The following is a 144,179-nucleotide window of genomic DNA, read 5'->3' as shown; positions in this document are numbered from 1 at the left end:
TTTCATTTTCAGTGAGGGTGAGCAGTGCTTTCATGATATCACCTCCTGGGTCTCAAAGGGTGGCTACCTCTGAGCTTTATAGAAATACCTGTGTGTCGACTCTTTTAATGTGTTAGAGTTGGTAAAATCTTTAACTGTTATGCCAGGGTTCAAAAGACAAACACATCATGTGACCCGAGCAATTGTCAAGGTCAGTTTGTTTAAGTGCCACGTTTCTCTGAACTCTTTCCTGCGTCAGTAGTGCTCATGTGTCAGCAGCCAGTGTTCATGTTTTTTTTTTTTATTGTTATTTTTTCAGATTGTTTTGTACATTAACCCGACTTAAGCCCCCGTTAAAAATACGACACTCTTTGACCGTAAGCTCTGTCTTTGAAATATTGATTTTGTTTAGTTTTAGTCCAGCTGATATTTTGTTTTTTATATTTGAGGATGCTGTTCCAACAGAAACATATGCGACGGCAAATGTCTGCTCTTATATAATGACCAGTCTTGTTATAATCCACGAATGACCACGTTCAGTAAGATTTAGTGACTTGGAGGGTTTGATTATTCCTTTAAGTGACTTTTAAAGCTGCCAAATAGTGGATATCCAAACACCACAGCTATATGTACTTGTGGAGTATTTAATTTGATGTTCAGTTACTGTACTTCTGACCAAGTAATGCAGTCTTGGTCAAAATGTTCTTCATTTTGATAAGGTGCTTGTAGCTTCATGGTTTATCTCATTTTCAGAATGTATTTGCAGTTTGATTGATTTTCAGCATTAGCTTCTACACTGAAGTGTTCTCTGTTATCGCCACATGACCCTTTTGTGATAAACCTACAACAGGGTCAACTGTCACATTATAAACTGTACACAAACACACACACACTCACATGCCTACCCTGTGTGTTTGCTTTGATAGGCAGGGTTTGGCTATCCAGCATTTGATTGGACACTGCAAATGTTTATATGCTTCACTTTGGATTGAAGCACCCAGAACCTTGGGGACATTTTGAGGAAAAACATGAGTGGATGTCCTTTTTTGGGAAGAAAGCATCAGTGCGTTTTTAATTCCTGTCAAATTAAATAAAATAATTAAATATAATGTAATTGAAATAAAATGCAATGTTTTTTATTTATTTTTTTTACCTGAAAAAAAAAAAATTAAAAAATAAAATATCTATTCTTTATCTCAAAATTTGATTGTTTACCAGTAAGCCCAGTCAGGCAGAGGAAGAGGATGAATCCCAAAAAGGCATCAACAAAGCCACTAAAGGAGGAATTATCTATGGAGAATACCTACAGGTAATGAAGTCACCAGAAAAAGGCATCAACAAAGCCACTAAAGTGACTTAATAACTAAATTTGCTGCAAAATGAAAAGCAAGAAAAGCTGAAATGCATTAAGGTTTTATAACTTCAATCTGTTTGCTTTTAGCTTGACAAGGTGCTGAACGCTCAAGTTTTGCAGAGTCAACAGAAAGGTGACAAAATCCACGATGAGCATCTTTTCATTGTTACCCACCAAGGTAATCAATTTATGTGCGTTCATACCATATGAAGACTTGTCAGCTCTCACATAACATCATCAAAAACATTTTGCACTTCGAGGGTCCATTTCCACAATTCCTGACTGTCATCCTGTGTTTTCTCTTTTAGCTTACGAGTTGTGGTTTAAGCAGATATTATGGGAGCTTGATTCAGTTCGGGACCTATTCATTAAAAACCATGTGAGTTAAACTAACAAAATGAATATTGAGTTGTGGACAGGACACCACCTAAAATAAGTATGCTTTCAAAGAGAAGAGTTGTCCCTCAAGCTTTACAGCTTTTAAAATACAAATTGTTTATAGGCATTGACGGTTCCTTGAAGAATCTTTAACATCAATGGAACTTCTCCATTCCACAGAAGGTTCTTTATAGTGAAATAGGGTTCTTTAGATTTTTAAATTTATTATTCACAATGTAAAAAAAAAAAAAAAAAAAAGTTCCACTATTTACTGAAAGGTTCTTCGGGGAACCCAAAATGCTTCTTCTATGGCATCGCTTTTTTTTTTTCTTTTTTTAAATTTTTTTAATGATTAAATGTGTACTTGTCCACAGGTCCGGGATGAGAGAAACATGCTGAAGGTGGTGAGCAGGATCCACAGGATCACCATGATCTTCAAACTGCTGGTGGAGCAGTTTGCTGTCCTGGAGACCATGACTGCCCTGGACTTCTTTGATTTCAGGTAACATTCTTAGTCAACACAGTCATGTCAATTCATAGCTATTTTACGTTTTGGCAAATTGCTGCCTATTTTAAATGAATTCATACGATCATATTCATATGTTTGTATATGATCTACTCACTCCCCACACTCACTCAGGTTAATGGTGGACCTTCATGTTTTTGTGTTTTTCTATATGAATCACCACAAAATCACCACATCATAAAATACATACTTTTTCTCATGAGATTTGGATGGCCTAAGCTCAAACATCCCTGAACATCAGGCCTCAATTTAAAAAAAAAAAAAAGCAAAAAAGCAAAAAAAGGAAAAACGTCAAGTTAATTTTTATTTATATAGTGATTTCCAAAATATTTTGTTTCAAAGCAGCTTCAAAAAGAAAAAAGAGAAAAATCATTATGTCAGTGTTTATAATATCCTAATGTCTTTATGCCTTATAGTCACTGGGCGATGATATACTGCACTGACATAAAAAAAAAAAAAAATCAAGTAGATCAATATTCAGTGAATCAGTTAATCCAGACAAAATGGTTTGAGGGATTCGTTCGATAGTTAAAGATGTTGTTCATGGGCTGTAGGGAGTATCTGTCCCCAGCCTCTGGGTTCCAGAGTCTTCAGTTCCGTCTTCTGGAGGCTAAGATTGGTGTGGCGGATCATTTGAGAGTCCCCTACAACCGACGACACTACAAAGATAACTTCCATGGACAAGAGAGCGAGACGCTGCTGAGTTCAGAACAGGAAGCCACTCTCCTTCAGCTGGTGGAGGTAAAACCTCTCATCTTCAGGCTCAAAATACACACACTTTCAAGACCCATCCAGGATATTATGAATAAAAAAAAAAAAGAATTTCATTGATTAATTAATGTGCTACTTCAGTTATATGTTATTATGTATATTGTAGAAATGGCTGGAGAGGACTCCTGGACTGGAAAATGATGGATTTAATTTCTGGGGAAAACTGCAAGCCAACATCGAAGAGGGTCTCAAGATGGAGAAGCACAAACTGGAAGTTCGTTCTGCTTTCTTTTTCCCCATTCCTTTTTCTCATTAATATTAGTTATCAAGGTTAACTCGTTGCTTTGACTTACAGAAAATGGAAGATTCTGAAGTGAAGGAGGACCTTCTGGCTGAACTAAACAAACAGACTGAGGTCTTTACCGCCCTGTTTGACCCAAAACGACATGAGCATCTTTTAAGCAAAGGTGAAGATTGGCCCACAATGCTTAGCTAGTACTAGTGTAGTGTAGATTATAAGCAGGGCTGTTGTTTTTAACTAAAACTAAAACTATTAATACATTTTTGTAAATTGAGCAATTTTAAAAACATAAAAATATTGCAGTTAGTTGCCAAGGCTGTGGAACCAAACTGGAACTAAATGAAAAGGATGTAAATCTGAATTTTTACTTACCGGAAATAAATAAAAACTAAAACGTAAAATGTGTATATTAAAAAAAAAAAAATTAACTAAATTTAAAATGAAAGGTAGTTCAATGCTATTTTGGTCTGGGCTAATAGGGACCCATTCACCTATACAAAGGTAAAATGATGGTAATACCGTGGTTTTGGACACTACCAAGACCTTATAGTATCCATTTCAATACTACACTGAAAAAAAATGGTGTAGGATTTACTTTTGAACTATTTTCACTCAGAAGCTTTTAGTAAATTTTACAAATAATGGGAAGTAAAACATTAAATTAAACATGAAACTTTATAGTAGAGACTGAAAAACTATTTTCCAAGAATCTGTTTTATTTGCTACTTTGAAAGTATTTTTTTTACTGTCTATGGTGCGTGAAAATAAAAGTTTCGATCTTTTTCCAAAGGTGAACGGCGACTTTCTTACAAGGCCCTTCAGGGAGCTCTAATGATTAATTTCTATAGGTATGTACGGTTACATTTCATCCCATATCCACTATATTCATAGAACTATTTTTGTGCATTATAGAGTAGGGTATTTTTACAGTGGAGATCTTCATCCTTACTTTTTCCTCTTCCAGGGAAGAGCCGCGATTCCAGGTGCCCTTCCAGCTGCTGACTGCACTGATGGAGATCGATATGCTCATGACCAAGTGGAGATGTAAGCCTTTGATTCTGAGCCACATATACTGCAGCCATATCCCATGCTAACATCACAAACCTTTCCCTCCAGATAACCATGTCTGTATGGTGCACAGAATGATTGGGAGTAAGGCAGGGACAGGTGGATCATCAGGCTACCATTATCTGCGCTCCACTGTCAGGTTTGTGTCTCACTAATGACCTGAGAAAGATGCATTCTTTTTTGGTCAGTCTGAAATACTAAACTACTCTTGGGTTTTGTGTTGTTTCGACAGCTCATTTACAGTACTCATAATTATCTCAGGTTATGATCCGCAATGCTTTAAAAGTGTTTGACTCTGATAAAAGGCTTTTATTCCCATTTTTAAGGTGTTTATGGGAGTTTCACACCGTGATAAAAATCTGTCATAAACAGTAACACTTTACCCCCAGAAAAGTGCTAATAAAATGAAGTTTTTGAAATAAATCAGTGACGCCTCGTTCTCTCATCTTTCAGTGACCGTTACAAAGTGTTTGTGGATTTGTTCAACCTCGCGACATTCCTGGTACCTCGTGCCTGGGTGCCCAAACTGAACCCAAGCATCCATAAGTTTCCCTACATGGCTGAGTGTTATGACAGCTCATACAATTCATGCAGTGAGGATTCTGATTAGAAAGATCAGACGATAAAATGAAAGGATGTCCTTAAACTCGGGAACAATGCCAAGTACTTTGTATTGATCAGCCAAACTTTGTGCTTTTTGTTCCACTTACATGTTTGATTGCTTTACTGAGATACTGAAGAACTGGAAGCTTCTCTCAAGATGATGTAGATGTAAAGAAGTTTAATGATAAATTAATTGTGTATATATGTAAAAAAAAAAAAAATCAAGAAATCTTGTACATGCTATTTATATTTTAAGCATTTATGTAAAAAAGAAATGTCTGTTTTGTACCACTAAACAAATATTTTTGAATGAAGCACATAGATTTGACTGATCATTTGTAAATATATGAAATATATTTTTGTTAGATGAAAGATGGTGTGTAAAATGTGATTTAGGCTATACAGTTGAAATGCTCATTTTTAAGTGAAGATACTGTGCACCACACTGTTACAAAAAGCTATATTTTTCTCTTTATGCTACTTGTAAAATAAATACAAAATTCTTTCCAGAATTTTCTCCAACCCAGTTCCCCGGCTTCTGTTGGTAAATATTTGTTTGACCGCGGTCACTCTCAGATGTTCGTTTTGAATGAAGGGTCACCCTGCCATTTTTTTGTTTAAGTAATCAAATGAACTGCTCCAAATCAGTGAAACTAGGGAAGAGGTATTTTGTTTCATCATTTAAAAAAGATATTACGCTAATATCTTATAGCAAACCCTAAGACTTTTTGATAACACAATCATTTTTTATTTGTTAACATCTATATTAGGAATATGGACTAATACTGAACAATACTTTGACATAATCTATTTATTTTAAAGTTAATATCAATATTTACTAATACATCATTTTAAATCAAAAGTTGTATCTGTTAACAGTAGTTACTTCACTGTGAAATAACATAAAAACATTAACAAATGGTATAAAAATATGTATTAACTACTCTATACTTACATCAAAAAATAAGTACAATATACTTATTGTGTTCATATTGTATTGCAAAACACTTTTGCTGCTATTGAGGTGGGATACGGTTAAGGTTAGGGACAGGTTTGGTGGTATGGGTAGGTTTAAGTGTGGGTTAAGGTGTAAGGGATGGGTCAACGGTGTACTTACATATGTAATTACAGAAATGAATTACAGATGTAATTACATGTAGGTATTTTTAAAATATAAGTACAATGTAAAAGCATGCATTTACACAATAAGTGCATTGTACCAAATGATTAATTTAAACGTTAGTACAAAGTAGTTAAGGCCACTTAATATAAAGTGGGACCAAATATGTTCCTCAATGTTCATGTTATATAATCCATTAACTAATGTTAACAATTGAGGACTTTTGTCATCCTTTTTTTCATAAAAAAGAAACTGGTTTATAGTAAATAAATTCAACAAATCCTTTGTAACTTGTTCCATTTAAATAAAATAAATTGTGAAGTGTTTATAAAACTGGACCCACCTCACTTTTCTCTCTCACACAAACACTATGACCCTGACCTGCTGCTCTGCATACTGCTCTCATACATGTCTAGTTTGTCATCTAAGACAAAAACATGTCTGTAAATCCCCTAAAAGATACTTTACGCAACAACATTGCAAAACCTTCATTGGACACAATATCTTAAAAATAGCACATGCTATCTGTTTTGACAGCTATTTTCATGCAAGACGTTTTATTAATGCTTCATTTTATTATTGCATTTGTACGAGTTTATGAATGTTGTGAATTTTTTTTCTAAAATCAACTCAAAGTTATGACCAGATTGATATTTCTATTCAGCTCTTTAGGTTTAACCTGTAGTACACTTTGTCTCTACACATAAAGCTTGTGTGAGTTGTGTGGTGAGTACGGTGATTTGTGTAATGTGTAGGGAAACAACATGAGTTCTGTTAAAAAATTAACTGTACTGTCCACAATCAGACATACAGAGGCCATGAACCTGCTGAGGCAGTGTTTGCATAGAAAATAACAGAAGTGCACAGTCACTGGGTCTGACAGAAAGAGTAGTTTGCACAGAAAGACAGACAGACAGACAGACAGACAGACAGACAGATAGATAGATAGATAGATAGATAGATAGATAGATAGATAGATAGATAGATAGATAGATAGATAGATAGATAGATAGATAGAGCTGTACTTGTCCACTAGAGGGCAGATTTTATCCAATAGTAAAAGAAAAGGTAGAAAAAAATAGTTTAATAGCATACTTTCATCTTCTGTTGTAAGCACTGGTGGAAGAAATAAGCATTTTAAATCATGTTAAATGTCTGACTGGCTATTATTAGTAAGCTACGATGTAAAACGTTTTTGAAGCATGTCATTCTACAGAAATGTCCATTTTTCTGTCCCTAGCCTTTACAGAAATATTACAATTGAAAAACACATAAGCGTTACAATTTTTATGTATATTTAAAAATAAAACAATGTGTTTTTTGAACAATTAGACCTTCTTGTGCCATCAGTGTGGCAATATTTGTTTTTAATTAATTATAAAGAATTCCAAGCACCACAAAACTGCTCGTCCCCACAGACATGTACAGAGGGAAAGTGCTTTATTTTGCAGTCACAAACTGTTTTTTAACATAAATATAAATAAAAATTTAAAATACAATAATGTATTCATAACTATCAAATATATGATATAAATGTCATAATAAAACAAAATGCTGAATAAATATTATAAAATATATAATGGAAACAGTGGTCCCCTGAAGTTGTGTCACTGGTGTTACCGTTTGACAAAAATCTGTTATTTTGAAATACAAATTTGACTTCCTCCTTCCTATTTTCTAAAGATCTATGAAAAAAGGCCCATGTTGAGTCCACTGTTTCTTTTCAGTTATCAGAAATTTTCTCATTTAATTCAGGATTTTATATCAAGCTTATAGTTGACGTCACTGGTATGACCTATTTATTATTAGGGAATTGTCGAAATAACTATAATACTAATGGATTAAACTGCTTAATTTAGTGGGTATACCATGATTGGCAACATATGGTTTGATACCTTACAGCAGACATTTTTATAAAATGCATTTTTCATGAAAATTGTCACTGGTGTTACTGTCACTGGTGTTACTGTCACAGTGAGAGATCTAATAAGTCTCCTTAGTATCACAATTGATTTCCCCTTCCTCCAAGCATTTCTTGCAGTTACCTCTAATAACCTGTCGACGCAGTCAGGAACAAAAACATACAGACAGAGCGACGTGTTACGAAAACCTAATCATTGCCAATGTAATTCATCATGAACTAGCTTATACTCTTTTTTTTCGTAAAATATGTTTCAGTGGAATTCGTGAAGGTCATAATAATGTGCTAACATGTGGTATTTTCTTTTTCTTTCTTTTCTTTTTTTTGTGGATATTGGCAGTCCAGTTTCTTTCTCTGGAAGTGATTCGGCTCCGCAACTGTGTTTCTGTGGAAGTCTCAATTGTTTTATAGTCAGTGCAGCCCCTCTTGGATTGAGATTTTCGGTAAACATCGACACAGTGTCCTAAAGTTACTCCACCAGCTTTCTCCATCTGGTTGGCAGACTTCACTTTAAGATTAATGAAAGTGTCACTGCGCTTGCAGCCGTTTGAGTGCAGCTCTGTAATGTATCAGCTGCGGCCTTTAAGCATGAAGCCTTGATGTCTGATCCAAATTGATCTTCTCGGAGGTATTTATAGAGTGTTTGTTTTTTCCTTCTTTCTTTTATTGAGATAACAATAATGGGAATACAAAGACATTTGAATCTGTAAAACAATAAAACCAAAATTCTGCATCCTATATCACATATCAATCATGTGTCTAATAGCCTACATCAAATATCCTTTTCAGCAGCTTAGATGTCTTTACAGCTTTTCAATTGTTCTGTAGGAGTTAAAGAAATCTTCAGATCAGTGGAAAATAGTCTACCATTTGGTACAGTCGATATACGTTTTGCTTTATGTATATGATATTTCCCTAATAGAATAAGAAGTTTAATTATATTATCCATTTCCAATAAACCAGTATCACATCCCATAAACAAGACCATTACATCAGTTATAGTGACTTGTAAAATAACTGAAAAAGAAACAAAGAAACTTGGGACCAAAATAATTTGGTATAATTACAACTGAAAAATCAGTGTACAATTGTTTCAGTTTCTTCTTTACAAAAACTGCATAATGGCGAAAACCCTTCTTTAAACTTACTAATAAAATCATTACATGCAGTATCTGATTATTATTTTAAAGTGAGTTACTTTGACTTTATTAGGAATTACATATTTATTTATATCTGACCACAAATTCTTAAAAACAAGGAAGTGGTAATCCTGTTTCCACTTCACCATTGCCTTACGTGAAGATTTTTTTCTTTGGTTAATATTCTTCTGATATATACATTTTTCACTAATGAAAAGGCCCCCAACAGTCAGATTAGGAAGAGAACCAATTACAGGATTATACATCTTTTCATTTTTTTTATAAGATACAATGAATGAGTTTAAAATATTCTTAGAAGATACATTTGTCCCAAGATAATTAACAAATTCATTATAATTATATAGGTCACCTGACTGATTTATCAATTCTGTAACAAAAATTAAACCTTTGTTAAACCAATCGTTCCAAAAATGGTTTTGTTTTTGTATAATATATATTGATTATTCCAAATAAAACAGGAATGGGGAGAGAAATTGTGTTTGTAGACTAATTTCCACACATTCAAAGCTTGTTTGTGAAAATTAGAGAACTTAATTGGGAGTTTAGTGCATTTAAAATCACAAGCAAGTATAAAATTAAGACCACCACATTCTTTGAAGATTAGATTGGGAATAGAGAACCATGGAAGGTTATTTTCACAAACACAGTGCTTAATCCAATTAATTTTAAATATATATTATTGATAGTGTCAAAGTCATATTTATAGAGTGGTTAACCCTTATGGGCAGAATGTCGTTTTCTTCAGTATTTTACTCTCGCTGTCTCTTAGTCTGATCTCAATACACCCTCAGGAGGTGATTTAATTTAGTGCAGCTTCTGCTAAGCAGTGTTCATATTTCCATGACACACTTGTGAAAGCATCATACCTTACCATGCTGAGTGAACACTCACAGACTGGGCACTGAAAAACAGCTGCTATCCAAGATCACGTTCACAATGTTAACATGTACCAAATCGACAATGCTTATGGTTTATTTCCTCCTTACTCACTAAAACTCTCACAAGGAAACAAAAGAAATGATAAGATTCAATTGTACAAGTGAAGTGAATTCTGATATAGTTGTACTGAAATTCAGCAAGGATTAAATGTGTGCATTCCACTATTTTGATGTACAGTATTGTACTGCATCACATTTTATGTAGGCCTATTTTACATTTTTTAAATGTTTACGCATATGACAGGATAATAACTAGAAATATAAAAAAATATATATGTGCATTATTTTTAAATATACAGATACATTTTTATATAGGCAAGTAAAATTAATTTATGTAGTGCTTTTCATAAACATTGTGCTAAAAAATAATAGTTTATATATAATACACTACTGTTCAAAGGTTCAGGGTAAGTAACATTATTTAATCGTTTTTTTTTATTAAGAAATTATTATGGTAACACTTTAGAATAAGGTTCCATTAGTTAATGTTAGTTAACTACTTTAGTTAACATGAACTAAGCAAGAACCATCCTTCTACAGCATTTATTAATCTTAGTTAATGTTAATTTTCAAATCAAAAGTTGTGCTTGTTAACATTAGTTAATGCACTCTGAATTAGCATGAACTAACAATGAATAACTGTATTTTCATTAACTAACATTAACAAAGGTTAATAAATACAGTAATAAATGTATTGTTCATTGTTTGTTCATGTTCATGGTGAGGTGTGATATCATGGTTTGCACAAAAATATTGAGCAGCACAACTGTTTTCAATATTGATATATAGTAAGAAATGTTTCTTGATCATCAAACAGCATATTAGAATGATTTCTGAAGGATCATGTAACACAGTAATGACTTCTAGAAATTCAGCTTTTCCATGCAGGAATATATTACATTTTAAAATATATTAAACTAGAAAACAGTTCTTTTACATTGTAATAATAATCATTGTATAGCCTTGGTTTCTTTCAAAAACATTAAATCTTCCCGACCCCAAACTTTTGAATGGTTGTGTAAATAGTATATCTGAATTTTTCAAAATATTTTTTTTTCTTTCTTTCTTTTCCTATACAGCTGCCATAATGATGCTACGGTTTTACTATACTTTTTGCTATACAAGTGTTTTTAACTTGTTCTGTGGTTGCTAGGATGTTCTGGGTGGTTGCTAGGTCATTGCGTCCAAGTCACCACAATATTCTGATCTCTAGAAATTGCTCCAGTCCCTTCTATAAAGTAAGTCTATTTCCGCACCTATTTTATTTTCCACCAGACCAAGTATGACTGATTAGTAATAGCACACCTCCTCGTCCTCATCAAGATTTGAGCTGTCATCCAGAGCACAAACAAAAGTTGTTCTCTCTGTAATGACTGTAGGCTTTGCTTCTCCTCTCCTAACAGGTGTTTTTGTACTAATGTGTTTTCCAGGCTTTACAGTGCTGTAATATGTAATGTAATGTAATGTGGCTGCTTCGACCTGTCACATGATCACATGATTTGGAAAAGCTAAGTGAGGTTTCATCATGGTTTTGCTGAAGCATAAATCAGGAGATGACACTAATGTGCATCTGTGCAGTCTGGGATCAGTTTGTTTTCTCATTAACACAGCCACATATCACCTGATTTAAACTCTCCATGTTCCTACAACATGTGTAGGTGATCTAACATCTGCAAAACCGCGTGAAAACATCTGTTCACCATCACAAAGTTGCTTAAATCGCTAGAGGAAATGGGACAGAATTATTCCTAATGATCTTATCCACATAGATTACTATGGATTCTATTGTATAACGTAACTCCTTCATCATTCGGTTTGATGCACATGCTATAGAAGTTTTCATGATTCTAGTAAAACTGGCATCTGTATTCAAATGTGCTTGGAGCTTTTGATCTCATCCCATGGAAATCTCACAGGCTTTCCTATTTGGATCCAGATCTGGTACGGAAGGCCAGGGTATTCATCTGGTGAAAAGTTGGTATTTTTCCCAATGCTCGAACAAAATATATGACTGATGAATTATTCACAAGAAGAAAATGACAAAAAAACAAACAAAAAAAAAAAACACATGGATTATTGGTATTCGCAGATCAATGCTGTCCCCTGTCTGTCCCTTACTTTAGAGGAAACCTCCCAGAATTCCAGAGTCCATCTCACCACAGCTATAGAGCTGGAAAAATGAAGTCATATACATAAATAACAAAGTGCAATAGAAATTATTTTTTACATTTTATTAATCAGACTTTTATAATGTTTCAAAAAATTAATATTTTAAATTAATTGCTGTTCTTTTGAACTTTAAACTCAACAACAACAACAACTAAAAAGTATCACGCTTTCCACAAAAATATTAACTGTTTTCAAAAGAAGAAGGAATGTTTCTTGAGCAGCAAATCATCACATTAGAATGATTTCTGAAGGATCATGTGACACTGAAGACTGGAGCAATCATGCTGAAAATTCAGCTTTGCCATCTCTGGAAAAATTATATTTCAAAATATAATAAAATAGAAAACAATTATTTTTAATTATACTAATATTTTGCAATATTACCTTTTTACTGTGTTTTTGAGCAAATAAATGCAGCCTTAGTTAGCACTTTTTTCAAAAACATAAAAAAATTTTTACTGACCCCAAACTTTGAATGCTATGTATCTGGACAGTGTTTGGAGTTTCGGAGTTTATGTTACCTGCTGTTTTGTGATTGTAATCTAAACCTTTGAGGCTCCCTAGACAGCCAGAGGTCAAGCTTAACCCCTCCCTCACCACCCATTTAACATGTCAGAATAACATTAATTTTTCAAGTTTATTCAATTCAATTCAAGTTTATTTGTATAGCGCTTTTCACAATACAAATTGTTGCAAAGCAACTTTACAGAAAATTAAGTTTCTACAATATATTTAGTAGTAGTTTATCAGTGGTGACTATCTCAAGTTGATGTCCATATGGCAGAAATGTACGGAAAAAAAACAAAGACATAGTCATTTAGACGATGAACACTATTAACAGCAGTTATTACATGTTGCAATCACTTATAGCAAAGTTTGCTAGTTCTGTATGTTGTTTAAGGGTTGGCATCATCTGAGGTCCTTTGAGGGGTGGGCATCATCTCTTCTCAGGTGTTCTGGATCCAGACTGAAGCTTGTGTTGGCAAAAACAGATAAACAAATAGAGATATAATTAGCGTAGTTGCTGTTCCAACCAAGCAAAATTGATTTGTTTAACCAAAGCTAAAGAATAATAATGGGCATTTGATCAGATATAACTGCAGTACACGATTATGAGATGCATTATTTGAATGCTTGGCCAAAGAGATGTGTCATTAATCTAGATTTAAACAGAGATAGTGTGTCTGAACCCCGAACGTTATCAGGAAGACTATTCCAATTTTAAAGGCTCTCACACTTTGACCTGTCAGTCTTCCTCTTGTCCAGGCCAAACAAACCAGTGCAGTTTCAGATCAGATTTACAGTAAGCCTCCACTATTAAATCCTGATTATTACCAGATGATCCCCCCACCTTTCCTCCCAGTCTTGGGGTACAAAATTATTTTTCTTTTCTTTCTTCCTTCCATGGAAGCAAAGAGATTGAGTTCAGTGGAAAAATCTTCCTGAGCTCTGGCCAAACTTTGGACTCCTGCAACAGAATATTCAAGAAGAAATAAATTCTTTCTTGAGTTGGAAAACATACCCATTTCCTTTCAGTTGCATCTATTTTGATCCAAAACATACAGTTAACATCACATTAAAGGGGTCATATGATGTTGCTAAAAAGATCATTATGTTGTTTATTTGGTGTAATGCAATGTGTTTAAGGTTAAAAAAAACACATTATTTTCTACATACTGTACATTATTGTTGCTCCTCTATGTCTCGCCTTTCTGAAACACGTCAATTTTTACAAAGCTCATCGTTCTGAAAAGTGAGGTGGATGCTGATTGGCCAGCTATCAGCTATATGACCCCTTTAACACTTTAACCCTCCCTCTCTGAAGCACAATCCTGATATTACCTCATTTTTTGCACATAGTACCTTTATAAACATCATTTAGTACCATGGTACCACCACATGGTACTCTTTTTTTTTTTTTTTTTAAAGTTCCAGCTAATTGCAGTGTTCATTACGGACCGAGAGAGGAAAAAAAAAATTCCTCTATTGGTGAACCAGACTGCTTTTTTCCCTCCTCTATTTTATGCAACACTGCTAGATGTACAGCGTGGCTAAAAGTTTTTAGAATGACACAAATATTAATTTTCACAAAGTCTGCTGCTACAGTGTTTTTAAATCTTTTCGTTAGATGTTACAATGGTATACTGAAGTATAATTACAAGAATTTCATAAGTGTCAAAGGCTTTTATTGACAGTTACAATAAGTTTATGCAAAGACCTCTGCAATTCACCCTGGCATGCTGTCAATCAACTTCTGGGCCATATCCTGACTGATGGCAGCCCATTTTTGCATAATCAATGCTTGGAGTTTGTCTGAATTTGTGGGTTTTTGCTTGTCCACCCGCCTCTTGAGGACTGATCACAAGTTCTCAATGGGATTAAGGTCTGGGGTATTTCCTGGCCATGGACCCAAAATTTTGATGTTTTGTTCCCTGAGCCACTTAGTTATCACTTTTGCCTTATGGCAAGGTGCTCTATCAGGCTGGAAAAGGCATTGTCCATCACCAAACTGTTCTTGGATGGTTGGGTGAAGTTGCTCTCGGAGGATGTTTTTGTACCTTTCTTTATTCATGGCTGTGTTCTTTGGCAAAATTGTGATTGAGCCCATTCCCTTGGCTGAGAAGCAATGGTTTCAGGGTGCTTTACTGTTGGCATGACACAGGACTGATGGAAGCACTCAACCTTTCTTCTCCGGACAAGCTTTATTCCGGGTGCCCCAAAAAATCAGAAAGGGGATTCATCAGAGAAAATGGCTATACCCCAGTCCTCAGCAATCCAATTCCTGTACCTTTTGGAGAATATCAGTCTGTCCGTGATGTTTTTCCTGGAGAGAAGTGGCTTCTTTGCTGCCCCTCTTGACACCAGGCCATCCTCCAAAAGTCTTGGCCTCACTGTGCGGTGAGGGACTTTGCAATTAATTGCAATTCATCTTATCACTCTTCATAACATTGTGGAGTATATGCAAATTTCCATCATAAAAACTGAGGCAGCAGACTTTGTGAAAATTCATATATGTGTCATTCTCAAAACTTTTGGCCACGGCTGTACAATTAATGTAGTGTCTTCACTTTACCGATTTTGCTGACACTTTTTCCCAGTTTTAAAACGTAGGCGCTCTTGCTTGGACTCTCTCAAAGCAGTTAGATGTTTTCCCATCCTTTCACATGCGTGTATGTGAGTCTGTTGTTGTGTACGTGAATGAATGATGATGTCTTTCTTCACTAACAATGTTGTAATTATAGTATTCTAGAGTGTCATCCTGAATTTACTGTAGTGTTTATGAGAGACATTAACCCAGACACAAAGTGTCATTCATAAACTTCAGATATTCACATTGCCAGGCCAAGTGAAATACTGTCCCACTGTGATCCTGCCATCGTTCTAGAAAAATGTATGAACACAAAGGTATAGATCATCATTTATCTCAATCGATGACAACATCTGGTGTGTTGATTTACAGCAGCTTCACATGAAGATCTCAAACCAGAGGCATTATGCCTGTAACCACTATGATGAACCCGTCCCATGCAATATTCAGATTAGTGGTCGACAAATATGTTTTTTAATTGTTTAAGTAATACATATGTAACCAGCCTTGTTCATTTCATTTTTAGCCCTCAAAATGACAGAAGAAATTATAGGTGAATAATTCATGTTGCTTTTTCTCATTTGAAATGGTGATTGACATTTAACACATTATAATGTTAATATACATTTACACATTACAGTTACCACATTAAAATATGAATATTTTATGACAAACACACATTAAACATTTGTAAACAGTATACCATTGCTCAGCCTTTTCAAACTTCTTTTTGCCCCCAAACGAATAATGAAAATGAACTTTGTTTAAAGTATATCGAGGACTTTAGTGACTGCATTTTTTTTATTATTTATTTATGAATTTATTTATTTATTTATTTTTTCGCTAAATGTCAGTGGAAAATTGGGTACAGATGCATGAGTGTTGGAATTTTTCGATTTTGATTAAATTAAGCAATCCAAGTGTCAAAACAACAACAAAAATTATTTTAAAGACACATCTCTATATGGGATTAATTATGTTTTCACTTGTATATTTGATAAAACAAACAGGGTCCCTTGTGTAGCCCATTTTATCCCATGCTCACTCTGTACCCCTGTAGCCCATGTGTAACCCATGTGGGCCCCACATGAACGTGTTTGCTGGGCAGTTTCTTTCTCTGGAAGTGATTCGGCTCCGCAGCCGTGTTTCTGTGGAAGTCTCAACTGTTTTATAGTCAGTGCAGCCCCTCTTGGATCGAGATTTTCGGTAAACATCGACACAGTGTCCTAAAGTTACTCCACCAGCTTTCTCCATCTGGTTGGCAGACTTCACTTTAAGATTAATGAAAGTGTCACTGTGCTCGCATCCGTTTGAGTGCAGCTCAGATCTGTATTGCATCAGCTGCGGCTCTTAAACGCGAAGCCTTGATGACTGATCCAAATTGATCTTCTCGTGTGGGCAGAATGCTGCTTTCTTCAGTATTTTACTCTCGCTGTCTCTTAGTCTGATCTCATTACACCCTCAGGAGGTGATTTAATTTAGTGCAGCTTCAGCTAAGCGGTGTTCATATTTCTATGACACACTTGTGAAAGCATCATACCTTACCATGCTGAGTGAACACTCACAGACTGGGCACTGAAAAACAGCTGCTATCCAAGATCACGTTCACAATGTTAACATGTACCAAATCGACAATGCTTATGGTTTATTTCCTCCTAACTCACTAAAACTCTCACAAGAAAACAAAAGAAATGATAAGATTCAATTGTACAAGTGAAGTGAATTCTGATATAGTTCTACTGAAATTCATCAAGCATTAAATGTGTGCATTCCACTATTTTGATGTACAGTATTGTACTGCATCACATTTTATGTAGGCCTATTTTACATTTTTAAAATTTTTACACAAATGACAGGATATGTGCTTTATTTTTGAATACACAGATAACTTTTTATATAGGCAAGCCAAATTCATTTATGTAGAACTTTTCATAATAAACACTGTGCAAAAAAAGTTTATATATAATACATTTATAATAATACATTGATTATCATAGTTTGCACAAAGATATTGAGCAGCACAACTGTTTTCAGTATTGATATATAGTAAGAAATGTTTCTTGATCATCAAACAGCATATTAGAATGATTTCTGAAGGATCAGGTGACACAGTCATGACTTCTAAAAATTCAGCTTTTCCATGCAGGAATAAATTACATTTTAAAATATATTAAACTAGAAAGCAGTTGTTTTACGTTTTCATAATATTTCATTGTATGCAGCCTTGGTTTCTTTCAAAAACATTAAATCTTTCCGACCCCAAACTTTTGAATGGTCGTTTAAATAGTATATCTGAATTTTTTCACTGGATTTTTACATTTTCAAAAGAAGATGTAAGTGTTTTTTTTTTTTTTTTTCTCTATACAGCTGCCATAATGCTGCTATGGTTTTACTATACATTTTGCTATTCAAGTGTTTTTAACTTGTTCTGTGGTTGCTAGGATGTTCTGGGTGGTTGCTAGGGCATTGTTACTGTCCAAAGGAATGAAGGCTCGTCCTCCAAGTCACCACAATATTCTGATCTCTAGAAATTGCTCCAGTCCCTTCTATAGAGTAAGTCTGTTTCCCCACCTATTTTGTTGTCCACCAGACCAAGTATGACTGATTAGTAATAGCACACCTCCTCGTCCTCATCAAGATTTGAGCTGTCATCCAGAGCACAAACAAAAGTTGTTCTCTCTGTAATGACTGTAGGCTTTGCTTCTCCTCTCCTAACAGGTGTTTTTGTACTAATGTGTTTTCCAGGCTTTACAGTGCTGTAATATGTAATGTAATGTAATGTGCCTGCTTTGACCTGTCACATGATCACATGATTTGGAAAAGTTGAGTGAGGTTTCATCATGGTTTTGCTGAAGCATAAAACAGGAGATGACACTAATGTGCATCTGTGCAGTCTGGGATCAGTTTCTTTTTTTATACTTTTCTTCTCCGGACAAGCTTTATTCCAGATGCCTCAAACAATCAGAAAAGGGAGTAGTCAGAGAAAATGGCTATACCCCAGTCCTCTGCAATCCAATCCCTGTACCTTCTGGAGAATATCAGTCTGTCCCTGATGTTTTTCTTGGAGAGAAGTGGCTTCTTTGCTGCCCTTCTTGACACCAGGCCATCCTCCAAAAGTCTTGGCCTCACTGTGCCTGCAGATGCTCTCAGACCTACCTGCTGCCATTCCTGAGCAAGCTCTGCACTGGTGGTGCCCCAATCCCCCAGATGAATCAACTTTAGGAGATGGTCCTGGTGCTTGCTTTCTTGGGTACCCTGAAGCCTTCTTCACAGCAATTGATCCTTTCCTCTTGAAGTTCTTGATGATCCGATAAATGGTTGATTTAGGTGCAGTCTTACTAGCAGCATTATCCTTGCCTGTGAATCCCTTTTTGTGCAAGGCAATGATAACTGCACATGTTTCCTTGCAGGTAACCTTAGTTAACAGAGGAAGAACAATAATTTCAAGCACCACCCTCTTTTTAAAGCTTCCTGTCTGTTATTCTAACTCAGAGTGATCTCTAGCCTTGTCCTCATCAACACTCTCACCTGTGTTAATGAGAGAATCACTGACATGATGTCAGCTGGTCCTTTTGCGGCAAGGTTGTAATACAGTGGAAATGTTTTTGGGATTAAGTTAATTTTCAAGACAAAGAGGGACTTTGCAATTAATCTGATCACTCTCCATAACATTCTGGAGTATATGCAATTTCCCTAATAAAAACTGAGGCAGTAGACTTTGTGAAAATTAATATTTGTGTCATTCTCAAAACTTTTGGCCACGGATGTACAATGAAGTGTCCTCACTTTACCGACTTTGCTGTCACTCTTTCCCAGTTTTAAAATGGAGCCGCTCTTGCTTGGACTCTCTCAAAGCAGTAAGATGTTTTCCCATCCTTTCACATGCGTGTATGTGAGTCTGTTGTTGTGTACGTGAATGAATGATGATGTCTTTCTTCACTAACAATTTTGTAATTATAGTATTCCAGAGTGTCATCCTGAATTTACTGTAGTGTTAATGAGAGACATTAACCCAGACACAAAGTGTCATTCATAAACTTCAGATATTCACATTGCCAGGCCAAGTGAAATACTGTCCCACTGTGATCCTGCCATCGTTCTAGAAAAATGTATGAACATAAAGGTTTAGATCATCATTTATCTCAATCGATGACAACATCTGGTGTGTTGATTTATAGCAGCTTCACATGAAGATCTCAAACCAGAGGCATTATGCCTGTAACCACTATGATGAAACCGTCCCATGCAATATTCAGATTAGTGGTCGACAAATATGTTTTTTAATTGTTTAAGAATATGTAATCAGCCTTGTTCATTTCATTTTTAGCCCTCAAAATGACTTGCTTTTTCTCATTTGAAATGGTGATTGACATTTAAAACACATTATTACAAACCCTATTCCAAAAAAGTAGGGACACTGTACAAATTGTGAATAAAAGCAGAATGCAATGATGTGGAAGTTTCAAACTTCAATATTTTATTCAGAGTACAACATAGATGACAAATAAAATGTTTAAACTGAGAAAATGTATCATTTTAAGGGAAAAATAAGTTGATTTTAAATTTCATGGCATCAGCAAATCTCAAAAAAGTTGGGACAAGGCCATGTTTACCACTGTGAGGCATCCCCTCTCCTTTTTATAACAGTCTGCAAACGTCTGGGACTGAGGAGACAAGTTGCTCAAGTTTAGGAATAGGAATGTTGTCTCATTCTTTGTCTAATACAGGCTTCTAGTTGCTCAACTGTCTTAGGTCTTCTTTGTCGCATCTTCCTCTTTATGATGCTGCCAAATGTTTTCTATGGGTGAAAGATCTGGACTGCAGGCTGGCCATTTCAGTACCCGGATCCTTCTTCTACGCAGCCATGATGTTGTAATTGATGCAGTATGTGGTCTGGCATTGTCATGTTGGAAAATGCAAGGTCTTCCCTGAAAGAGACGACGTCAAAATGGTAGACATTTCAAAAATGTCTCACTTTCAACATTTGATATGTTATCTATATTCTATTGTGAATAAAATATACGTTTATGAGATTTGTAAATTATTTCATTCCTTTTTTTACTCACAATTTGTACAGTGTTCCAACTTTTTGGAATCGCGTTTGTATGTTAATATACATTTACACATTACAATTACCACATTATAATATTAATATTTTGTGGCACACACACACATAACACAAATACACACCTTCACTTCATTTTGTAGAAGAAAGGAAATGCAAACATTCAATTATAGAGAAGTATGAAAACTCACGATAAGGTTCTCAGTGAGCCAAAATTAAGCAAAGTTTGGTCTCAAGTGTATGTACAGTGTGAAATATTAAAATCCGCACATGGGTGGCGCTGTTTCTCTTTCAAAAACAAACGAGGCACGTGCACGAGGGAGTGGCGTTATTTTTTGCCGTTCATATGTTCCTCTTTATTCTTTCATCAGTTGGTCTACATGTAGACGAGATGCAGATGTGAAAAGACCTTTACCCTCCCCCTCTGGAAGAAAAAAGACATTGTTAGATGTCTCGTTTATTCGTTATTGTCTTAAACTATTCACCTTTCAGCTCTTATCAGCTGTGTATCTTTGAGTGCACCCCTCTTTCACAACCTTATCAGGATGTCTTATTCTATCCAGTACAACTCCACACAGAGCATCTTTCTGCTTCTGCCCATCCAAAAACTGCAGAGCTCCATGTTACATGCACATTCAAACACGCCAAAATGTTACCCATTTAGTTTCAAAGATAATCAAACATTCTGCAATAATAATAATAATAAATAAATAAAGAAAGAAAGAAACCTACATTTATGGAATAAAACTTGGTATTACAGTCTGTATCACTGAAAAAAGAAAGAAACAAAAATCTTCGTAAAAAAAATTTTTTTTTCTCCGAAATTGAATTTATTATGATTTTATAATAGTATCAATATATAATAGAAGAAAAAAGTTGTATTTTGGTCATTTGCGTTCATAAACAATATTATCAATATTTCATATACATTCAAGTATGAATATATATGAAGACCCATTAAAGTTTCGTGATATTTCAAATTACTGGACTGTTTTACAGTATGAAATGCCGTGTTACAATGTATTAATGGAAGTAAAATAATACAATTATAGATTAAAACATAAAATTAATAAATGTAAATAGAAATTATATATATATTGTTATTATTAAGAATGCAATGCATCTTTTTGCTGTTTTTTTTTTTTTTTTTTTTTTTTTGTATAATGGTGGCGTCATTGTGCAGAAGAGCGTCTTCAAACATCAGAAATAGTTTGCATTAGGCACATTTAACATAATAATCACTAATTGTTTCAGGGCCTAACATCGGTGTACAGCAGCACAGATGAAGCCCTGAAGTAGACCTGAGTGAAGCGAACTCCTCCTCCTCCCCCCTCCTGCTGTAAGGCGTTTCATTCTGCTTTGCGCTTTGAGCGGACGCACCACCGTGTCACTGTCCGCTACTTCATCTCAGCCGAACCGGTTTTCATATTTCATCTTCAGTCATATCATTGTACTCCTTCTATTCTGCGTGTCCCTCAACATTAGTTTGCACGGTTAACGTGCGTTAACATCAGGATCTATGGCGCTTAATGGATATATATTGACCGCGCTGTGCGCACTTTGGGCAGGGATCTTCGCTCAGGATAACAAAATACCGTCTGCCAGAGGTACCTATGAATAGTTTCCGTTCATGTTGCATTGATTGTCTTATTTGTAATGGGAAAATGTGTTTTGCATGTTCGGTGTTACTGATGTCCCTGTGCGTAAAAGTCGAATATAAGTTATATTAAATGCAACTGGAAATAAACGATCGACATACAACATTCTTCACTATATGGGGGTTTTATTGCATTTAACGTTTCCTCTTTTGTTATCATAAACATAGACACGTTATAAGAAGCTGTATAGAGGTATTTCGAATCATAGTACTTGGTAATGTGTACTGAAGTAGCGAGTTATGTCATGGAATCATAGAAAGGTTTGTCCAATGCAAACTGACATCCATCCATCCATCCATCCATCAGGAGATACCTGATGATGATGTGATGCTGCTTGTTTCAACGTGTATGCAGGATATTATTATGCTTTGATGCATCACAAATAAACAAAATTATGCTTCAATGCAAAGGAAATCAGGATAGTGATGCAATTTATGATTTTGGATAACCTTGTATTTCTTTGCAAGAAAGGCCTTTTTTTATAGATTCTTCTTATATAATATGAGCTTTGTAAGAAAAAAAAATGTTTATATATATATATATATATATATATATATATATATATATATATATATATATATATATTAATTGGGTAAATCTTATCTAACTATTCCAAAGAGATGGATTTTGAGCTTTTTTATGATTAGGTAAACATTTTATGACATTTGATGCTGTTTCTTTTATATTTTACACCTGGATTCATCTGCCATCTGTACATACCTGTATATAGTATCTCAAACACTTTAATGCTGTATTCGAATGACCTGTGATGTCACATGACTGCAGGGTTTGGGTCAGATCATGCTAATTTCTCAGGTTGATAGTGGAGCAACAACTTTCTTAGCAACCAATAGGGGGAGCTCATTAGTTTCCTAACTAACCGTGATTATCATGATTAGGAAGTGATAAATGAAAGTCAGTAAACCTTGAAAATTAATATTTATATAGCATCATGAACATGAGAAGGCATTGCTACTGTTTACAAAACTATTTTCATGCAAACTTACATTTGAAGCTTTTTAGCTGATGTTTTTACCTTAATTACGTAAACCTGATAGACTAGACTCAAAAAGAACTAATCATTTCGTGATTCTGCTCCTGTCTTCCTGCAGAGTGTCCTGTGGACTTGTTCTTCGTGTTGGACACATCTGAAAGTGTGGCCCTCAGATCCAAACCACCAGAGTTTTACATCAGCCAGATCAAGTCCTTCACTAAGCTGTTCATCGATCAGCTGGAAGACCAGTATGCTATCATTAAATTACATATTCTGATTGAGATATTGTAAATCCTTTGACCAAGAAATTCTGTATTTATCAATTTTTATAATATCTAGAATATGCTTTAAAAGTTTCACAATGTATATCCTAGAAAATGCGATTCATTGAATGGAGCCTCCCTTGGGTGGCTGCCATATTGAGATCACGTGACCTGGCCAAACAATATTATTCGCTTTCTTCTAATTGTGTGATCCTTCTATACTGTCAAGAAATGAAGGTACCTGTGTTATTTAGCTTTTTTTTTTTTTTTAAATATATATATATATATATATATATATATATATATTATATATATATATATAGATATATATATATATATATAATATATATATATTTAATCAGCTTTATATTTTCAGTTTGTATTTTAATTTGACTTTTTAGTAATTTTGTCACGTGTTTTGTCATTTTTATTATTACTATTTAGGTTTCATTTATTATTATTATTATTATTTTAGTTTTAGTTCTGGTTTAGTTTTAATTTATATTCACTTAGTAATTTTACTGCTTCATCTTAAACTCATTTCAGTTACTAACCAAGGCATTTAATCTTTATAATTTATTTAGGCTTTATTCAGTGTTTCATTTTAGTTAGTTAATGATAATAACTTTGGTCAGTACTGTTGTATCAGCCAGCAAACAAATGTTTTTTTAGTGCACCTTTAGTAATGAGTACATTTTTACTTTATTGCTTTGCTACAAATTTAATTTGATCATATCTGTTGTGTTGTTGCCAGACCACAACCATGTAGTCGCGATTTGACTTGGAACTCTGGAGCGCTGCACTACAGTGACGACATCGAGCTGGTTAGTGGGTTAGTTGACCTGAAAGAAAAACGTTCTGAGCTGAAGGCTGCTATAGACAGAATCAGTTACATCGGCAAAGGAACGTACACTGACTGTGCCATCAAGGAGGGTATCGCTGAGCTAATCAAAGCGTATGTACATTTTTTGGCATTACTTAAAACTGCATATGCATTTTAAAATGTAATATTTTACAAATAGCCATTGCATGTCACATTGTGTGTAAATAGCCACATGCATCTGCCTGCAGGGGTTCCCATTATCATGAGAATAAGTACATTGTGGTTGTCACGGATGGTCACCCTTTGACTGGCTACAAGGAGCCATGTGGTGGGATCCAGGAGGCTACCAATGAGGCACGACAACACGCTATCAAAGTGTTCGCTGTGGCCATCTCACCTGACCAGGAGGTACCGTGCAAATAACAGATGCTGCTTGGATTTGAAGTGCGTTGCATGACACTTTCTGACATGTATACATATACGATAGAAGCATACAATGGTTTTTTAGGTAGATACTGTGTGGCTTTACTTAAAGACCATTTTGCATAAAAAGTAAGCTCAGTCTCTAGACCACCAGATGCAGTTCAATTAAACCAAAATGAAAGGTATTCTTGGTATATTATTATTATTATTATTATTATTATTATTATTATTATTATTATTATTATTAAGGTTTTTTTTTTTTTTTTAGAAAAATCATGTAAAAAAAATCAAATGTGATCTATCAGGCTTTAGAGGAACATTTATTTATCCATTTCTTGATTATCATTGTATTGCATTGCATTATATGTGTTTTGCCCCCCACAATACTACAGAGCTTTGATCATAAAACTAAGCATTTAAATATCATTTTACTAAGACATACAGTCAAACCAAAAATTATTCAGACACCAGATATACTTTTTGATATTTTTTTTTACTAGTGGGTGCAGGACACTTTTGTTCATTTATGTAGGTGAGGACAGCAAATTAAAGTAAACTGTGACATATTATACCCAAAAATTCTTCATACAGTGGACCAAAAATGAGTCAGACACTTTGACCTGACCAGGTTTTGCTTACTTGTTATCTGACATTATCAAGATGAATTTGTTCTGACACAGCTTAATTCTCTTGTCAAGTTCTTGACATATTTTATAACCATTCTCTGAACTATAGCAAATAAACTGTGATAATGTGCGAAATTTTGAAGGTGTCTGAATAAATTTTGGTTTGACTGTATTATTGGGAGATACAGTGGGAGATACAATGGGAGTTATTGGGAGTGACAATCACAATTAAAAAATATATCAGTAACTGAACCAAACTGCATATTTTTACTCTGTTTGGGCTCTGAATGAAACTGATTTGAGCTCCATGTTCTCCTCTGTCATATCATATGAGCCATTAAAGAAGCCTGATGCATCAATTATGATACTCACACATTATATATATAAACAATATAAGAAAACTGCAACTTAGCAATAAATCAGACATATTTTTTTCTACGTAAGTGGGAGACTATAATAAGCAGCAGTGTGGAGTAGACAAACCGGTGGTCAAAAGTCTGGCCACACAAGAATATACATGTGATGTTTTTGGTGAGAAAGAGATTTTTTTTGTCTCATGCAAATGTATTTGGACAAGCAGTAATGTTTCCCTTTTCTTTCAATTGTTTTCTCAGGACACCAGACTCTCTATCATTGCCACAGATATAAACTACAGACAGAACTTCACTGCTGCAGACAGCACCCGCTCCTCTCACTCGACCACTATAGACACCATCATCGGCATGATTGTGAGTGTCGTAACACAAACTCACCACAACAAGGATGTTCACATGATTGTCCTGTGGATTTATGGGTCGGACTGACCCAAACACATTTAGAATTGCCTGAAGAAAAAGAATTAAGAAACTTTGCTTGAAGTTGCATGATTAAATGTTTATTTGAGAAAAGATTACACTGGCATAAACATGAAGTGTACCTTGAACTATTTACACTACCAATCAATGTTTTGCGGGGTTAGTAAATTTTTTTCTAATACAATTTCTTACAATTTCTTTCTTTAAATACAATCATTTAACGAAAGATTTCCTTTTCAAATTAATGATGTTATTTTGAACTTTCTATTCATTAAAGAATCCTAAATAATACTGTTTTTAAGCAGCACAACTGTTTTCAATTTTGATAATATTGACATGCCCCCCCCCCCCCCCCCTTTTTTTTGAATGGTAGTGTATATTGCTAAATGTGAATGAGGATTTATTAATTTTTTTAAATCCACATTTCACTGAACACATGAGCTTAGTGTGCCCCCCCCTATGATTTTTTTTAGTCAACATTTATTTATAAAGCACTTAAAAAAAAAGTGTTTACCATCCTCAATTTAAAACAGTTAACACACAAAAACAAACATAAGACCAAAAACAATCATAAAACCTGCTCTCATACTGTGTTAAATGCCAAAGAGTAGAAATTAGTTTTGAGACGAGATTTAAAAGCAGAAAGTGTTTGGGCCTGCCTAACATGGAGAGGCAAATTAATCCAAAGTTTTGGGGCTGTCACTACAAAAGCACAGTCCGCCCTAGTTTTCAGCCTTGTTCGAGGAACAACCAAAAGTAAATGCTCAGCACAAGGTGGAGTACGTAACTGTATTAAATCAGAAAGATGTCTTTGTGCTAGTCCATTTAGCGATTCAAATACTAAAACCAAAATCTTAAAATCAATTCTAAAATGAACAGGAGGCCACTATTGGCACACTATGTTCTTGCTTGCACGTTGCTGTTAACAAACAAGTGGCAGAATTCTGTACCATCTGCAAACCTACTGGGGAGGCCTGGCTAATACCCACATAAAGGGCATTACAGTAATCCAGGCGAGTCTAAATAAAAATATGTATAACTCTTTTGAAGTCATTAAAAGACAGAAAAGAGGCGAGTCTAAATAAAAATATGTATAACTCTTTTGAAGTTTTTTTAAGTTGGGTTAGACTTTTTAAAGCACCAAGATCCAGATAAGAAGAATCACGAGCATGCCCGGACCCAAATACCACAACGTCTGTCTTTTCTTCATTGAACTTTTAAGGTTTAAGGGGTTTAATGTTTAATATATAGTAGAAAGTTAGTGATTAGTGCTTTGGATTTTTCATTTTTAAGTTTAGATGGAGGTTTGTGTTGTGTGCATAACAATGACATGAGATGCCATACTTCCTACAAATTGACCCTAAGGGAAGCAAATATAAAGAGAACAGGATAGGCCCAAGAATAGAACCTTGAGGAACCTCAGCAAGAGAGGGATCCCGAAGAAGACACAAAATCCTCAAGGCGGACAGAAAAACTTCTGTCAAATAAGTACAAATAAAATCTAAACCACTCCAAACAGTACCCTTAATCCCAACACAATGATCTAAGCAGGAAATCAAGATCTTAAGGCCTACCGTGTCAAATACAGGCGTAAGTTCTCAAAGCAAGAGAACAGCATAATCACTTGAGTCAGTGGCTCAATATTTTTTTATATTTGGTCCAATGGTTTCAAAAGCACTTTTTAAAAAATGTGGAGGGACAATGTCCATGCAGCAAGCAGATGGTTTCATTTTACCAATAATATCTCTCAAAAAAGAAAGCGACACAGGCTCAAACTGGTTAAAACCGGCAGAGCATATGCTAGTGATAGATGGATCAACAAAGGGAATTGAGATATGTGATCTAACAGTGGCAATCTTATCAAAATAAAAAATAATATGTAAAAATAACAATTCTGTGTGTACATTTTATCTAATGTTGTCCTCTCCCCTTTTTTTGATTTTCATTCTAGACAAATGAAACAAAGGATGTGGTATGTGGCTTTTCCATTGCTTTTGCACATTTAATGCAATACTCATTTTTATTTTGTACATTAGGATATTAATCATGTCGTCTTAATCTTTTCTTTCAGTGCTGCTCCTTTGAGTGCCACGTAAGTAACATCACTTGTCTAATCCATTCAAACAGATCTTGTATGAATATTTTCTGTTTCTCAATGTTTTATGCAATATTTTCACAGGCCCCTGATGGCGTTCCGGGACCACCTGGTGACCCAGGACAAAGAGTGAGTATTAAAAAGAATTAGATCTTTATGTTGCTTCTTCATCTATATGCATAGAAAGCACCTGTTTATTCCTATGAAATGTTACAAGTATTCATGTTTAATTCACTCTCAGCATGCACAGATAACTGTGGCCTAACCTTTTCTTTTTCTGCAGGGAGAGGCTGGAAGACCAGGCATGCCAGGAGAGAAAGGAGATTATGGACCTCCGGTAAGCATCTGCTTTTAGATATGCTCCTGTTCAGAAGTGATAGTGGGTGTTTGTAGGAGTAAATCTGAAATTTCTGAGCTCCTCCACTTTCTTTCTGATCCAGAAAACACTCGGGATCAATTGTAATGCTGAACTTGCTCATATTTAGATGTAAGGTTTTTTTTTAAAAACTCTTAAGCTTAAGTATTAAACTTCGGCACAGAACTTTTCGACCTATGATTTTCAGCTGGTAGACGATTAGATACCAAAAAAAATCACAATTTTCTAAAGAATCTAGTTTATGTTTTACAGATTTAATAGAAGTGAGGTGTCATTACTCACATCTAAAAGCCCATTTACAAGTCAAAGTTTTAAAAACACAGAGAAACAGTATCATTGTAATCACTTTCAGAACAATTTTACAAAACACTGACAGCCAATCAGAATCCTTAAGATCTTTAAAAAGCTCAATCATTTAAAGGGCAGATGGCAAAACTGCACGGCACACTTATAATAAACGGAATAAAATCATGCCTTGAAGTGGATGCTAATATAGTTATCGTTATAGATGTCATTATAGTTATTGTTGGTGTGAATGGGCTTTACACTGTGTACTAAAGGTGCAGTCACATTAGCATTAGTAAAAAAGGTCCATTGTCTATTGTCGATAGTGTAGAGATGGACTGTATGAAGCACCGCTCACACAAAATCACTTTCAAACCAAGAAGCTTTCTGTTGGTCAATGTAGCAAATATGTGACCCTGGACCACAAAACCAGTCATAAGGGTAAATTTTTCGAAATTGAGATTTATACATCATCTAAAAGAGGAATAAATAAGCTTTCCATTGATGTATGGTTTGTTAGAATAAGAAAATATTTGGCCGAAATACACCTATTTAAATATTTGGAATCTGAGGGTGCAAAAAAAAAAATAATTTTTTGAGAAAATCGCAATGCATATTAGCAATGCATATTACTAATCAAAAATTAAGTTTAAATATATTTACAGTAGGAAATTTACAAAATATCTTCATGGAACATGATCTTTATTTAATATCCTAATGATTTTTGGCATAAAAGAAAAACCAATAATTTTGACCCATACAATGTATTTTTGGCTATTGCTACAAATATACCCCAGCGCCTTAAGACTGGTTTTGGGGTCCAGGGTCACATATGCATGATCAACACCAATTCGCTGCAAAATCTGCATGAGGAAATCTTTCACCCTAATAAAAATTCCTGATTGTGTACAGGTAGATTCGGTAAATATGCAATTTCAGAATGAAGAATGAATCTGAATGAGCTTTATTGCCAGGTATGTTTACACATACGAGGAATTTGTTTTTGTGACAGAAGCTTCCGCAGTGCAACAGAATGACAGTGACAGAACAAAAACCCAGATAATAAAAGAATAAAAAATAGAACAAGTAAGTAAGGAATAACAATATACAAATTGACAGTGGTATGTGCAGTTATATTACAATAGACAGTTTTGTTAGTATAGGTATATTATGTGCAAATTTGAAGTGTAGACTAAGTATGTGTGTTAGATAAATAAGTGTATAAATAGTGTTGTGTGTTCCACAGTTATTGTCAAGTGTTCATGAAATGGATTGCCTGAGGGAAGAAACTGTTCCTGTGTCTGGTCGACCAGATGGCGACAGTTCAAAGAGGGAGTGTGCTGGATGTGAGGGGTCCAGAGTGATTTTGCCAGCCCTTTTGCTCACTCTGGATGAGAACAGTTCTTGAATAGAAGGGAGGGTTGTACCAATGATTCGCTCAGCAGTTCGGACTACCCTATGTAGTCTTCTGAGGTCAGATTTGGTAGCCAAGCTGAACCAGACAGATATTGAAGTGCAGAGGACGGATTCAGTGATGGCGGAGTAGAACTGTTTCAGCAGCTCCTGTGGCAGGTTGATCTTCCTCAGCTGGCGAAGGAAGTAGAATAATTCCTCTTTGCCATTCTGATCTCCTTTTCCAGTGTGTATTTGGCCTGTTTATACAAGACATTGTCCCCCTTCCTGTAAGCATCTTCTTTGGCCTGACGTTGCTGTCTGAGTTTTGCAGTGAACCATGGTTTTTCGTTGTTGTAAGTTAGATGAGTCCTGGTAGGAATGCACATATCTTCACAGAAACTGATATATGGTGTTAAATTCTATGTGAGCTCGTCCAGATCGGTGGCAGCAGCATCAAAAACACTCCAATCAGTGAGGTCAAAACAAGCTTGTAAATCCTGCTCTGCTTCATTAGTCCATCTTTTTACAGTCCTTAACACAGGTTTAGCTGATTTTATTTTTTGCCTGTAGGTCGGTATAAGATGAACCAAATAGTGATCAGAGAGTCCTAAAGCTGCCCGTGGAACAGAGTGATATGCATACTTTATTGTGGTGTAACAGTGATCCAATATATATTACTGTCTCTGGTGGGACATGTGATGTGCTGTCTGTATTTTGGCAGTTCACAGGAGAGATTTGCTTTATTAAAGTCCCCAAGAATGATTAAAACAGAGTCCGGGTGTTGTTGTTCTGTCTCTGTGATCTGATCAGCGAGTTTCTGTAAAGCTGAGCTCACTAACACTAACGAGAATGAACGAGTGAAACTCCCAACGGGAAACAGAACGGCTTGTAATTAATAAAGAGCGCTTTCAGATCTGAACAATGAATGGATTTTGCCCACAAAAATTTGTTGAAGAATAGTAAATATGTCCGCACCTTCAGAATAAAGTAAAAATATACAGCTTTCAGGTAAAAAGTCAATTGTATGTGCCTATTATTGTGCTGATTAATACTTTTCATATGGCTATGAGATCATTGTGTCAAATAAATGTTCCATGTGTCCCTGGATTTCTTTGTTGATAATCCAATCACAGCAAAACTCTCAACTGACTCCGAGGTCTTTCATCTTCTGCAGCTGTTACGATTTCAACGATCTGTTAAAATGTGTTTTTTCTCTGAAATTGCTGGTGGACTTCCAGTCTAAAAACATGCATACAGTTTTACTATGTTTGTAAGGATGTCTTCCGAAATGTAGTCCTTGGAAGTGTCATAAAAGAAGCACACTGGGAAGCATCCAGCTATGCTATTAAACAGCAAATGGTGACTGAGCCAGCTATTCTATTATTTGACAGCAAACGCTGATTGTGTAGATATACTGTAACAATAATCACAGCATACAGTTGACCCCATAAAGCCATGTAGGAATATTTTGGTTAAAGATACAATCTCAGACTTTAATCTGGCTTTATCCTTATTTATCCTCACTTAAGGCCTGTTGATATTGTCAATGTAGGTTTCAGGGCAGCCATATTAGCAAATATCTCTGCATTAGTTACTTATAGAACTACCATATCCAGCAAAATTATTTTTGGCATTCTCTCTGATGTTTCTTTCCTTCACCTATTAGGGACGTACTGGTGATCCCGGTCCAGTCGGTTACCGAGGAATGAAGGTCTGTCTTCCACTCTCTCTCACAAATGTTTACGTTCTGTCGATATTACAGTTGATTTGTGCACTCTTGCTGAAACGATAATCCATACTTTTTTCCTTTCCTTCCAGGGAGACCAAGGAATAAAAGGTTATAAGGTAAAAGAGACAGAGATTCCTTGCTGATTCGACAGACATTTTTTTTTATCAAAAGCACATTCTAAGAGTCTCCAGTTGATTATTTTATCTCATAATTCATTCTGGAACTGCGAAACGTCACAAATACACTTGTGTTTTATCTGTAGGGAGATAGAGGTCATAAAGGTTTCAAGGTGAGCTTATCTATTAGCATTCTCTTTAAATATTTAGTTTTGCCAGTTGTTTATCATGCTGAATTGAATCCCATTCCTACTTTTAGGGAGACAAAGGTCATCATGGTCTTGATGGTGTCGATGGACGTAAAGTAAGTGCTTATGTCCTCTTCCTATATGATACAAAAATACCATTTTAAAGGGATAGTGCACCTAAAAATTTATCAAACCTGTATAAATTTTCTTCTTCAATGAACCAAAAATGAGAAATTTTGCATAATAGTTGCTGCTATTTCCCATATATTAAGAGTGATTGGAGTCAGGGATCATCAAGGTCTAAGGATGACTTCAAAAGATCATAAGTGTGAATGAAATGGCTTATATGACTATATTTTAAAGAGACTGAAAACTAGACTATTTAAATCAGAAAATCTTCTGATAGTTTTCAGACCTTCCATATTTTTCAGTTTCATGGACAGTCACTCGCCAAGTGGGATGACAGTGGAGATTGGTGTAAAATTAACAAATAATAGTTCAAGGATTTTTAGTAATGCTTTACATTTAGGCTTTTCCTTCATGCAAAGCTATCAGATAGCCTTTGGAAAATTTGGAATATATAGTGCACAAATTTCACTTTCACTGTGCAGAAAAAAGCAGTGTCAATGTTCTGCAAAATAACTCATTTTATGTTAAACAAGAGTTTCAAGCCGATGTGAAATTACATGAGGATGACAAATAATACACTGCTGATCATTATTTCTCTCTCATCTTCCTGTGCTGCTTTCTCTGGCATCCTGTGTCAGATTTCAGGTTAACAGTATGTGAATAATAGATACCGAAAACATTGCATGGCCATCTTTCTTGTTTTCTTGACACTTCTGCTTTTATTTCTGTCTCTTCTAAATTGTTTCTGCCCTTTGGGAAAACATCCTAGTCTTGTGTCTCTGACCCTTGACTTCACCACTTCTTCATCCTTGAGTCGATTTGCTCCTCAATTAGCTCTCAACATTGTACTTTAACTCTTTCCAAGGTATTTTCCACTCAAGAAGTCACTGTCCCTTGACTCACTACTTCATCTGTTTATGATACATCTGAGTTCACAGTAAAACTCAGTGTGATTTACAATATGTTTCTTTTTTTTCTGTTGTTATTTTCGGTATCCATTGCATGCAATCTTGATTTGTAATGTCTTTCCTTAGTACTTTATTTCTTCACTCTTTCTTTGCATGGTGTCACCTTTGAGGTAATTGAGGAAGAAGAGTGTTTATGTTTTGTGTGTTTGTATTATATTTCATAGGGTGAGCCGGGATTCCCAGGCTTTCCAGGCTGCAAAGGGTCACCAGGGCCAAATGTGAGTACTATTATCTGTCAAAAATATGTCATTTTAAGGGGATTGCACTTTTTTAACCATGGACAAGCCATAATTAAATCAGAGGTAGTCATGATCAAGCTATATATTCATTTTAATATTCTAAATATTATATTATATTATTAAAAACTTAATTGCATTTAATTTGTATTAAGGAAAGTATTTAAGGAAAGCATTTAAAGTTACAGTATTTTGTTTAAAGGATGTTTAGGTATTTTTACTAAGGGAAAAAAGACCAAATATACAGTGTATGAAGAAAATAATTTTTAGCAAAACAGCATTTACAATCCATATTATCTCCTATATTTCTAGTTTCTTGTACCATTAAATGCATTAGTATCACATGTGTGGATGACAACATGCAAGTGGAGATTATATGCAGATGAGGTCATGCATGATTAAACAATTTTAACTCCATATATGTTTATTATAGGCAAAGACACTGGGTAGCTGATTAGACATGTGCATGTATGTTTATAAATCTGCTAACTGGGGTTTAAAAAAGAAATTTGCAAAGATTAGAGTGTAAAAATATCTTTTTATAAATCTTATTTGTTCACCAGATGTTCCTTTTGTGCATACATATACTTATAGGATGAAAAAATTCTATATATATATATATATATATATATGTATATATGTGTGTGTGTGGTGTGTGTGTGTATATATATATGTATATATATATATATGTATATAGGATGAAATTTGTAGCAGGTTTTATACTTGTACTCATTTAAAGTAAGTGTGTACAGGGCTTTTGCGTGTTCATGACTGACTATCAGATGATTTGCATGTTTGCATGTTTACATTATATTACTTTGATCCAGATGCATTTGAGCTTCTGTTGATCCAGATGGATTTGAGATTTATAGATTAAGTTATAGATCTACAAGTTTAGATATCAGAATCTAATTGGCTGAGAAGTTGTCTCTCATTCGCCTATAAAACATCACCTCACTAGGTCTGTAGATGTTCCCGGCTGTAGATGTTCCCGGCCCTTTAAGCAATGCTCATAGGCTGAGCAGTTTGTCAGTCAGTTTAATGAGCAGCTGTTTTTACTCAGCCTGCATCTGGAGACCAGGACATGGGATGTTTGCCTCATGAACAGCCAAACATTTACTAAATTTGACATCCAAGCTGCTCTCACAACTCTGCACAGTGTTTGTACTTTGTTTACATTCTGTAGTAAAGAATATACTAAAAGAAAAGTAGGATATTTGGTTGTATGTTCTTCTCCTTTATTCATAAAGATTTTTTTATTTCATCTGGTAGGGCTTGCAAGGAGATCCAGGTCCTAAAGGAGATCCCGGGCAATATGGACCCAAAGGACAAAGAGTAAGGGATAAGAATGAAAGGCTGATGTTTAATTTAGATTAAGTTATCAAGATCAGACATCAACAAGAGCTCTTAGTCTCTTATTCTCATCAAGGCTGCATTTATTTGATCAAAGTAAAAAAAAAAAATACAGAAAATATTGTGAAATATTATTGCAATTTAAAATATAATTGTTTTCTATTTTAATATGTTTTCAAATGTAATTTATTCCTGTGATGGTATGCTGACTTGGTGCTCAGGAAAAATTTCTTAGCATTATCAGCGTTGAAAACAGTTGTGCTGCTTAATATTTTTGTGGAAACTGTGATAGATTTTTTTCAAGACTCTTTAATAAATATAAGATTCAAAAGAACAGCTTTTATTTTATATTACAGTCAATTTTGATCAATTTTATGCATCCTTGCTGAAGCGCAAAAAAAAAAAAAAAAAATTCCATCCTTGGGGAAATTTGTTGATAATTACAAGTTTTACTAAGATCTCTGATTTTGGTCTGCCAACGTTATTTTGGCAAATCTGAGCACAATTTGAGACATAGACATTTTCTCAGGAAAACATCTGAGACGCTAAAGACTCGACGGTTTTCTTAAAGAGATATAATTTGTGATAACCTTAACCATAACCTTATAATGAGTAATTTCAAGCAGTAAAACATCTTTAGAAACATATCTTCTGGGTTTGATTTCAGGGAGATCCTGGCAGAGACGGTGAACCCGGAAGACCTGGAAACTATGGGGTTTCAGGGGTGAAGGTACAGAGGATTTTGATCTTGCATTAAATATAGTTTTATGTCATGACTTTTATTTGGCTGGTAAATGTAACATAACCTTTGACATAGGTTAGTTATGATTTACTTGCGCTGTTATTTGACTTTATGGGTTTTTACATTATAACTCGTTTTAAAGGACATTGGCTTATCTGCAATCCCATTGTTTGTTGTTTCAGGGAGAAAGGGGTCCTCGTGGTCCCAATGGCGATAAAGGGGAGAGAGGAGATGACGTAAGCGTTCTTACTCTCTTTTTTTCACTTTTTTTAAGACTTGGATTCTAAACATGCAATGTAGTAATGTGTGACAGACCTGCTCTTACTATTATCTAATAGTTTCTTTGATCTTTTTAGGGTCTACCAGGACCAGATGGCCCAAGAGGAGAAAGAGTATTCAAGCATTTATATTTACTTCTATCTCAGTAGCTTGACGTGTGAATGGGTGTATTTCATGCTGTTTGCAGATGTAGGTCTTTTTTGCAATTTTTATATATGCAGGCGATCTGAACGGATGTGTTTTTCTATTACAGGGTACACCTGGTGAGAAAGGTGAACAAGGTTCCCGTGGTAACAGAGGGCCCAGAGGCGACCCTGTGAGTATATGTCACATTTAGAAAATATCCCACAATACATCCCTTCCAAACACAATGGTAAAAAAAATATTATTTTTTTTTCTCATTGAAATAACACACAAATGAAATGCTCACAGGAAAGTAAATTGGTTTCATTTTGATTTCATGTTGACTTAAGTATTCTAACTAATAAGTGAAATTGCTCTAATGACTCTCTTGTTAAACAAATTCACATTTTCATAAATGAAACATATCTGACACATATGCACAGATATACATAATGTCCGTTTTTAAACAAATTTATAAGGTATTAATTATGCATGTTCTGTTCGATAAATTGCTATGACAGTTTAAAGGTGGGGTAAGTGATTTCTGGTAGTCAATGTTGATATTTCAAATCACCAAAACAAACACGCCCCTACCCCAAAAGAGTCTCGCCCCTATTTTGATAGCTCCGCCCCACACATACGTACGAAACCCAGGCAACGATTAAGCCGGAATCTGCTGTATTAAACATATTATCTTACATTTCGGACACACTTTGGGAGCTGATGCTTGAAACAGAGGAGGAGGTTTAGATGCTCCAGGCTTATAGGGTGTGGAAATCAATGTATTTTTTATCATAGCTGAAGGGAATGACAATACAGTTGTAAATAAACAAACAAGCGAACATGACACAAGAGCATATTAAAGCAAAAGCCAGCATATATTAGTTCTGTAAAAACAAAGCAAAACCAGTGTTACTCAACTATCGAGAGGAAACAAAGCAACCTCAGCGTCCGATCGCAGGCCTTCCCGCTCCTTGAGTTCTCTCCAGCACTGAAAAGCTGATCCGATATTTACACGGATCCTACTTCTTGCCTTATTGTGAGCCCTATTTTGTTCTCTATCTTTCTGTCGTTGCTCGGCTCGGCTAATGTCCATCCTGTGCACTCACTGAGCGCTCTCTCCTCCACATCATGAGTAGACACGCCCCTTAAGGCTGATTGGCTACATTTATTTACATTTACATTTATGCATTTAGCAGACGCTTTTATCCAAAGCTATTTTATTTTCGTTAAGGTTTTATTTTTTTCCCTAACATGTGTTTCCCTGGGAATCGAATAAATAAATCCCACAACCTTTTGTGCTGTTATCTAAATGTTATACAAATGAACAGGCTACAAGTCTGTTTTGGTACTCGGCCCGACTCGGTTTTCTAAAGTGTTTTTGAAAAAATACATACCCCAGCTTTAAGCCTTAGGTGTTTATGCACCCAAGAAAAAAATGATGTTTACAAATGATGTGAATTGAATGTGGACTTTTATCTCTGGCAGGGTGAACCTGGGCCCCGGGGTGAACAAGGACGTGAGGGATCAGCAGGGCCAAATGGAGAGCCGGTGAGTGAGTAACGAAAACCATTATGAGTCAAGTGGAGTCAAGTCACCTTTATTTATATAGCGCTTTATATAAAACTGACTGTGTCAAAGCAGCTTTGCAGTGTCAAACAGGAAAATAATTTGTCAATAATGCAAGAGGACAAAAACAAAGAGTCGTTTTTCCAGCTAAAGTCAGTTCATTGATGATTCAGTGATGTCATCATCCAGTTCACTCTTAAATAACTTAAAGCGTCCCCAACTAAGCAAGCCAAAGGCGACAATGGCAAGGAACCAAAACTTCATCGGTTAAAGAAATGGAGAAAAAACATTGTTTTCGTTGACTGAGTGTCTGAAACTCATTTAGGCTGTAAGTTCTTCCACCACTGGTGATTGATTTAGATTGTTTAATATGTAAGTACTTATAGTTCTGTCATGACAGCTCTCAGCAGAGCAAATACCTGAACTTACTGCTGTGAGCATGCAGCACATATAACATATATGAGAGTACCCTGCACATATAATATATGTAAAATTATGCATAGCAGATCTATACAGGTAGAGCTGGGGAAGGTAGAGGCTTTCTGAAGCGTGCTGCAAACTGCTATGGCAGACACTGGCCAAGTATTTGAATGTTGAGCAGCAAGCTCATTGGCTGCTGATGCAAAAAAATACCAGTCTGCTGCGTCGTGTGTATAATGACGTGATTATATCAGATTGAGTCAGGACCAATCGGCCTGCACCATCTAGAGTTTCATGACACCATCTAGAGTTTTTTTTTTTTTTTTTTTTTAGCAGTGACCACATGTGCATAATGTGTTTAAAAATTCTTGTCTCAATCAACGGGTTTGGCTAGTTTTAGGCGTTGAGTAACATTGATTAGAATATTTCAGCTTTAGGAAGGACATTGAGAGTGATTATACATGTCAGACCTGAAACAAACTAACCTATTGAGATTTTGACCTTGGATTCTTGAGGCTTACAACATCACCAGCTGCATCACAGAACTCCATGTATGTTAGTTCTGTCGGCACTTGACTTCTTTCTACAGCTCTTGTAATCTGCCAGCCCAACTGCAAACAGACCAACAAATTTCCGTTGCCTCTCAGGCCTCTAAATTTCCTGTGTAGCTTACGTGAGGGTATTTTGAGCATGTGCGTGCCCTCAGTTTCATGGTTTTCTCAGTCATCTGTTGTTTCTCAAAAACAGCCATTTTGCAGCCCAGCTGCACTTAAGGCTCTTTCATAATCTTTATTAGTGACTACTGAGGACTGCTGTTATCCCAAATGCTCACTTTTGTGCTTGACATTGCCAGCGAATCATGAGTTTTAATTTTCACTATGAGTAACTCTAAGTGAGCTCGCATTTTTCTATTGGTTTTGTCATGGCGGAGGTATTTCCCAGTAGAGTTTGAGTGGGTGGGATGGGAAAGAAGTATATTTTTAGGCACTGACACAGATTTTTAAGGCGAGCAAAAAGCTAAACGTTAGATAACTGTATGATTCCAATATGTGGTCATGTTGTTATGAATGGCTCTGTCTTGAGTGTCCACGCCCTTGACTCTTGATTGACTTTTATCCTCCACCTTTACACTACAGTTTATTGTAAAATATTGTTACATTAAATTAATAAAATAAATATTACACAATAATATAATAATAATATATTGTAATATTTATTAGTATATACATGTTAATTGTATCAATATATATATAATATTAGAATATAATATAATATCATAATATATATATATATTAATTAATAAATAAAAAATACATTTAAAAATAGTTATAAATGTTACGTATGTGACCCTGGACCACAAGAGCAGTCTTAAGTCACTGGGGTATATTTGTAGCAATAGCCAAAATACATATGGGTCAAAATGATTGATTTTTCTTTTATGCAAAAAATCATTAGGATATTGAGTAAAGATCATGTTCCACAAAGATATTTTGTAAATTTAATTTCATGAATTTAAATTTAAATTCATTTAAAAAAAATGGTGAGGTCAGACTGGCCTGTTGGCTTCTTTTAAAAGGGTTTTGGGTCTTTTTAAGATTGGGAGACTAGCTGGCTGGCTTAAGAGTGTTTTTTAACCCCAAAAGAGGGATCCTAATATATTTGAATACCTTCAGGAATATAATTATTCCCCATTTCTCACAGGGCGAGATAGGAAGGACAGGGGCACCAGGTTACCGTGGCGATGAAGGTCCTACTGGGCCAGAGGTGGGTAAGGTTAACTACTCTAGAATACCTTTCGACCTGATCTATTGCTGCATCTTTGACTGATCTACATTTCCCATGTTGCATGTCTGTGCTTTAGGGAGGAAAAGGGCCCAGAGGAATCAAAGGGGCCCCAGGAGACAGAGGCCTGATGGGAGAGAGGGTGAGTTAATCCTGTTGATCTTCAGAACTGGTTTTAACTAACCAAAGGCAGTTGTCCATTGCTGTAACCAATTTATTTTTTCTTTTACCTGCTAAGGGTGAAGATGGACCACCAGGAAATGGAACCGTGGGTTGCCATGGCTTCCAGGTACTGTAGAAGACCTCCCAATTTATTAAACATATTCAGTGCAGAATCTGTATTGTTTAAGTGTGTGTGTTTGTGTCGTTTTAGGGTTATCCTGGGCCCAGGGGAGATCCAGGATCACCTGTAAGTATCCTGAACCCTACAGAAGATCCCATTTTGAATACAACCCAATAGTGTTCAAGAAGTAAAAATCCCATTCATTGCTTCCACTGAGAAACTGATTTTGATTGAAAATGAGTAACATATTTAATTTGCTAGGTAATGATATATGCTAATTTCAATTATTTATTTTTTAAATATTTACAGTCAAGTGCCAAATCAATCTGCAGAGAGCCATTAATCACAGTTGCTGTTGCTGAAAAACCTCATAAATCACTGAGAATGATGTAATCAAATCTCCCACTCTCAAACAGTTATATATTTTCATGTTTGAATATTTTGCATGAAACTTTAAACTTATAATCAGTCACTTAATATTTTATTAATTATAATTAATAACATAGTTAAATAGTTTGAGCGTGAATAAGTAAATTTTTTCCTTCATCAGATACATATACTCTTGTGATTTATTTATGTATTTACTTTTTTTATGTCAATTATCTTGGAGCTGTTTTTTAATCCCTGTGGAGAAACTGAATCGGAAAATATCCTCATGCCTGTACTCCACAACTGAGCGTATAATTCACGTCTGTGGTTATCATGAAATTCAAAATTATTTACAATTTAAACGATGGCCTCCATATGGAAGATGATGTTAATATTGAGAATGATTAATGTGATTTATTAGTGGTTTTTATTAGCATGCCTAACTGTTGATTCACAAATGTCTTGATTCATCAGGGGTTAGTGCATTGTGTGTCTCACGGCAGGGATTGTGTATCGCAATAGAAACACAACAGATTATTCCTAGCAGATGTAAATTGTCCAGACTGAGGCTGTGAGTCCAGATGTCAAGAGGAGATGGTTGATGAGTTGACACAGCAAAGATATTTCCTCTTATCTAATCTCCCTTCTTCTCTCTTGCACTTTCTTGAACTTCTCACTTTCAAGGGTGGAAAAGGAACCCCTGGACCCAAGGGAGATGATGGAGAGCCAGGTGAACCTGGATCAGATGTGAGTCGTTTTAGATGCACTTGTGCTCATGACTGTTTCACTCTCTTTTCTTTCTTTTCTCCTTACATTCTTTATCATTTTATCTCTTCGTCTCGTAGTCCAAGTTTTCCGTATCTTGCATATCACTTTTCTCCTGTTTTTCTTCCCTTTCGACCTGTTTTTCATACATCTCTTCTAAAGGAATGTTCTGGGTTCAATACAAATTAAGCAATATCCATAGCACTATAATCAAGGGAGCTTCTCTCAGAGTTTTGGTTGCCGTCTTCAGTGTTGAGTTCAGGCAGCTGTGTATTTCTTGTCATGGATTCGAGGAAGCAAAGTTTAATTGTCTAATCCAGGGGTGCCCAAACTCGGTCCTGGAGGGCCTCCTCCAGAGTTTAGCTCCAACTTGCCTCAACACACCTGCCTGGATGTTTCTAGTATGACTAGTAAGAGCTTGATTAGCTGCTTCAGGTGTGTCTAATTGGGGTTGGAGCTAAACTCTTCAGGACTCCGGCCCTCCAGGACCGAGTTTGGGCACCCCTGGTCTAGTCTCTTTTAAGAAGGCTGTATTTTTATTCACCTTAGTTTCAAACAGCTTGAAATGAAGTCTTAAGGAACTTTGTTTTACCTTTTTTTATTTTTTGTGAGAAAATCACATCAGAGCCAAGTTTTTTTCCTTTTTCCCAAGTAAACTTACACAGGGTAAATTCATTGGAAGTCCATGTTTAAAACTTTTTTTTTTTTTAAAGCCAGATTCCTCAGTTGGTTTACATTTTGTAACAGCCCCCACACACTTCAGTCCAACAGATGGGTCTCCAGCACGCTCACAAAACTATGTGTGCTGCAAAAGAGTCACAAGTTTGGACACAGGGCTCTTTTTTTTTTGCAGATGATTGATTTAAGATGGTGGAAGTTGTGGTAAAGAGTTTTATATTTGGTCTATTAAATGAAGACTCCTGCTATCCGGTTAGTTTCAATATGTTGTTTTAGAACAGCTTATAGGACATTTGTTGTAGTGGAGGCATTATTGGTAAAAATCTTGCATGTTCAAGATGCTTTATTTATCTCTTCCTTTTGAGAGAATGCAATTTCCATTTAGTACATTTTTAGGTTTATTAGTGGTGCTTCCTAGTACATAGTATATGATTTAACTCTTAAGTAACATTTTTGGCACTTCAAATGTGCTACATACATGAATAATGCCTTAAATCATAATACTTTTCTAAGCAGTCAGACTTAATTTTGTTTTCTTGACAGATAATAAAACGGATGAGAAAAAGGCCATAAAGTTGCATTGTCCTTGAGCTTTTTCTATGGCTGTTTTTTTCCCACACATAAGAACAAACATCTCAAAGATGCAATCATTCTCAAGTGGAAATAAACTTCCCCATCCATCTGGGGTGGTCAGAAAAACCACCAGTAGCCTGAAAACAAAGAGTTTAATCCTGTGTATTCATCATTCAGGCTTATTCCCATCAGGAGATGGAAGTCTGTGGGGATTTGACAGGGAACTGACTGAAGATATGACGTGTGTTATTGTTGTTTATGTTGTCTAGCTCTGCACTTCTGCAGTGCAAATTTTTGAGAAAACGGCCCACATGTTCTTCAGAATTAAGATAAAAGTGTTTTCATCTTAGACGTCGCTTTAGTGGTTTACATTTGATCTAATCAGCAGGTAGATGTTGAGCTGTTTGTTTTGTAATCCAAGACCCCAAACTTGGATCCCAATGGAATAAATTGTACAACAGGACAAAAGCATGAACTTCATGTCCATGTAATGGAGTAATGTCACACCATACTGTTCATTATGTCACTTCCTTACATCTGGAACATACTGTATGTATTATGGGACTGGGCAGTATGACGCTATACTGTGGATGATAGAAATATGTCAGTAGTTAAAATGTAATTAATGTTGACTTTATATGTTTATATTGTTTTTATTATATTTTCTTTGAATTTCCAACTAAAAAAGAATGACATCATGATATATCCTGTAATATAAGATGACCTTGAGTGGCGAGGTGAATGTCAGCTGTAAACATGCTTATATCAAACGCTGAGCTCTTGTTTAATTTTTACATCGCTTCATTGTGGTTGTACAAGCCGACACAATGGCAATTAATGCATATGCTCGCAGTCTTTCATCTTCGGGCATCTGGAGTCGATTTTTGGTGATCTGACGCCCAGACTGCTTTGCTGTTCATCACTGTGTTTGTCTGTGTCCATGCTTAACCAAAAACTCCAAGGAAGTGGTGGAGACATGCATATGTGGAAGAATTGTTTTGCAGCTGTTGGCTTTTCATGGTTTCATGGCTTTCTTTAGAAATGATGTTCTAATTTTAAAGTGATTGCTTTCTTACATGAAAAGAGAGATAGTGAGAGAGTTAGTTTTTTGATTGTTTGTTGAGCAGTGATAGAATGCACACTCCAGATGTTTGGGCTCCAGAAAGGCCTTTATGTTTACATGCCACACACATTTTGCAGCAGATGTGTGTAAACCGTTTACACATGGTGATCTTTCTATTAAAGACATAGAGTATACCCTTCCTGCAGATTTCTGATATTGGCTGTGTTTACTAAGGCTGTTGCTGTTTCTTATGTTTAGCAAATTTAAATTAAGGATTAAACTTGTGCTTTTGGACTTGGACAACTGGCCCATCCAAAGGAAACAATGTGTTCTTTTGAACTTTTGTTGAAAGAATCCTTGCAAACATGTATCACGGATTCCACAAAAATTTTATCGCCATATGAGAATGATTTCTGAAGGATCATATGACACTTAAGACTGGAGTAATGATGCTGAAAATTCAGCTTTGCCATCACAGGAGCAGTGGTGGACAGTAACAAAGTTTTACTTCGTGACTGTAGGCTACTTAAGTAAATTTTTCAAGTATCTGTACTTACTGGAGTAGTTTTATTTTGAGTAACTTTTACTTTTACTTCACTGCATTCCAAAGCATAAAATCGTACCTTTTACTTCACTACATTTCATAAAACGTATTGTTACTCTTTATAATATATCACATGCTCCGAGACGCAGAAGCGATGTCTGATTCATGAACGAACTGATTCTTTTCAATGAACCTGTTAAATTGGTTTACAAATCGCACCAACGATTCATTCACGAATTGGAATGATCCGATTGCAGCTGTTCTCGAGTCGACAACTCACTGATTCAGATGAACCGTTTAGTGCGAGTCTCCAGTGAACTAAATTCACAAGAAAGAACCGGGAGATCTTGTGAGTGTGCGCGCGTCTGATGCTGTAAGTTACTAATGTCGAATTTTAGGATTAATTATTGTAACTGAAAATCAGATTTAGGTCAAAGCTGTCAGATGTTTGTGAACTAAATCTGTTGTAAAGGGTGATCTGTTTAAGCCCACTGAAATGCTTGAATGCAGACAAATTAACATCAGAAGTCTCTAAGTTTAAGGTAAAAAAAAAAAACATTAAAATAACACAGATTAAATAAAATAACTCATGCATGTTCATCTTCCCTGCTGCTGAAACGGTAGCAGTTTCACTAAAATTCTACACATTTAGCCCTATGATATTTCTGTTTTCATATTGTTTGTCAGCACCATAGACTGTATAAAAACATGGACGTAGTGTCCGTGACGTCACCCATAGATTTCCAAAGAGCGTTTTTGAAGTTCAAAGTGGGCGGAGCAGGCCATCGCCATCTTGGCAGCGCGTCACCGTGCTTCACTCACGGATAATCGACAACGCCCACCTAGCTCGACGGTGGTGACAGCAGCGGCGATCCACCTGTCACTCATGTGGCCACTCCCTTAATTATGCAGAACTTTAAGGCTTAATATAATTTAAATGGATGAGTTATAAAAAAAATTCACCCCCTCACAGTTTTCATGATGGGCAAAATTAGCTATATAGACCAAAACCACTTTTTGTACCAGGCTGTAAATATTTTTCTGCTGTAAATTTGGGCATTTTAACTTTTAAAACTTTTGGAGCTAGCCTCTAGCGGCCAGTCGAAGAATTGCAGTTTTAGTCACTTCCATGTTGGTTTCACTAGAGAGACCGGAAGGTTGCCGCTCAGTCAGCACACATAGCCTATGTTATTATGCATCTGGATCAACTAGCCGAGTAGACAAATATAATTGCTTATTCATAACCATGCTGAAAATAATGTTAATAATGTTAGCTGATGCTAACTGTCTAGCTAACGAGCTCGCTGGTGCCAAATTGAGATAATTTTTAAAAATAAAGTCCAAATATTTTTATTCAACCACCTAGAATAGATAATTACATCTGAGGGAAAAAGGTTTGAGAAGAAAAAAATCATTATGAAAATCTAATTATATTTTCCTTAATATATTAATTATTTCCTTTCCTATTTTGGGAAAATCCCAGGTATTTTAAGCAGTAGGATTATAAAAAACATACGCTAATATAAAATTAAATGATATAAGTAGCCTATATAAATCTGCAAAATAGACATTAATCTATCGGTACTTTTTACTTAAGTACATAAAAAATCAAGTACTTTCACTCGAGTAAAATTGAAAACTGAGTACTTTTACTGGAGTAATATTTTATTATATAGATGCGCTCAAAGTTCAACCACACACACAGACACACTTTACAGTAATTAGAAATGTACCCTTGTATTTATCACCTCTCTGTAACTCTCTTCAACTGCTCACGAGATCCTGGGCTAGTGCTCATTTTGGAGGGTTTAATTTTACTGACTAAAGTTTTCAGTAGTTTACCATACTAAGATTCATTTAAACAATGGAAACATGCATTCGGTTGTGCAAAGATCAAAAAGAAGCAAACTGACTATAATTCCAAAAGTAATCATTAGAACCATTGCAGAGGCCATAAATTAAAATGTTAACCTCATGTTTTACAACTGAATCTTAAAAGACTGGCCAGAGTCTCTTCATAATAAACATCAGATTTGGAGGGAATAACATCCACAATAATGCAGAAGGAAAAAGAATCTAACATGCTGATGAACAATGATTTAGAGTTCGGTTAAACTGCTGATTGAATGTTTGGGCTACAGAAAGACCTTTATTAATCAAATGCAATATTTACATGTTATCTAAACATTTTGCAGCATATGTGACTCAGATGTTTAAACTTTACACACTGCTGATCTCTCTGTTTATGAAGACATCTGTTATGAGTAGTTTTTGCTAAGGCGATCACTATTACTGCTTCTCATACTTAGGGTGCAACTCATCAAACATTGTTTTTTAAATACTTTTATAATCAATTGAACATGATATCAACATGCAGCCGAATAGCTATGACATGCTATGATCAACTCAGAACACCTATAGCATATAGTAGCATGCTAGTTTGTATGTTCGTTTTGTTGATAAATAGAGCCAAACTGAACTGTGTCCGAAACAACAGATTGTTAGAAACCAGATTGTTTGATATGGAATCTCATTTGCAAGATATAAACTTGAAATTCAGAGGAAAAAAGTCAGAATTGTGAGATAAACAGTTGCAGTTACCTTTTTTAAATTCTGTGCCAGAAATAAGCAATTATTTTCCTTGTTTTTCAGAACTGTGAGAAATAAACTCAGGAGAAAAAAGTCAGAATTGCAAGTTTATAATTTGGAGTTTATAAATCACAATTGCGAGATATACCGTAAACTCAGAATTAAAGAAAAATAAATTATTTTGAAATATAAACTTATAAATGTGTAAAAAATTGTGAAATTGTGAAATAAAAAGTCATGATTTTATGAGACAAATTCAGAGCTATTAACTTGTTAAGAAAAAAGGTCTGAAATGCAAGACTAACAGTTGTGAGAAGAAAAGTCTTATTGTATTTATAACTGACTTATTTATTATTTATTCTGACTTTATATTTCATAATTTAGACTTTTTTCTTGCACAACAGAATTGAAAGATTTACAGAACTGAGATATAAACTCAGAAGTGCAAATGTAAACTCGCAATTCTGAGAAAAAAGTCTTATTGCGAGTTTATAACTGACTTATTTATTACTGTATATTCTGACTTTGTCAAAATGTCACATTTCACAATTCGGACTTTTCTGTTTATTTACTTTTTCTAAGATTCCTCTAGTATAGCTGTCAGGTGATTTGGTCACTTTATCTGTGTTTGTTTGAAACGTAAACATAAACATTGCATACATACACTGCATTGATTATGCAAATTAACAGTGATATAGGTTTATTTTTCTAGGTGAATGTGTTATTACTTGGCAAAATTGATGTATTTATTATGTTTGTGCTAATGCAAAGTGTTTCATTTAATGGTGTGTACATTATTTTTGTATACATTGATATTCATATACATTGATATCTGTTCCGAGCCATGAAAGTGCTTTGCCCTTCCTTATGTTTGGCTCTGTCTTTCTGCTTTCCAAGACTGTTTGGAAATGTTTTTGTCCTTGTAAACAATTGATTGGCCTCTCCTAAACCTGAGGAGTCCACACTTGGTCTCATATCTGTCAAGGTTATCACAATGAGCCAAAAGAATATTGGCGTGACGGCATCGTTTAACCTTGTCCCTACTGTGAGCTAGCTAGGAAAACGTCTGTGACAGTTGTGGACTTTGAAGTGAGGAATTTGAAGGTAATTGAAGCAGCATGGGAGAAACATCTTGAAATGGGGACAGGTGGTGACCATCTAAATTGTTTGATGGTGCAAGATAGCTGTCTGGGAGAGTTTGAAACAGCTGATTGCGATGCTTATAGTATAATATAATATAATAGTGATGTCCAAAAATCTGGAATTAAATGTCTAATTTAAACCTGGAAATAAGCAGATGAAATTATGCCATTACATGTAAAGGAATGTTGACATAACTGTTATATTTTAACTTTTAAAATTTAAAATAGTTTAAATGTTACACTGATAATATAATTTTAATGTAAACAATAATATTACAAAAAGGCAAATAGTGAACACACAGAAAATGTGAACTAAGTACAGATTATACACTTATTTTACTTAATATTTATTAAATCTATAAATGTTTCTAAATTCACAAAATATTCAATTTTAATATAAATATTTTTTTATTTACAATGTAAATGACAGATATCCACCATATTAAAATAGTACAGCTACTAATAACAACATTGTATTTTCCAGCCTAAATGTTTATATTTTGTGTTCCACAGAATAACAGACCAGGACCAGATGGGCCTAGAGGACCCAAAGGTCACAGAGGACCGGAAGGAAGACTTGTAAGTGATCCATTTAATATATTTAGCTTTTGTTTACTGAATATTTCCTTACCAGTGTATATAATGTAAGGGTTAATTATAAAAGTTGACATATTTGTTCACATCATGATTCATGTTCTCCAATGAACTTTCATATGAGCACAATATGCTGCACCATTTATATTGTTTATGTCAGTATCCTGGCATACTTTAAACTCTGCATCTATATTCTGGATCAATGAAACAAACATACTGATCTGCTGTTAGATTTGAGTCTTGGATCTTTTGAGATCTGTATCAAATATCTGACGTCCAAAGGCACAAGAAAGTTCAGTTTGACCTTTTTCGAGAAATTCAATGGAATGTGATCAACATAACTATCCCCAAAATTTTAGCCAAATAAAAGTTAGAAAAACAAGTTTTATTTTTAGCTTGATATAGTATCAAAAACACCACTGGTCACATCTGACATGCTCACTTAACCTAAAATATGTCAAAAACCTGGACCTGGACCTGAACCTGGTTAAAGATAATAAAAATAATAATCCAAATCAGATACATTTACAAGATGATTGATGTTATTATATTTTCAGGAGTAATCAACCCGCCTTTATATTGTCCAGATGAGCTAAGACAGGTTCTTAAGTGTACAGATCTTCAGTTATGTTGAACAGTTCTGAACAACAATGAGTTATGGGAGTGTGGAAGGGAAATTTTTCTCAGCCTGCAATTTTGTGATGTTCCTCTTGGCCACTGGATGACATCCAGAGATGAAAAGACTTGACGGTCTCAAAAATGCTCTTATTTGGAAAGAAATTAAGAATTGCATCTGTGTAGCACGTAACAAAGCAGACAGTGACCTTTGCAAAGACCTCTTTTTGTCGCTCAATATTACAGAAGGAGTCATAATTGCATTTGGTGTGGGACTTCATGTGCACACTGTACATTTCATACGTCTTGTTTTCATGCACAGGGACCAAAAGGAGAACCTGGGCCTCCAGGAACTGATGTGAGTGAGTTTACTTTACACAAACTGTGTTTAACTGAATGCACAAATCTAAGAAAAGCACACATTATTGGATGTAGTCTAATGCAAATGTTCTAGCACAGTTCCTGTATGAAGAGACAAAGAGCAGTGCAAATGGTGACAGTGCTCTTGATAAAAAATGATTCTGGGCATTCCACAATTCACTTTACGCTATTTTTGTGAATTCCACATCGCTGACAGTTAGTAGCGATGTAAATATCTAGCCAATACATACTAGATTACACCCTTTGTGAAATAAATGCATCTTTGTTAGCACACAAATGTTGGCTTGTTCCAATTGCATATGCAAAGAAATTAATGCATTACACTATAGATGAGCTGTCTTTAAGAGTGACATTTAGATTTTGTACATTTAAAAAAACAATTACATTTCTATAATGCATTGTTTTTTTTTATCCCTCAAAACATTACATTTTGACCAATATAAAATTAAACAGGCTGTTCTACTGTTCACTACTGTGCCTTTAAGACATCTGTTTAAACAAATATTTTCACATATGTCTTTAACATTCCATTGTGACAAGTTTACTAAGCAATCTGTGCTAAAATGTGCTGCATAAACTCTTAAAATCACACTGACAAAGGACCTTAAACTTCAGCTGCTCATTTCTACTCGTTCTTCAGAAGGATCTGCAGAGTTGTAGGTGCTACACCACCAGAAACATTTTACATTTATTATTAGTTATTCTGGTGTTTAGGAATATTATAATCTCTCTCTTAGTACTGTGAAAAGTTTTTTTTAGTGGAGAGAAAGTTTTTTTTTTTTTTTTTTTTTTAGTAACAACTTTTTTTATCAAAAGATCTGGAAATCTAATTCTTCATTACCTCTTTCATCCTTCAGCACAAGAGGAAATGCACTTTTAAAAAGTGTATTAGAAGTAATTGTGAGTCTTTGGGGTGTGTTGTGCAGAAAGTGCAGCAGAATTTCCTGTAATTAAAACAACATGGATTTGTGGCTCCATTTTGTGATACAAAATGGCAACAGAGAAAATCAGTTGCAGAGGCAGCAGTCTTCTCTATTACTCTTTCTCTCTGTCTCTCTCTTTGTAGGAATGTGAGATTCTGGATATCATCAGGAAGATGTGCTGTGAGTAGACCTGTTTTTTGTATTTTTACCCATGACTATTTCATTTCACTACCTCCATAAATGGCATACTGCCTGTCACCCACATTGATTTAACAGTGTAATGTTGATTTGTGCCATGAAGTGATGATACAGCAATCCACCTTGCCAGCTCATTGTTCACAAGAACTCATTCAGTGTGTTCATTCAGTGTTCACAACTCAGTTTTCAAAAACTCGACCAATAGAGAGAATTGGGTAAGGCGTGAAGAAATGAGAAAAATACTTAAAGACACTAAGTAATACCACCATTTTTATATAAATGTGCTTTTCTCCCAAAACACTGTGGAAGAAATCATGCATTCATATAATATGTCATATGTAAATAATTATCCAGATTATTAAGTCACAGAATCATCTCTCAATTGTTTTTGAAAGGATATTCATTATTTGGTTTTATAACTCTTGTTGGAGCCGTAGCCTTTAACCCAGAATGGATTCATTTAAATGCGCATATTGTGCACGTTTATCATAAACGTTAGTTTTGGAAGTTTAACTTAGATATTTAATATCACCATCTAGGCATGTGAAAGCAGGACTAATCCAGCTGGAGAGAAAACAAAGGTTCAGTGTGAAAGCACACGCCAGTTTGAAGGAAGGGGATTCAACAGTGTGGGCTGCTGTTTTACTTAATATGGCCCATATTTTTGGGAAATTAAGTTTTTCCCCATACGACCCTTGGGCTTTAGCCCTGTCCATTGATCTTGAGTTGCTGTTGTAATAATAATAATAATAATAATAATAATAATAAACTAAAAAAAAAACTCTGACACTTGTTTATAAGTTACATTAGTCATGTATGATTAAACGCTATGAGTCATAAATATAAATCAGTGTTCAAAAATGTATTATGAATGAAACCTGAGGGGCCAGAAAAAAACTGACAAAATTGTCCAAAATAAATATCTGTTTCAGCCAACAAGACAAATAGGCCATAGATTTGAGATTAGGCTGCTTTGTGTCTGTTAGAGTTTTATCATTTATTTTTTACTCCCAAACATATTACTTTTGTGTTATTCTGTCCAGACTTTCACAGATTGGTTTATTTTATATCTGTTTATTTGAGGCTTATGTAAGTCATTGTTCTGTTCATTATTGCCACCAAAGATTAAACACAGATTATGCTCTTTTTGAAATTCTGCTTTTGGATTGTAAATTCAAACATGAGATAATAAAACTCAGTTATTTAGGTCAGTGCATTAACTGTTTTAAGCATAAATTAATAAAATTTAATGAACGCAAATTATTTTCAGATTAGATTGTTCCATCTGTAAAACTGCCAAATAATTGTGGATCCCTTACTGTGAATGTTTTGACAGAACATGCGTTTCTGATCTGCCTGATCTTCTGATCTCAAAATTGATGCAAATGTAATGTGCTCTCTCTTTCTTCCTTAATTTCTTTCTTCCAGCTTGCTGTGGTAAGTCCCACGAATTTGAAGTATATTAAAAATGTTTCAAAGTGTGATTTTGTTTAGTGTTTTGAAATACCATTTTCTCTATATGGAAGGTTTTTTTTTGTTTGTTTTTTTTAAGAATGCAAATGTGGACCACTGGACATTGCCTTCATTGTGGACAGCTCTGAGAGTATTGGAGCTACTAACTTTGCCCTCGCTAAAGACTTCATTGTGACGTTAATGGACAGGCTCAAGTTAAGACAGGTAAACTTTTTAGATCACTATGAGACTCATTAAGATTTCAGTTATCTGTCAACTTTGATTAGTTGAGTTATAACAACCATATACACAGAGGGAGAAACATTTCTTATTCAGATTAGTGGTCAACCGAAATAAGGTTTTCAGTGGTTGCTTCATAAATTTTTACATTTGATGTTGAATATGCATAAGCTCTTTTGAATGAATTTCACTTATAATGATGTATTAAAGTTGAGTTTCCTCATTGTTTCTTTCAGTTTGGTGCTAATGAGTCTCGGATTGGTGTGGTGCAGTACAGTGGTCCTAATGCTCAGGAGGTCGTAAAGCTTGGTGACCCCAACATTACAACCCTGACAGACCTAAAACAGTATGAAATATCACTGTTCTCTTGTTAAAAGCCACAGCCTGCACAGGATATGTCAAAAACAACTTCAAGCTACGCTTCTGTGGCTTGAAACAATTTGTTTTCTCATTATATGAACTTGCATTTTGTTTGCATGTCTGGCATTGTGTCTGAAGAATTAAAGAAAAATTATCTTGTCGTTCACTTTAGAGCTGTGAAAGAGTTGCGCTGGCTGGCTGAAGCCACGTACACTGGAGAAGCTCTGCAGTACTCGCTAAACAACTTGATTAACAAGCTTGTGACGGACAAGAGCGTGATCATTGTTCTTACTGATGGTCGCTCCGACACCATAAGGGACGATGTGCCCGTAGACGTGCTGTGTGGCAAGGGACTGAAGGTAAATTTTGACATTTAAAAAAAAAAAAAACCTTCCCCGAACATTCCGAAACCACACCTGTACAATTCCATTTTCCAAGTCCCAGCTGAAATAAACACTAGTTGCAGTAAAGCACCAACAACTTTTATTCCTGTTAATTATGCTGATTATCAATTAATCAGGATTTATTTTAGCACAGTTACTTGCACAATGACCTCAAAATAATTTTACCATAGCATATGATTTATATACTTCTACATTTTGACAATTGGATCACATAACCAGCTTCATATGTATGGCCATCCTATAGTAAACTTGATTGGTAGCACACCTGGTACAGCATTGCATTTGCGATGCGGAGCACTCAGGTATGAGTTCCCTCAAACATTAAAAGAGCTAAAATTGCATGGTGGCTTCAGCATATGCGTTTTTATCTCACATTTGCTTTTGTTAAAAAGCATTAATTAGGTTGATTGTAGAGTTTAGTATTTTCAAACATGATCTTTTAACGCTGCACACTGGACAATTCATTTCTGAACTGCCATGATATGTACAACAACCAAAATAATAAAACACTGCCAAATTCACATACTTCTGTTTTGGATTAAGCTGAGCATGCTTTGAGTGCCTCTCACTTGATAATTAAGGTTGAAAGTGTAGCAGAATGTGCAAGAAGCAACATTATATCATTTTGCAGAAGTGGCATAATTTTACAATGACCCTACATTGAACTTTGTGCTAATCAACTAATGCGGTTGTGTGGTTTTCAAGGTGTACAGATATGGCTTCCACAGGAATAAAATGTATTATTCAATGATATGAATCAAACATCCCACAGATGTGATGTCTTGTTAGGGAAAACTTGTGATCCAATGACATTTGATGTTATTGGCATGCAAGGACGGTCCCATGACATGAGGTTAAATGAAATCCACAACCAGAAAGGATGTCCTGGTTGACTCTCTTCTGGTTTCTGGCAGGTTGGAGGCGTTGGAGTGGTGGATTATGCAGAAAGGAAGGCCAATAGAGAGCAGGTTAATCAGGTTATGTGTGAAGCTGATCCCAGAAAAGGCTTCTCCTTTGTCCTAGACAACTTTGGTCTTCTTTTGGATGACAGTTTCCTGCAAAACCTGACTAAGGAAATCTGTAAAGGTAGGTTAAGTACTGTATCTACTGCACATCTAGGGAACTTTGAGGGTTCTGGATTTTAAGAGATATTTACAACGTTGTTCTTTTTTCATAGAAAAGAAGTGTCCCAACTATACTTGTCCACGTAAGTACTGAATTAAGAACACAAACCACATTTGTCAGTGTTTTGATCATGAGATGATAATGGTTACACTTTCTTCCTCTTGTCCAGTTGCATTTAATAATGACACTGATATCCTCATCATGATGGACAGCTCGGCCAGTGTGGGCAAAGAGAACTTTGAGTTGACCAAGGACTTCACAAAAATGCTGGCTGAACGCTTTTTGACAGAAGGAGGAGAAAAGTTCCAGATCACTGTTGGTGTTGGCCAGTACAGCAACGATGCCAACATGGAGGCCGAATTTGACTTCGATCCCGACAAGGTGGTTGCTCGAATCGCAGAAGCCAAGTACCAGGGTGGAGGTACTAATATAAAAACAGCTCTAGACTACGCCATTGGTAGATTGAGAACCGGTAGGGGATTGAATAAAAAGCTGCTGGTGTTTTCGGATGGTCGTTCACAAGGCGTCGACAACAACGACATAGAAAATGTCGTGAAGCGGGTGAGCAATGCTGGCATTGAGCTGTTTGTGCTGTCCGTTCGCAACCATGTAAACGAGACACACCTGCGCACCTTGGTGAGCCGAGGCCTTTCCTATGACTACACGTATGCCAACAACCACCTTTTCAAAAGAGCCGACTACCACTCATTGCTTACTGGGGTCTTTTACCAATCTGTATCCCGCAAGATTTCCCTGGGTTAGAGGAGGTGATTGTGTAGTGGGAGGGGTTCAGGAATAAAGGGGGTGGGCGGCAGTATAGTACAAGCTGTAATTGTTTTAGTTTTTTGTCTATTTTTCATGTGAATGATATATCTGAACTCAAAAGGTTTTTCATAGTCTCTGTTTCATTTCATAAAAGACAATAAATGATTGTGTCAGAATTCTTAAAAAATACCTATTTTTTATGTCACTTACTTGTTTGTAAAGTAAAGGGACCATTCAAGCCATTTCACAGCTTACATCAAATTGAAGGATTGGTTCTAGTGCTTTGACTATATGACTGTATTTAGTTTGCTGTACCTGACTGCCAGAAATGAGCATTAAATAATATATCCATTGTTGAAGGCATGAATTTTTATTTTTTGTAACTGGTCAGGAGCTGAAATCATCTATTAAAATGCATTAAATCAATCAATCTAGCTATCCATCTATCTGTCTGTCTGTCTATCTATCTAACTTTGACAGTATGTGTGTGTGTGTATATATATATATATATATATATATATATATACATACATACTGTAAAATACTCTGAAATAAAAAAGAATTGGCATTTGTTTTTGACCCTGTTGCAACCAAGTCCTAACAGTTCTTTATCTGTATTAGCCTGTGGTACACTTAATTTTTAGCACTAAAAATAAAACTTGAATATAAATTTGGTGCTACCAATGTCAACACTACACTAGCTCCTTTAGTTATTCAATACATTGCAGGTTTCTTCAAAATTGTTCTCCAAGAGTTACCAATAGCTTTCTTGTGTACAAAATGTATCTGAGACCAGCCTCAAGGCTACTGTAAAGGTATTTGAAATAAAGGATGCTACACCCCACCACTAAGGCCTCTGTCATGTGTCTGTCTTGAAAAACATCCGCATGCTCAAATTCCACAATCCACCAAAAGACACTGTGGATGATTACTGTCAGTTTACTTAAATGTCTTGAATTGCTTTTCTCAGTAATTTATCTGTATTTACGGTCTTGTAAATTCTGACATGATTACTCTGAGCTGTTTACAAAGCTTTGCTGCTTTTTAATTAGTTTTCCTGTATAAATATGCGTTAGATGGACATCTTCGACCATTGGCCTTGCAACTTTTTCAACGTATCATGCTTCTCCATTAAACAGGGCTTGCAATTGGATAATATTACGCGCATCTCATATTTATAAGAGCAAAAAAATTCTGATTGGCTAGTAATGTTAGTTTGGTTGTGAGTGAAAGCTGTGCTCCTCTCATACCATTGGTAGCCGAACTTGTGGACTCGAAAGTGATCTCAACAAGTTTTTTTTTAAATGTAGGATTTGTTTTTAATGTTTCTTCCCGCAGCCAAACACTGCACCCTGAGATCTGGCACGGTGCCAGAGAACTTTAAGCCATGAATTTTGTAGTTATAGGCTAAATAGGCTAAAGTAAAGATAAATTATTAGATATAGAGAGGAAGATGCAACAATAAATTGAGTAATTTTTGCACTCTGCAAGGGGTCGTGAATGTTTTTCAGGGTAAGAACCCCTTAGACACCAAATGTGTCAAGCACAGCTAGGCATTGCTGTGCCGTTGATCATCCTCGTTATTGTTTTCCTCAATAAGTAAAAAAAATTATTTGTGCTAGGGTGTCGGCGATGAAATCCCCTCAAAACTGACTGCAAACTGGCATTCAGATCTGACTCAATTTTGTTAGCAATGCCCCAACTTCCAACGATCCAATCAATTCCCGAAGGACGAAATCAAGTCCCGTCCTCCCATTTCAGATGCCATTTCACTTGGATAGACGTCATTGTAGAGTAAAAAAGACAATCCGTTTCATGCCAACTTTAAAAGCAAATCTTCCTTTCAGTAAAAGAGGCCATTAAAATTTCTGAGGCGAAATCCACGTCCGCGTATTTTTCAATATAAGCTCTCTTCTCTTTTCAAAATAGGTACTGTCAGATGGACAAATAAATATGTACTAGAACATTAGCTTCAAGTTTACTAAAACTTAAAATGTAATTTTACTGTGAGATGGACAATTAAGAATCAAAGCACTGAGTAGGCTAAAATTAATCTAAAATTAGTAAGGGTTTCCTAATAAAGTGCAGATGTAATGTGTAAGCAATATAAATAACAAGATCCACCATAACAAAAATAGCAATGTACAGTGAGACATTTAAGATTGTTTACAAGTCATTACTTTTACAAATAATTGGAATAGAATTAAATATTTATATATATATAGATACAAATATATTCCTAGTAATCTATTAGTCCTGCATTTACATTGTGTGTATTTCTATTTTGGCATGCCTTTTTTGTTCAGTACTAGAATGAATCGCACTTAAATGTCATTTCAACGACCTATACGTAGCCTTGAAAGTGTGAAAAAACTTTTCACTTTGCAATCACTTAAAAAGCTGTCACTCATTTCAGCTTGCGATCTCACAATGTTATATTAAAATCAGTAAAGTTGTCTACACTGCATAATGCATCCCTTACTTACATTGTGTTGTTCTTTTTTTATGATAGAGGATTGGGGAGAGAGAGCATAACTCAGCACTGAACAAACTCTCTGGTGTTGTGACTGTGGGCGGTGACTGGAGTCTAACTTAAACACCTCTAATTGGCCATTGTGTTCAAGAGACCAACAAACATGCCTGTGATTGGCTACATTTTTCACCGCTGCAAAAACACGCTGTAAAAAGGATAATTTCATGCTCCCGAGCCAGAACTTAAAACTGCAATGGAACATTTGCGAAATCGTTTTTGTCATCATCATTACAGTATCAGGTTCAACTAAGGGTGCTCTTGCTTTCATTTCAGGGTGCTTTGAATGAATTGATTTTGTGATGTTTTTAACCATGTTTTAATTTTTAAACAAAAATGTATTTGTGATCAAACATGAATTGGGACCCTGCACTTCCACTGCAGACCCCCGGTTGAAGACCCTTGCTTTGGATATTAGTGTTGGAATAATGACATGAAATATTTTGTTTATCCCATAAGTAATACATCTTGGAAAGGATGAGCACTGCTTCTTTACTTGTTGAACAGAGAATGGGATTGTCTATAGCCTATACATTTGTCCATGACAATGTATAGGCCTAATGCAAAGCCCCTGACAGCATGCAATATGTCATTAGAGATCTGCCTGTAGTTTTTCTATGTGACATATGCTTTCCTCACCCCAAAGAACTCTTAGCATCTGTCAAGGCCATTTAAATGTATCCAGAAAATTAGCCTAACAGTAAGAGGAGAGACATGAAACAGGGCACAAAATGCACTTGCCAGCCTTATGACTTAGGATACAGTTTTCTATTTTGGTAGGAAGAAAAAATATGTAGGATTTGACATATTTGCACACTACATTCAGACTGTAAATATTCAGACAATAAAAAAAATAAAATCCCATTTTTTTGAAAGAAGTATTTTTATTTTACAGGCTGCATTTATTTGATGAAAAGTACAGTAAAGACAGTAACATTGTAAAATGGTATTATAATTTAAAATATTTTTTTCTATTTATTATATTTTAAAATATAATTTATTCCTGTGATGCAAATCTGAATTTTCAGCATCATTTCACCAGTCTTCAGTGTCCTTCAGAAATCATTATAATATGCTAATGGTGTTTAAGAAACATTATTAATATTTATTTGTTTATATTTGTGGAAAACATTACTTTTATTTAGAATTTGTTTGATGAATTGATTGAATGTTTAAAGAAAAAATATTTATTCGAAATAGAAATCTTTTGTAACATGTCTTTGTTTTAACTTTGCTTATCAATTTAAAACATCTTTTAAATCCATCCAAAAATACATCCAATATATATATATATATAATTTAAAACATCTTTTAAATCCATCCAAAAATACATCCAATATATATATATATATAATCTGACTATAAACTTTTAAATGGTTATATATAAATTATCTTCATTCATTCATTCAATAATTCATTCCTTGTACTTAATTTTCTTTTTCCCATTAATTTCTCTTATCTTTTAAGAGTCAGGTGAATCAGATCAGTGAATGAAGTAGACTCCTGGTTCAGTTTATTTAATACCCCGAGGTGACAAACCATGAGAGGAAGCAGTAAAGTGATTCACTTTAGCTGTAAACATATCACATATGGATTCGTTTTACCATTATACAATTTCTCATTAATGTTCATTTTCCCTAGAAAAGACATCCCCTAGAAGAACAACTGTGATACATTAAATTAATAGTCTCACTGGATTCCTTTCAAGTAAACAAAACACTTAACATTTCCATTGGCAAGCACAGCTTAATGTCTGGCACACTGTCCGTCCAACCATCCTACCTTTAGCACATCATTAGCGTCTGTTAGATGGTTAATGAGCCTGTACTTTTGTATCTGTCCGCATTCTCACATTTACTAATTACCATATCTTTCCAACAGATCTCAACAGTTGGCTCTGCTTCTCATATCTCTCAGAAACACCATGTCAAGACCCTGTTCTCCACATGATGTGCAGCTAGAATCATCCCATTCTTTTCAAGTCATTTCCGGTCAGGGAATCAGTAGCAAAGGTGTATTCTTGCCCTCATCTATTGAGGTTTTGCCATGGCATCTGTTTCCTATCCTTACTCTGGAGCCTGCAACCACATCAACCATTAAACTATTATTGAAAAAAAATAAAAATAAATTCAAATCCTCCACTTCCATACACACTGTTGCTTCTGTTATTTCTTTGTATACAGTACTGTATATCTCATAGTGATCACGACTTCCAGTCCACCATTAAACTGGTTACATGCTCCTCTAGATGGTAAGACTCAGAACATAGTTGCTCCCATATTGTGATATATCTTGGACCTTGGACCATCTCAACATTAGATTCCATATTTTGGTTTATAGGAATTGAGAGAATTATTTGAATAAGTATCTCAATTTTCAGTAAACCAAACCCCAATCCCTGTCATATGTGGACATAAAGACGCCATATATTGCTTTTTGTTTTCTGTGTTGATATATTTCCTGTTAAAAGAGGAGGTTTAGGGCACATTAAAGGGCTTGATCATGATGGCAATTTGCTTTCTAACTGTAAGATCATCTGATTGGACAAAAATTGTGTTGTAGTGAAATCATCAATATTTTTGGTCTGTTTTCCCGGCAAAGAAAGACTAAACATTTAAATTTGAAATTAAAACCTTTTATTCAGCAACGACACATTACATTGATCTAAATTGACATTTAGAATGTTCAAATAAAAAAGCTGTTCCTTTTAACTTTTTGAACCTATTCATCAAAGAATCCTAACAAAAATATCAAGCAGCAGAACTTTTTCTTCTTCTTCTTCTTTTCATATTGATAATAATAAGAAATGTTTCTTGATCTGCAAATCAGCATATTATAATGACTTCTAAAAGATCATGTGACATGGACTGGACTGGAATAATGACTGCTGAATATTCAGCTTTGCATAACATTTTAAAATATTATATATTTTTAAAACAAAAAATGTTTTGAAAGGTAATGTCTGGTCTAATTTTTTTAAATATGTTCCCCATGCTTTCCTAAGAACAAGGTTTCCCAAGAACAAGCTTTCCCAGCTGGAGCCTTATTAACTCAGAAAAAAACCTACAGCTGCTTAAACAGCCAAACCTTATTCAAATTCAACTTTTTTGCCCTCACTCATTGGGCAGTTTCAGCCTCTGATATTACAATTCTTTCTTAACTCAGCAAGAGCCTGAATATTTAAGTGAACCAGATCTGCTTTTTATTTTCAACAAACCTTAAGGCATTCAGCCTTGAGATAAACAAACTTTTGACTTATTTCAACATACTTAATTCTTTATCTTGCCAGATTGTATGATCCTGTCTGTTTCATGTAAGTGGTGCAAAATGGGTTTCTTTAGGAGCTTCCCGTGACATGAAGTTTAATGCTGTGGCATGTTACAAGTACAATATTCTGATATAATGCAATATACTATACTAGTAAATACATGCCAAACCCATTTGCCAAATTCTCTTGAAATCCCACAGAAGAGCTCTGTGGTCATGGAAACGGAGGTATGGGAGGGGTTTTGGAGGGGAGGCGGGGAGGTTTGGTACAATGTGCCCAGATAATGTCTCCCAGCTGGCTTTAAAAAAACTGATGGCCAACATCTGGAGGCATGTGGTCACAGAACTATCTCAGTTAAAAGATGCAAGTTGCCTGCAGAAAAAAGTGAGCAATGACAAAGAGTGAAATCAAAAGAGGACATATGTGTAAAAGACTGGATTAGGTAAATATATTGGAGGAAATTGAAATGTGTGTTTTGTTTAAGTTTGGTTCAAAGAAGCACGCTTGAATACATGGGGAGTGAGGAACCTTTGGAAAGATGGGGGAGTAGAGAAATGGGAGGATAAGAGATCAAATCAGAGACAGAGAGAAAATGGTTAAAGTAAAGGATTGGAGAGCTTCATGGTGGGATTTTAATTTAGTTTAAATAAACTCCGGCCAGTAGTGAACCATAGGATCGGGCTAACAAAACCACGGTTAAACACTTAGTCAAAAGACACACGCAATCTTGTTACAGCTCGTAAGAGAGGCTGAGTCACAGGCTTAAATTAGGTGGGGTGGGGGGGTTAAACCCCCTCGAATCCCACTTGAATCAAAACACTTCATAATAATATAAGCCTGGATCATCACTAACATAATGGAGTAGTTACAATGTGATCTATTCTGAATAAATGATAGTCGGCCAATGCCATCCTGATGAATGTTGGAAGTAAAAGCAGCAACTCATTAGCTGACTTGAAAGTACTCAGTTTTGGCAACATAAATTGTTGGATTGAATTAAGAGGCAGTTCATGGAACAGCTCATGGAGATGAGTCTGGTTTTCTTACTTATTTTAGCAAAGGTGAACTCCAGAAAAACAGGTCACAAATTCAACTGTAATGAGAATGCAAGTTAGTGTATTTTAAACTAAACAAATACGAAAAATTCAATTGAGATTGAAGTTCTGAGACATAGTGCCATCACAATTTATCCTTTTTTCAAAACTCCAATAAATAGTCAGCTTTTCACATTCTGACACGAACCGGTCCTCGGGTGGTTTATATATTCTGCTCTGTTCAGATGCAAAGTGCACTCATTGCTCTAGGCTGTAATGGCTCACAGGTGTATATTGTACCTAAATATATGTTGGTATATAATCTTAAAATTAATAGTTCTGTTTTCTCCATTATTTTTAATTTAATTATGTCATCCGCAATGCTTCTTGCACTCTCAGAAATAAAGGTACAAAAGCTGTCACTGGGGCTGTACCTTTTCAAAAGGTACATATTTGTACCTTAAGGGTCCATTTTGGTACCTTAAAGGTACATATTAGTACTTAAAGTGTACATATTAGAACCCAATAGGTACAAAGGTGTACCTTTTGAAAAGGTACAGCCCCAGTGACAGCTTTTGTACCTTGGGAATTGAGGTTCTATCCTTCATTAAAGTCATTAAGTACACAGTCTTGTACCTTATTTTATTTTTTCTTGTAAACTAATTTTACTTTTTGTTTCATCTCAAAGTTTGTAATGTTGTTTTTCACTTTGTTGACGGTTGGTTTGGTTCATAGCTTATTACTCTTTAACCATTTTGAATCTCTGAATGGAAAAAAAACGAATGGGAGAAGTACTTCCAGATTTTCCAATTCCACTTCCTGTAAACCAATTTAAATTAAATGTGAACTTCACAGTCACTATGGATACAGTCAGCAGTCGTTATATCTGAGCGGGACAATAATCTTGTTCTTCAGTTTGAGAAGAAGATCATTGGACACTGTCGAGGCTAAAGGCTACCCACCGAGAAATGTGAATGTTTGCATTGACTCCAAAGACTAATTAAAGGTCGCAACTAAAAATCATCCGGCCTTATAGACAAAAATCAGAAAATTATTAATGAATATGTCTTATTCCGATCTGCACTAGCCAAAACATCGGTTCAAGCTCCTCTGTTTAACATAACACGGATGTGAGCATAAGCACACTGTATTTACAATGCACAGACAGATGACTCAATGGAACCGTCAACACTGTACTCTTAAAAAAGGTATATTCTGTGAATATGTTTCACTTTATGTTCCCATTGAGGCAATATTTGCCTGTTGAGGACAAGCCCCTCCTCTCAAACAGATTCACTGCTCTGAAGGTCTGTCCAACACGAATCATTGGTTAGGGAGAACGAGGAGGGAGCATTATGTAAAAGGTTATGCTGACTATAAACTTGAAACAATAGTGAATAGCACCATATGCCAATTACAATATCACATATCTGGTTTTAAAAGCAGACTAAATGTTATCTTAAGTTAAACGTCATAAACTATGATTGGGTAGCTATGCCTTGGTTTTATTAAAAACAGGTCTGCAGAGACAGCGTGAGTGCACTAAAATGCCAGTATTCTTTTTTTATTGTGCTTCTATTTTTCTAAACCTGTGGTTTAATTTGAAAGTAAATCGGTTCTTCTGCTAATTCTAAGATTTCAGTGAAGCTCTGGATTCAAAGATTGGGCACCATGATTCTGTGATGAGAGGAACTGTGGCACGCAATATATTTTTAGTTGCACACAAGCAGGAAAATCTAATTTTAGAAAAAAGAGTTCTTGTGAGTTCTTCAGAATTGCAGACATGAGTCCAATTTTCGGTTTAATTAACTAATTAACTAATATAGAGTTGTATGGAAGATGTTTCCGCCATACACACACACACACACACACACACACACACAAATCATGCTTTGGTAATAATTATGAGATAAAAATTAAGAGCTGAGTCAGTAAGAGTTGGTCATAATAACTTTATCTCATAATTGTATTATGTCTCATAATTTATCTCATAATTTATACTTTTTTATGTCATAATGACTTTATCTCATAATTTTGACTTTACATGTTATAATTTAAACTTTGGTAAAAACTGTTTTATGACAATTTTGACATGTTAGAATGTATTTTTTTATTGCCCAGTTTTAACTTTGTCATAATTTAGATTTTTCATGTGATAATTGTCATAATTTATTTTAACATTGTCATAATTTATGTTTTACCTCATAATTTTACATTCTTGTCAGTTTCAACTTTTTGCCATAATTATGACTTTAATATAACAATTTAGAAATTTTTGCCTTAATCTAATTTTTTTGACTTTTAATGTCATAATTATGCCTTTAGATTTAGATTTTTGTTATAATTTGGACTTTTATATTTTACTTTTATTTTCTTATGTGGCAGAAATGGACTTCCAAAAACAGCTGATGAGTTTGCAAAACGTCATATGTCTAGGTTATTCTGTAGCAGAGTTGTTCATCAGGGTCTTGATGTAGTGGAGTAAGTAGTTTTTGAGCTTGTAACTGGAGGGAAGTGTGGAATCGTTCTTGTAGTATTAGTCATCCAAGGCCTCTGAGACAGAACAGACTCGGTCTCCTATCATTTGGACCCCTTCCATCTCCTTTTTCCCCCTCCATCCCTTTCTTTCCTTTTTAAGGAAATATGCAAGTTTTGCCAAGAAACAAGGGAAAGAATACAAACCCATCGCTGTTTCACAAGGACTGCTTGATTATTCTGCAGAAGTTGAGCTGAAATAGTGCTTCCTGCTAACTCCACAGTGCTTTGATGTTGCCCCATTTCTCTTCACACAGGTGCTTGACATCTTGATTTTTTTTTTTTTTTTTTTTTTTTTTTTTTTTCAGAATTTAATTAGATGAGGGAGTCAAAGCTGTTTCGCAGAGCTATGTTTAACAATCTTTTTCCAGTTCTGAACATTTTACATTTTTGGCTGATCTAATGAACAAAATTGGACATGTGTATCAGATTGGAGGCCTGCATCCTAATTTGCATACTATTAATCATAAACATTGTGCAAGAATATAGCTTGTGCTTCTTAAATAGTAGCATATTAAAAATAGGATGCCAAAAGTCCCAAATTATATACAATTTGAGATGGATTTTGGATGTTGGATTATGCAGATAAAACAGGGAGATGCAGACCCCAATATCTAGACACAGACATTAAATTAAGAAAAAAAAAAGGTAATTACAGAACTAACTGCGGAAAAGATTCGTTTTCATCCTCTAATCAGTGATAGAACTTGTAGAGCTCAAGGTCAGAGAGATAGGGCATGTTTATGAGTGTGACCTCGGAAATATGTGTATGTGTTTTAAGTGTGTATGTATGTAATCGAGTGTGTTACTGTTTGAGCCTCAGATCTGTTAACAAATAGTAGTCCTACTAAGTTCGAATCAGTGTCTAATCCTCCTTCACACTTTGGCATCAGTTTCATGTTTATTTTGCTTAAATGCCTAATAAAACAGCTCCATTTGAATTGATTTTAATGGCCCTGTTTTATTCCACACAAAACAGAAAATTTAAAAGGAGGCATTTATGATCTTTAATTGTGCTACATTTGACATTATGGGAAAAATTCCTACACTTTATCCACCATAGCAACCATCACAATATAGGCTACACTATTTTACATATGACTTAAACAGCTGTAGCCAATGTATAGGCTAAGTGTTTTTTGTTTTATATATATATATATATATATATATATATATATATATATATATATATATATATATATATATATATATACCTTCTTGAAGTATCAATTTCAAAATAGTACACTGTGACTGCTAACAAGGTGAACAGCTGCAGTTTCTTTCTCACACTCCCGCCAAACTGGAAGTATGCTGTTTGGTGAGCGGGTACGAAATTTACCCTTGTTTTTGCGAAAAGGGTGGATTGCTTTACGTCAGCAACAAATGAACATGTAGGCTACAAGCTATACACTGCAATTACAGCAGTTATACTGTATTTACCACTGTGTATTCCACTCACTTAACTGTAGGGGGCTCCAAAGTCGCAAAAATAGGCGTACACAAAACTACATCCAGTTGCTTTAATTATTTCTTTTTCATAACCAAATAACTGTTGACTAATTTAATTAGTGAAGTCAAACTTTGTGTTAGTGATTGGAATAAACTTAAATGTGTAGGCCTAACTCATCCTCCACTGAAAGATACCTTGAGACAGGCAGCTTTTTGAAAAGAATTTATATATATAGACAAAAAATAGGTGAGAAATCCCATAGAATATAGGAACTTCTTTGACACACTAGTAATTACTTTGTTATTTATTTATTTATTTATTTAAATATCACTGGATCCAGATAAACTATTGTGTATCTTTTATTTGTCATGAACTAGTCATTACATTATTATTTGAACACTCAAAATGTCCAGGTTTTTTTTTTTTTTTTTTTTTTGTACACAGACATTAAGGGTACATTGCATTTTATCAGTTTGAAAAAAGTTATTTGCACATTATTTTTGAATTTTCTGTAAACATTCTAAAAAAAGTATACAGTTACAAAAAAAAAAAAAAGATTTAAAAATGTTAGCTGAACTTTCCATGAATGAAGTATGAATGATGTTTTTGTGTATATTTTGTGAATATTGATAAAACCAGATAACTTTAAATAAACATTCTATTAATATTACTGGAAGAATGTTTGTTCATAACTTTGAGAGAACCTTGCCAGAACATTATTCACTGTTCTGAGAGCGTTTCCTGTTAGCTGGGGCACTAGCATCATGGTGTTGAATTTTGCATGAGCAAGTACCAATCAAATTTCCTGTATGTTATATCCCGTTTGATGTAAAATAATTGATTACAGTATATATTTATGTCTTCCCTCTCTCTTCTTCCTATATTTGGAATTTTAAGGGCTTCCATATGCTGCTTTTCTATCTTACGTAACCTGAGTTCATGGGGATATTTGTGCAAGTGATATGAAATTCTGTGGAACTTTGGAAAGGATGTGGAAGATATATTTTCTTTCTATTTTCTTTCTCACTCTTTTGTTTGCCTTTCTTTCTTTCCACACTTGAGCAGTCCCAAATTCAGCCACCCCATTTCTCCACACCTAGCAGTACAGGACAAATGGCATTCAGCCTGCATGATGAGATGATCAGTAATTTCCTCTGCACATGTGGTGCCATATGATTGTATGCTTACGGGGTTTACAGTTGTCTTGTGGGCTTCAGTGCTAGCACAGAGTTCAGCAGGAGTCAGTTAAGTGTGCATTTGCTGGGCGTGTATGTACTCATGTTTAAGGAAGACTTTACTGGAATATGAATGGTTATGTAGATATCATTTGCTGAAGGTGACTCAGTGGAGTAACTCTTGTCAGTTGGGACTAGTGCACGCTCTGTCACATGCCTACAATTGGAAATAATTTGTTATACAAATTATTTAATTGGAAATAATTTGTTATACACACACACACACACACACACACACATATATTTATAAATGTGATTCATTTAAACTCTCCAAATGAGCACAGCTTATAATGTCTTTATGCCATTGTTTAAAATGCTTTATTGACTGAGGTTTCATAGACGTTCAGTTGTTACGCTTTCAATTTTAATGCCATTTGTAATTCATAGTATTTTCACCTCCTAAATTCCTACACTTGTGAAGTCACAATTCTATATTGGTATAGTTAACTCAGGCCGATGTCATTTTTTGTATGACTTCAAAATTCGTTTTTTGAGTAATTGTACATAAATAGGTTAAGAAAAACAATTGTGATTATTTCTGAGAACTTTTTAACTGCAGGCAAACAGCCTATATTATGGTACAGTAGGCTACAAATATTTGAAGCATCCCTTACGCTGTTCCTTATTTTCTTAAAGAATGAACACTTATTTTCTACAAGAACAGTAGCGCAAAAACAGGGTATGCAAATGTTGAATTAACATTCAACATTTTACATTAGCCAGGGGGTGAAGACAAGGAAAGAAGGACATAAAATTACATTGAAATGATAAAAAATAAAAAAAGAAATAAAAAAATAATACATTTACAAATTAAAAAAAAATAAAATGGAAATGCTTACATAGGCTACATTAATATACTTAACAGCTTTCTTGTTTATCAGATTATAAATATTTTTTAAGTATTGTTTAACTTCTGACTTCAAAATAAATAAGGGTTTATAATCACCATACCTGCATTTATGTATACTAAACTCTGCCAACAAAGGTAACAAATTAATCAAATAATATTCCATATGAAATGACATATCGTAAGTGAAAAAACAAAACAAATAAAATCTTTTCAAAACTAAGTTGAAAGCTGCGCATAATATGATCTCTAACAAACGAGCAGAAATCTAACCAAAAACTCGTTGAATAAGGACAATTCCAAAACAAATGAAAAACGTTTATGTAGACCACAAAAAGTACACAGCATGTCAATATCACAGTTAAATCTGTGTAAAATCAGAGTACATATCAACTGCTCTGACACATTACCGTCACAGAGTCACATGAACACAATGAATAGAGGAGAGAAACGATGGGGCGCAGAACAGAAAAGAAAAAGGGGAAAAGAAAAACAATTCATTAAAATACAGCAATATACAAGTGAACTAACAGAAAATGGCAAACTATTATTATTATTTATTTCATTGTATATGAAGTCATTCAACATTTGACATTGTTGCCTAAGAGGGCAATAAGTGTTTAACGTTAATATCAGTTAATTTATGCGTACCTGTATTGCTCAAAAAGTGAAGTCACGATATGTTTGTGAATGGGCGTTTGATTTACATTTGAGAGACACTGAGAAGATTGTTAACAAGGATACAAACTAGCCACCTTTCGCCAAAAATTGCCGTTTTAAATTTAAAATTGGTAATTTGTGTAAAAGTGAGCAATATTACATGTGTTTGACAAAAAATAAAGAAGAAAAAAAAACCTTTTGGAGTTAAAGGGGATGTTATATAACACACTTTTTTCACCCCCCAATAGTACTGAAAATGGGGGGAGGGGGTTCAAACCTTTGTCACTTTTTTCACCCCTGATGAGTTTGTATCCTTCCATGTGTAACAGGGTTGTACATATACAATATATTGTGTCTCCACTTGCTAAGAATGTTAAATAATCACACTGGAGGATGGTTGGACAGAATAGGGGTTAATAGGGCTTCCTATTGGCTGGCTGGTTCTTTGTGCTGTGTGCGCCCTCAATTGCACTTATCAGTTCACGTGTGTAAGGCCAGCGGTAAGTCGTGTGATTGATAGCTCTGTAATTCTATCTGTCTGTTAATGAAATGTGTGATAATTTTCAATATCAAGAAAAGTGTTGGATGTTGGTGAAGAGTGTGAAAAATATGTTTTATTATAGCGCCAGCAGGAGGAGTGTCGAATATGCTGGAATAGGCCTATATCAACTCACTCTGTTACTGTGTTTTCTCAGTGAATAAACTGATGAATGGGAGATAATTTATTGAACAAGAGCTTAATTGACACAACACAACGCAAAGAGGATAAGAGACCAGTTACATTGGTGCCGTGACCCAGATGGGAGTGAGGTTTAGGGGGGTGAGTGTAACGAAGGCCAGCGAGTAGGTGCTGTGCAGGTAAACCTCACTCCCCTGATCTCAAGAGACGCACTAGCGACTGACGCTAGTGGCTGCAGTCATTTAGCTTTGGTTATCGACTTGCAGAAAGTTTTCTGCGGGAGTTAGTGTTAGGGGCTAGAATACTGGGGGGCACCAAAACTGACCTTGCATACCCCTTATCAAATGTGCAGTTGCGCCCCTGTACAAGAATAAACACATGTATTACCTTTTGACTCCCCAGACAATGGCACCTTGATAAAAAAAAATTATAATAATAAAAAAATCAGTTGTTGGAGATATGCAAGCAAAAAATAATAGTTGAAAAATGGATAATACAACGCTCAAAGGCGACACTGAAAAGGCCAGTAAAAAAAGTGGGCCGGACTAAGGCATGAAGCTCCAGGGCTGAAAATGAGTCCCACTCTGGCCCTTGTCTTTATTGAAAACATCTGGCAGTCATTTTCCAACACATTCTCTAGAAATCTCAAAAAAAGATGCCATAACTTGTTTTCTTTGAAAACGAACTATATGGTCATTTTGCTGACAGATGCTTCTGCCGTTTGCTTTTCATTAATGCACTTCCACAGAAGAAAGGCCATGCATGAATTCCTGCTATTAATTCAGCACACACATTTAAAAAAAAAAATTGTTATATCATTATAATTCAATAAGATGTCCTCATTCCGTTCTTTGCGAACATGTGTGGATGATCCAAGCACCCCCACTCTTATCACCAGATATCCATCAAAAAGAGCATGTCCAGGTCATATTTGTCATATTCATGGTCATATTCTGAAAAAAGAAATAAGAAAGTATATTTTGCATATGAACATTAAGCCCATTTTTATGACCTTTAAAATTGTGACATTATTGTCATGATAATTAAGCACAAATTCTCATTACTGTAATACAAAACCATCTCGTTCTCATTACGGTAATATAAAAAAGGGATATATTCGAATGCTAAAGTACTTATACACTGAAAATAATGTGAATTAAATAAATAAATAACTCCCAAATAAATAACTCCCCTTAATTATTATGAAAATTATGTTGAAAATACAAAATTTTAATGGACTCAAAATATGCGTAATTATCTTTATATATATACAGTGCTGCTTGAAAGTGTGTGAACCTTTTAGAATTTTCTATATTTCTGCATAAATATGACCAAAAACATCATCAGATATTCACACAAGTCCTAAAAGAGAACCCAATCCAACAGATTATAAAAAAATATTCTACTTATTCAGGAAAATAATCCAACATTACATATCTGTGAGTAGCAAAAGTATGTGAATCTCTAGGATTACCAGTTAATTTGAAGGTGAAATTAGAGTCCATCTGTTCAGATGTGTTTTTAATCAATAGGATCAGGTGCCATTGCCTGTCATGTTTTATATAAATAACAGGGATCTATCAAAGTCTGATCATATTTGTGGAAGTGAATCATGGCATAAACAAAGGAGATCTCTGAGGACCTCAGAAAAATAGTTGTTGTTGCTCATCTGGAAAAAGTTTCAAAACCATCTCTAAAGAGTTGGGACTCCACAAATCCACAGTCAGACAGATTGTGTACAAATGGAGCAGATTCAGGACCACTGTTACCCTTCCAGGAGTATTTGGCCAACAAACATCACTCTGAAAGCAAGATGTGTTATAGTCTGCAAGAGTTGCAAAGGACCCCAGGGTAACTTCTAAGCAACTAAAGGCCTTTCTCACATTGGCTGATGTTAATGTTCATGAGTCCATCATCAGGAGAACACTGAACAACCATGGTTTGCATGGCAGAGTTGCAAGGAGAAAGCCACTGCTCTCCAAAAACAACATTGCTGTCCATCTGCAGTTTGCTAAAGATCATGTGGACAAGCCAGAAGACTATTGGAGAAAGGTTTAATGGACAGATGAGACCAAAATAGAATTTTTAGTTTAATTGAGAGGCATTATGTTTGGAGAAAGAAAAACTGCATTCCAGCATTATAACCTTATCCCATCTGTGAAACATGGTGGTGGTAGTATCATTTTGGGCCTGTTTTGCTGCATCTGCTCCAGGACAGCTTGCCAGCATTAATGTAACAATGAATTCTGAATTATACCATCAAATTCTAAAGGAAAATTTCGGGACATCTGTGCATGAACTGAATCTTGAGAGAAAGTGAGTCATCCAGCGAGACAACAATGCCAAGCACACAAGTCATTCTATTAAAGAATGGTTAAAGAACAGCAATGTTAATGTTTTGGAACGGCCGAGTCAAAGTCTAGACCTTAATTCAATTGAAATGTTGTGGAAGGACTTGAAGCAAGCAGGTCATAGGAGGAAACTCACCAACATCACAGAGTTTAAGTGGTTCTGTACTGAGAAATGAGCCAAAACTCTTACAAGATGTTGTGCAGGACTGATCAGCAGTTATTGGAAATGTTTAGCTGCAGTTATTGCTACTGAAAGCAAAGAGTCACATACTTTTATCACTCACATATATGTAACACTGGGTCATTTTTCTTAATAAATAAATTACTAAGTATGCTTTTGCCTCCTTTGTTTGATTGGATTATGTTTGTCTACTTCCAGGACTTGAAAATCTGATGATATTTTGGGCCATATTTATGGAGAAATATAGAAAATTCTAAAAGGTTCGCAAACTTTCAAGCAGCACTGTATACAGGCCTACACACACACACACACACACACATAAAATATATAAATGTTTTGTGTGTGTATGTGTGTGTGTGATTGATTCAATGTAATTCATTTAAACTCTCCAAATGAGCACAGAATATATCTTTGTATGTCTTTATTGATAACATCTGGCAGTAATCTTCCCACGAATTCTCTAGAAAACTGTAAACTGAACTAAAAAAAGATGCCATAACTCTTGTTTTCTTTGAAAACGAACTATATGGTCATTTTGCTGTCAGATGCTTCTGCCGTTTGCTTTTCATTAACGCACTTCCACAGAAGAAAGGCCATGCGAGAAATCCTGCTATTAATTCAGCACACATGTTTTTTTTTCTTTGGTTTTTTTTTTTTTTTTAAACGTTATAATTCAATACTATGTCCTCAATCCGTTCTTTGTGAACATGTGTGAATGATCCAGATATCCATCAGAAATCGGGAGGATTGGGAGTGTATACTCCATCAGTGTGGATGCACAGCGCCGCCATGCGAACAGAAAAGGCAGTGCACAGATGCTCGGTTTTCCTTAGCGCTGACGAAGGAGGGAGGAGAGACTTCTGTTCAAGCTGATAGAAGCGCAGATGAAACTTCTCCTGCAGCTTGGCTTCTCACTCACTCCCTTATTTTGGACTTTGTTCTGATTTGTGCTTTACCTAGTTAAGAATGTATCTTTGATAACTTTAAACATAAATCAGCACTCGAAAAGTTCTTCAGATTTTCTTATCTTGGGTGGGTAAGTGAAGACTTACTTTTATATAACTTTGCGTCTCTGTCTCTGAAGATCGTAAGTTTGGAAATGCTCAGGCACTTAGCTGCACATTGTTCGGTTATTCAATAATTTGTAAATTCTCAACTATTTGTAAACAATTTAGTGAAAAGTACAGACGGTTTTGCATGCTTTATTATGTGTGATTTCAAAACTCGTGGTATTTAATGTCATATGTCTCATATGGGTGCTGCTGTTCTTTTTGATTGATTGTAAAACTTATTATTATTATTATTATTTTAATTGTGATGGGAATACGTGTGAGTTCACTGTATATTGCATAATATACTGTGTATTGTCTATTGGGCCTAAAATAACTAAGTTATGGTGTAATGATAAACAAACATTCATTTAAACCTAATGTAATAGAAGGTAAAATAACTAAACTTTTTTGAGTAATGCATATATAATTATAATTGCATTATAATTATTTAGTAATTCATCATGTCATTGGATCACCTGTGCTGATTGAATGTAAGATGGAATAACAAGGTGTTTGTGGCATAAGGCCATATTGCTGATCTGATGCATTTTTATTTCAGCTAATTTAAATAAACATTAAAGCCTAGCTGAGATAATGGTTTCAAAAACAAAATGCAAGTAAAACCTTACTGATTCTTGAGTATTGCTTTTTTTAATCAGCTGGTTTAATGGAATATGCTTATAATAGTAATAGTATGAATTGGCATCTGACAAACTGAAATGAGGTCTAGAGAGAATATGACCTCAGATTAGCTGAACAGAATATCTATTTAGAACATAGAGCAACAAATAACTGTTTCCTCTGAGACAAAAGCAGTCTTACTTTTGGGGATGGATGGGGTCTCAGAAATTCACTCCGAGTCACTTTTGTCTTATTGGACACATTTGATATACTAACCTGTACAATTGTTAAAGTCCATTGATTCCAGTAATCAATATCTGACATGAGGATGAAAATTCAACCCCGCAATCTTTATGCAATTACTATTTTTTTTTAATCTTTAAACAGTAAGGAAAGACCGTGTGATTGGTCCATTTTGACCAGTGTTTTGAAAAGTAACAGTTGCATCTGTTTAGTGTTTCAGCAGCATTCTAGATAATAAGTCACACATGAATAATAACGTTGAGAAACTTTATTAATTCAATTGAAACTACACAGTGAAAAGTTCAAATAACCTAGGAGAATTATTATGGAAACAACTTCCGGGTAGATAAGCCACACCCTTATTTTAAGCTAATAGAGAGCAACAGTGCCTGCCCATTTTTTCCAGTTGCCTGCCTTGGTACTGAAAGCACGAGTGGTTGTTCACGATGAATAGTTACCATTCACTTTTCTTAAAGCAATTTAAAAAGTTGAGAAAGAACGTCCCAGGTTACGTATGTAATGCAGGTTACTGCATTAGAAAATGCTATGGGAATGCCATCAGTGTGACCTGCTCTGAATAACATGTGTAATCAGTCCAATGAAAGGTTGATGATGTGGGTATGAGGTTAGTAGTGGAACCAGGAAGCTATAAAAGCATGTGAGGTGGAACGAGCATCAGCTTCTAAGAATGAAGCAAGCTCTGGCAGGGATGCCAGAAGTATGGCCTTGAGACGCAGCGTCTCGTTCCCTTCAGGGAACCATGGTTACATACGTAACCTGGGACGTTCCCCTTAAGGAACTCGAGCTGTGTCAGAAAACGCTATGGGTACTAGTGGGTTGTTGCAAATCCCTGTCTAGTGTGTATCCGAGGAGCACAGGTAAGGTGAGAGAACAGAAGAGCCCGGAGTGGCTCGCAGATCTAGACCATAAAATCTGACAAACGTAAGGGGCGTGGACCATCCTGCTGCGTTGCAGATGTCCTGCATAGACACACCTGCCAAGAAGGCCTTGGAAGCCGCCATACTTTGGGTCGAGTGAGCCTTGACCCCGAATGGTGAGGGGAGATCAGAGGACTCAGAAGCAATAGTAATCGCATCCACTATCCACCTACTGAGGGTCTGTTTTGTAGCTGGAACACCTCTCTTAGGGGGACCATAGCACACAAGCAGTTGGTCCGCCTTTCTCCACAGGGCAGCTCTGTGGACGTATGCAATTAAGCTTCTGCTGGTCTGGCTCCCTGAAGGGAGGAGGACTGAAGGCCTGTAGCACAATAGGCTGTGGTGTAACAGAGGGGACCTTAGGAGTATACCCCGCACGACGGTAGAGAAATACTTTTGCCATACCGGGCACAAAGTCTAAAGTGGGAATGGGCCACTGAGAGGGCCTGAAGATCCCCAGCTCTCTTTAGAGAAGTAATAGCTAGAAGAAAGGCAGTCTTAATTGTGAGATAGCGATAAGCAACTTCTTCAATAGGCTCGAAAGGAGGCTTACAAAGAGCTTCTAGCACCACAGCCAGATCCCATGTGGGGACACAAATCGTACTGGGGCCTCAGCCTAAGCGCACCGCGGAGGAAACATGAAATTAGGGGGTGTCTGCCCACTGACTGGTCACCGAGAGGAGCGTGGTAGGCCGCAATGGCCGCCACGTAGACCTTCAGGGTGGAGTGGGTCAACCCTGTGGAGAAATGGGCCTGGAGATGGAATGAGAGGAGATCCCTCCTGATGGGTATCGACCCCGGCCAGAACAGGGCTTCTAATAGAAGACGGACCCTGTCCCGGCATACTGCCAGAACAGGGCTTGAGCCTGACCAAATATTCTCCATATCTGAGCCTCCCCTTGGTGGTTGATATAGGAGCCCTGGGACCACTGCTGTGCCATCGCTGTGTTGTCAGTGCGCACCAACACATGGCGATCTCTTAGGTCTGGGAGAAAATAATTCAATGCTCGAAATACGGCTAGCATCTCCAGGCAGTTGATGTGCCATGTGAGATGGTGACCCATCCACAGACCGCTGGCAGGGTGGCCACTCATGACCGCACCCCAACCAGTGAGGGACACGTCCGTCATTAGCATTACCCGGTGACAAGGAGCTCCCAGCATCGGGGCCTGAGACAAGAACCAAGGCGTCCTCCACATGTCCAAGGAACGAAGGCATCGCCGCGTGACCTTGATCATGTGAAGTGGATTTCTCCTCGGGGAGAACCCCTTGGTCTTGAGCCACCACTGTAGGGGTCTCATGTACAGCAGGCCAAGAGATATCACGTTGGATGCAGCTGCCAATAACCCCAATAGTTTCTGAAACTGCTTGACAGTAAGTGACTGGCCTACTTTGACTCTCGCAACTGTAGTGAGGATCGACTCGATCCAAGCAGGGGACAATCGTGCCTGCATCATGGTCGAATCCCACGCCACGCCCAGATAAGTGGTCCTCTGTAATGGAGAAAGCACACTTTTCTTGGCGTTTACTCTTAAACCCAACGTTCTCATATGGGCGAGAACGACATCTCGATGTCGAACCACCATCTGCTCTGATTGAGCCAGAATCAATCAATCATCAATATAATTTAGTATGCGGATGCCCTAGAGTCGTAGTGGAGCCAGAGCAGCATCAACACACTTTGTGAAAGTTCGGGGAGAGAGTTCGAGGCCGAACGGAAGAACTCAATACTGGTAAGCTTCACCCCTGAAAGCAAACCGTAGGAACTTCCTGTGAGTGGGAAGGATGGAGACATGAAAGTAATTATCTTTTAGATCTATTGTGACAAACCAGTCCTCGGACCTGATCTGAGACACGACCTGTTTGATAGTGAGCATCTTGAACTTCAGTCGCATGACTGAGTGGTTTAACTGACACAGATCTAAAATAGGATGCAACCCTCCATCCTTCTTTGGAACTATAAAGTATCGGCTGTAGAACCCGGACTCTCTGTCGTGAAGAGGGACCACCTCGATGGCCTCCTTCCTCAAGAGGGTGTTTACTTCTTGTTCCAATATCAGAGCCTGCTCAGGGAGAGGGTGTTTACTTCTTGTTCCAATATCCCCATTGAAAAGGTGGTCTCCCAGCGGAGCACCGAATTGATTGCGATATAGCCTGGGGCAATTTTTCTACAGTCTGCAGTACCCAACAATCTCGACACATTTTCGCAGTAGTTTCTTCTGACCTGCTGCCACATACCCCTTGATTGATGACGAGCGCCGGAGCGTGCTGTCCGAGCCAGATTGATGACACCAACAGGAACGAGCATACTTGACAATGAATGAAATGAAATACGGTGTGTTTTCCGCTAACTGGCAACCCAGAGTGCCGAAATACAATTGGGTAAACTGGCAGTGGGCGGGTTTTACAAACCAAAACAAAGATCAGCATTCCAGCCCGGAACGCACATTTTCAGAGGAGAAATAACTGACTGTAACATTGTTTTTCAGATAAACAAGTATGTTATGTTAACATGTTTTTTAAATATCTGTAAACATATGGTATTTTTATTCTTTAGTAGAGTCAAAAACTTACATACAGCACCTTTAACTTTATAACTTAAGAGTTATAATTCGTGAACCAATCCAACGAGCTACTAGGTGAATGACAACATTACAAACTTTGATTTGAAGAATGGTTGTCTGATTCATCAAGCATGTAAAAGCACATCTGTGGTTATTTTATAGTCAGTATTTAGCAACTTGCATAAAAAAAAAAAAAAAAAAAAAAAAAACACTCCTCAAAATTGAAGTTTGAGATAGAACTGTGTGTAATTTATGTTGTAGAACGAAACATGAAAGCCTATTCAAATAATGTTAACCACAGCCCTTATTTTACTCAAAACTTAAAGCTCTGTTAAAAAAGCCATTGGAAGTTTCATGAAACAAAATGCGAATACAAACTGAACAACTCTGCTGCCATTCAAAATCATGTACAGGGTCTTATTCTACAGACAGTTGATGATTTGCTGGCTCCAGTGTTGTTTATACATATTGTAAACATTTTAATTGACTTGTGTTTACAAAAGTAGCTCATTTCCAGATTGACATCAAAATGAAAAGACTATTATTGAGAGGCCTAAAAATCATGGAATTGGTTTTGTATGAAATATATAATAAGGTTTTGTGGCATTCAGAATTGAATTGAGAATATTTTACATTTAAGTTGCTGTGGTGAATTTGAATTGAGGAAGCAAATAGGTACTAGAACTGAAATTCAAATATGAATTTAAGGAAGTGTAAAATAATGATAATGAATATAACCTCAATACATGTCATTTTTAACAAGATAAAGAAAAGTTTGTCAAGACGAACATTGAACAAAATAAAAATGTTAAAAAGGTTTTATAGGCCTTACAGACAACTGTATGGACCAGGGTGGAATAACACTTCATTTCCCAGAATTCCATAGCCTCTGGAATCCCTGTCCTTCAGTGTTCACTTCAACTGTTTATGGGTGTGGCAAATTTAATTCAAATTAAAACTACCCTTTTACTTTTACATTTTCAAGGGAATTTCTATAACATATTTGACACAGATTTTTTTGATTACCTTAATCCACTAGGGTTGCCAACTTCAGAAAATGAAAATATGGGACAGTAATTTATCTTTGGATGGTATCTGTATTTTAGACTGGAAATGCAATAACAGACATATTCGTAAAATATTTCAGACAAAGATGAAGATTACTCCAAGAGGGAAATTCTATTGGGGTTCCTTTATAACAAATATAAATTGGAGAAAGGCCTGGCTTTTGCCAAGTAAAATTTGCATTTCCTACTAGGTCAAGGAGATTCATTATAAAATCCTTCATAAAATTGATCTCTTTAATTTGTCTATTTCTAAATATTCTAATGTTGATGAGTCTTGCTCGTTTTGTGGTTTTGTTGAGGAAACAGCTGCCCATTTGTTTTTTGATTGTGGTGTTACCAACAAATTATGGGTTGACTTACGCACCTATGTTTCTAACCTTACAAATTTGACCCATACCTTCGGCCTCAAAGATGTTATTTTTTATTATGAAAACCCAAAGCTATGATCTGCTGAATATGTTCTTAATTTTCTTATATTGGATGTAAAATTCTTCATTCATAAGCAAAAATGGCTTAAGTCTCCTTTGTCTTTCTCCATTTTTCTTGTTGAATTGGACTCTCTTGTTTCATCTCTTAGACATACAAATAACAAAAAGAGTGCCACATTTTTGATGTATTAATTCAACTTTTCAAAAAGAATGTAAGTTTATTTTTGCACTTTTACGTATTGATAATATTATAATTTGACATATGCAAATCTAGAATATTTGTTTTCTGTTCTTATTTTTATGATTGCTTTTTGTTGGAATATATTCACGTCTCGCTTCCCTGTTTCTGTGTGTTTCTACAAGTTTTGTAATAAAAAAATAAAAATAAAAAAAATGTACTATAGCATGTAAATCGGGAACATGAGGAACATTCTAAAAACAGTTCATGTAAAACCATAATCAAAATATTGGCTTATTTTTTAAATAATTAGATTACTGATGTCCATGTAAACATAGTCACTGATAATTTGTGATCTTAATGAATTAAATGTTTTGATCATGGTCAACACATCATGTTTGCTCGTCTGTTTAGGAAGAAGAATGAGGATGATGAGACTACCGATCCTCCTCCTGTTGTTTGTGGGCGTTCATGTACAGGGCCAGATTCCGGCCAACCAAGATCACTGCAGCAGTAAGTAAACGCTTACTTCAGTAACAGATTAGTCTGTATTATTCTATGAATGCATTATTACACCTATGATTTAGTAAAAAATATAAATGGAAGCATTCAATTGAAAGACACAGTAAAAACATTTATAATGTTACAAAAAAAATTGTATTTCAAATAAATGCTGCTCTTTTTGAAATTTATATTCATTAAAGAAAAAATATATTACGGTTTCTACAAAAAAATTGAGCAGCACTGTTTTTTTTAAACATTGATTATAATAAGAAATGTTTTTTGAGCAGCAAATCAGCATATTAGAATGACTTCTGAAGGATCATGTGATACTGAAGCCTGGAATAAATTTACATCACAGGAATAAATGAAAACAATAAGAAGTCATACTTTTTTTTTACCACATTGAAAATGTCTTTATTGTCACTTGTGACCAATTTACTCTGTCCTTGCTGAATGAAAGTTTTTATTTTTTTTTGTCTTACTGACATATCTTAGGATTCTTTGATGAATAAAATCTAAACAATAATTAAAAAAACAGCATTTATTTAAAATATATAATTATTGTACCATTATAAATGTCTTTATTGTCACTTCCAACAGATTGAATGTTTACTGTTTATTTTTTGTTTTGTTCATCAGTAATATTCATATATATATATATATATATATATATATATATATATAAATATATATATATATATATATATATATATAACTTACTAACCCCATAGCTTAAACATATTATTTTAAAGAATATAAAAATTCTTTGATATTATTTTATGTTGTTTTAGTGACTTATGTTGCTGTGTGTGTTCTGTTTCTTCAGGAACAACTGAATGCCCAATCGACTTGTACTTTGTCATCGACACATCTGAGACCATAGCTCTACAGGAGAACCCACCTGGCAGCTTGGTAGAAAGCGTCAAAGAGTTCACCACCGCTTTTGCTAAAAAACTAGATAAGGTTACCCATAAAGGTTTAGTTCAGATCAGCTGGTCAGTAGGAGGCCTTCACTTCTCCCAGAAGTGGGCGAACATCAGCAACATCACCAGTAAAGAAGAATTCATCAACAAACTACAACCAATCAAGTACCTAGGAAAAGGCACGTACATCGATTGCGCCATCACCAACATGACCAAGAAAATGCTCGACACAGCGTCCAGTTCCAATGCCAAGCGCTTTGCTGTGGTCATCACCGATGGTCATGTGACAGGAAACCCATGTGGTGGCATCAAAGTGGCAGCGGAACAAGCACGTGATAATTTAATTAAGATCTTCGCAGTCGCATCATCCAGGAACCTAGAGGAGGCGGGTCTCAGGGAGATTGCTAACTCACCTGCTGGAGTTTATCGTAACAATTACATGGCGGTTGATCTCACGGGATTGGGGCCAGTCATAGTGCATTCAACAATCGATCGCATTTATGACACAATGGTAATGCAATGCCTTTCATACAGTGGTACTGTACTTTTCTTTTGGGTATACAGTGGTATAATACTCTGAAATTAAGATACTGGATGATTGTCAGACATTTTTCATGATGAAAACGTGATTTAGTACTTCACTGATGTTTGTTGTGAGCTAAGAACTATTATTATAATAATCTTCCTTTGGTCTCGTTCTCTCTTACAGCTTCATCTGGCTTATCAAGAGGTGAGAACCATATCAGTTTACTAACATCTATTGATTTTAATGATTTTTTTCATTGGTTTCCAATATGTTGAATCACTTTTGTCAGAGCTGTCACTATATACTCCTAAAAATAAAAGGAAGTTCCAAAAGGTGGTTTTCTCAGCAATGAAACAGAAGAACCTTTCAGTGAATAGTTATTTAAATAACTATTTTTTTCTAAGTGTGAAGAACATATTCCCACATTTTGTGGAACGGAAGGATTCCATGGATGTTGAAAGGTCTTTATGAAACAATTAATGGCAATAAAATCCTTTTGTTTTTTTTAAGCGAGTATGATAGTTCATAAAGGTTCTCCAAAAAAGGATTTTGTTTAAAGCATCTGGACTTTATTGTCCATATATATGTTTTGACACTCCTCCCTATAGTTTCAGCAAATATTTGATGAACCATCTTCAAAAAATGGTTTTTTTTAATTTTTTATTTTTTTTAACATTACAATGAATCATCTGATTTCTAATTTAATTTCATCATTATTTTCCAGTGCTACCCTATGAAATGTTTGGAGATTAAAGGATCGCCAGGTCCACCAGGACACAGGGGACAGAAAGTGAGTATCTTAAAAAACTAAATTTGATCAAAAAAGACAGCACTGATAGAAATCTTAACTAACGAGTAATTCCAGTCTGTTTTTCTTTTCGCTTAACACTTGATCTAACGCCTTGATTATTGCAGGGAGCTAAAGGAGATAATGGCGAGCCCGGTCTTAAAGGTCAAAAAGGACGTGCTGTGAGTACAAACCAGTTCTCATGAATGCATTTGGTAAAATACAGCATTTCAACCAAAAACTATCTAATTTGTATTTAATGAGCCTCTCACACCAGTACTATTTGTAATAACTCATGTCAAAACCTACAGGGAGATCCAGGTATTGAGGGACCCATTGGACATCCAGGAACTAAAGTGAGTTCTTCACATTCCTCAGGCGCATGTAAATGTCTAGTCATAGACCAATATGTATTGATCAGACCAATTAATCTGCATGTATTTGGCTATTTTAAGATTATCGGGAATAAGTGATTAAGTGTATTTGCTTGGCTGACTACCAGAAGGGAGCATCAGACAACCTTGACAATATATAATTATTTTTTTATGTTTTTAGTGAATTTTAAGTAAATGTTGTTTTAAATGCTCAGTTCACTTTAAGCATTTCATTTCAAATTTTGTGTACATCTAATTAGCTGTCATTAAAATGCATTATGTATATTTCGGCATTTTTGCACTGGATTTGTCCAATTTACTGCTTGTAACCACCCTACTTTTTTATTTTTATTTTTTTCTCATTTAGGGAGGGCCCGGTCTCAAAGGCGAAAAGGTAAGATTTTCTCAAAGTTCTGTAAGATCTAACAAATATGGTTGACATATTGATAATGCACCAACAACTTTACATGCAAATTATCTGTTTTTAGGGAGATATTGGAGCACAAGGGAAAAAGGTAAGTTCCTTAGACCATGTACTTATCATTTGATATTTTCTCTGTATAAAGAATCTTCCATTATGCATGTATTTTGAAATGTTTCTAAACCTTTTTATTCTTTGTCTAACAGGGTGTTGCAGGAACACCTGGCAAAAATGGAATAGATGGGCAGAAGGTTAGTTATGGTAAATGTGAGGTAGTGAATTGTGGATAGTGAAAAATAAAATAAAAGATAAAATAAAAATGACTATTTTTTAACAGGGAAAAATTGGCAGGATTGGTGCTCATGGCTGCAAAGGTGACCCCGGTGACAAGGTGTGTGAGTCTTTTCCTTTGGATAATAGATTCTTGTCGTGCAAGTCCATTAACAGGTGTATGCGCCTTTTACAGGGTCCTGATGGATATCCTGGAGCTGTTGGAGAACCTGGTTCTCAAGGGAGTCTGGGAGAAAAGGTACCTGATAAATTAAAGAAAAAATAAAAATTGACATTTAAAAGCCATTAATTAGGCTTATTGGTTTGAGGTGTCATGGTTTCTCCCTTTCTTCTCAGGGTGATCCAGGTCGTCCAGGAAGACCAGGCCCATCCGGGCCAGGTGGAGATCCTGGACCCAAAGTAAGATTTCATAACCACAGAGATTACATTATTATTAGCTATTATCAATCATATTGTAATGTGCTCTCTGACACCCCCTACAGGGAGAGAGAGGAAGTCCCGGATCACCTGGAATGCCTGGCCCGAAAGGACCTGCTGTATGTATTTGTTTTAAAGGGGGTCATGTGACGTTGCTAAAAAGAACATTATTTTGTGTATTTGGTGTTATGCAATGTGTTTATGTAGGGCTGCTCGATTATGGCAAAAATCATAATCACGATTATTTTGGTCAATATATTGAGGGGGCCATATGACCAAAACTTTATAGGATTGATTTATTTTAAAGATACTGATACAAATCAAATATGTATTTCCTGTAAATAAGGTTGCTATGACATCTACATTGTAGAGGCCAGCGGAATTTCAAAAAAACAAACAAAAAGTCCTCAAAATTATTGAAAAAATTATTAAACTGTCTATAATAAAAAAGCAAAGGACAAATACAATAGAATAAAAAGATACAAATGAAACAAACTGTGCTTTAATTTGTTATTATTTTTTTTATGCAAGTTTTTTTTTGTTTTAGTTTTAAGCAGTTTTCAGTATTGAATAATCAAATGTAAAATAAAACAGCATAGTCTTCATTGTAAGAATTAAACTTTTTTGTTTCTTATTAAAGCTACAAAAGACCTTCACTCAAGAGCAGTGTGTGATTTTGATTTTGTCTTTTGTTGTTTGATTAATATTAAGCACACAGTCGCAGCAGGAAAATAGCCAGATCCAATTTACTGTTACACGTGCATTTTCACTCTCAACTCTTTACTTTAATTTATTACATGACCGACAAAGGTATACATTATTGTGATTGGCTGAATGCCTCAAGTGTGTGATGGAAATGTTACGCCCCTTACCATTCTATGCTGTCTCTTGGCACAACCAGACCAAACCAATAAAACCCATTACAAACAACCATGCATTTTTTTCATCCAGTGAGGACATAATCACTGATTATAATGACTTATACTGTCATTTTACGCGTTGCGTTGAGTATTGCGCTGTGTAAAACTAAAACCATCTGGAGAAATGACAAACAACAAGTGCTACTCTACACTGCTCAAAACTCGCGTTTGAATCATCAGTGGCAAATTCTTTGAATATGTAAAAGTACTTACAGGCTGTCAGTCAGAAGCGCCAGACTGTCCTTGCAAAGTTGGAATTGCCCAACTTTATAGAAACAGCCTTTGTGTGTAGACGGCATTCAGGTAACAGTCCTCGTCCTCGGTAAAATGCGCTGCACACATCTGAATATTTAAGTTGAACTGTTCTGGAACAGTGTTGTAAATACAACTTAACCACTGATTTCTAGTTGTGTCCTCTTTTGGAACGCCAAACAAAGTAGTTTCGTTTCACAATGAAACACACAGCATCTCCACAACATGGCGCCGGCTGCAACAGCAAGAAACAAAGTTACACCTTCTTTCTTTGCGGCGTTATGCAAATTTTCCCACATCATGACATAGACATTTGGGGGCGTATTAGAACGAGCCGTTTAAGGAGGGCATGGTTGACTCTTTTATAAAGAATATCTCTTTGGATTTGAGGCTTTAGTCTTTGCAATTTTACAGATCTTCTTTATGCACCAAGAGCTTGTAACACTCCAAAGAGAAAGGAAAAATTGAAATTTGCATCGTATCATATGGCCCCTTTAATTATGGTCATTACTGTTATTGTTAACATTGTAAATTAGAGATGATGTTAACAAGAACTTTGTTTTGTTTTATAGGGGATAGCAGGAGGACCTGGACCTAAAGGCGACCCTGTGAGGAATTATTTTTCTGTCATGTGTGCATTGTAAAACTACAGTAGGTGGACTTTTGGTGATATTTACAATTGTATTTTTAGGGAAGACGAGGAGACTTTGGACTTAAAGGCAGCACTGGGTCCAATGGTCCAAAAGGAGAAAAGGTAAGTGTTTTTGTGAAAATTATAACTTTACAAAGAATTGGGTCTCAGTTTAGTAAGTTTAGTGTGTGGTTCTTATTGTACTGTAAACTCAGATTGCATGAGTGGAGACAATGTTATTTAATTTAACAGTTATTTTAACAATCTCCTGAATGATTAATTGAAGTATTTATAATGTTTGACAGGGTGAACCAGGTCCTGAGGGAGCAAGGGGTCTTCCAGGCGAGACTGGCAACCAAGGTTCCAAGGTAAGAGTCATTGATTTGGCTGCTTAAAAACAGTTGAGTGTAGAAAATGGATTATTGGTTTTATGGTGGACATGATTTAAAAAAATATTTTTTTTTTTACTTCTAGGGTGATAACGGACTTCCAGGACCAAGAGGCTCACCAGGAGCTCCTGGAGAACCAGGCAGAAATGTAAAAACAAAAAAACAACAACAAAAAAACAGCTAAATTTCATATTTGCCAGCCATTTTACAGTACACATTGGCTGAATATATCCAAAAACCAAAAGCAGCTGCCTTTTTGTCTTGCTGCTTACGGCAGACGATGAACTTATTTTGCTGGATGAACAAGCATGTTATCTCCATTATAGGGTTCGCAAGGTGACCCAGGTGATGCTGGCCCTAGAGGTGATCCTGGCCCTCCAGGACCACAGGTACATTACACACAAAAATATCTGATGGTTTTAAAATCAATGCTTGCATGTCTGTTGTAAATACAGGATGCTGTTTCCTTTGCTGTAGGGTGATTCTGGCAGACCTGGATTCAGCTATCCTGGATCAAGGGGACCTACGGTACTGCAATGAGTTAAATTTGTACTTGAAATTTAAATTTACAGAGCTTTAGATCACATTATATTTTAAGATTTTATATTATACAAATAAAATATTACAATATACTATATATTTGTTCTACAGGGCGACAGGGGTGATAAAGGTGCGCCTGGACCCAGGGGAAGTAGAGGAGACTGCGGACCAAAGGGCGACCCAGGTTCAAAGGGAACTCCTGGAGAGCCGGTCAGAAAACTGACTAATTTTTCTGTTTGCTGTTCAGAAATAAAATGCCATTTGCAACCAGCTTTACTTTCATAGTGTGATAATATTTTTTCATTTTGTTTCAGGGAGAGCCCGGGCCCCCAGGAGAGCCTGGACCAAGGGGACCTATAGGAAAACCAGGAAGAGATGTAAGTTTAATTTTTAATGCATATTAATGTTTAAAGGAAGTTTTGGTAGGACTGGATGATAAACAATATCATATTGAGATTGCAATAAAATTTATGTCTATAATGATGATAAGCTCTCGATATGAATTAATCTGACAGTCTGTCACACAGCAGAAATAAACGCAACAACAGCCAGCCAGTGCATGCCGCTAATAAGTCTGCATGTTCTTTTTCGTCTATCACACAAACTCAAGCTAGCGTGATGCCCACAGCATTTTCAGTGTCTGCTGTCTCAATATATGAAGTCATGAACACATGAACTTCATCTCCAGAGCTGCTCAGAGTCACTTCACTAGCATTTCAACATTTCATTTGAGAAAAAAATACCTTAAATCATTTATAAATCTACACCAACACAGGAGAACACTTCATTATCTAAATATGCTAACTGTTCATCACAACTTCAAAATAAAAGTTAAAAAACTCGCCCTGAGTTTGCATGTTTTGATGTCAACATGTTCTTGTTCAAGAAATGAAACTGGCTGTAGCATTTCTATCCTAAAGAAGTGGCCAAATATTAAAGATTAAGGGGACATTTGAATGAAATGTTGTTTAGACAATATTAAACAATGATTGGATCGGCCTTTAGGGCCCTCTGAAGGCATTTGATTTAATATATAATGTACATAAGTTATGATTATACTGTTTTATTGCATTATGTAAAATATATATGATTACTTGCTTTTGATATTTTATTTGAACCGATTGTTTTTGCCTCATTGCTATTACTGTATATATGTATTTTATGTCATTGTAAAGTCTAGGTCTATTTTTATTTCTGCAAAAAAATAAAAAAATAAATAAATAAAAATCGGATTGTTCTATTAATCGTCAGAATAATCGACTAATTACTAGATTACCAAAAAAAACTGTAAGTGAAAGCCCTAATATTTTTCATCCATGTTTTAATTTATACAATTTTGTTGAGTAGCGTTTTATTTGACAAAAAATGAAAATGTAATGTTTTGTTGCAAATGAATTGTTATATTTTCATTTGATTACATTTTAAAAGATTGTTTTATTAATTCATTTTATTAGGCATAATTTTTGTATTAAATTTATATTAAATCATAAAACACAGAATTTATGGGGAAAAAATCAAGAAATTAATATAATTGATTTCATGGGGCCCTAAATTAACAGGTAGCTTAATCTGTGGAGTTCAATTATGAAAAAAACAAGTTATGTTTACATTAATTCTCAAGGTCTAACAAACATGTGGAAAGCATTTTCTTAGCCATTAATGGCAAATATTGTGATATGGAAATAAATATTGATATGGTTGATATTTAAAACTATTTTTTGCCTATATTGCTCAGCCCTACGTTTGGGATATTTCGTTTATTTTGTCATAGAAAAGTGCTTAAGCAACAGTAAATGGTAACAATAAACAAAGGTCTGAATGTATGCAATTTAAGTGAACTTTTTATTAAATGATTTGAAATTGTGTCCTTAACAGGGTGTCCCTGGACCAGACGGAGACCCTGGCCTTACTGTAAGCATTAAAATACAGATTTTGTAATTAAATTGCCCACAACGTCTTTATGAAAGAATGTTGAATGCATACTATACATTTTCCCAGGAATGTGATGTCATGAACTACATCAGAGAGACCTGTGGATGCTGTGGTAAGATTCTCATACTGTAAAATAAATGGATTGTTACAGTATATATTCATTAAATGTTCTTGTCTGTTTCAGATTGTGAAAAGAGATGCGGTGCCCTGGATATTGTGTTTGTGATTGACAGCTCTGAAAGTGTGGGCATGACCAACTTCACCCTGGAGAAGAACTTTGTGATCAACACCATCAACAGACTGGGCTCAATAGCAAAAGATCCCAGCTCTGAAACAGGTAAAAAGACATTGTGGAGCCAACGTTTGCATGGAGCAGTGTTAATTTCGTTAACGAAGACGACGACGAAAAATATTCGTTAACGAACATTTTTTCTGTGACGAAGACGAGACGCTGACGAGCTAAAAATAATATCTGATGACGAAATTATGACGAAATTTATGCCGCATTCTTTGTTAACTAGACGAGACTGGACTATAATGTTATTTGAGGACTACCAGACATTCAAAATGCATACTATAGGCTATTGTCTTTCAAAATGTGCGTCCCTGTCATTGGATTGCGATCAGATAAGGGGCGTTTTGCATATCTATCCCTGTCATTGGATTGCGATCAGATAAGGGGGACTAATAAAAACGCGAAAATAGCGATCTGAAACAATGGCCTCAGCACCCGAAGGGGTAGGGATAAGGTAACCAGACGTCCCGTTTTTCCCGGGAGTCACAATTCGTTGTCGATTAACTTAAAGTTAGTGAAGGCGGGATAGGCGAAATCACGCTGATAGAACTGTTCTCTCTGTTGCGCGCGCGCACGCTCCACTTCCTCAGTTCTCATATACAGCACGCGATCAGTTCTCAGCGCCCAAATACACACACAGCAGTCTAAATGTTTATCGTGTAGAGTATCTCACGTAAATTACAGTAGGTTATGGATTAAGTGAACGTGAACAGGTGGGTGAAAACTGAACGTGTGTCAGAATTTCATGCATTGCCTTCCGTCTTAAAAGGACAGCATTCCAAATTAAATACCTATCTGTCATTAATGTTAACCAACAAGAGATGTTAAATAAATGTATACATTTTAAGTAAAACCTACAGTATCTGAAAAATTAGTTTAATTTATATCTCTATTGTATTTGTCTTATTGTGCTTCTTTAAATATTATATATATATATATATATTTGTATTTTTGTGCTTCTTTAAATATTATATATATATATATATATATATATATATTTACTATTTTTATAAGTTGCTCCTTTTTCACTTAAAGAGAAAGTTCACCCAAAAAATGAAAATTGTCATAATTTATTCAAGATTTTCCAAATTCAGTCCTTGATTCAAATTTCTCATAAGATTAATTGATTTGGTCTAAAGAGAGAAGAATTAATGATTATTTTAATTTGAAAACTACATATAAAATCGCTACTAAAATAAATTCTGGTAACTACAGTTTGGCTAAAACTATTGACTAAAAGTAGTGACTAAAATTTGACTAAAATGCAATGACTTTTCGTCGACTAAAACTAGACTAAAACTATGAAAGACTCAAATGACTAAAATGTGACTAAGACTATTAAGCATTTTCGTCTCAAGACTAAGACTAAGACTAAATCAAAAACGCCTGCCAAAATTAACACTGGCATGGAGTTTTACAATCCCAATTAGCTTTAAATATATTAAGTACTCGAAATGCAAAAGTGGCTTAACGTAATCTAACAATTTGTGTTTGTTAAATTTCTCAGGAATTCGAGTTGGCGTTGTCCAGTACAGTCACAATGGAACATTCCAGGCTATTCAACTCAACGACTCCAAGATCGACTCCCTGTCCACCTTCAAAGAAGCCGTGAAGAAGCTCGAGTGGATCGCTGGAGGAACATGGACGCCTTCTGCCTTGAAGTTCGCCTACGATAACATGATTCGCGATAGCCGTCGTGCTAAGTCTAATGTGACAGTGATTGTGATCACAGACGGACGGTACGACCCCCGTGATGATGACTCACTGCTCACTTACCTCTGCAACAAAAACATTGATGTGAATGCCATCGGTATTGTTGACATGTTTGACCAGCCGAAGGAGAGTGAAAGCCTGAAGTCCATCGTTTGCAAAAAAGATGGAAAAATCTCGGAAATGAATCGTTTTGCTGAACTGGTTGCAGAGGATTTCATTGATAAGATTGAGACTGTACTCTGCCCAGGTGAGTCCTGACTTTACTGTGCTTTTTAGCTTGCTGTCTTGATATCCAGAAATATAATTTTCTTTTCATTACTTTTCTTTTCTTTGTTTTAGATCCAGTGATTGTTTGCCCGGATCTTCCATGTAAAACTGGTAAGTGTTGTTATTCATAACTTTCCTAATGGCTGAGAAGACATTCTGAATGTTTTTCTTTCAGTCAGGTTTTCATTACTATTTTCTTTACATAATTGTAATCTTTTTTATCATTTAATTGTTTCTAAAATTGCCTTTTTTCACAGGGTTTGAATGGGTTTAAATAGGGGCAAAATACTCTATACAATGCATCTATGTAGTGTTATTTATTTACTATTATGCTATTTATTAAAATTTTGACTTAAGTTTTAATTCAGTTTTAATTTTAGTGACTGTGCTTTTGTCATTTTATTTGTTTTTGTGTTTCTTAATATTTCTATTTTTGTTTTAGTCATTAAAAACGCTTTGGTGGGCATGCAGCCTAATAGTTTCAGTGTCAGCCATGACGGCTAGAATGCTAATATTAATAATAATAATAATAATAGTAGTAAAAACAGGTTGTATTTGGCCTATAAAAGTCATAATAATAATGTTTTCTCTGCAAAATAATAAACTGTCTGGATTTGTTTGTTGGGTAAATGATCAATATTTTTATAAAAAGTCTTTTTTTATACATTTATGGTTCAGTACACATAACAACTGTTATACATTTGTACGGTTATACATCTCAAATGAATATGTTATGAATATTAATCATACACTTGTTATGTGTGATAACCAGCCACAAGAGAAATGCCACATTATCAAAACAGTGGCGTGCAAACAGTTGTTTAGTGACATTTCCTTTTGAGTGTGTCAGCTCAAATCAAAAACTAAAATCAAACAAAACAGCAACTAGGCAGAGCCAGTTGCTAGGAGGCCCTAAAACTATTGTTTTAACACTCACTTGCAGATAACATCCTTGCAGAGGAGTGGAAGGACAGTCCCATCCCAACCACTGTACTAAGCGTCCCAAACTTAATCAACAATCTACAAGAGGCCAAACACCCCGATACCTACACCAAGGCTGTAGCTACATTGGCTTACGCAGCCCAGATGGCAAAACTGTCCTCTGAACCAGACAAACAGAGATGGACTGATCTGTTCATTGACTCGTTTAGAGACATCTATTCTGATATGATGGGAGACCCAAACAAACCTCTTGGCTTGTGTTAGGAAGCATGGAATTGGGCATTTCCAAAAATTCAAACTGATAGTTTCAGTGAAAGAATGGCACTTGGCATTGCTGTAGAGTTGTGCTCTCTGTAGAGTTGTTAAGTAAAAAGCTACTGTAACTGGTCTATGCATGAATGTAGTGTTTGCATTAATAATACTCAAAAGCAGTTGCTATTACCCCTCTCAAAGAGGTACAGTTTCATTTGTAAGAAATAGCATGTAAAATAGGTAACATCATGGCCAACCACTTACATATGTTTGCTAACCTCTGCTAAAAGCAATTCCCTGCTATGAAAATGTGAAATGGCGACCTTTGCCTCTTGTCCTCAATGCCTGCTGCTCTGTAATTCAAATATATGAAATGAACACATTTTGAATAGCTGAATAGATTTTTGACATTTTGCTTGCATAACATGCTGTCATTAGCTTTGCCTGGTTTGCTGTTTTGAAAGATAGTGGTAATTGATAAAAGGTTAGTTTACATAAAAAAAAAAGAAAATTCTGTCATCATTTACTCATCCACATTGTTTCAAACCTGTATGACTTTCTTTACTTTCTTCCATGGAACACAAAAGGAAATGTTTTAACTTTCCATATAATGAAAACATATAGTGACTAGGGGCTGTCAAACACCAGAAAGGAAAATAAAGACTCCATAGAAGTGTTGTAAAACTATTAAATCGGTAATTGGAAATTCATACAGGTTTTAAATGACAAAATCAAATTTTTTATTTTTGATTGATTTATTGCTTTAAAGCATCTGTACATTAATGAATTATACATTTTGAAACTATATTCATGTGAGTTTTGCACTTTGCACATTAAGGCTGAATTCACAACCCTTTAGCTTCTCATAGGTTAGTGAAATATCTATAGAGCTTTTTAGTGCTTCTTTACCATTGGCCACTATATTGTACACAAATAATTTGTATGATGATCAATTAGGGATTTTGTATAAACTGCTTGACCAATGCACATAGCATACAGTTTTATTCTTAAAAAAACAATTCAGCAATTATTCTGGTTAAATTTAAGTATATTTTCTCAATTGCCCCAAGAGTTAATCTGCTTTTAGGCAACAGAAAGCTTTAGAGAGTCTCTGACATATAATTCTAAAAGCATTCAGGTACTACAATGGCAAATCAGTAATACTTTTTGTAGCCTTCTTAAATAACTGTTAATGGTAATTTATGTGGCATATATTGCATGCATGTTTGATTATCTCAGTGAATCTTTTTGAATGGAAATACATATCAGCGTGAATTAGCTATGTACGTCCTGATTTTGACTGTCCGTGAGTGAAAGAAAAACGGACTGTGTACAATTCAGAATACTTGTTTTGTTTTTTTCAGTCTGCCATTATGGTCATTACCAATATTTTTTCTTGGTAATACAAGATTATGTATATTTAGTAGCAAGTATATATATATATATATATATATATACATTACACTATCAAAAATGTGCAATGAAAAAATGGCAAGCTCTTGGACTGCAAGAAATGAATGAACTTGAATTAATTGTAACAAATAAATATCTTTAGCAATGAAATGGTTATTTTGTTAGATTTATATACTCTTAAATTAACTTTATCTCTGTAAACTAACACGTTTTTTTTTTTTTTTTTTCACAATTCATTATTTTAATTCAGGAATTTTCCACTGGAGCAAATCAAGCTTGAACTACCATCTAAATGCATAGCAGGTCACACAAGACAATTATTGCTGTTTTTGTATTTTATAGAGCCAGCTGTAGCCAACTGCATCCAGCGGCCTGTTGATCTCATCTTCATGCTGGATGGCTCGGAGCGCATGGGTCAGGAGAATTTCCACCATGCACATGAATTTGTGATGAATGTTGTTCAGCGCCTGACCCTTGCCCAGGGAGACAACGATGACCGTAATGCCAGAGTGGCTCTTCTGCAGTATAGTGTTGAAGGCCAACATAAGTTGGCCTTCAAACTTACCAGCAATATGACCCTCATCACTGCTGGCCTTGCCAACATGAGGTACCTGGATTATACTTCCAATGTGGGAAGCGCTATTATCCACGCCGTCAACAACATTGTCCCGAGCAGAGCCTCCCGATTGGCTAGACGAAATGCTGAGCTGTTGTTCGTCTTCATCACCGATGGGTTCACCAACGACATGAACCTGGAGGAAGGCATCAGCGCAATGCGCAGAGTAGATGGCGTTCCCGTTGTGATTGCCATGGGCAATGATCATAACAAGAAGATCCTAGCAAAGCTTTCACTGGGAGACCAGACGGCCATTTTCAGGGATCAGGATTTTGCCAGTCTGAACAAAGCCAGCTTTTTTAACCGTTTCATTCAGTGGATCTGCTGAGGTGTGGGGTGGGTTTTTAGTAAAGGAAGGGATTGGTGCGTTAAAGGGGTTCAGTACAATAGAACAGATGCATTTTATTTACACTAAATCTATGCAATTTAAGCACTTATCTTGGTAAAAGATTTATGACATCTTAGGATAACCTGCAACTCTTTCATGGGCTTCAACTCAATAATTTCACCAGTGGAGATGCGCTTTGGGTCCAGGAAGACACTGCAGTAAACCAAGAGGTTAAGTTACTAGTAATACCGCAAAGAATATGTACTGAACGTGTATTTTGACAAAGTTGCAATTGTAGTTTCTGTATTTTTATGCTAAAAGGCCTTCAGCTGAATTATTGTTTTATATATTCTTCTACACAAGGTGCTAAACCAGAGTAAGACTAGAGTTTTTCCTCTATAAAATTATGTCTAAAATCATTGTTTCATTTAATTTTCATTGACTTAAAAAGGGCCAGAAGGAGCTAAAATAAATCAATGGCACCTTCCACAGCATGTTCACTCTTGAGCCAACACATGCTTAGAAATCCAGTGTTTCAGATTAAACATTGACTTACAGTGAATTCTTCACCTACATTTTAATGTAAAGGATAATTACGATTTTAGTACAATAAATAAAGCTGTGGTAACACAACTGACGTGTCTTTGGTTTTTGAAACAATATTATGTCACCAGGTTTGTTTAGACTTTGAATGAGAATTCTATTCTATTCCACTCTACTCTAATTCTGTTCCATTCTACTTGAGTATATTCTTTTTTGTTCTGTTCTGTTATATTATATTCTGTTCTATATTACGTATTATAGAAGCAGACGCCTTTGTGTGTGTGTGTTTTAACTGAAAAACATACTGAGAAATTGGAGGCAGAGGAGCTATCATCACTAAATGCACATGGACTTTTTTTTTTTCTTTTTACTTTGGATTGGTCCATGAGTCAAAGCAGAAATAATTCAGTTTCTCTGGTCATTGGTTTAAGTCTGAACATTGAAGAAAATATACAGACCAGAGATGTGTGGCAATTTTGTTGTGAGTGTCAAGTTACAAGCATATATACTGAACAGTGTTGATGAAACTGTTTCCGTTATATGCTTGGTTCTTGTTGTTAATCAATTTATTACAATAAAGAATCTCACAACCACATGCTTCTCAGTGCTTCCACTTTACTTCACGTGCTTGCGCATCTCAATGACGTCACATACACAGGACTCACAAGTCAACCTTACATGGTCTGTCACATCCTGCTGACCATAAATATAACATTTTGTAACAGTTTCTTTAAACGCACATGGCCCAGGCCAACATCACACTGGCCTCATAAAACTAGAGAAACTTTACTTTTAGCTTTCAGTGTCAGTGCCCTCACTGTGCTTTAATGCACTCACCGTGAACCAATCAAAAGACGAGCTTCTACACAAAAACAAATCGCGTTTGGTCCAGAGCGCACACCGTAGGCATACCCTAATGACCGACAAACAGATAACCTAAACGGACTCTTTAATTAACGTTTATTTGAGGTCTTGGTAGCGCTTAGCACGAGGAATAGGTTTGAATGGTACCTAAACCATTCACAACCTAAACCAGCTCTCGTGAAATGGAATGCTTCTTTAAAATAGCTATAAATCTTCCATCTGTCCCTGGATGCTGGCGAAAGCCATACCGAACTTCCGGGTTTTCCTGTCACTCAAACAGCCGTTCGTCATCTTGTGGGCGGGCTCCCGTTTGCTGTCAAAATCGGAGCTCATGCGGGATGTGCAATAATTTATTAACATGCATAGCTTAAATACTGTTCGTGTGGTGGGCCTGTTTATTTTAATCGTTTTTATTATGAACTAAATGGATGGACAGCACCGCGGACATGACTTGGCTAGTCATCACGAATCACTAATAAGCTAACGTTACGTTACAGTAAAGATCTGCTTGCATGCTCTCCTCGTCCTCTAATCGACCAGGAAGCAGAAGGTTTTCGCTTTTATATCTTTTTAAATCCCCTGTCAGGATCATAAATAGAAGACAGCATGAGGAGCCGCAGTAATTCAGGAGTGAGGTTGGATGGATTTGCCAGACTTGTCCAAGAAACAATATTATGTCACCAGGTTTGTTCAAAATATGACTGAGAATTCAATTCAATTCAATTCAATTCAATTCAATTCAATTCAATTATATTATATTATATTATATTATATTATATTATATTATATTATATTATATTATATTATATTATAGTCTAGTCTAGTCTAGTCTAGTCTAGTCTAGTCTAGTGTTTTGTATATGCTGTTCTCTTCTACTCTAGTCTTTTCTGTTCTGTTCTATTACATATTTTGTTCTATATAATGTATTATTCTGTTCGGATTTGCTATGTTACTCTACTATTCTACGTATTTTACTTCATTGTTATAATCTATATTATATACAATGTTTAATATATTCTGATTTAATCTAATAATTCTATTATCGGATCTATTCTAATTCTAGAATAGAATTGTGATCTGCAGTACTCTGTTCTAAACAATCAGTAATGTCTAACTGAATTATAAAAAACAACAACAACAACAAAAAAATCCAACTCAAATAAAAACAGTCCTGTCTAGTTTCTTGTGGTTGAGATTCGATTCTTCTGCACCATTGGGGCCATTCTGACAGGAGGAATCTAAAAATAAATAAGGCTTGAACAAAGGTCACCTTTAAATAACCTACGAGTGAGGAAAATATTTGTATTATCTGTTGCATGTGAATTCCTTTAAAGCAGAGCTCATGCTTTATGCCCAACACAAGAAACTGTATAAGTAATAATAATTGATTAACATAACTATTTTGGATTTTTATTTATTGAATGCAGGTGTAGTAGGTAACTCGTGTTTAAAAATGTGGAACATCAAATAAAATGCTCTGAAAATTTGCATCAATCAGATGGAGCTTGTATATCTAAAATTAAAGTAAATTCAGTAAACTTAGTCAATAAATTACATACTGTATGTTTGAACTAATAAAGATGGTTTTGACCTCTCCATATAGAATCCAGTGACTGGTCTACTGCCAGCTAGCGAGCAGCAGAAGGATGCCTGGGTCAGAGATAATGTTTACAGCATCTTGTCAGTGTGGGGGCTCGGAATGGCTTACCGCAAGAATGCAGACCGTGATGAGGACAAAGCCAAAGCCTACGAGCTTGAACAGGTGACTGGAACTTCAATGCTTGACCAGCTGTTCCGGCATTGTTCAGTAGAACATTGTTATTGAGTAGGCTACTGTAAAGGCTGGGGAAGTCGTGGCCTAGTGGTTAGAGAGTTTGACTCCTAACCCTAAGGTTGTGGGTTTAAATCTCTGGCCGGAAATACCATGACTGAGGTGCCCTTGAGCAAGGCACCGAACCCCAACTGCTCCCCGGGCGCTGCAGCATGGCTGTCCACTGCTCCGGGTGTGTGTTCACGGTGTGTGTGTGTGTGTGTGTGTTTGTGTGTTCACGGTGTGTGTGTGTGAGTGTTCACTGCTGTGTGTGTGCGCTTTGGATGGGTTAAATGCAGAGCACAAATTCTGAGTATGGGTCACCATACTTGGCTGTATGTCACGTCACTTAACAGGTTGTTAGGTGACTACACATACCAAAGACTGTAACAGCTGCCATGAAACATAAAACATCAAGGCTTGTATTATTAACATCTATATGTTTTTTGCTTTTTTCAGAGTGTGGTTAAGCTAATGCAGGGGCTGCTTCAGTGTATGATGAGACAGGTACAGCCTGTTACTCTTTGGTCTCTTTGCTCGTTTGTTATTCTAACCCCATCCATTGAGCTGTGTAGTTATTATACTTTCTTTTATTCATCTGTTCATCATTCATTCTTGAGCTCATGTCTGCCGACATCTAAACACGCACCTTTCTGGCCCGGCTAAATATGTGCATATTACTGCAGGTGACAAAGGTAGAGAAGTTCAAACACACACAGAGCACAAAGGACTGCCTGCATGCCAAATATCACACTCCTACCTGTGCCACAGTGGTTGGAGATGATCAGTGGGGGCACCTGCAGGTGGATGCCACCTCGTTGTACCTGCTCACATTGGCTCAGATGACCGCCTCAGGTGAGACGATCAATCTATAGAATGGATTGATCCCAAAAATGAAAATGAATTTATTCAATCATTTACTTTGTTATTCCAAACCTGTATGACCTTTTTTCTTATTTGGAACACAAAACAAGATTTTGAGACCAAATGGTCACCAAAACTGCTTGGGTTCCAACATTCCTCAAAATATATGGTTTTGTGTTTTGCAGAGGTTTGGAACGACATGAAGGTGAATAAATGATTTTCATTTTTTGGGTGAACTATCCCTTTAAAAAGACCCCTTGAAATTTCTTGACCTGCACAGTTTTCTTTCCTGTGTTGACAAGAAATCTGAGGTGGGTTGTATAAAATGATTTGGTCCATTTTTCCTGAAAATGACTGGATTGTAAAACAAGTTTTTACAACTTTTAAAAGTATTTATAGCCAGGTCCTTACAGAATCTGTCCTCACAGAACTCCAGGTGAACTCCAGATTTCCACAAAATTGAAATGGCTATCATTTACAAAGTTCTCCACATTACTCAGGAATTGGTTAATTTGTTACTTTGGTACACTTAAAAATGTTTTCACCTACAAAGCATAGTTAGTACAGTTTTGCAAGTCCATTCCACAGAATTCTGTAGATTTTCCCCAGAAACTAGAGCAGAATATGTGATAAAAAACAAAACAAAAAAAACATCCACAGATTGTGTGTAGGCCTGCTTATAACATAAAGATTTGCTCAAAGCAACCCAACATGCTCATAAAATTCGATGGGGTCTTAAATTTAGCCTCCACTTGTTGTGTTGTGCTGTGGTGTTTTCTATTTTTAGCAACCATTTTCATGATCATTAAAAACTGTATCACAGGTCTGCGGATCATATCTAACTTGGACGAGGTGGCGTTTATCCAGAACCTGGTGTTCTACATCGAGGCAGCGTACAAAGTGGCTGTAAGTTCTCATTGGTTTATAAAGTTCTTAGTTAACAGAGTTACCAAACTGGCATCACAGTCTTGTTCACACTCCTCTGCAGGATTATGGGATGTGGGAGAGAGGAGACAAAACCAATCAAGGAATTCCTGAACTGAACGGCAGCTCTGTCGGAATGGCTAAGGTAGGACACATCTGGTCGCATTTGATCTGTCTGCTCATGCAGAAGTTGTTTTTTGTTCATTTTTAGGCAGCTTTGGAGGCCATTGATGAGCTTGACTTGTTTGGAGCTCATGGAGGCCCAAAATCAGTGATTCATGTTCTCCCAGATGAAGTAGAACATTGTCAGGTAAATTAATCATTTGTATTTGCTTCTTAGTTGGCTATTATTTTACAGACCAGGGCTGCATTTCCTAAAAGTATCATTGGCACCTATGATCTGTATGATCTACTTAAGCTGACGATGGTTTTGGGAGATGCACTTCAGGTTTATTCTGGAGTATTTAAGTCAGTGATTTCACAGTTATCCATGATTTCCAGGGTCAAACATCTTGTTTCTCTTTGTGTTTCTAGTCTATCTTGTGCTCCATGCTTCCTCGAGCTTCCACCTCTAAAGAGATAGATGCCGGTCTGCTCTCTGTCATCTCCTTTCCTGCATTTGCAGTGGAGGATGCAGATCTGGTCAACATCACCAAGAGTGAAATCATCTCCAAGTTGCAGGTAAGGAAAAGGCTATGCTATCCATCTCAAGTGGTCCAGTGGAGGTTGCATTACCATTTTTATCCAAGGTTGCTCAGGGTTTCAATTTTAGGGTCAGTTTATAATAGGAAGGATTGAAGTAGTTTCTGGAAAGTACATTTCAGGGTTGAAATGTAATTAAATTGTATTACTTAATTTTTATTTTTATGTGTGTACGAATGTGTAAGAAAATACATTTTTTTTTTTTTTTTTGGTGTGTGTGTTTTTTTTTAAACATTTTTAAAAAAATTTATTTACTCGTAGGTTGATTTTCTCTTGTGGGGGGAATTAAAAATGATCATGCAACCAACTTTACAATTTCTGGACCACTTGAGACTGAATGAGCTTTTTTGGTTAAATACCACCTTACATGGTCCGTCCATCCTGCTGACCATAAATCTAACATTATTGTAACAGTTTCTTTAAACGCCACATGTCCCAGGCCAACAAATCAGACACTGGCCTCATAAGAACTAGAGCAACTTTACTTTTAGCTTTCAGTGTCAGTGCCCTCACTGTGCTTTAATGCACATCACGCGTGAACCAATCAAAAGACTTAGCTTCTACACAAAAACAAATCGCGTTTTGGTCCCAGAGCGCACACCGTATGCATACCCTAATGACCGACAAACAGATAACCTAAACGGACTCTTTAATTAACGTTTTATGTTGAGGTCTTGGTAGCGCTTAGCACGAGGAAATAGGTTTTGAATGGTAACCTAAACCATTCACAACCTAACTCAGCTTCTCGGGAAATGGAATGCTTCTTTTAAAATAGCTATAAATCTTCCATCTGTCCCCTGGATGCTGGCGAAAGCCATACCGAACTTCCGGGTTTTCCTGTCACTCAAACAGCCGTTCGTCATCTTGTGGGCGGGCTCCCGTTTTGCTGTCAAAATCGGAGCTCATGCGGGATGTGCAATAATTTATTAACATGCCTAGCTTAAATACTGTGTCGTGTGGTGGGCATGTTTATTTTAATCGTTTTTTATTATCAACTAAAATGGATGGACAGCACCGCGGACATGTACTTGGCTAGTCATCACGAATCTATCACTAATAAGCTGAACGTACGTTTACAGTAAGATCTTCTTGCTGCTCGTCCTCGTCCTCTAATCGACCAGGAAGCAGACGGTTTTCACCTTTTATATCTTTTAAAAATCCCCTGTGGCAGGATCATAAATAGAAGACAGCATGAGGAGCCGCAGTAATTCAGGAGTGAGTTGGATGGATTTGCCAGACTTGTCCAAGAAACAATATTATGTCACCAGGTTTGTTCAAAATATGACTGAGAATTCAATTCAATTCAATTCAATTCAATTCAATTCAATTCATCAATTATATTATATTATATTAATATATATTTATATAATTATTATATTATATTATATTATATTATATTAATCTATTATAGTCTAGTCTAGTCTAGTCTAGTGTTTTGTATATGCTGTTCTCTTCTACTACTCTAGTCTTTTCTGTTCTGTTCTATTACCATATTTGTTTCTATATAATGTATTATTCTGGTCGGATTTGCTATGTTAGCGGTGTCTACTCATTCTTACGTTTGTCTTCATTGTTATAATCTATATTATATACAATGGTTTTAATATATTCTGATTTAATCTAATAATTCTATTATCGGCTCTATTCTAATTCTAGAATAGAAATTGTGATCTGCCGTACTCTGTTTAAACATCAGTAATGTCTAACTGAATTATAAAAAACACAAACAAAAACAAAAAATCCACTCAAATAAAAACATTGTCTGTCTAGTTTCTTTGTGGTTGAGATTCGATTCTTCTGCACCATTGGGGCCATTCCTGACAGGAGGAATCTAAAAATAAAATAAGGCTTGAACAAAGGTCACCTCTTAAATTAACCTACGAGTGAGGAAAATATTTGTATTATCTGTTTGCATGTGAATTCCTTTAAAAGCCGAAGCTCATTGCTTTTTATGCCCAACACGAAGGGGAAACTGTATAAGTCATATAATAATTGATTTACATAACTATTTTGGATTTTTATTTATTGAATGCAGTGTGTAGTAGGGTAACTCGTGTTTAAAAAATGTGGAACATCAAATAAAATGCTCTGAAAATTTGCATCAATCAGAGCGGTGGTCAGCTGGCTATATCTAAAATTCAGTAAGTTAAATTCAGTAGTAAACTTAGTCAATAAATTTACATACTGTAATGTTTGAACTAATACAGAGGTTTTGACCTCTCCATATAGAATCCAGTGACTGGTCCTACTGCCAGCTAGCGAGCAGCAGAAAGGATGCCTGGGTCAGAGATAAGGTGTTTACAGCAACTTGTCAGTGTGTGGGGCTCGGAATGGCTTACCGCAAGAATTCAGACCGTGATGATGACGGACAAAGCCAAAGCCTACGAGCTTGAACAGGTGACTGGAACTTCAATGCTTGACCAGCTTTCTGGCATTGTTCAGTAGAACATTGTTATTGAGTAGGCTACTGTACAGGCTGGGAAGTCGTGGCCTAGTGGTTAGAGAGTTTGACGTCCTAACCCTAAGGTTGGTGGTTTTAATCTCTGGCCCGAAATACCCATGACTGAGTGCCCTTGAGCAAGGCACCGAACCCCAACGCTCCCCGGGCGCTGCAGGCATGGCTGTCCACTGCTCGGGTGGTGTTCACGGTGTGTGTGTGTGTGTGTGGGTGTGTTTGTGTGTTCACGGTGTGTGTTGTGTGAGTGTGTCACTGCTGTGTGTGTGCGCTTTGGATGGGTTAAATGCAGAGCACAAATTTCTGAGTATGGGTCCACCATACTTGGCTGTATGTTCACGTCACTTAACAGGTTGTTAGGTGACTACACATACCAAAGACTGTAACAGCTGCCATGAAACATAAAACATCAAGGCTTGTATTATTAACATCTATATTTTTGTTGCTTTTTTCAGAGTGTGGTTAAGCTGAATTGCAGGGGGCTGCTTCAGTGTATGATGAGACAGGTACAGCCTGTTACTCTTTGGTCTCTTTGCTCGTTTGTTATTCTAACCCCATCCATTGAGCTGTGTAGTTATTATACTTTTCTTTTATTCATGCTGTTCATCATATCATTCTTGAGCTCAGGTCTGCCGACATCTAAGACCACGCACCTTTCTGGCACCGGCTAAAATATGTGCATATTAACTGCAGGTGACAAAGGTAGAGAAGTTCCAAACACACACACAGAGCACAAGGACTGCCTGCATGCCAAATATCACACTCCTACCTGTGCCACAGTGGTTGGAGATGATCAGTGGGGGCACCTGCAGGTGGGATGCACCCAAGTCGTTGTTACCTGCTCACATTGGGCTCAGATGACCGCCTCAGGTGAGACGATCAATCTATAGAATGGACTTGATCCCAAAAATGAAAAATGAATTTATTCAATCAATTTACTTTGTTATTCCAAACCTGTATGACCTTTTTTCTTATTTGGAACACAAACAAGATTTTGAGACCAAATGGTCACCAAAAAACTGCTTGGGTTCCAAAACAATTCCTCAAAAAAATATATGGTTTTGTGTTTTGCAGAGGTTTGGAACGACATGAAGGTGAATAAATGATTTCATTTTTTGGGTGAACTATCCCCTTTAAAAAGACCCCTTGAAATTTCTTGACCCTGCACAGTTTTCTTTCCTGTCGGTGACAAGAAATCTGAGGTGGGTTGTATAAAATTGATTTGGTCCATTTTTTCCCTGAAAATGAAACAGGGATTGTAAAACAACGTTTTTACAACTTTTAAAAGTATTTATAGCCAGGGTCCTTACAGAATCTGTCCTCACAGAACTCCAGGTGAACTCCAGATTTCCACAAAAATTGAAATGGCTTATCATTTACAAAGTTCCTCCACATTACCTCAGGAATTGGTTAATTTGTTACTTTGGTACCACTTAAAAATGGTTTTCACCTACAAGGCATAGTTTAGTAACAGTTTTGCAAGTCCATTCCACAGAATTCTGTTAGATTTTCCCCAGAAACTAGAGCAGAATATGTGATAAAAAAACAAACAAAAAAAAACATCCACAGATTGTGGTGGTTAGGCCTGCTTATAACATAAAGATTTGCTCAAGCAACCCAACACATGGCTCATAAAATTCGATGGGGTCTTAAATTTAGCCTCCACTTGTTGTGTTGTGCTGTGGTGTTTTCTATTTTTAGCAACCATTTTCATGATCATTAAAAACTGTATCACAGGTCTGCGGATCATATCTAACTTGGACGAGGTGGCGTTTATCCAGAACCTGGCGTTGCTACATCGAGGCAGCGTACAAAGTGTGGCTGTAAGTTCTCATTGGTTGTATAAAGTTCTTAGTTAACAGAGTTCCAAAACTGGCATCACAGTCTTGTTCACACTCCTCTCTGCAGGATTATGGGATGTGGGGAGAGAGGAGACAAAACCAATCAAGGAATTCCTGTAATACTGAACGGCAGCTCTGTCGGAATGGCTAAGGTAGGACACCATCTGGTCGCATTTTGATCTGTCTGCTCATGCAGAAGTTGTTTTTTGTTCATTTTTAGGCGCTTTGGAGGCCATTGATGAGCTTGACTTGTTTGGAGCTCATGGAGGCCCAAAATCAGTGATTCATGTTCTCCCAGATGAAGTAGAACATTGTCAGGTAAATTAATCATTTGTATTTGCTTCTTAGTTGGCTATTATTTTACAGAACCAGGGCTGCATGTTCCTAAAAGTATCATTGGCACCTATGATCTGTATGATCTACTTAACTGACGATTGGTTTGGGAGATGCACTTCAGGTTTATTCTGGAGTATTTAAGTCAGTGATTTCACAGTTATCCATGATTTCCAGGGTCAAACATCTTGTTTCTCTTTGTGTTTCTAGTCTATCTTGTGCTCCATGCTTCCTCGAGCTTCCACCTCTAAAGAGATAGATGCCGGTCTGCTCTCTGTCATCTCCTTTCCTGCATTTGCAGTGGAGGATGCAGATCTGGTCAACATCACCAAGAGTGGAAATCATCTCCAAGTTTGCAGGTAAGGAAAAGGCTATGCTATCCATCTCAAGTGGTCCAGTGGAGGTTGCATTACCATTTTATCCAAGGTTGCTCAGGGTTTCAATTTTAGGGTCATTTTATAATAGGAAGGATTGAAGTAGTTTCTGGAAAGTACATTTCAGGGTTGAAATGTAATTAAATTGTATTACTTAATTTTTATTTTTATGTGTGTACGAATGTGTAAGAAAATACATATTTTTTTTTTTTTTTTGGTGTGTGTGTTTTTTTTTTTTTTTTTTTTTTTTTAAACATTTACTCGTAGGTTGATTTTCTCTTGTGGGGGGAATTAAAAATGATCATGCAACCAACTTTACAATTTCTGGACCACTTGAGACTGAATGAGCCATGTATATTGTGTTATGAAAAAACAATGACACTATGCCAGATGTGTTTTCTATGGAGCCCGTAAAGGGACATGGTGATGGTAAAAAAAAAAAAAAGTGAGATATGGGAGGAAGAATTATATTTCATTGTTTTTGTGTTAGCTTGCAAAACTTTTGCATTCACTCTCAAATCCTTAATGATGGAAATAATATGAAGTGTGAGGAAAAAACATATTTTAGTGCTTTTGCAAGTGAACGTGAAGTTTCTCTGGGGAACAATAGTTTCTTGGGGGGAATGGAATACTTGTGTGAGAGAATGCAAAAGTTTTGTGATAGAATGCAAACATGTTTCTCAGGGGAACGCAATACTTTTGTGAGGGAATGCAAAAGTTTTGCGAGTTAAGGCGAAAACATTGAAATTTTAATTTTCTTCCCATCTCAATTTTTTTCCCATCATTATGTCCCCTTAGAGGCACCTTTTCACTATGTCCCCCTTGCAACTGAAAAAAACAATTATAAGCAATTTTGATCATTTTAGGGACGTTACGGCTGTTGTCGATTCATCCGAGATGGATATAGGACCCCAAAAGAGGTAACCAGACGTTTTTTTTTTTACACAAAATAAGTATTTTGAGGCTAGTTCTCTGACAGTGTTAGTGCATTCTATGTTTTTATGGTTGTGATAGGACCCCACTCGCCTTCACTATGACCCAGCTGAGCTGAAGCTCTTTGAGAACATTGAGTGTGAGTGGCCAGTGTTTTGGACTTACCTTATACTCGATGGCATCTTCAATGAAGACCATGAGCAGGTTCGAACAGGCCATCCTATAAATACTCACCTGTATTCTGAAAGCAGCTACAGTAAATCTTAGGAATGAGAATTAAAGGGATAGTTCACTCGAAAATGAAAATTCCCCCATGATTTACTCACCCTCAAGCCATCCTAGGTGTATATGAATTTCTTCTATCAGACAAATACAATCAGAGTTATATTTAAAAATGTCCTGGCTCGTAAGCACCAGAGCTTGTGTTATGCCTACGTCATTCACTGAAACACCACTCTCTCATGAATTTCCATGCAACAGTTAGCAGAAGCTATAGATTACGGTTTATAAAGTTTTAAATGTGGATATTTTTCTTACACAAATGCATTGATTTGCTTCAGAAGGCTTTTATTAATCCCTTTTTTGGCTTCAAAATCTCAACTCCCATTCACTGCAATAATAAACATTTTTAATATAACTCTGATTGTATTCATCTGAAAGAAGAAAGTCATAAACACCTAGGATGGCTTGATGGGTGAATAAATCGTGAGGTCATTTTCATTTTTGGGTAAGGTTACACTTTATTTTAAGGCGTCCTTGTTACAGTGTAATTACACATTTAAGTACTGAGTAATATTAATTAACTACATGTACTTTCGATATGGTTAGGTTTAGAATTAGGTTTCGGCTTAGGGTTACTTGCATGTAATTATGCATAAATAATTGTTATTATAATAGTAAGTACATGTAACCTGTAACAAGGACACCTTAAAATAAAGTCTTACCTTGGGTGAACTATCTCTTTAACTCCCACTCATTTACACGTGGAGACAGGATTTAGTAACGAATGACCGCTTTGTCATTCCTCAGGTGCAGGAATACAGAGAGGCGCTTGATGGAGTTTTGATCAGGGGAAAACACGGGATTCGTCTGGTGCCTGAACTCTACACTGTACCCGCTGACAAAGTGAATACCATTTTTTTACCCAGATCAAGGCCAGGCACATTTAATCAATATCTAATTTTCATCTGCAACAAATTATCATTTCATCATTTATCATACACATGCTAATTCACAATGGGGCAGGGGACAGTTGTGGCCTAATGGTTAGAGAGTTGGACTTGTAACCCAAGGGTCGCGGTTTTGAGTCTCGGTACTAGCAGGAATTGTCGGTGGGGGGAGTGAATGACTTGCGCTTTCTTCCACCCTTAATACCACGACTGAGGTGAGACCCTTGAGCAAGGCACTGAATCTACAACATGTGTGTTCATGGTGTGTTCACTACTCACTGCTGTGTGTGTGTGCGCACTAGGATGGGTTAAATGCAGAGCACAAATTCTGAGTATGGGACACCATACTTGGCTGCACGTCACATCACTGTCACTTTAATTCACTTTCATTTATCATCTCAAATATTCCATTTCATTTATCATCTCAAATATTTTTGTGTAAAAATACAGTGGCGCATAAAATGTGTACTAAATTATGCCAGGTCTGAAAATTAATTCATGTTGATTGGGTGCTTGCACTCTGCTCAGTAACTGTGACATAAACAGTTCTGTGTAAATAAAATGTTTTAATCTGTTGCTCATCTGTGCATTTATTTCTTGTTCAGGTTGAGGAGGAGTACAGGAACCCTCGCTCTGTGGAGCGTGTAGTCGCTGGCCAGCTCCCTCACATGTGGGGCCAGTCTTTGTATATCCTGGGCTGTCTGCTGGCAGAGGTACTAAATCCTGGATACACTTTCATATGAAATGTTATATGTAATCAGCAAATTAATGAGATATGATGTCAGGCGTTGAAGCACTACCTTTGGTATCTTTGTTGATTATGTACACATGGGAAATGTCAAAATAGAGTAGTCCCAGTGTTTCTTGTGCAGTTCTTTGTGTTTTATCTATTCTGCTCCTTTTCTGATATTTGACAAATGATTCATTCTAATTAGGGATTTCTGGCCCCTGGAGAGATTGATCCTCTGAATAGGCGATTTTCTAAAGAATTCAAGCCAGATGTTGTTGTTCAAGGTTTGTGAATATTATTGCTATATTTAGACACAGACCTATTTGTGTTGTATCTTAAATTATATTATCACCTTTTGAATTTCTGTAATTTATGGGAAATTTGTTTTTGTATTTTAGAAATATGTTTTGGTCAAACTCAGGCACTTACAGTAAGCTTTTTTAATTACTGTATAACTTGATAACTTACACAAATAGTTTTACAACAAAATTAAAAAGATATAAAGTGCAATAAGATAATAAACAGATAAAGGGCAAAGTTTGCTCTTTAAGGGAGTGATAGTTAGGTAATGTAAGAGTTAACTTACAAAATTAAAATTATGATATTATAGAAATTTGTATGATAATATCTAACAATGTGAACAATGATCAATGTGTTTGAGACAATATATATATTAAGGCGTGAGATTAATATTGTATTAGAATCTAATATTTTCTATTAAGGGATATGAAAATCTACTACATAGTAGGAAGGACTCAGCTGGTTGCATTGGGCTGAAGTCCATTAAAGGAGCAAATTCAATTCATTACTTGAAGCTCAATTTTGAATTTGATCTTGACACTTTAATTTGCTGAATAGAGAAAACAGACCTTTTGCCAGCAGCTCTGTTTGTTCTGTTTAGTGAGTGTAGTGGCTGAGTCAGTGCAGATCCAGCAGCTGCTGAGGGATCAAGGGATTGAGGTTCAGACCGTCTCTGATGTTTCGCCCATCCGGGTCATGCCAGCTCGCATCCTGAGCCACATTTACGTGAAACTGGGTAAGTGATCCAGATCCACCATGACTAACAGGACAGAGGCAGACAGAGTAAACAAAGGCTACATCTGTAAAACTGCATTTAGTAGATAGTCTTTAAGATTCTTGGATACAACATTGAATTCAAACCAGTTCCTTTTTCCATTGCACAGGTAACTGTAAAAAACTGAATCTGAGCGGGCGACCATACAGGCACATCGGTGTCTTGGGAACTTCAAAGTTTTATGAGATCAGAAATGGTACTTACACATTCACTCCACAGGTAAATAAAAATGACCTCACATGGAAAGTCTTTTATAGTAAAAGAACTACTCTACAGTCAGACTACAATTAAAAAAAAAAAAAAAAAAAAAAACATTATAATATATATATTTTTCTCATAGTTCATTGACCAGCATCACTTCTACTTGGCTCTGGATAACCAGATGATTGTGGAGATGTTGCGTACAGAGCTTGCTTATCTCTCATCCTGCTGGCGGATGACTGGAAGACCTACCCTCACATTCCCTATCACACAGAGCATGCTGGGTAAAACTTCTCATTCAGTGGTACCCTCTGAACATACTGTAATATGCACAAGTTGATATTAACAGTTTCTTTGTTTCTGTTATTGGGCTAGTTGAGGATGGTGACAGTATTGACCCCTGTATCCTCTCTACCCTCCGGAAGCTTCAGGATGGCTACTTTGCCGGTGCAAGGTCAGAAAAATTGTGATGGTAATAATCAAAAGAGCCGTAGTGTGATCTTTAAGGCACAAATATGATTTATTTGACATCACAAATCCCTTTGCTCTTTAGGGTGCAGATGGCAAACCTCTCCTCATTCCTCACCACCTCCTTCCACACCCAGCTCAGCTTCTTAGACGAAGACTCTGAAGAGAATCTGCTAGAGGACTACGAAGAGGAGGAGGAAGAGAGTTTTGGGCCCTCAGGTATCCCTGCTGACTCGCATACAGCTGTTTTGGGAAGCACCCCCCCCCACCCAAAATAAATAAATACATAGCTTGCTGAAAAGTCCACATTAAATGTTGGTGGTTCAAGGTTGGTTTATGCTGGTTAGTGTTTGTCAAGCTGATGCACCAGCATGGTCTTTCTTAGAGTTGCTTAATATTTCTGTACCATATCAGTAGTGTTGTTATTTTTTGTTAAATTATTTAAATTTTAATATTTATGTAATATGATTTAAGTTTAAGTATTGGTTTTGGTTGAAAAAAAAAAGGTAAATAAAAATGAAAAATTGTTGCATTGGTAACTAAATAAAATAAAATAAGTTGAATTAGAAGAACCATCATTACTGAATTTAAAGTGAAATAAAAATAAAATATAAAAATACAAAACTAATAAAAAGAAGAAAAAAGATCAAAGTTAAAATCAAAAATATAAAAATAAAAGCTAATTCAAAATATAAATGAATACTATAATAGCATATAAATAATGTTAATGTAACGCTGTATATCAGTTACATACCGATGTTGGAGATTTGTTTTTACATTTAAATCGCCTACACTCAAAGTTAATCTAATAGCACTGTTAAATGTAATCTTAAGCAAATCTTTAGAAGAGTTTATATCCACTTTTCATACTGTACATTATTGGGATGCCTAAATTCATTTGTAACATTTAATATGATTGATTTCAGTTTTCAGTATTTTATTTTGAATTCATTTATTCAGGATAGTGTAGAATTTTAATAATCATTATCGTCCAGAATTTAAATATCTCTATTCTTAATCCTGTTGGTTAAAGCTAGTTAATAAGTCTGTTGGGGACACCATCATCCTAAACATAACATATGCACAATACTCCACATGAACTAAGATGATAAGTGCTGGTTTGTTTTCCCGCAGGAGGTTCTGGAGACATGTTTGACCAGTATCTCACAGATCTGTTGCACAGCACTGCTACCAAATACCATCTACCTCCCATCCAGAGGGGGCAGCACCATGTTTTCAGTGCTGAACACACCACCAGGGATATCCTTTCTTTCATGGCCCAGGTTCAAGGCCACAACATGCCCAGTAAGCCCTCGGGGTTTATCTTTAATAAGTGGATTTCATGCTTTCTTTTAGAGGATGGCTAGCCATCTCATTCTATTATGTTTTTCAGAGGCTTCCATGTATTTGCCTGTTGTCCCCATCATTAACAAACACAGGAAGTCTCTGAACCTGCTGGATGTTCCTCAGCACAGTGTTTCTCATCACACCAAGGCAAGTCTCCACACTCCAACATAAAGTGAATAAATGAAATAAATAGCCCATGGTTTTGATTTATGGCTGTTTTTGTTTGCAAACACACACTAGGCCGATAGCATTGACCTGCACTTGCCACGTGATTCTCATGGGAACACAGACTTTGCCTGTCTGGTCAATCAGCTAAAGCATTGTCCAACCCTTCAGGACCAGGCAGATATCCTCTATGTCCTCTATGCTATGAAGTGAGAATGTTTGTAAAACTGACTGTGCATATCCATTATAATTTATTTTATATTCCAAAATATCCATTCTATATTTTATAATCCTCCCTGGTGTTTGTGTGTGTTTAGGGGTCCGGATTGGGTAGTAAATCTGTCAGGAGAAGGTGAGGCGACTGTTCGCTCCCTGCTGGAGGAGCTGTATGTTCGGGCGGGATCGTGTAAGGAATGGGGCCTCATCCGCTACATTTCAGGCATACTGAAGAAGAGGGTGGAAGTTCTTGCTGAGGTAAGACCCCATATATATCAATGATTATTTCATCAACAACAGGCACATTTATGTTTCATTGTTGATTTTTTTTTTTTTTTTAATAATTAAAATGTACAGAACATATTCATAATTTTGACATTTTAAAACTTTGTTACACTATGATTCAGAAGTGTGGAGTCGGTAAGAATTGCAAATGTTTTTAAATGTCTCATATACTCACCAAGGTTGCATATATTTGATTAAAATACAGTAAAGAAACTGTGAAGTATTAGTGCAAATTAAAATAACTGTTTTCAATTTTTAAATATTTAAAAATGTAATTGATTTCTGTGATGACCAAAGCTGAATTTTTGGCATCATTAGAAATCATTCTGGTATGCTGATTTGCTGCTTAAGAAATATTTCTTATTATTATCAATGCTGAAAATAGTTAGGGTACTTAATATTTTTGTGGAAACCATTATACTTTTTTAAGGATTTTTTGTTTTGTTTTTTATGAATTAAATTACAATAGAACATTTATTTAAAAATATTTTTTTTTTCTTTACAGTAATTTTTTACTGTTCTTGGAAACTTCTTTTCATCATTTATTTTTTACAAATATACATTATTAGATTTTTAAAACAATCTTAACAAAGAGTAAAAATTATTTATATAAGTTTAACCCTCAATGGCAACAGCTATGCCTCTAATTTTTATTTATTTGTTTATTTTGGCTTTTTGTTTGTTTGTATGCACTTAGTCCTGCACAGATCTGATCTCCCATCATAAACAGCTGACAGTGGGTCTTCCTCCTGAGCCCAGAGAGAAGGTCATCACAGTGTGAGTGTCTTTAGTCATTAATTTTCATAAAGCAATAATTTTAATATTCTCCTTTTACTTAACCAATTAATTTATTTTTAGTCCTCTTCCTCCCGAGGAACTGATTAGCTTGATTTATGAGGCCAGTGGACAAGACATTAGCATTGCTGTCCTCACACAGGTAGTGCTAATTTTAAGCCTTCAAGTTATGTTGCTAGTTTTCACTTAGCATTCCCACTTATTAAACTTCTGAACTCAGGAGATCATGGTGTATCTGGCCATGTATGTGCGCTCTCAGCCGTCTCTGTTTGGAGACATGCTGCGTCTGCGCATCGGCCTCATCATGCAAGTAATGGCTACGGAACTTGCTCGCAGTTTACACTGCTCAGGTACAGCCAATCAGAGTTCTGGTTTTAGAATGCCACTCTTTTCATTCAGTGCAATAAATCTGTCCATATGATGTCTACAGGTGAGGAGGCGTCAGAGAGCCTGATGAGCCTCAGTCCTTTTGACATGAAGAATCTATTACATCACATCCTGAGTGGGAAAGAGTTTGGTGTAGAGAGGAGCAGTGAGTATCAGTCAACCTTAAGCCTGTGTTATACTTTCCACATGAGCAATCCGGACTCGTTCACGGGCAACACGGACTACTTGTATTTATACTACCCAAAGCGTATGCTGATGGTCCGCTCCGCGGCAAACATGTAAACAAACAACTGCCAATTAAATTATATTTTTTTCCCTGGTAGTGTAAGTAATGTTTATTTAACCAAGAAAATGTGACTGGGACATGAATTTACATTTGAAAACAAACAAAAAACTTTTGAGTACCTCCTCATTTCAGAACAGCACCACACACCACTGATATATGTATAATACACACACACACACACACACACAAACACACACAACACACACACACACTTTGTACTCCTATTCAAAAACAGGCATGTTGCTACTCTTGTGATCTCTTGTGTGATCTGTTCTTTATTAATCGCTCTGTATTGTGTGAAAGTGCGTCCGATTCAGTCTTCAGCGACCAGTCCCGCCATCTCCATCCATGAGCTTGGACACACAGGGGCCACCAAGACAGAGCGCACGGGCATCAGAAAGCTCAAGACTGAAATCAAACAGGTGGAGTGAAAAAAGAGAAATGTCTGTAATTTATTTATTTTTTTTTATGTTTTTTGTGTTTCATAAATTGTGAACTATTTACTGTGCAATTTAAATATGAAAAAAATTCTTCACTGCTGTACTTTGAATGACATTTCTATTATTTTTTTTTCAGCTTGATGACTCCAGACCCATAAGTGTGGGTTGAGTTTGTAAAATTGGCATGCTGTGCTAATAATTTAGAGTAGCTTTTTTTTGTGCAGAGCCCATTCTGTCTAGGTCACAGCACATTTGTCTAGACCATGAAACCAGTATTAGCATGAACATTTTAAGTAATATTCAGTTTGCCCATATCATACACATCTTTTTCAGTCATATGAAGCATCTTTTTGACTGTGAGTCTCGGTATGATGCCTCAACTGTTCGTTCATCTGAAAAACTTTCCATTTTTATTTGAATTTGAAATGTTTGTATGTTCTGCTTTTATTCTCATAGATATTTACCAGCAGTCATTCCATCAACAGTAATTTCACATCCCCTCGTTCCACGGTAACTTACAGAAAAACCTACCAAAGCCCTCTCCACTAACACCTGCTCTTCTCTGTCAAATACTACTTTTTACAGTTTAGAAGATTAAAAATCAATTAAACTTGGAGGGGTTGATTCAGTCCGTTGGTTCTCAATAAATATAATTTGATTTAATGAAATTTTTTTCAATGCCTAAGATTAGTTGACTGATTTGAAATGGAATAAACTTCCAGCCATAACAGCTAATTAACATTTCTAATGTGTCACAAGTCAGTCTTGTCTCGTTGTGGTCATTTCACTCTCTTCACATGGGCTTGCTAACTAAGCCTGAAGCATGCTTTTTAGTGTGTTATATGTGCTGATAAGTGTTGTCACTGTAAAGCTGACATCCCAATAGTCAGATTTTCAGCTTATATCTTTATGATATACTGATGTAAATGTGTGTGTGTCTGTAGCGATGCAGCAGCCCCTCCACTCCCAGCGGGATCCTGTCTCCGACCGGAGCAGGTGACTCACACCTGCAGTGGGAGGAACGCCAGGGCCAGTGGCTGAGGAGACGCAGACTAGATGGGGCCATAAACAGGGTTCCCATGGGCTTCTACCAGAAGGTCTGGAAGATTCTCCAGAAATGTCACGGCCTCTCCATTGCCGGATATGTCTTGCCTTCCTCCACCACCCGTGAGGTGCATCCACCTGCACACATACACAAAATTTCATTCTTTTATTCAGCAAGGATGCTTTAAAGGGGTCATATGATGCTACATGCACTTTTACAAGTTGTTTGAACTGAAATGTGTGTTGGCAGTGTGTGAACACAACCAACCTAAAATGATAAAAATCCACCTAGTGTTTTTCTTTTTAATCTGCTCAGATATTTGCCACTTTCTCAAATCGAGCTGATCTCAGATGCCTGTCTGTGTGACGTCACAGAGACAGGCCCCTTCCACGATAGTTTGATTGACAGTGGCATTTCAGCACAGTCTTACCTTAGACCCGCCCTGAGTGAGCCGTCATCAGTCCGCCATTGTTTCACAGCCAGAGCAGATGTAGACAAGAATGTCTCCTAAGCGATTGATGTGTTCCGTTGTTGGATGTAAAAATTAACATAGCAGTCGTCATTTACTCCGGACATCTGAGCCACTGAAGACAGTGGATTACGTTTGTTTTTTGAAGAGAATGCACCCCTGATCTACATAAATGCGTCTATGTTCACGCGAATCATTCGTGATCCAGCTTCACCAACGGTAGAAGTGAGTGTATGGTTTTTTAATGAATCTTTGCAAAACGCCTTTCCTAATAATGTGCTAATAAGCAAGTTTCATGATAAATGCGGCTAAAGTAAACAGTCCCTCAGAGAACAGCTCGGAAGAGAGGGGCGGGGTCAGCAGAGCTCATTAACATTTAAAGGAAAATGCTCTGAAAAGAGCTGTTTTTGACAGGGTAAAAAAGGTGTTTTGTACACTACCATTAAGAAATTTTAGCCAAACTATGTAACAGACTTTTCATTAAGACCCTAAAGAATCATGTCAACTTGTGGAAAATGGGCATCCTATGACCCCTTTAAATTGATCGAAAGTGACAGTAAAGTATTTTACATTGTTACAAAAAATCTTTCAAATAAATGCTGCTCTTTTGAACTTTATATTTATCAAAGAATCTTGAAAAATGTATTACAGTTTCAGTAAAAAATATTAAGCAGCACAACTGTTTTCAAGATTGCTAATAATAAGAAATGTTTCTTGAGAGAATGATTTCAGAAGGATAATATAAAACTGAAACTTGTGGTCATCACAGGAATAAATTACATTGTAAAATGCATTCAAATACAAAAAGTTACTTTAAATTGTATTATTGTATTATTTCACAATATTTATTGTACTTTTTAACTGAATTTTTGAAAAAAGAAATGCAGCCTTGGCAAGCATAAGAGACTTCTTTCAAAAACATTTAAAAAATTGTATTTGTATTTATATTGATCTGCTGTATTGCTACATTATATTACATTGAATTTTCGTTTAAATACCCATAATCATGGACTGTTGTCTGTGTGTATTATTGTAGATGACAGAAGGAGAGATCAAGTTCGCAGTGCATGTGGAGTCTGTACTGAATCATGTCCCACAGCCTGAGTACAGACAGCTGCTGGTGGAGGCCATTATGGTGTTGACCCTTGTAGCTGACATGGAGCTTCCCAGTATTGGGGGAATTATTCACATCGACCGCATTGTCCACATGGCCAATGATCTCTTTCAACAGGATCAGGTATCATCATGCCTTTTGATATGTTACATGTGATGCTCATAATATGTAGCTTGGTATGTTTCCATGTATTTGCACACCTGCTATTTCTTTATTATTATGATTTTCCACATTTCAGCATAATGGTAATGTCATCAAAACTATGATATTGCACGAATAAAATGATGGGAATTATGTACTGCTGAAAAAAAGGTTAAACATTTCAAAACTTACCAAACTGTGCCTGTTTTGTCTAGATTCCAGCTTTGCACATCTGGACATTGTGGCTTATGTGATTTTATTTCAGAGATCCAGCGGGGCCAATGAGTATTTCTTGGAGAAGGATCCTGCCACAGGAATCTGTAACTTCTTTTATGACAGTGCTCCTAGCGGTAGCTATGGCACTATGACTTATCTTTCCAAGGCTGTGGTCACATATGTTCAAGACTTCCTGCCAAGCAGCAGCTGTCAAATGCAGTAATGACTGCAGTTCCCAGAAAACCTGTGACCTTCAGGATGGATCTCCGACCGGTTTTATTAAATCTAACAGTGGAAAAAAAATGAGTTGACCTCAGTTCAGAAGCAAGCATCAACAGGGAAGCCACTAAAAAACATCACAGGATAATGTTGTGAAGCAAACAGACTGCAGGAAATGGACCACTGTGCTGTTCTGTGTTTGAAGTGTACAATTCTAATTTAAGAACTGTTAAATGCAAATAACTAATATAATATTATATATTTAACAGAAACTCGTAATTTTAATGACCTTTTTTGGTTTAAATTTAAAAGTTTATAATTTTATGTTCATAGAAATATTTTTATTTTATTTAAATTGTTGCGTAAATTGTATGTCCATATAGCACTTGCTGATCTGTACTGTGTCTCTAGTTAAACAAAACACTGTTATTACTGTAAGCTTTGGGACTTAAAGGGGTCATCGGATGCTACATGCACTTTTACAAGTTGTTTGAACTGAAATGTGTGTTGGCAGTGTGTGTACACAACCCCCCTTAAATGATAAAAATCCACCCAGTGTTTTTTTTTTTTAATCTACAAAAATTTTTACCCCTTTCACAAATTGAGGCGATCTCAGATGCCTGTCTTTGTGATGTCACACAGACAGGCCCCTCCCACAATAGTTTGATTGATTTACCTTAGACCCGCCCTGAGTGAGCTGTCATCAGTTCGTCATTGTTTCACTGCCGGAGCAGATGTAGACAAGAATGTCTCCTAAGCGACTGAAGTGTTCTGTTGTTGGATGTAATAATGAACATAGCAGTCGTCATTTACTCCCGACATCTGAGTCACTGAAGACACAGTGGATTAACGTTACATTTGTATCTGAAGGGAATGCACCCTGATCTACCTAAATGTGTCTGTTTGCGCGAATCATTTGTGATCCAGCTTCACCAACAGAAAAAGTGAGTTTTTTTAATGATTTTTTGCAAATTGCCTTTCCAAATAATGTACTAATTAGCAGGTTTCACGATGAATGCTGCTAAAGTAAACAGTCCCTCAGAGAGCAGCTGGAAGAGAAGGCCTGGGTCAGCAGAGCTCATTAACATTTAAAGGAAAATGCTACAAAACGGCTTGCTCTGAAAAGAGCTGTTTTTGACAGGGTAAAAAAGGTATTGTTTTACACTACCATTGAGAAATTTTAACCAAACTATGTTACAGACTTTTCATAAAAACCCTAAAGAATCACGTCTTGTGGAAAATGGGCATCCGATGACCCCTTTAACTTTATCCTATACCTTGTTATTAAATTATAAAATTACTCTGAATTGTGTTATTTAGCAGGTGCTTTTTAGTCAACGAAACATACAGTATAAAATGTATTGACTTCGTCTGATCTTAGCATGCAAACATGCATCATTCTACTCATGGCAAAGCCAAGCATGATTGTGATATAGATCTATAGATTGTGATATTTTGCACTGGTAACCTGGCAAATAATGCATTTGAATCATTGTTTAGTGTTTTTTTTTTTTTTTTTAGGTTAAAATCAGAATAGGATTTTATTCATTTCATAGGGGTCAGTTAATAATAATAATAATAATAATAAAATCATGAGAACTTAGCTTGGCTAAATAAATTTGTTTTAGTCAAGAAAAATGTTTTAAGTTTTGTTGTAGGTTTCAATCTATGACATTTGAAGAGCAAAAGGGCATTTGACGTTTTCTTCTTTATGGACATTGATAGTAGAGATGCCAAGTGTGAGTTCTGGTTCTTTATTTTTTCATTTTGTCCTGTTGTTTCTCACTGTGTTTAAGAAGAATTACCACTTTTGAAGGTATTGTATTTTAGCCTACATTAAGCATTTGTATGACCACAGACAAATAAAATCTAATTGTTACATCTTATCATCCAATTAATCATTAATCAAACTTAAAACCTAGAATCTTTATGTTTTAAGGCAGACTGATCCAAGTCGTGGTAGCTTTAAAGCTCTAGGTAGAGTCAGAGTCAGAAATTGAAGTTAGAATTCAAAATTTAGAATATTTTGTATCCTCCTGGGACCCAGGCATAGACTTTAGTCCTCTGTAGAGGACATTATATTTTAATGAATTTCTCTGAGACCATACATGCCACAGTTATTCCGGATGTCCTGTACAGAACACATTCAGGGCTTTTTAGAGATATCAAATGTTTGGAGGTTTGATCATATACACACCTTCTCCTTGGTCTTTGAATATGACTGATACTAACAGTATGATCAAATTTAGCACTCTTAGGGAAATATAATGGTTTGTAATTATCATTTGAATCAAAATAATTTTCAAATTGTTTGTCATAAGTAAACATCTCAGAAAAATGTTATGGGGTTTCAGATTGGAATATGAATTTTTGTTACAAAACGGCATTATTTTCATACATGTCTTCTGTAGAGGACACCAGAACAAACGGCATGTTAATCAGGCTTTTTGGGGTCAATAGGGAAAGAAATTATAGATCAATGTTCCTATGAAATATGAGATATTTTTAAGAAAGTGTTGCCAAGTTTTTACTCCCATTATAACACTTATTCTTTTTTTTTATTATTATTAAGGTTTGTCCCAAAAACACATGAAATTAGATGCAATGTATAGATACATTGTATAGAATGGGAATACCAATTTGTAGACATTTTACACACGTATTGCATAAAGTAAAACAGTATATCAAATCATTCTTTTATATCTTTCATAAAACAGTTGAGAATCATCTTTGTACAAAGTTTGGTTAAAAATAGCCTGAAACCTTAAAACTGACTGGTGAATTTATGAATGAATATATATTCATAACATTGTTTTTGCCTATACATGCCTTTTCATATCTATTTATTGTTTAGAATAACTTAGTCCTGGTGTCATCTGCAAAGGACATATAATCAAATATAAATTATATATATAACGTTATATGTTTTTCTCCATTTGTTTCTTATGCTCCAACCAATGTAATGACAAAAACAATAATAAAAAAAAAAACTTTTATGGTTGTCAGTAGGATATTAGGCTTCCTCGAGGACAATAATGTAAAATAAAATAACCTGCACCGCCCCCTTATGGCTGCTCTGGCTGAACTACAGTTTCCGGTTGATGGCAGCCAGGTCTCGCGAGTCTCTGGCGGCTCAACAGTGATCGCGCGTGAACAGCACAGCTGTACTGAGGTAACCAGAAAACTGCGTTTTTTGCGTCGATCTGATCTTCAAACTCGGTTTTTAAAACGATGGACATGTTGGACATGGTATTACAACAAACAGACTGTCGACATTCCGAGAGAGAGTAAGAAATATGTGTTATGGTTATTCAAAGAGTGCTTCACGAGACAGTCAAGTAAACCAAAACGAACAGAGTAATGTAGCCTACAAATACAAATGTTTCAGGTTAAAAAAGGAAAATATGCTATTTGTGAGGTGATAAAGTGCTTTATTAACAGATTACACATAATAATATTACTTATTTGAAGTAATGGTTCCTCGAGAGCTGAAGACCTCGTCTCTACCACAGCACACTAAGAAAAAATGATTATACAGTGAATCAAATGTGCTACTTTTTATTTATGTTATTTGGATTTGTAACCAGACCTTTGGTGACTAGTTAGTCATAAAACAAACTGCGATTCAGTCATTGATGGCTATTGTTTTCAGGGCATATTACTACTACCTCACTGACTTTCCTCCAAGACAAGAGACAGGATGCTACAGTGAGGTAGAAATCACTTTAATAAGTCAAAAAAAAAAAAAAAGCATCGCCTAGAAGAGGTCTTTTGCTTAGTAAACTTGTATATGATGGTGTTTGATAATTGTTTGATTTTTCTAATTCTTCATCACAGGTGAATATCTTGGTTCTCAGTGAGGTTACTACCAAATCTGTCTCTATGAAACTGCGGCGCAAGACAGTCCTGAGAAGCAGAAGGCTTCAACAGCAAGAGCATGTGAAGGACTCTGTGGTGCTGAGTGACACTGACTCTAGTGTGGAGGATATAAAAGACAATGTGTCTGTTATTTGTGATATGAAGCGGCCAGTAAGGAAGAGTAGAGCTGGTGCATCATGTCGAGCGAGAAAAGATTATGAGAGACAGCTTTCTGATGTGGAACCACAACATGGAGCGGTTCAGAAGATCTCCCTGGCTCCAGATGCAATCGCTGAGGACACTCTAGGGAAACTCAGGCTGAGGGCTAACACCTCTGAGACCAAGACTGAGGTTGAGTCTCGAGGAGAGCTTGAGTCTGTTTTGGACGAATCCAGTACCGATCTCACGGTGGAATCGGGTCCCAGCTCGCCCTCTTGTCATGTTTATACTGTAAGATGCAGAGAATGCCAGAGACTTTTCGCAAAGATGAGAAAACAGCCGACCCCAAAACAGAAAAGCAAAGATACAAGTAAACATTTCAGATGTGCTGTTTATAGAAATGAGACTCTGAGAGGCAAATATGTAATATAAAGCACCTGTTATCATGTTACCAAAAATATATTTTTTTCTTTGCATGTTAGATCCAGCATCTTTATCTTGTGATGTGTGGGTTCTGCTTAAGAAGTGGCACCCTCAGAGACGCCACCATCGGGAGAAGGGGTATGTTACAGAATGTTCTGCACTGATATCACACTGATATTATAAAGACTTACTGTAGCGATATGTTTATTATAGAAAGCCCAGATATGGTTTGTCCAGAACAGTGAGTACAGGCTTTTGAAGTTTAACATCTTAAAGACTCCACAAGTGAAAAAAAAAGTGAAAAAGTATTATTTGTGGATAATTTTGGCTGTTCATTCTTAAACTGAGGTGAAAAAGCTCAAATCGATGTGCCTCATTGATTTGAGCTTATGCACCTCATTTTATGAGTGATCAATCAATTCCAAAAAGAAATACAAAGCCTGCACTTATTAAAAATAAACATGTTTACAAAAAGATTGAATCTAAGTAATAATATAGCATAACAAAAACAGTTTTTATAGAGAAATGTATTTTTTATTTTTTGTAGGCCAGTCATTTTTGACCGGGAGCACCACAAGTGTAACAAGAAGGGGAAGAAAAATCACAAAAAGTTTTAGTCCAATATGATAACATTAGCATTTTCAGGAAAAAGAAAATCCTCTCGGGGTCAAAATGACTGAAGCACAACATGAGGGTTTAAAAAAAAAAAAGTCCCCTTTTTACTGCATAGATAGCCAAGTATTATTACAAGCCAATCTTGCCAGCGGTGAATTACTGCTTTAATAATCGTATGTTAATTAGTTTGGATGTGAATTATGTGAATGTTCTATTCAGATTATTGTGGACAAGCCTGAGTCGGATCAGGAAGCTGTTAGCAGGAGGCTCTGATTCTTCAGTCATCAACACAGCTCAAGCAAACTGCTCCAGACCTCATGTGTTTCAGCAGAGGTGAGCCAGTGTCATTCATTATCAGAATTAATGCTATTTACGTGCTATCGGAATTATCATAAATATGAGTTTACTAGTCAGAAAATAGACATTTACAGCCTCTCTAGTCGTATTTACAATTGGGAAACTCTGGGATCATTTTGATACGAGTTTCCGAGTTAGGCGAGCCGTGAAATTTAAATGTGGCGGAGGAGAGAAACACAGCAGCAGTGCTTTGTATTTTTATTTTTTTTTATCTCTAAATATTGGTTGATTTATACTGCCATTACAGTCATGTATATTTGCATATATAAATAATCATTTGATGTGTATTGTATGTATTTAACACTGTTTATTTGACTGAGATTTAGGAATCGACATCCAGCTGAATATCTAGATAGTGCTGTGAATGTTTACATGGTTACCAATGACTGGGGCGCTACATTTTATTCAAAATCTGATGGATATTGACTAAATATCTTCTAATCTATACCTTTTGGCTTTAATAAGATTTCCCCAAGAAACAGGCAAGAATGAGTAGGCTGTCCATCATGATTTCTGTTCTTTCTGACAACAAAGCACTTGAACATGACAAACTCGTAATTACAACTTCAGACGTAGGAAGTTTCCGATAACACGTGAAGGCAGCTGTGAGACATTTTTTACAGGGTTCTTTGATGAATAGAATTTTCAAAAGAAAAGCATTTAGAATCGTTTGAAATAGAAATTCTAAATGTCTGTACTGTCACTTTCTTAAAAGAAATAAAAATAAATTATTGACTATGAATTTTGAAAAGTAGTGTACATAAGTAGAACAAAATATTTTTATATTTCTGTAGTAAATTTTTTATTATATTCATGAGTGCCTTTGCAAGGTGGATTGATTAAACTCTGGAGCTTTTATTTCTATCAGACACTGAAGATGCTGCTCATTATACTGGCAAATTGTGAAAATCAAGTGAGCTGCATTAAGTGCATCACCTTAACTGTCTCTGTGCACATTCCAACAGTTTCTCATTTCAGTTTGATTTAGAGTTAGCAATGTAACTAGAAATGACAAATAACTGTTTTTATGTTATTAAAAATGTAATATTCAAAGATGAAATATACTCCAGTGTTATGCATATATATTTAGTAAAATCATTTTTTTATATGCATATATATTTAGAAATTTGCGTCGCTGCAAGGATCTGCTCTCCATTCAGACCAACCTGTCCATTAACAAAGCCAAACCACGGCATCGTAAGAGGTCACGATCTGTGGTCTGGCCGCCCATCGCTGGCTGGCAGTCTTCTGTGAAAAGGAAGCCTTCCTTGAACAGCACATTATCTCAGCAGCTTTATCCACTCGACCTTAGTGTGAAGCAGAAGGACAAACTTCTTGTAGATGACAAGATTTCAAGATTAAATGCAGATTTGAAGCAGAACTCAGAGGTCTCTAGCAAACAGAGGACGACTAATGTCCGGGGTAAATCGAACAAGCAGGAAGTGTCTGATGGCATAGACGGAACGCGGCGGGTGCTGAAGTTTGATGACACCACTAAAACTGTTGCTGTGGAAACAGCGGAACAGAGGAAAAGCCCTCGGCAGAAGCACAAACGTGGAGAGATTCGTGAAGCTCAGAATGGTTTCCAGAATGAGCAGCAGGAAGAGATTTCTGAGGATTTGGATGGGTTCAGGACACCCACAGATCTGTTCAGCGTGAAGCCCAAGATTAAACGAGGGAACCAGAAGAAAGTGTCTGCGTCTGGTGTTACAAAACCTGCCGTACAGAAGCCCAACTTCATGTCAATGTTATCCACACTGGTGAAGAATCAGAACCAGATTATTAAGGAATCCTGCAAATGAGTCTCTATTGAAGTTTTATAATTAGGGCTTTTAGTCATTTTGTTTAATTGAAGAGACACGTCACAACTGTAAAGGTTTGCTAATTCTGTTAATAGATATCATCAAAAGTCTGCTGATGTTTATTTATTGTTCCAGTTGTTTGTGTTCTAACATTAGCATTTGCATGAGTAAATAAGTCTTGTTTTAGTATGCTGTTGACTTCACAGTGGCTTGAACCGCAGTTACTGTAATAACCACAGAGTGGAGCTGTTTCCAAATAAACTTGCATATCTTCACTCCTATATTTTTAAATATTACAATATATGACTTAAAAAATATATTTTCTCACACTTTTATCAAACTGATTTAAGGTGATGGTAAGCGAAACGTGTGTGGATTTTTATTTTTTGTGGGTTAAATTTTCAATAGCTTTTTGCTACCAAGCCACCCTGAGAAACATTCACTGGATCTTAGACTATCCCAATTAACTATCCCAATATTTATAACAAATAAATAATAATAATAAAAAAAATCTTAATATAATACTATGGAAATGTTATATTTACATAAAATTTATTTTATTTTTGCAGGGTCTCATGATGATAAAAGAGCCAAAATGCTTCAGAATAACTTTTTTAACTCGAAAATAAAAACTGCCCACAAGGCAAGTCTTCTGCTGTTTTAACACTCAGTGGTTTTAAATTGATTTACATACATAAAAAGCTTTAAAGTGTGATGTGTGCTGTTATTGGTGCTGATGTTGAGGGGTTGGGCTCAGTGACTCCACTGTCACAACCTAAAAGCGCACTGATCCATCACACAACATCACTTTAGGAAGAGCGAGCGGGCAAGGATGCAGCAAAACCGGACTTTTACCAAGGGGACTGCTTAGAGAGCAGTTTTATTATTATTATTATTATTATAATTTTCTTTTAGATGGACAATCACATCCACACATAATCGTGTTAAGGTTATGTGAGTGTTGCAGAGGAAAGCCATGCAACCAAATGAGCAGAGCTAAGAGGATTTAATGCAGCTGGACATGAACCACGCTGAGTAAAGAAGAAGATTATATTGTTTTAATCAAATGCAAAGAAGTTTTTATTGCTGGTCACTTTGAGTTTGGACTGTCGAGGAGCGATGTTTGTCTTCATCATCTCTTTGTGCACTCCGATAACTATACTATAATTATGCTCACTGCACAGAGATGTATGGGTTCAACTCTACAGTAAAGGGGTGAGTTATGCTACAACTGATTACTGATTATTACACATAATTTGCTATTTTATTTTAACGCTTTTGCGTTACTTAGTTTGGTGCCCTTATTTCATGTAATATGACTTTATATAACAAAAAAAAAAACTATAAACCTCTTCTCAAAATAATTGCTTGTTCATTAATATTGCTCAGTACTTATTTGGGAACTTGACATTTTAAGCTGTGAAAGCTCTGCGGTTTCCTGCAGTGTCATTCTATGCTCCATTTAAAGCTAATTTAAACAACATTACTGTAAATTTATTGAACGATTTCATGACTTCAAGAGGCTACATGGTGTGTTTGTAATTTTTAACATTTATTTGTCACACCGCAGGATCTGCAAAAACATTAAGAGGTTAATAAAATGGTAAAAGCTTAATTAAAACCGAAAACCATTTTTATAGCTTTTTACTTTCTGTTTACATTCATATACATTTTAGCTTGTTGGCAACATACCGTTAAATGAAATAACATAACTTTTGACCATTTCTTGTTATTTGTTGTTTGTTTGTTAACACTAATTTCCTATATTTCCTCATATCTTGAGCATGATAGGTTTTGTGCTTTTAGCAATACTGACACACGACCTTGCCACGGGTGGACCTGATCTTTACTAAACCAGATCTGGACTCAAAAAACACATGAAGATGTGCCAGTGTTATTCTGCCCTGCTTATGATCTGCTTGCACATGGTATGAGTTTTATTTAAATTATTTAAAAAAAAAACATATGTGACTACTGCGGTATTTGGTTTGACAAAGGTAATGAACCTTTTCTTCTCCCAGGGTGTATTACTTGTGAAAGATGGAAAAAGTCACTGTATTATTATTTTTGATCTCAATATACCAGTTGTCTTCACTCTCGTGCTATTTTTTGGACGTAGTGTAGTATTTGCTAAACAGGTAGGTATGAATTCAAAAACAAATAATATTCAACTTTTTTAAATAATACATTAATATGTTGTTATTATTATATTATTTGTTAATTGTAAAGAGACACATTTGTTTTTATAACCTAAATATGCCTTTAGAATATGCCATGGCTTTTTCTCATTTCCACTGTAAATCTCTGAATAATCCAGTTTCCGCATAGCCCTTAATCCATCAGTTTTGCTTATTTCTCAGGAGAACAAAATGTGTGTGTGATTGTGTTTTTATTTCTAAAGATTAATTTTAATACATATGAACTGACTTCACAAACCCAATGCAAAGTTTAATTTAAGACTTTATCCCAGAAACCAGTTTAAGACGAAATGACAACCTTCACTGCCATCACTAAATCAGATTTTTATTATTAGTTCTCTTCCCCCTCAATTTATTGCCATCCTTGAACTGTAAAAAAATGTATTTACTTCAGATTAAGTACCTAATCTCATAATTTCGAAAATAAATAAATAAAAATGTTCATCATTATCATTTATTTTTAAGTAATTATGTCTTCAGTATAATTCTTTCCACAGATTTATTATGATTGACCAAAAGTTTTTGCACTTAATTCTTTTGGGATTTCTGGTAACATTTTAATTTTACACATTTGGCATCTCTTGTCTCTCTTTACCTGCAGAGGATGTCAGTAGTTCTTTGTTCTGTGGATTTTGAGTTTGCACTAAATCAACATTAACACAGTAGATTTGGATTTTAGTTTACAGCACAAATTATATATGTTTCCTAAATTTCTACCCCCTTTGGTTTTTTATTTGAAATGAGAGAGAAATTATGGAGAAAGCCGAAGATAGAGATGGGGACTAAACAGCCTTTTGGGACATATACTGTACATTCTTTCATTCTATCAAATTATGCCTTTGAAAGTATATGTGAGAGGCTTTTGAGCTTTGTTGAAAGATAGAGAATGAGAGTAGGGCAGCTCCTCCCTGATCTTCCTCCTTTGGTCTTTCCTGTGCTGTTTTCTGTTCATTCATATTTCACCACGACTGCAGTGCAAAACAAAGTTGTCACATTGATTGGCTGTAGTATTAAAATGAAACTTAATACTAAATGATAGCAGGAGTCATGGGTGTCACTAGGAGCCAGTTTTGCTGGGTTTGTGACTGTGGTTGTCACTGTTTTAGGCTTGAGGTAGATAGTGTTTATTGAGTCAGTAGTAAAATTGCATTGCAGTGAGATGTTACATCCTGTTTGCATCATTTAAAACGGCTATCTCATGCAGCTTTCAGTTTTCCATCCCCTCTTTATGTTTTGATTATTTATGTAGTCTTGCATCTCCTTTGATTTATTCTACATGCTAGCCGTGATTTCAGTCATGTTGTACTGTAGTAGATTATTCATTTATAATTTTACATTTAAGGTGTTAATGTGGACATGCACATCAGTTTATAGTATGTGGTGAATCAATAAAGTCCTGCAGGAAAATGGAAGCAGAGTGGTTTTTGAATGGCTTTTAATGGTTACTTTATTTTTGTCCACTGGACTTGATTGGAGTTTTATTTTTCTTGAGATACATTAGCATCTACAAGCTCTTTGGTTAACAATTCCCTTTGGTTTTGTTTTTGGGTGACATGTGGAGCAGAGCTCAGAGCAGCTGTGTCTCCTCTGGGTTTGGGAGAGAGTGATAAGGAGGAAAGCGTCTCTCCTTACGGCTCTCATTCAGGCATTCTCAAATCCCTGCGGCTTTTCTCCCACATGTCCCAATCTAACAGCCAGAGCCGTGAAACTGCTCAGGACCTTGGGGCACTGGATCTGTGGGCTTGGTTATCCAACCACACTGATACCGAAGGAACCCTCTCGAGGGCCAAACGTCGTCCCTATGTGAAAACTGGCAAGTTTAAGAAGATGTTTGGCTGGGGCGACTTCCATTCGAACATCAAAACGGTCAAGCTAAACCTTCTCATTACTGGGAAAATTGTTGACCATGGCAACGGAACCTTTAGTGTCTATTTCCGCCACAATTCCACCGGCTTGGGCAACGTGTCCGTCAGCCTGGTCCCACCCTCCAAGGCTGTCGATTTTGAGATCACTCAACAGGAAACCATAGATGTACCTAAAGACAATAAGGCCTTCAATTGTCGAGTGGAATATGAGAAGACGGACCGCAGCAAGAGGACGTCCGTTTGCAGTGACTTCCCGAACAGGGTATGTTTCCAGGAACAGACCCAAAGCCATGTGTCTTGGCTTTGCTCCAAGCCCTTCAAGGTCATCTGCATCTACATTGACTTCTTCAGTGCAGACTACAAGCTCGTACAGAAGGTCTGCCCAGACTACAACTACCACAGTGACACTCCCTATACCTCTGTGGGATAGCACAGCCTAGACTGGATGTGTTGAGGTAACTGAGGTGTCGTCACATTGTTACAGCCTCTCTAGCCTGTAGTTTCCTTGTTCTGTTCCACAAAGAACCACATAAATGGAAGCAAGGCCAGACTGAGGAACCACTGTTTTGATTCTATCTTACTTGTCCTTCTAGGGCTGTCGAGGACAGGAATAGTTCACCCAAAAAAGACATGTTATTTCTGTTATCATTTTCCACAGAAGAAAGTCAGTCAACATGAGGGAGAATAAATGACAGAATTTGAATTTTTGGATGAACCCATGCTTAACCCAGGCTGATTTACGATTTACAGTATGCAGTTCACACTTAGCTTGGACATGATCAACACATCTATGGTTTCTAACAGTGACCCCCTGACCCTTTCTCAGTGAATCTTGTGATGTCATCAGTGTGATGTTTTAAAATATCCAAATCAAATGTAAGCTGTGATTCAAGAACAAAAAAAAAAAAAAAAAACTTGTATTGCAGCCATTTGTGACGCCCTCCTTTTCATGCCAACATATTTTTGTGTTCACTGAAACATTGCTATAACTAAGATTGATGTTGAAGCCATAATGTGCTCCTCCATTCTTTTGTCTCTGTTATTAAAGAAAAGACTAGATTTTAGTTTCCAGAATGCTCCCTTGTGTATTTTTTTTTTTTTCTTTGACAGATTTTTGGTGTACAACTTTAGAAATCCTAAAGCACAGATGCTGCAAACAAAGAACAATTTTGAAGTTAGACAAAGCTTAGGTCAAGCCTGTACCACATTTGTTACCAAATCTTCTTAAAAGCCTCAATATCCCTCTGACTACCGGAGGACAGACATTTCAGCAATTTAACCTCTGTAAATTCAGCCATATGAAAACAAGAGGATGACACTGTTTCACATCAGCAGAAAAAAAAGGTTTCATTCACAAAGGTCTGCTCATATGCACAAACTCTGATCTGAAAAATGTACACATAATGTCTGTGAGAGTCTGTGTAATCTCATGGCTTGATGAACAGGGCGTTTGAGGATTTGCAGCACGCTGGCTTTGATCTCAGCTTAAGTCGTCTCCAGATGTTTGAAGACTAAAAAAGAAGAGAAGTTTTATAACAGTTCATTTAAATGATTTTGGAAGCCACAGACCAAAAAGAATATGGAGTGTTTGCAACATAATAATAGTAGTAATAATAGTGTCCGTTGGAGATTCAAAAAATCATTCAAAAACCATCAAAAACATTTCAAGCTAAAACTATTACAACTGGGACTGCTTTTTTTCTTAAATCTGATCACCTGCCAACTTTTTGTGGGTTTGCTAACATCAGCCAAAAACTAAGTCTTGAAGAAAGGAGAAAACAATTTTGAATAAAGAAAAAAAAGAAAAAAAAAAAATCACAATAAGGCAAGGACTTTTTTTATTTTTTCATTTTATTTCCAAAGCAATAAATCAAAGTTCTTTTGAACCACAATACATTTTTTTTTCCGAACGAACACAAAGAACTCTCCTGATCCATGGAGTACGTTAAACCATTGAAAATAACTTCAACTAAAGTCTGAACTAACTCTGTGCGAATAAGGGCAAAACAAGTTCTGTAAACAACACGGTAAACAAATCTTCATATTTACCATTAGTTTAAGTTGGTGCAAAATATCGACGTCTTGAGCCGTTTTCGTGTAATACTCATGTGAACTGCATCACATTTCACCAAGTATTCTACAGCACGACCTCAGTTAATACTTACGCCAGTTTTAATGATGCTAAACGTACAATGCAACATTCTGCCAGCAATATAGGCAACATCACTTTAAAAGTGTCAGAGGTGACGATCTTTGCACTCGATGCATGTGCGTGGGTATGCATTTAGTGAGTGTATACTTGGTTTTTTTGAAACGTCAGACCACAAGTTCACAAGAAGGGCTAATGCAACCCTCCCCCTCAAGAACATGTAACATATAAGGTCCTAAACACCACCATGTTAAAACTACTGCATTATGTGGGAGCTAGTGCAATCCAGACAGGTCTGGGATCAGTCGCAGCAGGCACGTAGCTACACGTAGAGACACAAAGGTGCGAAGGGGCAGATCCTTTAAGGCCATTTTTCAAATGACGTCCAGAGTAAACAGCATGGCGAAGTCCATTTCTTCTTGAGCACTGTGGTTTGAACTAGCTCCTCTATCCAGTCTCTGGTAAGGGCGACGGGCGAGTGAAGAGGGAGGGGGAAGTAGGGCTCGGTGGAGTAGTTGCCTCCTCATGCGTTTTGTTCTAAGCAGTCTGTGAGGGCAAAGGTCAAGACTGTTTTAGCCGTTTCCTAGGCAGACCGAAAGGGGTGCACTGGGCTGAAGCAAGAGCCCGGAAAGCCTCGGCCACTAAATGAGGATGGGACTGAATCATCGCTTTCCAACCTGCGGTCTCCATTATGTCTGCAGCATGGCTGTGAATGAGCAAATACAAGCTTTAAGTTTACATTCGTCTAACGATGATAATGTTAGTAAAAAATAATCTAGGATTTTTATTATTTCTGTGAAATCATGCTAATTAAATGAATGTTCTGGGTTCAAAAAATTTAAGCTTTATCCACAGTATCTGTGGAATGTGCTTTGTAAAAATAAATTTGACATGTACAATAAAGTAATGGTGCAAACTGATCCAGAGAATATAAATAAAATCTAATATAAAAAAGAATTTCTATAAACATCTATATATCTATATATATAAATTAGTGCTGTCGAATGATTAATCGCATCCAAAATAAAAGTTTTTATTTAAGTTATATATGTATGTATATTTATTATTTATATACAAATGCACACACATACAGTATATATTTTGAAAATATTTATGTTTATACATTTATATATCCATTTTCTTATATATATAAATATATTTAATATATAAACAACATTTTTCTTAAATATATGCATGTATATGTTTGTATTTATATATACATAATAAATATACACAGTATACACATATATTATGTAAACAAAAACTTTTATTTTGGATGCAATTAATCATTTGACACCACTAATACATATATTTTTTATTTATTTTTTTTTAATGAAAAAATCTGTAGCTTTTAAGTGATTTTACCATAGTAAAAAAAGTTTGCACAGTTACTTTACTGTCGACAGTGCTTAGAGTGCATCGAGCCCAGAACATTCCTTTAAAACGTGATCATACAACAAGATCTTAGGTTTTGATGGAAAAGAATTCAAGAAAAAAAAATCTCTCTACAAGCAGTGCCATGAATCATTTTGTTTTAAGGATATCTTAAGTCACATAATTACTATGCAAACAGGAGTTTCCTGCTAAATACAGATGTGTTTAGTGCTTTTTATTTGCAGAGGACTCTGGGAGATGGTAGCATGTTGGCACACATACTTGCTATTCCAGTTCTTCCCATCTTTACAGCCCAGCTGTCTGAGAACACTGCATCTGAGGAAAGAGACCAGAGCAGAATTCACACAGAGCTCCCAGAATGCACTGCAGCCATCGCTGTCACCATTAGAGATTTAGCAGCCAAATAATTCCATTTAATATAATTGTCTGCTTTGCTTTTAACCAGTCATCTATGCAAAGTGACCACAGAAAAAATTCACATGATTTTACCTTCAAACTCAATATAATATTTATTCAGATTATTTTTATAATATAGATATTATATTTCTGCTCTATCAGGCATCCTTTCAAAACAGCCCAATTAAACCTGTGAGTCATTATCAATTTGCAAATATTTACAATGTAAATACAATTATGTTTAAGTGTTCAGAAAACAAAGAACTGTAAAGTATACCAAGGATTTGTTTTGTTTTTTTTGAGTGTGTGTTCTTGCCTATTAATGAAGTCTATGGCTTGTGCTTTAAGCTGCTCTGCGCTGTGCAGGTCAGCCAGAATGAGGATGTCAGCCACATTCTCTACAGATAAACTGTTACAGAGAGCCTCCTCACATAAAACCTTTAATCTTTCCAGAGCATACTAAAAAGAAAGAGAAGAGAACAGACTGCAGGTCAATCACAGGAAGTGTTCACACACAACAGCAGCACAAACACGAAACAAAAGCGCTCTTCCTTCAGAGAAAGAGTGTGTTACCTTGTCTGCAGCAGCTAACAGGTTGTCGGCCATTTTCTCCAGGTTAGGAGCTTTACCAGTGTAAATAAATACCATCATTTCCCTAAATACATCCGGTTCCACATCGCTGATGTCCACACGGTTCTGCAATGGGGTTGAAAAAAAAAATCTTATGAATTGAAAACCTGATTTAAAATTTAACTGAATAAAATATTTTTAAAAAATATATTCATTACTGCTTAAACATGGTAAGTTTTATAAAATTTTAGTTCAAAATAAACTAATAATAGTATGTAATAACAGTGTGTGTAAAATGATGATTCTCATATGTGACCCTGGAGCACAAAACCAGTCTTAAGTCGCTGGGGTATATTTGTAGCTATAGCCAAAAAAACATTGTATGGGTCAAAATTATAGATTTTTCATTTATGCCAAAAATCATTAGGATATTAAGTAAAGATCATGTTCCATGAAGATATTTTGTATATTTCCTACTATAAATATATCAAAACTTAATTTTTGATTAGTAATATGCATTACTAAGAACTTCATTTGGACGACTTTAAAGGCAGTTTTCCCAATATTTAGATTTTTTTGCACCCTCAGATTCCAGATATTTAAATAGTTGTATCTCGACCAAATATTGTGCTATCCTAACAAACCACACATCAATGAAAAGTTTATTTATTCAGCTTTCATATTATGTATAAATCTCAATTAAAAAAAAAAATGACCCATATATTATATATATATATATATATATATATATATATATATATACACACACACACACACATACACACAGTATATTTATACACAGACACATATTTATATACACACTACATATTTACACGTTTGTACACACACATAATTTTTTTAACTAGCATTTTATACATTAAGAGAGTATTTTCATTTTATAATATATATATATATATATATATATATATATATATATATATATATATATATATCTGTTATATATATCTCATATTTTTTTTAAAGTTTTATTTAAATTATATTAAAAATAATAATTAGTTTAAAATAATAACAATAACAGTTGAACATTCTATTAAATATTATATATAATATTACTTTTATTTAACTACTATTAGTCCATTCCTGACTGTTTGTGTTCATCTTATCACTTACTTTTTTACTCTCCTCCATTTTGTGTTCAAACATGGCATTGAATACTGGCGACCTCGCTGTCAAAGGAAACACGAATCATCAGTTTCAAGTGAATCATCTGTGTGTTAAGTACTGCCAAATTCAGCATGTGCCTCATTATCATTTCGCTGAACATTCTCTATTGTCTGTGCAGCTTGCCACTTTAGCGAGCCAAACCTGGGTCTACTCCAAACGTCTGTCAGTGCCGTGTTGGGATGACTAAGCTCACCTGCCAGTATGGATTTGTGCGCTTTGAACTCTTGCCCTCCCACGAACAAGCTGCAGTCTGTGAACCTGGAGCCTTCCCACAGGTTACCCAGGTCATCAGAAAGCTGACACTCCGGAACCTTCAGCATGTTTGTGTTCGACTGGCCAGAGATGTTTACAGAGTCCTGGACCACACTTACCTAAACAAATGAGTCACTGGTTTGAAGCAAGGACATTACTAAATCAAAATATTTAGTGTACTTGAAACGTGACATGCTACCGTACCTCGCAGAACAGAGTGAGCTTGTCATCAGGAAGAAGTCCGTTAGCTTCGTCCAGCAAGAAATCTCTCCTGATGAACTTCTTGAAGCCCCAGTCTTTACCCTGGACGAAGCGGTAGGCTCTTTGGCTTTCTGAAATGTGCGCAGAACAAACGAAGCACAATTATGAATGAACAGTTATTCCACAGTACCAAACTCAATCCTGTGAGTGTCTGGAAAACTCTTACCCATGGCTTTAGTTTCTTCTCTTTTGGCGTTCAGTAAAGAAAACTTGAACTTTGCTCTCACTTCACTTTTTGGGCAACTGACAAGCAATAAGTACAGAGAGAGATAATCTTTACTCTCATCGTCCAGTCCCTTTGGGTTCACTCGCAAACACCTGCAGAAAAAAACAAAACAAAAACAGAAGAGTGTTACAAAATTTTTGTAAATCTGAAATAACTGTAATAATTTATAAATAACTTTTAATAATTTGGAAAACACTATATGTGTCCATATAAAATAAAATGCTAATTTAAATATATACTAGAGGTCAAATGTTTGAAATAATTTTGGAGGAAGCCTCTAGTGCTCATCAAGGCTGCATTCATTTGATTAAAAATACAGTAAAACAGTAATATTGCAGAACATCATCACAATTTAAAATAACTGTTTTCTATTTTAATAAGTTTTAAAATGCAATTTATTCCTGTGATGGCATAGCTGAATTTTCAGTCTCCAGTGTCACAGAAATTATTTTAATATGCTGATTTTCTGATCAATTATCATCCATACTCAATTATTAATAAAGGTTCTTACTATTATCAATCTTGAAAACTGTTTTTGTTGTTTAATAGTTTTGTGAAAACTTTTAATCAAATAAACTTTGAAAAACATTTAAAAAAAAAAAAATTATTCTAAACTTTTTTTCGGCAGTGTATTATTTATAGGCCATCGTAGGAGCAGTCACACTTCAGGACTGAGATCGAAATATCTAGAGATCTTCAGAGACAAAGATTCATCGATAAAAGCAATTAATCGGCTGTCAGTGACAAAATAAATCTTTTGCAATACTCAAAATTTGTCCCAGGCGGCTCAGTGTAATCCCAACCTAAATCAAAATGGGCCACTGTTGTTTCACAAACAATGATATTTGGAAAGGTCAAGCCTGTATTTGTGCGAGTATGCTTGGTTGAGGAGGATGGCAAGGCATTAGAGAGAAGAATTAAGAGGCCACTTGAGAGCTTTCGACAACACTCTGAACACAGTGAAACACACCATTTCATCTTGTCGTTGGGCCCTGAGGAGAACGTCGAGCTCCTCACGACTTCTCCCATCTCCTCCCGACAGAAGCTGAAGTTGTTAATCGTCCACATGTAAGAAAACTTCACGACTTTCACCTGTTAAAAAAAACAGGGATATTTACGACTGGTGTTCTCAACTCAGAACGATGAATTTTCCATTCGCCTAGTCCCTCTCTCACCTGTGTATAACACCAGCTTTCTGCCACAGGTCCGGATGTCATTTCCCCTGGGGGAGGGGGTGTGGGAACCCGCGACATGGCCTGCTTTCACCCTCCGACGTCCCTGATTTAGCTCACTGCTCGGCCTACACACAAAACCAAGACAAAACTGTGTAGTCAAAACAGGTCAGTGAGTCAATATGATTTCCCAATACGAGAACCGGTTACAATCACAAGGCAGCTCTCTCTCTCAAACGTCTATAAATAACCACAACTGAGGTACACTATTAGGTCAAAGTTTATAAATAATGGTTGCTAACAGCAAATGCATTCGATTAAAGATGCAGCCAATGTTCTACTAAGAAACTAGATTTTTGCATTTTCTGAAAAAGGAAAAACCACCACATTAACATTTATTCATTTATCGGATGCTTTGTCAAAAAAGACTATCTAGGTGGTTGCTAGCGTGTTTTGATATAATCTGGCCACTTAGAAAAGCACAAATTTAAGGGATCAAATCACACGTCATGTTACATTTCAAAAGTTACACTACTGTACAAAAGAGTTTTTTTTATGTACATATATTTTGAAAGAAAGTCTCTTATGCTAATCGAGGCTGCATTTATTTGACCAGAAGTACAGTAAAAACCTTTCTATTGTATTACATTTAAAATGTAATTTTCAGCATCATTACTCCAGTCTTCAGTGTCACATGATCCTTCAGAAAACATTCTAATATGATGATTTGCTGCTCAAAAAAAAACATGTCTTATTCTTATCAATGTTGAAAAAAAAAAAAAGTTCTGCTGCTTGATATTTCTGTGGAAACGGTGATGTTTTTTTGTGATTATTTAATGCATAGAAAGTAAAAAAAAAAAATTCCTGTCACTTTCACCGAAAGAAAGAATTTCGTTCAACTATCAACAACAAAAAAAATTCTTCTTACCCTAAACTTTTGACTGGTACTGTAGATGCCACAGTAATAGAAACAGATGACCAACAGTAATAGCACAAAGTGAGTAATACAAGAGGTCACAGGGAATGTATAAAGTCAAATAATACCTTGTGTTCAGAGACCAGCAGGTTGTGTTTCCATGTCATCCCTGGGCCAGAGTGACTGGAAACAATGACTAACAGTGCATACTGACCTCAGGCTCCAAACAAGCCATCCTAAACACACAGACGCAGAATTAACCAAACATGCATCCATGCCATGAACATCAGCATAACTCTTCAGCATTTAACTTAACTTGGCATACAAAAACACAATAACGTATAGTACTTCCAGAATGTTTAGTACATAATCAATCCACAGCACTTGTTGCATAATGTTGATTATCACAGAACACAATTTCAACTTGTCCATTAGTTTGCAAAAATCACTTGATAAAGGAATGCAAGCAATATGTTAAACTCATATTTTTGTTAAAACACTAATTCCTCCATTAAAAACAAAAAAATTAATTATTGTTTGAGCTGTGAATTTACATATAGGTAGAAAACTAATTTTCTCTTTGAATGAGCTGCTTTATTAGTTACCTAAATAATATCTGTGAAATGAATGCTGCCATTACATGAACAGGTGTCGGTAAAGACAAAGCAAACTGATTTCATTTGGATGATTTCTGGCTGTTTTTCGACAACGGATATTGTGAACGTATGCAGCTTGTGACCGATTGTGCAGTCGTGGCCTAGTGGTTAGAGAGTTTGACTCCTAACCCTAAGGTTGTGGGTTCGAGTCTCGGGCCAGCAATACCACGACTGAGGTGTCCTCGAGCAAGGCATCGAACCCCAAACTGCTCCCCGGGCACCGCAGCATAAATGGCTGCCCACTGCTCCGGGTGTGTGTTCACTGCTGTGTGTGTGTGCACTTTGGATGGGTTAAATGCAGAGCGCGAATTCTGAGTATGTGTCATCATACTTGGCTGTATGTCACATCACTCGTCACTCACTCACGCCTTGCGTCATCATGATAACACACACACACACACAAATGGATTTAACTTTACCCAGACAAAAGCAGTGAGCAGTTCTATCACTATTATGTACTAGTATATCTTGAGACTATAAACATTATATATTTTAATGTTTATTCATTGGCTCCCATTTACTGTCATTGTATGCTTTATTAATTATTTGTGCTACAAATGCGGTCAACTAAGCATAACTTGTATTGGATAAAACATATCAATGTGCCGGATGTACATGACAAGTCATTATTCACCATTCTCTACAATCAAGTCTTCATTTAACTCGTCTACACACCAGGACTGACCTCATGAAAAAAAGCGCGCACACTCACCTCAGTAAGAATGCTGAATCTCTCTTGTGGGAGTTTTGCAAGCCTTTTAGAGTGGAGAGTTTGGCAGACGAGGGCAGTTCTGTGGGATGCCACTCTCAGTAGAGACTCAATGAACCCTGGCAGGAATAACAGCATTTTAACACCACACCTACACTGGCACAGCATCAGGTTCTGTCCCAACCGCTTTGCAGCCCACACTTCTGACTACAGACATCATATTACTGATATGGGCATCCAAATGTCAAGTCGGGTGAACAAGATGATCTAGAACTAATTGAAAAAACAAGTCGTGTTTGGGAACGTCCTGTCATCCGAGAATGTAAAGAACACAGCAAAAAGTGCAAAGGACATTATGATGTGAATTGATGCAGAGCACAGAAATGGACAAGCCAGTTGTAGAACAGTTAAGGAGACCATCAAATCTAAAACAGACACAAAATACTTATAACTTTATGAAAAGACCTTGTCAAAAACACTGCAGTAACCCATGGTCAAAAACCATCATCAGGAACAGATTACTCATAGGTCACTAAAAATTGGATGAAAGAAATTGTTTTACTATTATTATTATTATTTTATCCACTAACAAGGCTGTTGGTAGAATCTGGAATGAAATGACTTCAAACAAAAAGAAAGAACCCCTGTTTCAAGTGGACAAGTATATTGGCCAAAGCAAATTATCTAAAATAAATTCAAAAATATCAATCAATTATCAGCATATATCACCACTGGAACAGCCTCAAAACATCTCAGATGTTCTCTCCATCTTCAGCGAAAAATTCTCTTTTCCCCCTTTTCCTATTTCAATTTAGGAGCTTTGTATAAGATAAACTTTATTTTAATATTTCACATAAAATAATAATTCATATTAGAAAGAGGCGTTCTCGAATTAATGACTCGTTGAGCTGTCAATCGACTCTGAAAGAATCGGTTCTCGATAATCAATATGCTAATTACGAGTGAGTTCTTCAGAACTGCTCGAAACGATTCCGTAGTCGCGAACAAATCGTTCATACCGGTTCTTTTTTGGAGACGGATCAATCGATTCACTAATAAGATCCGACACAAAAGAACCATTCGTTCGCGAATCGGACATCGCTGTAATGCGCTACGAAACCAGCCCCATCCGCCCCAAGTTTCTGTTATGAATCGATAACCGCGTTTGAACAAGTTTGCACATAACGTTACATATGAGCGCCGAACATCGAGAACGAAAAGAAAAAGAGTCAAAGAAACCAAGTTAGCCAACCAAGGCTCGTCTCGTTTGGCCTAAATTTCATGCACGGCCCAAACAAGAGACAGATCCATAACAAAGCCGAGTCAACTATGTTGATTTACGCCCGAAACAAAGAAAGATCCTTCTGCCAAACCCCGCACCTATCTGATCTGTTTGTCCGAAAGCAGCACATAATGGTGTAGATCGAGTAAGAATCTGTCTTTGTGTCAGTGCCCAGAGCGGTGGTTAAAATACAAGATAAAAATAATTTTACAAACCTCTCAGACACTCCGCATCACAGACATAGAAACACGGTACGATATGTGACCTGAGTGAGTCGTAGAAGGAATTTTGTGCGAAACTAGTGAACTTTTGAGCCTTTCTCTACAGATAAGGGGTGTTTTTCTGTCTCTTGTCTCTCATAGCGCTGTCTGCGCTCCAGCTCTATGCAGGCGCACTGCGCATGCGCACAGAACTTCCTCTCAAACCATCTGTTCTAATAACAAGCGCAGTTAGTTAGCAGCCTACGCTAAATTCTAATGGCTAGAAATGCGATTTACCACTACTGATGGAGTAATTATCGTGGTTATTTTAATTATGTCAGCTTTCAGGACTTCGACAAGACATGCGTCTAGTATATTTTATGATGCATTGCAAAGTTAGTCTAAACTGCATAGCCACTTGTAGTGAACAGCTCCCATAATGTCAGGGCAATTAATTAAATGACACGAATACTGATGAAAGATACAATAGACTGAATCTATAATATATTGATAGGTTATTTTATCTATCTATGTATATAGGCTAATCATACTGTGTTTTTAAGCACGTGGTCTATGTACGTGTCATTTTACAGTCTAGAAACTTGACGTTAAAATATAATAAGTTTTTTTTGTCAGATTTGTATGTCAAAATAAATGTACTCTTTTAGGGAAGTATATAGCCTATGTGACTGGGAATGATAAGCATGACTATCTAGTTCCCCCTCTCCCACATAACCAAACAGACTGAAGTGCCAATACAATTTTATTTGTTCCTACTTCATCATTATAAACTCTTGGCACACTGATAGTATCACTTCTGTAAAACTGAATGAGATAATACATATCATCATTTGATATCATGGGAGGAGATAAGAGTATTTTTGCAGGGGCTGTTGTAATGGTAATGATCCTCAACAAATCCAGGCTATCACTCAATGAAATATGAAAGACATCCTTTAAGCCAGGGGAGATATACATGGAAATAATAATAGATGAAAAAAGTGACTTGAAGATTTGAATGGTTTAAAAAAAAGGTTTTTTTTTTTTTTAAAGGTTTTAGGTTATTGTTTTTTGATTTAAGATGTGTCTCTTTTTTTTTTTTAATTTTACAAAACCTGAGTCTCAATGCCCTGTGACCTGCTGCATGGTACTATCAATGTTTGAAAGTAAGAGGATTATTAACTAAATGAAAAAGATGAGAGTGGATGAACTAGCATTTGTGTGAAAAAATTATATTATCAAACGTAGTCAAAAGTTTAATAAAAGCCTTTTATAATTCAGTGTCAGTGGTAAAATGTAGATCTGGATTACATGGACAACAGCCCTGCATACAAATCTTTACACACACACACACACACACACACACACACACACACACACACACACACACACACACACACACACACACACACACACACACACATATACATATATACATATATATTTATACAACTAAAACAGGCCTTTTTTTAGAAAAACGATCTTGGTTTACAATTTTAAAAATGAAGGTTCCAGAAGGAATGGAATGGAAAGGTTCCATGAATGTTAAAAGTTCTACGTTGAACCATAAAGGTAAATAAAGATCATTTATTTTTAAAACGCTGTACACTGTAAGAATGTTAGTAACCATCTGAACTATAATTAGTTAATAAGGCTAATTAACTGTGAAAAAAAGGTATTCATTTTTGTATGTAAATTTTCCTATTACAAGTAAAGTCAACATAAACTTTAAATGTTACTGCACTCTCAATAAAGATATTATTGGTATTGATGGTTCCTTTTACTTTGAACTTTACTTTTAACATCCATGAAACAGCTGCCAGGTTAGTTTTTTTTTCTTTCATCAATTAAAAAAAAAAATAAGAAGAAGGAAGATACATGAGAGAGAGAGAAAGACACCCATTGAGAGAGAAAAAGAAAAAGAGAGAGAAACAGCTCTATGATGTTTCTGCAGAGCGTCTCTGTTGAGTTTACCCCTCTGGCTTTCCCAATTATGAGACAGAAAGTCCCTGTCAGGTCGTGAGGACATGAGACTGACAGGAAAGATGCTTGATCATGTTTTCTAGCATCAGTATTATTACATCAATAATAGTTTGAAAGTTTTATCATAACTGAGAATTTCACTTTGTTTTTCTTTGTCTTTTTTTCCTGTTAAAAGCACTGATGTTCAAACACAGAAAACAGCATAACTGAGAATTTCACTTTGTTTTTCTTTGTCTTTTTTTCCTCTCATCAGAGATAAAAAGAGTCACCACACCCCCCTAAAACGGCTCGTTCAACACAAACCCCCCACATCTCTACGATCCTGGAAATGCTGCATGTTCATTTTTCAAACAGTGCAGCTGTTTTCATGCTGTGGTTTCCTTTAAATGGGGTCATATAGAAATGTGGATTTCAATTTTTCCTAAATATTTCTGCGCATTTTATGGAGGAGTTTCCTGTTAGTAAAGCTCTTGGTGCTGTAAATAAAGGAAGATCAAAGTGAAAGTTGCAAAGACACTTGTTGTTTGTCGCTTCTCTCACAAATCCAAAGAGATTATTCTTTAAAAACAGTGTACTATACTGAGTATTGTCAACCACACCCCCTAAAACGGCTCGTTACCTAATGGGTTTTAACACTTGGCCCCACATCATCACTAGTAAGGCGTCACTGTGTGGGAAGACTTTGCAATAACACCGCTCCTGAATGATGAGCTTTGTGAAAAACAAGCATTTCAGAAAGATGGGCAAGAGGAGGTGTGGAAAATAATGTATTTTTTTTTTACTGCATAAAACACATTTCATTACACCAAATACACCAAACAATGTTATTTTTGCAACATCATGACCCCTCAGACGCCATGTTGTTTCTGGATGTGATGCTGTGTGTATTCCATAGTGTGAAACAAATGGTGTGTGCAGATTGAATTGTTTTTATGACATGTGTTTATGGTGAATGTGAGTAGATTTTATTTTGATATTTTGATTTGTGATATTTGATTGTTTATTTGGATATAAAACAGGCAAAAAAAAAACTAAAAGTAAAAGAGTGTACATACACTGTATCCAGAACAGTTCAACTATATATATATATAATTTTTTTTTTTTTTTTGACGAAAAGCATAATAGTTCACCGTGGGTTTTCTGGCTGTGTGTATCGGTTTGCGCACGCTTTACCCCCCTGGCAACTGATGTCTTAAGACGCCAGAGCTCTTACTGCAGTAATCTGTCATAATAACCTGAGTTCTGATCCGGGAAGTATACTAAAACCTTTGGCAAAGAGAAAAAGATGGTTGTTCGGGGGAAAGGATAGAGAGAGAAAAGTGATTCTGTAAGGGATTAGAAAAGTGATTAGCACCCAGTCTACAAGAGGGATTCCACAAAGTCAAACTGCACAGACCATTTTTTGAGTGAAACAGTCTTGAGTTTCCAGTTTTTTGTGCATTTTATGGTGGCATTGTTAAGAAAGCCATAAACAGAAAAACAACTCTTTTGAGATTTAATGGTGGCATTGTTAAGTAATTTTAATTATCTACATGCAAACATAAAACTACTTTTATGTACACAACCGGTCGAATATTTGGCATAATTAAGATTGTTTTTGAAAGAAGTCTCTGATGCTCAGCAGACTGCATTTATTTGAAATGTGTTATTGTGGATTTTCTATCTTGATATATTTTAAATAGTGATGACAAACCTGAATTTTCAGCAGCCATTCAGTCTTCAGTGTCACATGATCCTTGCTCAGTTGTTACTTGTTATCAGTTATTATTGGGGCTCAATTATTAACAATGATTCTTAATATTTTTGTGATATTTTTTTTCAGGACAGTTTGATGAATAAAAAAAAAACAGAAATATTTTGTAACAATAGATGCATATAAAATATAATTTGTAACATTATAAATAAATTTAATGCAAATTTACTGAATAAAATGTTTTCCAAACTTAAGATAATAATAAGAAATGTTTCTTGAGCAGCAAATCAGCATATTACAATCAACATATTCTAATATCTTAGCAAATTAGAAGATTTATGAATCATGTGACACTGAAGACCGGACTGGTGAAACTTCAGCTTTACATTACAGATAATATAAATTAAAATTGTATTAAAATACAGCTTTGATGAGCAAAATCTTACAATCATTTGACCTGTACTGTATATAGATTGTGTAGGCTATATATGCGATAATGTGGTGTTTAATTTTGCATTAGGGTTTGTGAAATACATTTCACATGTTTGCATGTTCCTGTGCGCATAGGTCAGCAAAAAGTTCCCCATGCATTATTAAAAAGCTCTACTTGTGTAAAATTTAATTGTATGTCGGATCACTCATTCAGATGACGACCTGTTCTGCCGGCACCTTTATGTGACCATTGAGAATTTATAGAGGTGAAAAATACCAGGAATGTGTGCAGTGATATAACATTTTATAAGGGTTGGTTTCATGCTTCACCACTCTTCAGCATGTAGCTACCAGCTGTGTACACATCCTATTCAGAGAGAGAGAGAGAGAGAGAGAGAGAGAGAGAGAGAGAGTGAGAGAGAGAGAGAGAGAGAGAGAGAGTGTGGAACAGAGAGAGCAGATAGCAGCATTTTGAAGCCTGTCTGCACAGAGATATTTCATAGACTTCTGTAAGACTGACTATTTCAAAAACACATAATTATCAACAAAAAGCACAAAAGCTTGGGAAGACATTGGTTTAATTAGGAGGAATGTATTGCCAAACTCCAAATACACACGGCTTAAGAGAGAGAGAGAGAGAGAGAGAGAGAGAGAGCGCGCTTTTAGAAGTTAATCAACATTAGCCTTAATGATAAGGCCTCAGAGAAAATGTGCAGACACACTGCGCGGCACAAAACCACATTGTTTGTCTTGGGTTTCCAATAAATTATCCTTATTTCGCTTTAGAAACAGAAGACGAAGAAGAAAAACACACCATCGTCTCTCTGTTCCTCCTCCTTCTCCCACTGCTTGTCAGAAGAAAGGACAGAAAGGAGGGGAGCGCGAGGCGTTGAATCGGTCAGCAGACGCGATTCCCGCGCTTCCAGCAGCTCGCGCTGTGCAGATAACGCGGGAATGTCAACGGTTTGACAGGCTTCCGATGCGTTACTCTCTTTCATCTCTGTCGCTGACAGCGCGGTTTAAAGCTCTTTTTGTACCTATATCTAAATTTGTGTTTTTAGAATGAGAAATCGCCGAGCGGAGACGCATGTTTTCGTCGGCTCGTGAAGGAGGGAGAGAATAAAAAGCACAAGCGTCCCTGTGATCTGAGGTGAAAACACACAAGGCTGATTTTTTCATTTAAGGGTTTAAACAAACGATAGACACATATTTTATTCAGTGCTATTTTTTCCAGTTTGTTAGTTAGTCTCCATCACTACACTAATTAATAATATTTGTTGAAAAAAGTATATAATTGCATAGTGTAGTTCAGTGGTTCACAACCAAGGGGGCCGGGACCCACTAGGGGGCTTCAGAATGCTTTCAAGGGCCCACAAGATGAACCTGAATTTATAAATGTTTTAATTATTAAAGCATTATATGTTTAATGTAATCATGTTTTAATGACATTACATTTGTATTTATGACAGGTGATAATGAAATTAATTCTCTTACAGATTTAATATTATTATTAATATGAACCATTTCATCGAAATACTAGTTACTACAGTGTTACTAGTAAATCCATATAAATCAAAGTGTAGCCTATATAAGTTGCATGACATTTCAAA

General features: G+C 35.9%; 7 protein-coding genes across 20 annotated transcripts; 6 read left to right on the top strand and 1 right to left on the bottom strand.

Annotated features, from left to right (window-relative positions):
- The first annotated feature begins 886 nt into the window (after positions 1-886).
- tdo2b (tryptophan 2,3-dioxygenase b) lies at positions 887-5,446 on the top strand. The gene is made up of 12 exons (XM_042766644.1): positions 887-1,042; positions 1,198-1,288; positions 1,421-1,511; positions 1,642-1,712; positions 2,086-2,213; positions 2,792-2,978; positions 3,115-3,222; positions 3,304-3,415; positions 4,040-4,097; positions 4,214-4,293; positions 4,366-4,456; positions 4,771-5,446. The coding sequence occupies exons 1-12, from the start codon at positions 1,008-1,010 to the stop codon at positions 4,925-4,927; spliced, it is 1,209 nt and encodes a 402-aa protein (XP_042622578.1). The 5' UTR covers positions 887-1,007; the 3' UTR covers positions 4,928-5,446.
- Positions 5,447-21,728: 16,282 nt separating this feature from the next.
- Positions 21,729-55,657, top strand: LOC109098709 (collagen alpha-1(VI) chain-like). Its single transcript, XM_042766642.1, has 35 exons — positions 21,729-21,988; positions 23,152-23,281; positions 24,051-24,251; positions 24,368-24,527; positions 25,783-25,896; positions 27,914-27,934; positions 28,034-28,054; positions 28,142-28,186; positions 28,341-28,394; positions 31,780-31,824; positions 31,932-31,958; positions 32,105-32,131; positions 32,218-32,262; positions 33,408-33,461; positions 34,752-34,814; positions 35,500-35,562; positions 35,757-35,810; positions 35,931-35,966; positions 36,107-36,169; positions 37,465-37,527; positions 39,667-39,729; positions 39,827-39,889; positions 39,986-40,036; positions 40,121-40,156; positions 41,084-41,146; positions 48,267-48,332; positions 49,285-49,320; positions 50,410-50,446; positions 51,893-51,901; positions 52,017-52,141; positions 52,393-52,502; positions 52,689-52,875; positions 53,835-54,006; positions 54,098-54,127; positions 54,215-55,657. Exons 1-35 carry the CDS (start codon positions 21,901-21,903, stop codon positions 54,805-54,807), a joined length of 3,015 nt encoding a protein of 1,004 aa, XP_042622576.1. The 5' UTR covers positions 21,729-21,900; the 3' UTR covers positions 54,808-55,657.
- Positions 55,658-72,437: 16,780 nt separating this feature from the next.
- On the top strand, positions 72,438-94,540 carry LOC109060087 (collagen alpha-2(VI) chain-like). 3 transcript variants are annotated; one of them, XM_042766641.1, is made up of 28 exons: positions 72,438-72,616; positions 79,086-79,184; positions 80,002-80,609; positions 80,808-80,828; positions 81,349-81,414; positions 81,540-81,593; positions 81,723-81,767; positions 82,153-82,179; positions 82,274-82,300; positions 82,413-82,457; positions 82,544-82,597; positions 82,673-82,735; positions 82,834-82,896; positions 82,980-83,033; positions 84,659-84,694; positions 84,778-84,840; positions 85,023-85,085; positions 85,192-85,254; positions 85,433-85,495; positions 85,584-85,634; positions 85,758-85,856; positions 85,961-86,023; positions 87,522-87,557; positions 87,645-87,690; positions 87,763-87,915; positions 89,381-89,833; positions 89,926-89,964; positions 90,797-91,549. In XM_042766641.1, the coding sequence occupies exons 2-28, from the start codon at positions 79,094-79,096 to the stop codon at positions 91,057-91,059; spliced, it is 2,709 nt and encodes a 902-aa protein (XP_042622575.1). In that variant the 5' UTR covers positions 72,438-72,616; positions 79,086-79,093; the 3' UTR covers positions 91,060-91,549. The 3 variants fall into 3 exon arrangements, with proteins under 3 accessions (XP_042622575.1, XP_042622574.1, XP_042622573.1); XM_042766640.1 differs by lacking the exon at positions 90,797-91,549 and adding an exon at positions 92,803-94,540 and having other exon boundaries at positions 72,439-72,612; XM_042766639.1 differs by lacking the exon at positions 90,797-91,549 and adding an exon at positions 92,803-94,540 and having other exon boundaries at positions 72,440-72,616.
- On the top strand, positions 94,063-116,544 carry phka2 (phosphorylase kinase, alpha 2 (liver)). 6 transcript variants are annotated; one of them, XM_042766637.1, is made up of 32 exons: positions 94,063-94,078; positions 96,415-96,573; positions 97,081-97,128; positions 97,308-97,476; positions 98,309-98,391; positions 98,474-98,554; positions 98,621-98,719; positions 98,944-99,090; positions 104,981-105,034; positions 105,129-105,251; positions 106,077-106,172; positions 106,822-106,929; positions 107,152-107,230; positions 107,848-107,982; positions 108,131-108,240; positions 108,362-108,506; positions 108,598-108,676; positions 108,776-108,909; positions 109,825-109,995; positions 110,084-110,184; positions 110,278-110,411; positions 110,520-110,676; positions 111,401-111,480; positions 111,562-111,640; positions 111,719-111,848; positions 111,929-112,030; positions 112,475-112,593; positions 112,748-112,771; positions 113,068-113,121; positions 113,556-113,783; positions 115,162-115,362; positions 115,646-116,544. In XM_042766637.1, the coding sequence occupies exons 2-32, from the start codon at positions 96,511-96,513 to the stop codon at positions 115,817-115,819; spliced, it is 3,507 nt and encodes a 1,168-aa protein (XP_042622571.1). In that variant the 5' UTR covers positions 94,063-94,078; positions 96,415-96,510; the 3' UTR covers positions 115,820-116,544. The 6 variants fall into 6 exon arrangements, with proteins under 6 accessions (XP_042622571.1, XP_042622565.1, XP_042622569.1 ...); XM_042766631.1 differs by lacking the exon at positions 94,063-94,078 and adding an exon at positions 94,838-95,495; XM_042766638.1 differs by lacking the exon at positions 94,063-94,078 and having other exon boundaries at positions 96,489-96,573; positions 97,308-97,316; positions 97,393-97,476.
- A 2,323-nt stretch (positions 116,545-118,867) lies between these two features.
- On the top strand, positions 118,868-123,304 carry LOC109098576. 5 transcript variants are annotated; one of them, XM_042766627.1, is made up of 6 exons: positions 118,919-118,987; positions 119,468-119,528; positions 119,653-120,247; positions 120,315-120,393; positions 121,090-121,203; positions 122,351-123,304. In XM_042766627.1, exons 3-6 carry the CDS (start codon positions 119,698-119,700, stop codon positions 123,027-123,029), a joined length of 1,422 nt encoding a protein of 473 aa, XP_042622561.1. In that variant the 5' UTR covers positions 118,919-118,987; positions 119,468-119,528; positions 119,653-119,697; the 3' UTR covers positions 123,030-123,304. The 5 variants fall into 5 exon arrangements, with proteins under 5 accessions (XP_042622559.1, XP_042622561.1, XP_042622558.1 ...); XM_042766624.1 differs by having other exon boundaries at positions 118,922-119,102; XM_019112171.2 differs by having other exon boundaries at positions 118,924-119,102; positions 119,653-120,202.
- Positions 123,305-123,451: 147 nt separating this feature from the next.
- Positions 123,452-128,156, top strand: LOC109098596 (neurexophilin-2-like). 3 transcript variants are annotated; one of them, XM_042766629.1, is made up of 3 exons: positions 123,452-124,244; positions 124,836-124,957; positions 126,776-128,156. In XM_042766629.1, the coding sequence occupies exons 2-3, from the start codon at positions 124,907-124,909 to the stop codon at positions 127,520-127,522; spliced, it is 798 nt and encodes a 265-aa protein (XP_042622563.1). In that variant the 5' UTR covers positions 123,452-124,244; positions 124,836-124,906; the 3' UTR covers positions 127,523-128,156. The 3 variants fall into 3 exon arrangements, with proteins under 3 accessions (XP_042622563.1, XP_042622562.1, XP_042622564.1); XM_042766628.1 differs by having other exon boundaries at positions 124,821-124,957; XM_042766630.1 differs by having other exon boundaries at positions 124,813-124,957.
- A 768-nt stretch (positions 128,157-128,924) lies between these two features.
- Positions 128,925-138,669, bottom strand: spoplb (speckle type BTB/POZ protein like b). The gene is made up of 13 exons (XM_042766622.1): positions 138,477-138,669; positions 136,983-137,098; positions 135,743-135,850; positions 134,702-134,826; positions 134,497-134,618; positions 133,467-133,618; positions 133,244-133,371; positions 132,981-133,158; positions 132,734-132,789; positions 131,606-131,728; positions 131,349-131,491; positions 130,898-130,951; positions 128,925-129,947 (listed from the first exon to the last, which is right to left on the bottom strand). Exons 4-13 carry the CDS (start codon positions 134,777-134,779, stop codon positions 129,803-129,805), a joined length of 1,179 nt encoding a protein of 392 aa, XP_042622556.1. The 5' UTR covers positions 134,780-134,826; positions 135,743-135,850; positions 136,983-137,098; positions 138,477-138,669; the 3' UTR covers positions 128,925-129,802.
- Positions 138,670-144,179: the final 5,510 nt, after the last annotated feature.

This window comes from Cyprinus carpio, chromosome A11 (assembly GCF_018340385.1).
Source record: "Cyprinus carpio isolate SPL01 chromosome A11, ASM1834038v1, whole genome shotgun sequence".
In the NCBI taxonomy this organism is placed as follows: domain Eukaryota; kingdom Metazoa; phylum Chordata; class Actinopteri; order Cypriniformes; family Cyprinidae; genus Cyprinus; species Cyprinus carpio.
Note: the sequence above shows the minus strand (reverse complement) of the source record. Positions and strands in the feature narration are given on the sequence as shown.

Excerpts from the sequence above, each read along its gene's own strand:
- tdo2b (XM_042766644.1), top strand. The coding sequence starts at position 1,008 with ATGAGTGGATGTCCTTTTTTGGGAAGAAAGCATCA. Across the intron at positions 2,214-2,791 it reads CTGGACTTCTTTGATTTCAG|GGAGTATCTGTCCCCAGCCT; the intron begins GTAACATTCTTA and ends CATGGGCTGTAG. Across the intron at positions 4,457-4,770 it reads TATCTGCGCTCCACTGTCAG|TGACCGTTACAAAGTGTTTG; the intron begins GTTTGTGTCTCA and ends CTCATCTTTCAG.
- LOC109098709 (XM_042766642.1), top strand. The coding sequence starts at position 21,901 with ATGGCGCTTAATGGATATATATTGACCGCGCTGTGCGCACTTTGGGCA. Across the intron at positions 31,825-31,931 it reads TCGGTTACCGAGGAATGAAG|GGAGACCAAGGAATAAAAGG; the intron begins GTCTGTCTTCCA and ends CTTTCCTTCCAG. Across the intron at positions 33,462-34,751 it reads AAGGGTCACCAGGGCCAAAT|GGCTTGCAAGGAGATCCAGG; the intron begins GTGAGTACTATT and ends TTCATCTGGTAG.
- LOC109060087 (XM_042766640.1), top strand. The coding sequence starts at position 79,094 with ATGAGGATGATGAGACTACCGATCCTCCTCCTGTTGTTTGTGGGCGTT. Across the intron at positions 80,829-81,348 it reads TTCATCTGGCTTATCAAGAG|TGCTACCCTATGAAATGTTT; the intron begins GTGAGAACCATA and ends ATTATTTTCCAG. Across the intron at positions 87,558-87,644 it reads ACGGAGACCCTGGCCTTACT|GAATGTGATGTCATGAACTA; the intron begins GTAAGCATTAAA and ends ACATTTTCCCAG.
- phka2 (XM_042766631.1), top strand. The coding sequence starts at position 95,418 with ATGAGGAGCCGCAGTAATTCAGGAGTGAGGTTGGATGGATTTGCCAGA. Across the intron at positions 98,720-98,943 it reads ATGAAGTAGAACATTGTCAG|TCTATCTTGTGCTCCATGCT; the intron begins GTAAATTAATCA and ends TTGTGTTTCTAG. Across the intron at positions 113,784-115,161 it reads CTTCCTCCACCACCCGTGAG|ATGACAGAAGGAGAGATCAA; the intron begins GTGCATCCACCT and ends GTATTATTGTAG.
- LOC109098576 (XM_042766624.1), top strand. The coding sequence starts at position 119,047 with ATGGACATGTTGGACATGGTATTACAACAAACAGACTGTCGACATTCC. Across the intron at positions 119,529-119,652 it reads AGACAGGATGCTACAGTGAG|GTGAATATCTTGGTTCTCAG; the intron begins GTAGAAATCACT and ends TCTTCATCACAG. Across the intron at positions 121,204-122,350 it reads CCTCATGTGTTTCAGCAGAG|AAATTTGCGTCGCTGCAAGG; the intron begins GTGAGCCAGTGT and ends ATATATATTTAG.
- LOC109098596 (XM_042766629.1), top strand. The coding sequence starts at position 124,907 with ATGAAGATGTGCCAGTGTTATTCTGCCCTGCTTATGATCTGCTTGCAC. Across the intron at positions 124,958-126,775 it reads TTATGATCTGCTTGCACATG|GTGACATGTGGAGCAGAGCT; the intron begins GTATGAGTTTTA and ends TTTTGTTTTTGG.
- spoplb (XM_042766622.1), bottom strand. The coding sequence starts at position 134,779 with ATGTCGCGGGTTCCCACACCCCCTCCCCCAGGGGAAATGACATCCGGA. Across the intron at positions 133,159-133,243 it reads AGCTCACTCTGTTCTGCGAG|GTAAGTGTGGTCCAGGACTC; the intron begins GTACGGTAGCAT and ends TCATTTGTTTAG. Across the intron at positions 132,790-132,980 it reads GCACAAATCCATACTGGCAG|CGAGGTCGCCAGTATTCAAT; the intron begins GTGAGCTTAGTC and ends TTCCTTTGACAG.